The 116446-nt window shown below is 42.0% G+C and overlaps 1 protein-coding gene across 3 annotated transcripts; it reads left to right on the plus strand.

Moving 5' to 3' along the window:
• Nucleotides 1-2108: 2108 nt before the first annotated feature.
• Ap1s3 (adaptor related protein complex 1 subunit sigma 3) lies at nucleotides 2109-68506 on the plus strand. 3 transcript variants are annotated; one of them, XR_009382609.1, is made up of 6 exons: nucleotides 2109-2262; nucleotides 49741-49919; nucleotides 51220-51328; nucleotides 61767-61904; nucleotides 63014-63205; nucleotides 66540-68506. XR_009382609.1 is itself a non-coding variant. In XM_059278457.1 (5 exons), the coding sequence occupies exons 1-5, from the start codon at nucleotides 2260-2262 to the stop codon at nucleotides 66573-66575; spliced, it is 465 nt and encodes a 154-aa protein (XP_059134440.1). In that variant the 5' UTR covers nucleotides 2113-2259; the 3' UTR covers nucleotides 66576-68506. The 3 variants fall into 3 exon arrangements, 1 of the variants encoding a protein (XP_059134440.1); XR_009382608.1 differs by having other exon boundaries at nucleotides 2110-2262; nucleotides 63011-63205; XM_059278457.1 differs by lacking the exon at nucleotides 63014-63205 and having other exon boundaries at nucleotides 2113-2262.
• The last annotated feature ends 47940 nt before the right edge of the window (nucleotides 68507-116446 follow it).

Genomic DNA, 116446 nt, shown 5'->3' on the forward strand with positions numbered 1-116446 from the left:
CGGAGGCAGAGGCCTTTGTGGGAACTTGAGCTGAAGGCTGCTGCCTCATGAGTGCCTTTAGCTTGGTTCCCATGTTCCTCCCCGCCCCTCTGATCTCCGTGGCACAGCACTCCAGCCACAGAGGCTGTCTTTGGGGTCTGTCCTGGGCAAATCTTTTTTTCCTCAGTGCTCTGGCTTCTCTGTCTAGACCTTCACCTCTCCAGGGGGCAGTCTACCTGATTTCCTGGTAATTTACAGTAGCTCATCGGTGCCTAGCTAGCCCAGCAGCTCACTCTCTGGGCTTTGTTGCCACTTACATGTCACCTATTGTCTGTCCCACAGGAGACTGTGAGCACCAGCGGAGAGACACAGTGTGTATGTACCCTCAGCCATCACCACGACTCCCCCATCGGGCCTGGCATGGGGGAAATACAATAAAATGTGTGGCAGGAATTCAGGAGCCCAGCAGGAGTTCTCTTTGCTTTCCTATCTCTGGAAGGGGTCCTTCTTCTGCAGAAGGTTCAAAACAGCATCCTGGGAAGGACTTCCCTTGACTCATGGGTCTAAGAGCCATCCAGACAAAGATCAACCTTTTAAGGGTCGTTGCCTCTCTTAGAGCATATGGCAAAGCCTGTCTATTCTTCCCAAATTAATCTGTGCTAAAAACTCTGCTCAGAACTCTGAGACTTGGAGATTCTTAGTGGCAGCGATTAAAAACTCCCCTAATTGGTTATCCAATACCAAGTGTTGGGCTCTGAAACAATATACATAAGAGTAACACTCTTCGAGGCCAGCCTGGTCTACAGAGCGAGATCCAGGACAGGTGCCAAAACTACACAGAGAAACCCTGTCTCGAAAAACAAAAAAAAAAAAAACAAAACAAAACAAAAAAAAAGAGTAACATTAAACAGACAGAGCATGTTGCATTTATTTATTTAGGCATACATAAACAGTAACAACTAAAGGAAAAGAGGCGATTATTTCGAAAGAAAGCAAGGAGGTGGGGCACACGTGGGGGAAGTTGAAGGGAGGAAAGGATGTAATTATTGTGGGGAGAATTCCCACAGAGCTACACCTGGTTTGGCTCCATAGTGCTAATCCATCTTTTGTTTCCCGGTTACCCTTGTTTCTCTTGTTACCCTCCAGGTGAATCTTGTCTGAGAGTTTCTAAGGATACCAAGCCTATGCAGACTTTGTTGAGGAACAATCTGGAAAACTGTGATATTCCTTAACTGAGAACCTGCATTTGGCATTGTCCCCTTGGGGAAGCTTAGATGAGAGGTGTAGGGGACGAAGATTAACTTGCTAAAAGGTGTCAATTGAAGAACAATGGAAGGACCTTTTACTAAGCTACAGCTGGGAAAGGCTAATTAAAGATTCATCCTTGAGGTGCCTCTGTACTTCTTTCCACGGACGCGTGTGAACTTACACCCGCACCCAACATACAACAAATTATATTTTAATTTAAACAACACAAATAATCCAGGCTTAAAAATCAAGAGGAAAAAAACTGGAGGCAAAAAAAACTCCCGAGTTTTAATACCATAATGTCTTTGAGAACTTTAAGTAGAGAGGGCTATGTATGTTCTTGGATTGCAACTTTGGTAAAAGCAAAAAATTCCTCTGTGTTTGTTTGTGTGTGTGTGTGTGTGTGTGAAAATTTTCCACCTATTTCTAGCTCTGAACTGCTCCCTCTCTGAGGTGTAGGGCCAGGACAGCTTCCCACACTTTTCTCAGGTGTAAAGGGGACCATCTCTGGCAGTCCCACGAACGTTTGTCCAATGCACGAAGTTCATATCTCGGCTGCAGGACAAGGAAAGCAAAAGCCGGAGAAGAAGCCAGGGCTGCAGGTGCGCCCGGTGCTGAAGGTGCGCGCGCAGGTGCAAGGACCGCCCTGGGCGGGGCTAGCGGTGATGAGGGGCGGGGCGAGCTGCGGGGTTCCTGCCCGTGCGGGGAAAACAAAGGGAGAGGGAAAGGTGAGTGAGACGGAGTGAGAAAGGGAAGAAGGAGGAGCTGGAGCGGGAGGCTCTGTGCAGAGGCAGAGAAGGAGTGATGCAGGCGGAGGAAGCCGGAGGAAGGTGTGTGGGAGGGGCGGAGGGGAGGAGCGGCCGGGCGCGGGGAGGAGTCTGCAAACTTTCAGTTCAAGGGCATTGTGGGAAGTAGCCATGGTCTGAGGCTGGTGCCTCACCTGTCAGCCGGCCCGGCTGCTGCTACGCTCTCCTCTGGCTGCCGCATCCCTGGCGATCGCCGCTGTCGCGACCCTGGGCGGCTGCGGCCACCATGGTGAGTACGGCCGAGCATCTTGGTGGAGTTAGCCCGGGCGAGGCGCGCTCCGGGTGACACCTGAGGCTCCAGGGCCGGACATGCGGCAGGGAGGGGTGCTCGCCGAGCCTGGCCCCGGGTACCTCCGAGTCACACGCGCGGGTGGCCCGGCTGCTCCGGACAGTGCAGGTCTCCCCCGCCTGCGAGTCCCACGGACACCGGGCACCGCGGCTTCATTCATTTCAATCTCCTTCGCTGATCGCTTGGGTGCGAGCCAGGCACTGACTGGGGATGTCGCAGGGGACGAGGTGCTTACTCTCTTAAGAGAGGATGCGGAGGGAAGGAGACTGTGATGGAATGGTGAAATAAAGATAACTTCCTAGAGTGAGGAGAAGCCTCAAGCAACCGGGCTGAAAGGAAACTTTTGAATCGGTGGTCCTTTTTGAGGAGGTGACATTTCAGCTCTCCGAGATCCTAGAAGGGTGCTGCAGTTGGAGGGATTAGCAAAGGTGAAGAAGAGAAATGAAACCCTGTTTTTGGCTGGAGAGGTGGGCGGGGTCCCATGTAGTATGGTCTATTTCATACGCTAGGGTTTTGTTTTTTGTTTCGCTCGAGTTTTGACAAGAAAGCCGACTTTATCCATTCAACGCTTAATGAACTCTTCGGCTGATGGCGTAGAACGGACTGTTGTGTGTGTATGTGTGTGTGTGTGTGTGTGTGTGTGTGTGTGTGTGTGTAGTGTGTGTGTGTGTGTGTGTGTGTGTGTGTGTGTGTGTGTGAAGATGAAAGCCGGGAGACCCGCTACACTCAGAAGTGGATGTTCAGTTCTGGCTGGCTGGAAGCAATACCTGAAATTCCTTTCGCGCTGGCTTGCTTTCTGCTGGGACAGTTACTGGGAGAGCAGCTTGTCCTACTTCCCCAACTGCGCACACTTCCCAAATTCTCAGAGAAGTGACCTCCTGCAGGCGCGCTCTGGACTCACCTCAGAGGGCAGCACTGGGGTGAATATATATATATATATATATATATATATATATATATATATATATATATATATATATAAAGCAGACCGAGGAGAACAGCAGTCCAGTGCTTAGACACCCGGACAGGGAGCCCAGGGGATGTCAGTGGGGTTCTCTGCCTGCCTGTTTTGTTTGTTGAGGGTGCCTGGTAAAGACAGTGTGGTGCAAAAAGGCAGCTCTAAATAATGGAGCAGCTCTCTTGGCTTGCTCAAGTTTCCCAAGGAACAAGGTGACGGAGTGCCCAGGCAGCCAGCTCATTTGCTTAATGGAGGTGGAATGGGGGGCCCCCCGAGTTTCTATGGAGCCTAAAGCTGCTGACTTCTGCAGGCAGGAGCAGGTTCTGAGGGAAGGACCCCGTGTTTTAGGCAGCACCTGGTGGGAGTTTGTTTTTCTTGTTCAGTGTCGAACGACCTTCAGAAGTCTGGGACGATTCTCCAGCTTCTCTCCAGTCCCCATCTCCGTGCCCCTCCAAGTTCCCCAACATTCCCCATCCCCCACGCCTTGCAGGCTTGCTAGTGGCAAATACTGTCGCCAGCTCTTTTGGTAAGCCAGCTCCTCCCCTCCATGACTCAGGCCACCCTTGCAACTTCCAAAGCAGGTGGTCACACTGTGTCCTTTACCTGCCACTGTATGACCTCCCTGTGTCTGAGTTTCCTCATTTGTTTGGTGGGATAGTAGCTGCTCCTAAATAATATGGCAGGCGTCCACTTGTGGCCTGGCTATCCAGAGGGGTTCCCAAGGCTTTCTTAGAGGTCTGCAAGATCGAACCCATTTTTATAAGGATGCGAAGATGTTGTTGTGCCCTTTTAATTTGCATTATTTCAAGACTGTGTTGAAATTGAGTCCAAGTGATCTGAAATATTAACACAACAAATCAATTGCAGTAGTTGACAGGCGAGTCCAACTGTCTTTTATTGGGCCAGCTTAGAGAATTTGCCCAACTCTAATATGATGCTGCTCTTTTCATGAATTTTCTTTCCTCTTCCCTCACCCCTCTCTTTATTCTTTTTAATTGAATGAGTAAATAGCTGAAGTTACTTTTTCTGTTTTCTTTCTGTTTTGTTTTCGAATGCAGTAATTATCAATGGGTATAACCCATGGAAACAAAAAGGTCTTTGGTGTTCTTGTTGCCATGGAGATGCCCCAGGACCATGAACAAGTGCATACACAAGTGCTTTGAGAAACCCCGCCCTTGTATGTGCTCAGAAGCATTTCACCTCCTGCTCTGCTGTCAGGAGAAGATGTGTGACTGTTCTATTGCTCACCAGCCCTAGTGCTCAGCCAGCCAGTGACAGCCAGTGAAAGTCAGTGACTCCTTCCTCATTCCTAGATCCTATCTCTTGCTGCCTCCTTTAGAAGATACTTTCCAAAAGTGGTCCTTTCCACTCTAGGCTTCATGTCATGTGTGCAGGGGGCTGGTTTTCATCTCGATCAAGCCAACTGAATCAACTGTACCTTAATTTTGCCTTTGTGTTAGAAATGTCTACTTTGGAAAACAATGCTAAGCCTATTGTGCTGAGGAACACCCCCAACCCCTCTGTTTTTAAGATATTATCAAAGCCGGGCGGTGGTGGCGCACGCCTTTAGTCCCAGCACTCGGGAGGCAGAGCCAGGCGGATCTCTGTGAGTTCGAGGCCAGCCTGGACTACCAAGTGAGTTCCAGGAAAGGCGCAAAGCTACACAGAGAAACCCTGTCTCGAAAAACCAAAAAAAAAAAAAAAAAAAAAAAAAAAAAAAGATATTATCAAGAGGAATTTACTATTGAATGCTTGATGATGAAGGAGGATTTTTTGGTTATTGTTGCCTTATTTTTCCTTATAATAGCATGGGAACAGCTAGAGAGACAGTTGAGGCTTTAAGGACACATTTAGTAAAAAATGCAAGTGGATCTTGATTATGAAATCCTTCTAGAAAGTTGCTCTTACTCTGGAAGCCACCAAAGGATATCATAGAGGAGTAACCCCTGTTGAAGAAACCCAGAAGGAGGTCCCTTTGGAAATGTGAATAATTCTGTTATAAACTCATTCTTGTAATGTTTGTTACAGTATGGAGTGAGATAGATTGATATTAACTAAGTCAGAGGGTTTTTGTGTTTGTAATTTCTTTTCAACTTTTTTTAGACAAGGTTTCACTATTTAATCTTGAGTAGCTTGAAACTTGGTATGTTGACCACAGGGCTGGCCTCATATTTGCAGTGATCCTCCTGCTTCTGCCTTCTGAGTTCTGGGATTCTAGGCGTGTGCCACAACGCCCAACCTGTGTTTGTGATTTTAAATATGAGAAGAACTTGCTGACTGAATTGTGAAGCCGTTTCTCTATCAGATAGGTATTCCTTTGAAGCAGCGTAAGTGGACCCGTCTCCCAGATTCAATTATTTAAAAACTTGCCCCTGTTGGGGCAGGGCATGAAGATTGAGGAAACAATCTCGAATCTCTAGATCCCACCACACTCCCTCTCCTTGGTATAGCAATGTTATTGTTTGAGACTTAGATAAATTGAAATAAGCCTGGAGATATTTTGCCACTTTTAAATTCCAGCTCAAGGGGAATGGAATCCATCAGAGTAATGAGTACTTTCCTCCCTGAGGCTTGGTCTGGGCTGGTGGCCAGCTGTTAGTGTGGGATGGGGGCTTGGGAGGAGTTGGGGGGAATGACCTTTGGGATCCAGTTGTCCCAAATGCTTACTTATGGTAAGCTCTTCCCATATGTCTCCCAACACTACCACTGAGGCTAGTATTGACCCCTTCGGATGATGAGGACTACTTCTTAGCTCCTGTCACTTCTTTTGCCCTTTTGTGCTGAATATTGCCATCTACTTGTAGATTTGGTGTGGGGTTTTACTAGCAGAAGTGGCCAGAAGCAGTTGGTGCAGTGTGTATTTGCCAGCTTGGGTGGTCAGTGTCTGTTCTTTGGGGGCTCTATGAATTATGCCGTTATGAGCTAGAGTATAGTGGCAAAAACTACCTCCCTTCTACACACACACACACACACACACACACACACACACACACACACACACACAGAGAGAGAGAGAGAGAGAGAGAGAGAGAGAGAGAGAGAGAGAGAGAGAGAGAATGAAATTCCTTTAAGAGTCCGTAGACACTCATACTTCTTGAGGTCCCCATGAATCACTTCTTCAGTTTTATCTTCTTGTCGCCATGAATCACTTCTTCAGTTTTATCTTCTTGTTGCCATAACCAGAACTTCTTCCAGAGATCAGAACTCTCCTCGGTTGCTTTCCACGTTGATCTTGTCTCTCTCATAGAGTTTTCCTTTCCGTATATCTTATCCTTCCCTGATGCTTCTTTCTCGCGGAGTTCCCAGTTTGTGAAACATCCTAGCCATTACTCGGAAAACTCTTTAAGCAAAAGCTTTAAGATCCTGTGACTTAAAAGAATGGACCTTGTGGATGACAGAAGGGCCCCTGAATCACGCTAGCGATCTCCCCAACTATCTGGAGAGATGTCTACACCTTCTAGTAGCTTGGTCAGGTAGGAATTCTAACAGTGCGTGGGAAACGTTGCCGATGGTTCCTGCTGGGAATGGAATGCCTTAGGAAGCTGGCCTGCAAAACATTGCCCCTGAAGTCCTCCAGTGTGGAAGCTTCCTGGACAGGTAGAGCTGGCTCTCCAATTGCTCTCTCTAAAGAGTTGCTAAGAACTGCCTGGGGGAAGAGGATGGTCACTCATTAGTCATTTGGTGTGATCAGGCATGGCTTCAAGTACATTCAGGCAAGAAGAAGGGCATAAGGAGGTCTATATGTTAATGACTTTGCTGGGTCTTCTCACACACGGTTTCTGCAGTGAAAATGATTGCCTTGTGTCCAAGTTCAGTAGACTCTTAAAGGCCGTGGGAGACTTCCAAATTGAGTGTATAAAAGAGGAACTAAGCCTGATTTGCAAACTGAGGTGCCTGCTTCCTTTGTGTGCTAGCCTTACAGAGCACTGGTTCTCAACCTTCCTAATGCTGTGACCCTTTAATACAGTTTCTCATGTTGTGGTGACCCTCAACCATACAATTATTTTTGTTGCTACTTCATAACTGTAATTTTGCCACTGTTATGAATGACGATATAAACATCTGATATGCAGGCTATCTGATATGTGACCCCTATGAAAAGGTCGTTCAACTCCTAAAGGGTCACAACCCACATTAAAGAACCACCATTATAGGAGGTGAAACGCCAAGGGAAAACCGTGAGTCATCTTTGGCACATTGCTTAGATTTGGAAGAAAGTATTTATATAAAAACACATGCCTGAATGAAAATGAGGCCATAACCACTCCTAGGTATGGTCAGGAGGTTTTTGTTGTAGATGTGAGGGAGGATTCAGCCAGATCATCTGGAAGGGTCCAAACCAGAGAGAGAAAGAAGTACACTAGATATGGCCAGCAGACTGAACCAGGCCATTCTAGGAGAGAGACTGCGGGAGAGTGGGGAGAGCGAGAGAGGAAGAGAGAGGGAGCAAAGAGGGGGGACCGAGAGAGGGAGAGGAGCCAAGAGAACAAGGACCAAGAGAGGAGAAGAGTTGAGAGAAGAACCAAAGGCGCACATGGCTGAAATACCTGTGTTTATAGGAATCGGAAGCTGAGGGAAGGGGAGGGAAGCTCAGAGGCTGGAGAGATTTAGGGGAGAGGGAGGGGTCAGAAGTGCTGAGAGGAGCCAGGCAGGACTCTGTAACTTGCAATGCTGGGGGCCAGCATCCACTTTGATATTTTAATAGGCACCCCAGTTAGTCATTTATCCTGAGTGTCTTTGGGACCTAACAATACATATTTAGGTTCAAGATACAAAATCCACACATACTTATAAAGTACCAAGACAAAGATTGTTTGTGGCTAGCTGCTTCAGGCTAGCCCTCCAGGTCTCACGAGGCTGTTGTTTTTTAGATAGGAATACATGAGAGACCGTGTGGTAAGGCAGTGTTCTAGGGTACCACACTTTCTTGGAAAGGCTGGCTGGCAATATTTCAGGTTTTGCAGACCCTGAAGTCTCTATCACTCAACTTTTCTTTTTCGAATTAAGAAAAATTAATGTATTTTAATTAAGAAAAAAATGTATACAATAATAAGCTTGGGGTGGGTGCGGATTTTGCCTATAGGTTGTAGTTTCTTGACCTGTATTCATCTTATAATCTACGTGTGCACATGTGTATGTATGCCTGCATGCATGCCCCTCTGTGTAGGTGTGGAGGTTAGAGATTGACACCAGGTATCTTCCTGCATACCTTTCTTTTTTTTTTTTTTTGAGACAGTCTCTCACTGGAGCTCCCGGGAGCATTGGGGTTACAGGCCCATGCTATGGTACTTAGCATTTACATGGATGCTGGGGATCTGAACTCAGGTCCTCATGCTTGTATACACTTTACCCACCAAGCCATCATCACACCAGCCCCTTGATGCATTCTAAAACAACTTTTGCTAATCCGCTCACTTGTATATTGGATAAATACATTGAGTATCAGCTCTATGACAGAGCAGGCTAGCTACTTAATGTATGGTACCCAGCACAGACCCAAAACACAAGGTTTCCTCTTCAAAACATTTTGAGAATTTGAAGACAATGATGGGAGAGAATTAACCCATGTGCCATGTCCTTCTGAACGAAGGCCCCTGTGCAGTGACCCCATGTTCACAGAAGTCATCTAGATCGAGGCTTCAGAGGCTGACTTGAAAAGACTAGAAACACCCTGGCCTCACAGAGCTCATACTCTTGGTGTGGTGGTATAAGTTCCGCTCAGTCATGCAGAAGAGTAGTCTATTATTGTGTGCTGGGCAATGACAGCGTCCTCTAGCCGATCTTGATGTTGCATACAAGGGACGTTCTGATGTTTCTGAGGCATGTGGTGTGTATGGAGACCTTGCTGTGGTACTTGAAAGGGAATAGCAATGGCTTGGCTGGCCTAAAGGAGTGGGGCCGTTCTTCCACCTGGCTTAGCTACCTCTTGACTCTTTCTTGAGCTAGTTCTGACTGCGACATGGTATCAGAAGCCAATTCCACTTCCTGGCATTTGGTTTCAGACTGGTAAATCTCTGCAGAAGGACTGGCATGTCCCGTCCTCTGGTGAGCCCTGGGTGTGGGATGCCAGGGTTTTACCAGCCTTGCTGTGTTTGTTCTGCTGCCTGTAAATGACATCATTTGTTGGCTTGGGTCCTCTTACATGTATAAAATAAAGAGACGGTAGGGTGTGATTGTGCCCATCTCTCATCCCAGCACTCAGGAGGCAGAGTCAGGTGGACCTCTGTGAGTTCTAGGGCAGCCAGAGCTACATAGTGAGACCTCATCTCTTAAAAATAGAATAAAATATAAAAAAGGAGATAAATACAACTGTATTGAAACTGAGCAGTTCTAGAAGGATATACAAGAAGGTGCTTGTCTCTGACAATTGGCTCTAGGTGTCTGATGGTAAAAAAACAAAAGCAAAACAAAACAAAAACCTTTGTTTTTCAGTGTTTCGAGCCTATCTTTAAACATTTTCTCATATTTTATCATCTTGATAATTTTTTAAGCTAGCACACGGTGTAGTAAAGTTTCAGTACAGCATATCCAAACATGTATGTCGTTAGACCAGGTTCTTATTCATTCTCTTCCAGACTCTGCAGCGGGCTCCATTTCTTCCTTCAGTTGGCCCCACTGCCTTCTCACTGTGTGGATTCTATTATCCTCTCTGTTCCTTCCTTCCTTGAAGATTTCTTCTTCCACTCCTATGATCCCCTTTTAGTTTGTGATGTACAAGCGTCTATATCTAAATACATACATACTGTTAAATCTAGGTTTTGAATGAGAGACAACATGGCAGTACTTGTCCTTCTGAGTTTGGCTTATTTTGTTCAATATAATGGTTTTCAGATCCATTTTAGAATATTTATTTTTAAAATTATGCATTCTTTTATATACTTCCCTTTTTATTATATGCAAATAATACATTTTAAATTATATAGGAATGAATTGAAAGTAATGTTATATTTTCAGAAAAACACTGTAATGTTTTTTTTTTTTTCCTTTCTTGGGTCTGGGCATGTCTGGAGTTGAGATGTAAGCAGAAGAGGCCCCATAAAATACATATGCAAACTTGTATGTATACATATGTGTATATGCACATGTGCATATACATGTATGTGGGCACACACTTTCTATCCATTTGTTGATCTGTTTTGGTCTCGGCCTGGCCAGATTTGCAGGACTTTTGCCTTCTATCTTTCTATATAAGAAGAGAGAAAGATCGGAGGAGGAGAGTGAAAAAAAAGATCTTATACCTCATTCCCTCTTACTGACTCTGAAGAGACTTGGTAATGAGACATATGATATTTCTCATCTGCTCTTAGGAATGACAGAGATGTTTGTCACACCTCCTGGTATTGGCTTCTGTGTTCAGAAGACACCAAACATACCTACAAGATTAAGATAGTGTGGTATGTATGCTCATAAACACAGCACTAGGGAGGATGAGGCAGGAGGATTGCCAGCTAGAGGCCAGCCTGACCTGAGCTACACAGTGAGATTGCACCTTGAAAGCAAAGCAAAACAAAAATAAATCATTCCACGAAGAAGTTAAAAAGAAGCCGTTGGGCTGGGAAGATGGCTTGGCAGGCAACAGAGTTAGCCATGCGAGTTTGAAGACCTATGTTTTCATTCGCAGAACACACATAAGAAGCCAGTTCAGGGTGGGAGAGCTGGTGCCTGTCCTCCACCAGCTGCAACACTCGGGAGAGCAGGCCCTGCACCTCTCCTGGGTAGCACAGTAGAGCCAATCCTGTTGGCAGAGGTGTGGGTGAGCATGGGAGAGCTGTCCTCATTACTCATCTGTCGTGATGCCCGCCTTTGCCTCACCCTGCCCCCAATCAATGCCTGAGGCAGGTGGGAGAGCTGGCTCTGAGGCCATAAGAACTAGATAGCTGTCCCTGCTCTTCATCAGCTGCAGCACTGGGGAGAGCGGCCCCTATAACACGTCTGGGCAACACAGTAGAACAGGCCCTGAAGGTGTGGGTGTGGGAGATCCAACCCTGAGGACATGAAAGCAGGAGAACTGGCCCTGCCCTTTACTCATCCCTGCATGGAGTAAACTAGCCAGGACAATGCAGGAGAGCTCACCCTGGTGGTGAGCTCAAGGGAGAGCAATCCTGCAACTACCCAGGCCCAGAACCAGGCTTATGTGTTGGCCCACCCCGGCATCTATCCCATCTGTGATCTGTTGTAGCATGTAAAGGGACCTGACCTGCAGGCCCAAAGCTGCAGGATCTCCACAACACAGGGCAACAGCAGAATAACCAAGAGGAGTCCCAGCGAGGGCCCAGTATCGATAGTGTAGCAGAAACTAGAGGCCTTGAACCAGACCAATGACTCTTTAAAATGAACACTTGCAAGTAAAGATGTATGGACAAAAAAGGGTTTATTGCGTGACTCAATGTGTCACACTACAGCTTCCATGACGAGACTGAATTTTCCCCCTCTCTCTTTTATTTTTTTCTTTTTCTTTTCTCTTAAATTTTATTTTATTTTATTTTGGAGGAGAGGCTGCAAGGGCAGAGGGCGGATATGAAAGGATGGGGAAATGAATGGGATGGAGATGCATGATGTGAAAGAAACAAAGAATAAATTAAAAGAAAGTTAAAAAAAAAAAAAAAGCCAGTGCATAACCAATGTAGTCTGTAGTCCCAGTGCTCTTATAAGAGATGTGAGAAGTGGAGACAAGAGAATCCCCAGAAGCTCACAGGCCAATTAGCCTGATGTACAGCAGGAAAACAGCAAAGAGACCTCAGCATCCTCTGATCTTCACACATGCTCCATGGCACACAGACTCACAACCATATACAAGCACACACATGCACATGCACACGCGTACACACACGTGCACGCACATGTGCACACACACACACACACACACACACACACACACACACACACGAATGAGGTCAGATTCACATTGTCACTGAATTGCCTTTCTTCAGGTTTCATGTCTGCTCCTTAGCCTCCCCACCTCTTCTCCCTTGCTCTTTCCCTCCACAATCCACATAGCAAATTTTATGTTACAGGTGAAGCTATGAAAGGTGAGTGAAATGATTATGTTTTTAAAGAGTGTCACAATCCTGTCTGATGATAAAGCATGCTGTCGGAAAAGCTGCTTCTGTGTGTACATACTTGGCTGTGTGTTTCCTGTGGAAGTGACACTTTGGGCATCTTTCCTGGCCCTTCATGACACTCCTACCCGCTCACTTCTAAAGGAAGGTATGGACATCATGGGGTAGAGAGGGGGACAGGCAGGCAGCTCTGTCCCTGTGTGTGATCCCAGGTCTCACATTCCTTGTTCACTCTGCTCAAGGTTACCTGAGCATTGGGTGAGATTATCCAATTCAGTTAGTACAGTGCCTGGCACCAGGAACACATTCCAAATGTCAGATAGGGCTATCATGAAGAGAAATAGGGAAACATTTTAGAATGGCTTATAAGGAACTTAGTTGAGTTAATAAAATAAATGAAATATCATAGGCTGCACAAATGGGGTGGTGTCGAAAGGTGTTATAAGAATATCACAGTTTAAAAGTGATTCAAAACTGTAGATAGAACTTTTTCCTTCCTTCCTTCCTTCCTTCCTTCCTTCCTTCCTTCCTTCCTTCCTTCCTTCCCTCTTCTTTCTTTCTTTCTTTCTTTCTTTCTTTCTTTCTTTCTTTCTTTCTTTCCTTTCTTTCTCTTGCATCCTTCTGTCCCTCTGTTCCCTCCTTTCCTCTTTCCTTCTCTCTCTGCCTCCCTTCCCATGCTGGGGATTGAATCTAGGGCTTTTGTACCTGGCAGGCAAGTGCTTTGACCCTGAGCTCTGTCCCCAGCCCTCATTTTACTTTGTATTTTGAGACACATCTCACTAAGTTGCCCAGACAGGCATTGAATGTTTGATCTAATCACTTCTGCCTCCTGAGTTATTGGGATTACAGGCCTGAGTCACTTGTCCTGGCTCAGTTTCTTTACTATGCAGTCACATCCTCAGTTCCAAGTGCAGTGTGTGTAAACCCTGGCTTTCGAAACCCATTTGATCTCATGGTTTCAGTACTTTAAGAATGCAGCCAGGCATGGTGGCTCATACCTCTAATCCAAGCATTTGAGAGACCGAAGCTGGAGGATTGCCATGCATTCCAGGGCAGCCTGGGTTAAAAGTGAGTACCAGGCCAGTGTGGAATATGGAGGGAGACCCTGTCTCTAAAACCAAAACAAAACATATAATGTTGTCCACACTGAAAAGCCTTTGTAAAAGATGAGGTGAACAGGTGTGGTCTGGGATGTTGCTAATGAGGTTACAGCTTGAGTTCTGAGTGGAAGGATGGATATGCCTCTGCCTACCTCGTTACGTATTTTGTTTGCAACTGAAGAATCTTTGTCAAGGCATACATTTTTTGATGAGTACCATGTAGGCTGAAGTAGGAATACAATTATTATTTTTTCTTTCTTTGTACCCTGGCCATGCTGCATGAGTGCTCTCCTGAGCCACTTCCTAGCCCTGGGGATCAAAGCTCTTAATAAACATTTAAGTGGACATTACTGTAGAGTGGTGAGTTTAGCCTATTAAGTATGGTCTCCTGAACAAAGTTGAAAAATTTCATATTAAGAATGATTAAATAAGAAATTAAAGAGAAAAATCAAACTGGGGGCTGGAGAGATGACTCAGCTCTTGCTGAGAGCCTGAGTTCAGTTCCAGGTACCCGTGTTGGATAGCTCACAACCACCTGTAACTCTAGTTCTGTGGGGGAATTTCATACCTCTAGCCTCTGCAAGAAAACATTCACATGCACATACTCCCCCCCCCCCCCGCCCCCTGCCTCTGCCAACACACATACAATTAAAAAATATATCTTTAAAAAAAGGAAAGAGCAAATAAGCATTGTTAAGAAATAGGAAAAGGGTCTCAAATTATTCATGTTTTTTTTTTTTTCCAATTTAAGTTAGCTTGAAAATTGCCCAGAACTTCTGACTTGTATTTCTTTCTCTTTTCTTGAATGATTTGAAGCAGGACAGAATACAAAGAAGTCTGGCTTTTCACCGAGCTCCAGAGAAAAATCTAATCAGGGCATAAGAAAAAAAAAAATCAAATGAAAGATGTTGATATACTCAGAGTTGCTCACTTTATTCAAGAGACATGATAAGTGGAGAATAACTGTGTTTATCACATGTCAGGGAATTTTCCACTGTCCATCTTCTGTTCTCAACTGCTATTGTTGCTAGGATGAGCCCACAAGTTTAAGATTGTCTCTAGATTACCAGAAGCTCATCATAGTGTTCGGGAGAAATGACTCACGTGTGTTGCTAGGCTAGACTAGTACAGAGGTGGGAAACTAACTAAAATGTTGGTTTAATCATTACCAACATTCAGGGAGGACATGGGAAATTCAGGCTTTGGGCTGACCCTTGCAGGGAGAGATGATCCTATCTTCACCTTTTCAGAAAAGAATGCTTGTTAGAAAGTGTCTGCTCTGTGAGTGAGTAGGGACATAAAGTGAATAGAATATAAGGAAGATGAATGCTTATTAAGGAAATGTAAACCCAGAAGAACCCATATAAGAAGTCGGACATTGCCAGGCGGTGGTGGTTCACGCCTTTAAACCCAGCACTTGGGAGGCAGAGCCAGGTGGATCTTTGTGAGTTTGAGGCCAGCCTGGGCTACAGAGTGAGTTCCAGGAAAGGTGCAAAGCTATACAGAGAAACCCTGTCTTGAAAAACCGAAAAAAAAAGAAGTCGGACATGTGCCATGAGCATCCCGAATCCCAGCTCTTAAAGGGCAGGTGGAGGTGGAGACAGACAAAGAATCTGATAAGCCAGCCAGTATGTCATGGCCAGCAGGATAACCACAAGAAAACCTTACTTCACACAAAAAAAGTGAGGACCAGTTCCCAAGGATGTTGTCTGACCTTTACATACATGCTATAGCATGCATACTCACCATCACATAAGCAAACACACATACACATATACATAGTACATGTATATAGTGTGTGTGAAGCTCAAGTTATGTCCCTTACATCGCAAAACTGCTATCAATAAAAATAAACAGAGCCTTCTTTTCCTATGTGGAGGAAACGCATCCATGAATGGAGCAGCTTGGGTATCATCCTAAACTGTGGGTATCTTTAAATAATATAAAATAAAGTTGTGATTGAAAGATAAACGACTCTGGTGGTGGCGCTGGTTACCGGCAAAAAGGTCACGGTCATGACAGAACCCAGTATTAGTATTTAGAGCTTTATTAGGAGGATGAGGGGTGGGGAAGGACCAGGTCTGGGAAAGAGCACGTGCAGAGGGAAGAGAGAAAGATGGGGGCAGGGCAGGAGAGCAGAGAGAGGGTGGGGTCTGCATCTGGCTTTTTTTTTTTTTTTTTTTTGGTTTTTCGAGACAGGGTTTCTCTGTGTAGCTTTGCGCCTTTCCTGGAACTCACTTGGTAGCCCGGGCTGGCCTCGAACTCACAGAGATCCGCCTGGCTCTGCCTCCCGAGTGCTGGGATTAAAGGCGTGCGCCACCACCGCCCGGCTGCATCTGGCTTTTTAAGGGCTCCCAGTACGGAGCTACACCACACATGCGCTGATTGTGTGACCACGCCATGCGCAAGTAATTGCCAGCGCACACTGATGATGTAAAATGCAAGACCTTTTGCTTAACTCCTGAACTGGGCATGTGTAGTCGTGTAGCTGGAGTGAGGGCAGAATTCTAACAGTGGTCAGGGTCTAACAGTTGTTACAGGTTTGGACTGGTGAGGAATGCATTTCAGACACAAAGGGGGACAGCTGAGCTGGGCAGTAAACTGGATTCTAGCAAGACATGTCTTGGGGCCTGCAGGGAAGTTGGTATGGCTACACACAGAGTTGTGTTTGGTAAACACTGCTTTCTTTCCCCAAAAACAAAGCAACACACCCAAATCCCTAGAAGTTTAGAGCCTAAGAAAAAGTGCAGCCAGAACCTAGCAGTGGTGGTGAACACCTTTAATCCTAGCACTTGGAGGCAAGACAAGCGGATCTCTGTGAGTTCGAGGCCAGCCTGGTCCAAAGCTACAGAGAAACCCTGTCTCAAAAAACAAACAAACAAACAAAAAACAACCCCCCAAAACCAACCAACCAACCAACCAAACAAACAAACAAACAAACAAACAAAAAGAAAAATAAAGGAAAAAAAAGGAAAAAGAAAAAAAAAAAGAAAAAGTATAGCTATTTGGATGTTGACTAAGAGTAAAATTTCAGAAGATCTGGCTACTATATATTCTTAAATCTGAGCGTCCTCATTTTGTAGGTATGGGATATAAGCAATGTGATAATCCTGATGGTCCGCACCTACAGTTCCACTGTTTTTAATGGTTGAAATTATATAGGGAATTCTATATGGATGCAGAGCTATTACTGATGGGAGGCTCCAAAGGTGGGGTGTTTGCCTTCTGTTTTACTAGGTACATTGGACAACCACACCTGTAACTCAGACAAACTGGAATTTATCTTTGCCTACAGCCACTCTGAAAGAAAATTCAGGCAATAAATACTTACTACGTGACTTTATGTCAGTCCAGGCCTATTGAATTCCAAACCATTAAACCTATTAAGCATAATAATAAAATAAAGTGAGATGTTTTGAAGCATCATGGGCTCAATATGAAAACTTCAATTCTAGTGCCTTGTATAAATCTTTGGAAAAGACATTTATGGCATATCAATTGCCAAAGTGTCACTTAGGTCTGGAATAAAAACCTTTTTAAACCTTGAAATAATGGGGTAGCCTGATGTATTTGTAAATCCATATCACAAGTGCATTTTAAATCATGAGAGAAAGCAAATTATGGCACAATTAGATTAGCAAACATCACACATGTAAAACTTAACAGTTGCAATCTCTTCTGCCATAAGTTAGTTCCGGGGTCAAAACTTTGGTCTATTAGAGATACTAAATCTAGCCAAAGTTACATTGAGGCTTAAAAATCCCTCAAGGTTTAAATTTCATTTTTTCTGAGCTTAGTTAATTAATTAATTTACTCTGTGTGTGTGTATTTATGTCCTCAGGCTTGGTAGAAAGTGTCTTTACCCAGTCAACCATTTTTCCAACTTCTGAGTTATTTTTATAACTTGTGAAAATACTTGTATATTATTAATAAGAATTGAGAGACCAGAATAGACTAACTCTGCAATAACCATTGTACTTGTAGCAAATGTGTAATATGAGTGCTTCTATAACCCACTTAATAACTTAAGAGTTATGCTCTGTTCTGGAGTCTTGAATATAGAAAAAAAAAAAAATGAGGACTTTTGAGCAAAAGAGACCCAACCAGGGGAAGGAGAACTCAAAATTCTTTTCTGTTAACTGTGGAAAACTGATGTATTTTTTAGCACTCTTGCATGATTGATAATTAAATGCCAGCTTTACTGCCAACTACTAAAATTAATTTCTTGGGTGCCAATGATTTTATGGTTTATTCTGCAAGTATGCATTGCTAAAACTAGGTTAGATTGCTGAATTTGAAAGTGGTTATTTAGAGTGTTTGGCAAGGGAGAAAAGTGAGAAAATACTTTCTATGGGATGGTGGAAGGAATGATCATTTCCAGTAAAAAGGGTCTTAACAACATCTGTGGCTTTCTCCCAGAAAACACTTCATGAAATCCGAGGCTTTAACAGGTCTGATTAAAACACATACTGTGCATGATAAGGCCAAAACAAGACCCTGGAAGGAGTCAAACCATGGAGTCTGGGTGAGACCTGCTGCACTGTCAAATAATTGGCCCTGGGATGGTTTTAATGAAATTAAAATAGTGTGAAAATACTTCTCCATGATGAAAGTTTGTGCAAATGACTATTAGTTAATGTCATCTTCAAGGAATTGTTAGTTCTCAAGGTTTTGTAAGATAAAACTTTGAAAATCCACAGGAGATGAGATGGTGTACCCCAGTCATACCAGTACACAGGAAGCTGAGGCAGGAGGATCACTAATTCTAAGCCAGCCTTGGTTATATAATGAAAAAAAAAAAAAAAAAAGAAAAAAGAAAAAAAAAGAAAAGAAACCCTACTATCAAGGTCACTTTTCTACAGCAATAGTTATAACTATCCAAAATTTTACATGTATTTTCAGGAAGTCTACAAACACCGCATTTCTTCCAGAGTGGTCTTAATTGTTGGGCATATTTTACCTAAAAGTTCAATCTTAGCTCAATGTAGCTGGAGAATTTCTCTCCGGGTCCCACCGAACCCCGGCTGTCCGGGTCCCACCGAACCCCGGCAGTCCGACAGCCCACTTATAAAATAAACACACAGATGCTTACATTATTTAAACTGTTTGGCTGTGGCAGGCTTCTTGCTAACTGTTCTTATATCTTAAATTAAACCATTTCTATAAATCTATACCTTGCCACATGGCTTTTTTTTTTTTTTTTAAACTGTTTGGCTGTGGCAGGCTTCTTGCTAACTGTTCTTATATCTTAAATTAAACCATTTCTATAAATCTATACCTTGCCACGTGGCTCGTGGCTTACTGGCATCTTTACATGCTGCTTGTCATGGCGGCAGCTGGCAGTGTCTCCTTCCACCTTCCTGTTCTCTCCATTCTCCTCTCTGTTAGTCCTGCCTATGCTTCCTGCCTGGCCACTGGCCAATCAGTGTTTTATTTATTGACCAATCAGAGCAACACATTTGATATACAGACCATCCCACAGCAGCTCAATAACTAGGTCTTCCCCCCGCAAAAAAAAGAAAGCCTCTTAAATGACAGTCCATTTTTGCCCTCAATAATTAGCCTAGGCATGTGGATCTACTAATATAACACATCAGAAAGGACCCAGCATTATACTGGTTATATGATGGGTCACTTCTTGGTGGATATAAACTGTCATGTGGAACATGATGTTCCCATCAGTTGTTCCACATGTTTGAGTCTCTATGGGAAAAGTAAGAACATTTTGGGGAGAAAGTAGAGTCAGAGCAGCAATAATGGGAGGTGGTTTCTAACTCACTGGTTGCATCTATCTCCATTCTAGGTGAACATGTCAACAGCAGCTAAATCTCATGGTCAGTGAGGACACATATGGTGGTTTGAGTAATAATGCCACCCCCCATACGCTCATGTATTTGAATGCTTATTTACCAAGGAGTGGAACTATTTGAAAGGATTATAGGGATTAGGAGGCGTGGCCTTGTTGTAGCAGGTGTGGCCTTGTTGGAGGAAGTGTGTCACTGGGGATAGGCTTTTAGGTTGCAAAAGCCCATGCCCAGGACCAGTGTCTCTCTTACTCTCTTGGTCTACTTACTGATTAGGATGTAGCTCTGAGCTACTTGTCCAGCACCATGCCTGCATGCTGCCATGCCCCCTGCCACCATGCTCCCTGCCATGACGGACTGCCATCATAATGGACTAAGCCCCTGAAACTGAAAGCAAGCCCCCAGTTAAATGCTTTCTTGTATAAAAGTTGCTGTGGTTACGGTATCTCTTTACCGAAATAAAACCCTAAGACACACTATGATCACACCGTGGGCCTCTTGATTGGACCATGTCTTGTACAGAAGGTTAATTTCACTGCCTCTCAGCTTTTTAAAATTCAGTTGTGAAATTATGTGAGATTGCCCATAGTCTTTTGTGGTGTGCTGGATCTGGGGTTCTATATCTATATGACTGACCATCACTCCAAGGCTCGTGTCGGTGATCAGCAGCCCCTTTCATACCACACAGATGTGCAGACGACACTAGATTGCTGGGAAGTATGAATACTAGGACGGTGGAAAGCCCCCAGGTCACAGTTAGGTATGTGGTATTGGAATCTACCACTTCCTAGCCTTCATCTCAGTCATGACCTGAGACTGTACCTACAGCCACCTGTTCACACCCACTGACTGTTCCTTGTCGTATTGGTTGTGGTGATTGCAATGGCTGAGGTGAACCAATGACTCTTCTCAAGGCAATGTTTTATGTTCATGGACTGGAACCTGGTTTTATACAAAAAAGAATCTCCAGGCTGTTGATTTATTTTTGAGAAATGTGCAAAGTAGTTTTTGTTGGTTTTCAAGTGCACAGGGTCAGATGGAGCACCCAACCACTCTCTGTCATAGAGGCTTGTCACCAAGTGTGTTACATCGAATTTCTTGCATTCTTCATTAAATCAGTGGGCCCAAAGGTGATAAGGTTCATTCTGATAGCATTGTGCTGCATGGAATGCAGAGAGAGTAGCGTGTGGAGAAGAGTGGTTCATAGACTTGAGTTATTGCCTGTGGAGTTGAAAGTAGATTTTATAGACAATCAGGACCCACCAACTTCAAGTTTCTTATAGGGTTCACATGTTGGGTTAGTTTTACAGATCTGTACATGCATTCATTATAGGATAGTGCACAGTCCTCAGAACTATAGACAGTTCATAAAGTTAGAAGACGAACTGTTAGCTTGGGAATTGGGTCACACTTTAGAGAACCACTACTTCAGTCTGCCTGGAATTAACTCAGTTCTTCTGCTTTTCTTGGACTGTTTCCAAAGTCAACCACTGATGGCTTCTGGAATTAGCACCTCCAGGCTCTTTGTCTCAAAGTGGATGTATTCCCAGTCTGTCAGAGTCTGGACTAAAACACACCTGGCAAGAACTAATGGCTGTGTCCTTAGCATTATAGCAAATAATAATAATAATAATAATAATAATAATAATAATAATAATAATAGTAATAATAATAATAATAAAAGAATTGTCAGTGTTTATTTAAGAAATGATTAGGTTTTTACCTTTACTGTCAGCCTGAACTCTCCTATACAGCCCCAGGATGGATATATGTGTGTGTGTGTGTATATGTTTGTGTTTGTCAGGGCAGCATCAGGCATCCTGCTTTATCACTCTCCATCTGATTCCCTAGCAACAGGGTCTCTCACAGAGCCTGTAACAAGGCTGGCAGGCAGCAAGCCCCAGCAACTCTCCTGTCTATGCCCCTGCCCGAGTCCTTCAATTATAGATCAACCCTGGCTTTCTATGTGGATGCTGGGGATTTGAACTCAGGTCCTCCTGCTTGGGCACCAAGCACTCTCATCTGTTGAGCCATCTCCCTACCCCTTGTGATAATCTTTTAATTTGATATAAAAGCCTCTTCTTGATTAAAGACAACTAAGAGTTACTAGGTTTGGGAGAGGAGAGTGTTTGGTGGTAAATAGTGTGTGTTCCCATGAACAGTGAAAGTCTAAACTTACACATGGAGCCCCGCGAGATGGTTTACATTCTAAACTTTCAGGTACAGTTGCTTTCCAAGCTCGGTGATGTGCAAGGAGTAAGAAGGTCAGCCTGTAGATGTAACCGTCATATTAAATAAGAAACACAGAGCCAATTGCAGAGTTAAAAGCCCAAGGGGTCAGAGCAATAGCTGAGAGCTAAAAACCCTTTCTTACCCTACTGCCGCTGCTGTCCTTCCTCTCAGCAAGAGACCTACTTCCCGTCTGTCTGTCTTTTTATAGACTTTCTATTCTGCCTTCTCATTGGTCGTAAACCCAACCACATGACCTCCTCATCACTGCCTGTCTGTACAGACCTTCAGGTCTTCTATGGTTGGTATTGAGATTAAAGGCATGTGTCTCCATGCTGGCTGTATCCTTGAACACACAGAGATCCACCTAGCTCTGCCTCCCAAGAGCTGGGATTAAAGGTGTGCGCCGCCGCCGCCGCCGCCGCCGCCGCCGCCGCCGCCACCCGGCTTCTGCTGTGGCTTGCTATTAGCTCTGACCCCCAGGCAACTTTATTTATTAACATACAAATAAAATCACATTTCAGTACAAATAAAATATCACCATACCAACCTTTACATTTTGCTTCCCTATTAAATTAGGGGCCCTGTGAACTAGACAGGGCAGGGCAGAATGAAAAGTGGAGAACAGCCACCACCTATGATTGACAAGGAAAACAAAGCTCAGGGCACACACCCAGTGATGGCTGCTGTGCACTGGAGCCTCTTCCTAGCAGTTTTTCTCATGGTGCTAAGTGACCTTACTCCTCTGTAACAGCAATCGCTAAATGGTCTTATAATAAAAAAACCTCCGTACCATTTGTGTTACTCTCCTCGAGGTCAGATAAGGTCAAGACCTCTCTGACTTGAAGAAGCCAGGCCACTTCCGTTTCTTGAAGCCTCTAGTATGTGGCAAAAATGAAGTGTTCAAATAAGGCTGTACATATTATAGCCTTATGCTTAGCAAGTTGAGACATGAATCCTGCACAAAATGCTGTGTAGTTTCCTTTTGGTTTTGCAAACATTTTAAATGGATTTATAGAAACTTATAGAACCACTGTGCATGCCAGGAACTTGGGCTGGTGGTTAGGCACACACCTTAGAGACGTGCAGGTGTACAGAGTGTCTCTGGGTTTCAGCATCATTGGGACTTCTTTAGGAGCCCCCTGATAATGCCTCGGTTCTAAACTCTGGACCTTTGTGATACGAGGACTGCCTCTTCCTTTTCACTCTTTTTTTTTTTTTTCCCCCTAAAGCACCTACTTCTTATTCTATGGATTTGTGGGCTGCCCCATATGTTGGTGCTCCTAGTGTCTGTATTTTGGAAAATGGTTTACAGAGGATATGCGGGGTTGTATCACACTAGATTGAGCTCTATCCCCTAAACACTTACAGTTGATAAAGTGGTCAGAATTGGGGAATCTCTTGCCCTTCTGCCTGGCTGCAGTTTGCCTGTTTGTAGTTGGATGATCTTGATTGGGTTATTTCCTCTCTCTCAGTTTCAGTTACTGTTGTAGGGCATCCACCAGAGAAGAATGCTTGGACAATAGAAAGAAAGTCGTTATTCCGGCGACTATACTGGGTGTTCGGGATCCCAGTGTAGCACTTAGCCTTCTTCAGGGTGAGCTTTTCAGCACAAAAACCATGTTCTGGGTCGACATACTTCAGTTAGCAAGAACAGTTAGCCAGAAGCGGAACTACAGAAGCCAAATTGCAAAGTTAGAACACTTAGAGACTTTCCCAGAACTATGGACTTTGAGGGATTAGGTCTTTGTTTTCATTTTGGCTGGTGGCACTGTGTATGTGCTGAGTTTTGTGGTCCAAATGGTACTTCCGTCATGGGGTCAGTTGTGCTAAGGTCGGGGGCTCTGTTACGGTTAACTCATTTTTGTTTCAGCACCGGTGAAAGGAAACATGTAAAAACCTCCTGCTTTAAGGAGGTGTACGCATGTGCAGATAAAGGGGGCGGGGGGGGGGGGGAGCATTTGGTCAGCTCATGCCATATTCATGCTAGCCTGTCCTATCTGGTTTCTGAGGGATGTGTAGCACATGGCTGGTGATTGCTGACCTGAGACTCCTCCTTGCTACCCCATTCTTTCTGAAGTTATGTATAGCGAGCATTGCCTCATGTGAGGCGGTTGGAAGGGACTATGGAATTATCTCAGATTTCCTCCAGAGATGTCAGTCAGCTTGTGTGCCTTCATAGAAATGATCCTTGATAAACTCTGAACAGTTATGCCATGATGGCTCATTGTTGTCTGAGGCTGTATGGTATTATTATATTGACTCAATTAAAATGGGCAGAAAATAAATGAGTCACTACTTAAAGGATGTCATGCTTAGAGCCATACCATCATATACTCCAACTTTCCCCATCTTATGTCCAATAGGCCATAAGACATAAGCCCAAGTCTACATCCCAAATAACAGTTGACACTAAGAATGTCCCCAAGTCTATACTTGCATTTAGATGGAGTAATATATTAAACTCTCCCCCAATTCTATCCCCCGAAGAAAAGTAAAGGGCTTAAGTAGCTGTTTCTCGGAAAACTATATACAAAGGAATAGAAAACTCATAAAAGATGTTCAGCATCACCAATCGTTAGGGAAATGCAGTTGAAGCCGCCTTCCGATGGTGTACCACAGGCATTAAGATGGACCATCACATCTAAGCAGAAAATAAGAAATATCAATGTGAGTATGAAGGGCTTAGAACCCTGTGCACTATGGGCAAGCAGGTAAAATAGTGAAGCCACATATGAAAAACAGTATAGAAGGTCCTCAGAAATTAAAATATGGAATTACCTATGATGTAGTGTTCCATTTCTGGGTTCGTGCCCTGAGGAATTCAAAGAAGGGCCTGTAGAAGCAGTTACACACCCATGTTCATAGCGACGTTATGTACAATAACCGAAAGGTAGACGAAACTCAGTCGTCCATTGACTACTGAATGGATAAGCAAAATGTGGAATGTACATAGCTATGAGGGAGCAGTATTAAACCTCCAAAAGAAGGGAATCCTGATCAATGTTTTAGCATGGATGGACCTCGAGATTGCACTGACTGAAACAAACCAGTCACAAAGGACCAGCAGCATATAATTCTACCTATATGAAATGCCTAGAGTAGTCAAATCAAGAAAGGATGATAGTTGCCCAGGACGAGGTGAATGAAGCCAGAGGACTTGAGTGTGATTGTTCAATATCCGAAATGAATGGTGATAACAGGACCACACATCTTTGCATCTACGTGAATAGACAGATCGTGTTTGCGATATACGAAAGGGAGAAATACTGACTTTTTCAGGTCAGAGTTTCAGCCTAGCCTGAGCTACATACTGAGGGCCACCTCAAAACAAAAACAAAATCAAAACAGACTGGTAGGAAACATTAAAGAAGACCCACAGCCCCCCAGCAGGCACTTCTGCCAACATGAAAAGAAACCAGACAGGTTCCAGCTGAGAAGGGGTCACTGCCTCCAAAAGCTCTGAGCCCCAGCACCTCCTGGGATGCAACAGTCAATGCAAAGGGCATGCTGTGGGTAAGCACTGGTCACACCCCACGTTCCTCTTCTTTTTCGTCTAAACAGCACGTTACTTTATATCATTTTAGCTGTATAAAACTAGATTCTGCCCTGTACTACTTTTTGCTGGGAGGCTTGTTCTCTGAGACAGGGTCTCAGAGCACAGGCTGACCTAGAATATGCTATGTAGAGGATGACCTTGAACTCCTGATCCTCCTGCCTCCACCTCCTGAGTGGTGGATTATGAATGTGCACTCCCACACCCAGCTTCTGGTCCTCCTGAGTGCTAGGAGTGCAGGTGTGTACCCCCAAATCATGATTCCCCTATAGTTTCCACACTGAGAGAAGATGCCATTTTATTTTCAGCACTTAGAATGTGTATAAATTCTTATGTATGTGTGTGTGCATGTGTACATATGACTAAGGTTTTTTATTTTTATTTATACGTATGTGTCTATATGAATGTATGCTATGTGTGTAGGGGTGCTCCAAAAGGCCAGAAGACGGTTTTGGGTGCCCTAGAGCCTGAGTTATATGTGACCATGAGCCACCAAGTGGGTGTTGAGAACAGGACTTGGGTTCTCTGGCAGAGCAGCAAATGTTCTTAACCACTGAGCCATCTCTCTAGCCCCTGTGCGAATATTAAGATGGGAAAATTCCTTTGTGGGGCTCCAGGAATATAAGATATTGATTGTGTTTATGGCATATAAAAAAGATTCTAAGTAACATTTCCAATAGTTCTCCCCAGGCATATTTCAGGTGGTTTTTATTCTCGTCTTTATACGTTTCTATAGCTTTTTAAATACACTGCTAACAAATGATGATACGAAGGACTTGGAACCCGTGTGCACTGTGGGCAGACATGTAAAATGGTAAAGCCACTTATGGGAAACAGTAGAGAAGGTCCTCAGAAGTTAAATATAGAATAACCTACGGTGTAGTATTTCATTTCTCAGCACATGCCCCCAAAGAATTCAGAGAAGGCTCTGGCAGAGGCAATTAAAAGCCCATATTCATAGCAGCATTACTTACAGGAGCCAAAGGACAACCCAGCTGTTCATTGATGGCGGAATGAACAAGTGAAAAGTGGTATGCACATGGCTTTGAGGGCACATTATTAAGCCTTCAAAGGGAGGGGCATTTTGATACATTTGTAATCCCAGCACTCAAAAGGTACAGGCAGAGAAACCAGGAAACTGGTGTGGGAACGCACACATATAATCCACCACTCAGGAGGACCAGAAGCTGGGTGTGGGAGTGCACATTCATAGTCCACCACTCAGGAGGTGGAGGCAGGAGGATCAGGAGTTCAAGGTCATCCTCTACATAGCATATTCAAGGTCAGCCTGTGCTCTATGAGACCCTGTCTCAGAGAACAAGCCTCCTAGCAAAAAGTAATACAGGGCAGAATCTAATTTTATACAGCTAAAATGATATAAAGTAATGTACTGTTTAGACGAAAAAGAAGAGGAACGTGGGGTGTGACCAGTGCTTACCCACAGCATGCCCTTTGCATTGACTGTTGCATCCCAGGAGGTGCTGGGGCTCAGAGCTTTTGGAGGCAGTGACCCCTTCTCAGCTGGAACCTGTCTGGTTTCTTTTCATGTTGGCAGAAGTGCCTGCTGGAGGGCTGTGGGTCTTCTTTAATGTTTCCTACCAGTCTGTTTTGATTTTGTTTTTGTTTTGAGATGGGCCTCAGTATGTAGCCCAGGCTGGCCCGAAACTTATTATGTATCCAAATCTAGTCTTTTAAATTCTGTCCCTGCCCCACAGAGTCATGGAGTTAATTTTTTCTTTATTATTATTTTATTCTTTGAGAATCTCACACATGTCTACAATGTATTCACTCTTCATTTCTCTTTTTTTTTTTTTCCCCCAGAGCTGAGGACCGAACCCAGGGCCTTGTGCTTGCTAGGCAAGCACTCTACCACTGAGCTAAATCTCCGACCCCCCACTCTTCATTTCTCACCCAAGCAGGCCCTCCTCCTTCCAATTTCATGTACTTCCCCCACCTCCCTCTCTCTTCCATTGTGTCCAATTAGTGCTGTGTATGATGTGTGGGATCATCCACTGGAATACCCTGCTGGTGGCCACGCCACTGAATAAAAATGTTATCCCTTCTCCGGACAGGGTTTGATACTCTAGATAGGGCTAGTCTGGACTTCACTGTGCATCCCTGGCTGGCCCTGGCTTTGTGACAGTCTTCTTCCCTTAGGCTCCCAAATGCTGGGATTATAAGTGTGAGCCATCATGCCACGCTCTAATTTTCATTTTTCTAGACTTTACAGTTTGGATGTTCTTTCTGGCTGGCTTTCTTTATTTCTCTGTAATTTGGTGAAATCTCTGCTTGGTAAGCATGCCAGCTCTTTTGAGTGGCTTTTGATGCTTTGCTAGGCCAACTGGCATTAGGAATGGAGGCTTCTCCTATGCTCAGAGTACTGCAGGCACCAAGTGTTCAAATTCAACCTCAGCGTCACGATAGTTTGCAAAATTCTGAGGAAGATAAATAAATTATGTATACTACACAGTTAAATAAAAGTAAAGCCAAACCCCTGCTCCCACAAACTTAAAATTTATCATTTGAAACCAAACAGTTGGAGACCTTATTGAGGAATGCCAGCTATTTTCAAAATTCGTTTAAAAAATACAAGATGTTAGGTTTTATTCTGAACCGCAATGAAGCGTTAGCATATATTGGTTAGTGTCGTTTAGAATGATGCTGGACAAACGTAGATTTACTGACAGATTATTTATCCAGAAGAATAAAGTTGGAAACTAAATGTTTTTGTATTACCATCAGCAGCACAGCATTGAACACTATGAACCTATGGGTAAAAATATTCATTTTCAGAAGTACTGAAGTCAGGTAGTAGTGGTGACTTTAATCCCAGCACTTGGGAGGCCAAGGCAGAGGCAGGTGGATCTCTGTGAGTTCAAGACCAGCCTGGTCTACAGAGTGAGTTCTGGGACAGTCAGAGCTGTTACACAGAGAAAACTTGTCTCAACATCAAAAAAAGAAAAAAAAAAAAGGGTACTGAAAAAAGGCTCAGTATTTAAGATGCTTGCCATTCAAGCAAGAGAAAGAAAATCTGGGTCCCTAGTAAATGTGGGGTAGACTTATACATGGAGACCCACCTGTACTTCGAGATTTAGAAGGTGAAGACAACAGAGAACCAACACAAAATGACTAGGGAGATAAATCATATCGTGAGCTTTGGGGTTGACTGGAAGGCGCTGCCTCAGTGAATATGCGGTAGCAGTGACTACAGTGGTCCTCAATGCCAACCTCAGGTCTCCGTGGGCAGGTGCATCTACACGCATGCACGTATGCAGTTTCTGCCGTGGTTTACTTATGAATTCTTTCTCACCGGTGCTATCAACCAATATGTAAATTTATATTGATGGAAACGTGCTAATTTAATCACTGGTAAGTAGACTATAGTAACAGTGATTTCGTCTTACCTTGGCTCCTTAATATAATTGCTTATATAGCTAGAGATGTAGATTTATTTCAGTTTCATAGGCAAAAAGAATTTGGTTATTCAGAGAATATTCCTGGAGTATATTCTAGAATGATGTGTCTTTTTTTGTCCTTCTTGTTATTGTTTGTTTGTTCGTTTTTTGTTGTTGTTGTTGTTGTTAGTTTTTTTCTTTTTTTTGATACAGTGTCTCATTATGTAGTAGCAATGGCTGTCCTGGAACTCTGATCATGCTTACTTATCCTTCCACTCATCTTTGACTAAATAGCCTCATCTTTTAGGTCTATGGTGAAAAATCATGGCTTCTGCTGTACTCTAGACTGGCCTTGAACTGGCCGACCTCCCGCCTTGGCCTTCTTATTAGCTGAGGTTACAGACCATCACCCCAGCCTGATTTTCACCTGCTGTGACCTTCCTGCTTCTGCCCTTTTGGTGCTGGCACTTCTGATGTGCACCATAGGGCCTGGATCAGATGCCTTTTTTTTTTTTTTTTTTTTAGAACTGTGAATGGTGGAATGGAATAGAAATTTCAGAAGAATTGGATGCAATGATGCACACTTACTATTCTAGCCCCGTGGAGGTAGCGGCAACCTAACCAGTGCATGAGAGAGACTGTCTTCAAAAACAACAAGTAACAAAGCAAAAACTCAGAACAAATACTCCTTCTGGAAATAATGAATGAACTGCTGACGAATAATTTCACATGGTGGGTGAATGTATCTGAGAGGAGATGAAGTTCTACATAAAGTCAGCCTTTGCTGCATTTGAGATGTGTGTGGCTTTGAACGCTGAAGCACTGTTATTTCTTTGTTGCAATGCCACATCCCATCCCACCTAATAATAGAAATTGCAACTATAATCATTTTTTTAAAAGGTAAAATTCATTACTAGGAATTTTAAAAGGCAAAGACTGTTGATAATTTTTTAAAAATTTTATTTATTCTTGAGACAAGGTTTCTCCGCGTAGCCCTAGCTGTCCTGGAACTTACAGAGATCCACCTGCCTCTGCTTCCTGAGTGCTGGGATTAAAGGTGTGCACCACCACCGCTCAGCTACTGTTGATAATTTTTTGCAGTATACCTTATTAGAAAACACATTTATGGGTGGTGGTGGTGCCAAATGCTCACACCAACCCACATGACAGCTCACAAAACCTGAAAAGCTAAAGCACAATGTCCAATCTGTAGGCAGCTCAACAGGTTGGAATACACCTGGCAAATACTGCTGATTTTCCCATGCATTTGAAGGAACTAATTGGGGCCCTTCATTTAAATGCTTTTATTTAGGTTTCTTGGAAAAGAGTGAGATATCCTTAATCTAATACAAATCGCCCCAACCCCACCCCCACCCCCGGGAGGCAGATTTGCTCCAGCTAGGTGATAGGGAGAAATGAGAAGGTCCACTCCTGCTCTTGAGGGGTGGTATATGGCAGTGAACAGCACCTAGCCCCTCCATCTAGTTACTTATTTTCCCTTCCCTCCTATGTGCCTCAGTTCTCACATTTATAAAACATGGGCTTCGGAGTGAAGGATTTCAGAGGTCTTGTCAGCTTTCTGTTCTAAATCTTTTCTGGAAGACAATCTTCACATCCCAAAAGATTTTTAGATATTACCTGGTTGGAGCTCTGAGCCTGTCACCATGGCTGTTCCTACAGTCATGTCTTTGGTTTGTCTTTCACTCTCCTTGTTTCCCCATGAGCCCCCATGCTTGGGACTCTTGGTACTTACTCTTGGCTTATCTCTGCCTCTCTTACTCATGGCCAACCAACCAAGTCCCATTGTTTTGCTACTTGATAAGTATTTTTAAAATTCATTCCCGGTAGTGGGTGGCTCCACCAATGCAATAAGCCAATTCAAGCCGAATTAAAAGTTCATATTTGATGAGCAAAGCATCCCTGGGTGGTCTCAGGGGAAGAGAAGAAACCATGTGGAAAGTCTATGGACTGGACCTTAAATACCCTGTAGGCGTGGTCTTGAGGAGCTCTGGGGGAGGAGCCAATGCTTGGCAGGATTTCTGAGGGCGGGGTTTGGAATGGTTTGGAATGGGGCCTGAGCTGGAGATTCCCAACACTACTTACGTAGCTTAGAATCCCCAAAGTGCTTTGCCTGCTGCTGTCCTCAGTGGCTGCTGCTCCTCTATTCTGCTACTACTTTATTGCCATCCTGATTCAGCCTAAAGTCCAAACCCCTTACTGACAAGACCCTTTTCTGCCCCGTCTTCTCTTCTGCCTGCCACGTGCTCTGCCCCGTTCTTTGCAGGTGCCACGTACTCTCCTCTCTCTTCCCCTGTCTCTTTTGTACACTGTTAACTTTGATCATTCGTACTTGGCTTTTATACCCAACTCCTTTCCACTTGGCTAAAAAATCTTTTCATCTCTCAAGTCCTACATTTATTTCTTGTGTATCATTTATTTCTTGTGTATCCCAGGCTGTGTTTGATATCACCCCTTTCTCACCTAAGCTGGCATTACAGGACTTCATTACCAGGCCTGGCTGTCATATACTCCCTTATCCGTTACCTCATTTTTCAGACATGGTCACCTTCTCTTCCAATAGCTCCTTGCACTGCTGCTTTGACTTACCATGCTTGGATGTGATTCAGAGCCTAGAAATGTTCACCTTTTTCCATTAGAATCTTTGCTGGGGGAAGAATCTTGTCCATCCTGTTTTTCGTAGTATTCTTATCTCATGGTCTAGTAGCCAGTGTATAGCAGGCATTCAGTAAATACTTGCTGAATAAATACATGAAAGAAAGAAGGAAAGAAAGATAAAAACTGAAAGCATTTTTTACAAGAAAGGAAGCCCACTTCTTTTCCTTTCTTTGCTGCTATCTCCCAGCCCCAATTCCACTAGTGTATTATTAGTCAGGGTTCTCTAGAGTCACAGAACTTACGGAATAAATTTCTCTCTCTCTCTCTCTCTCTCTCTCTCTCTCTCTCTCTCTCTCTCTCTCCATATATATATATGGAGATATTATATATATATATATATATATATATATATATATATAATATCTCCATACACACACACACACACACACACACACACACACACACACACGAATTTTATTGGAATGGCTCACAGACTGCACTCCAACAACAGCTAGTTTTAAATGGAAAGTCCATTCTAGTAGCTGCTCAGTCCCACGAGGCTGCTCTGCTGGGATCCGGAAGAAGGAATGGATGTGCTGACTAGGAGAGGGCAAGCAGGTGAAGAACAAACCCTTCCTTCTTCCACTGTCCTGATCTAGGCTTCCAGTAGCAGGCGTGGCCCAGATTAAAGGTGGACTTTCCCGACTAAAGGTCTGGATTAAAGGCGTGTTGTCTTCTTGCTTCAAGATCCAGATCACAAGTGTGCCCTCTGGGTTATAGTTCATTCCAGATACAGTCAAGTTGACAACCAAGAATAGCCATCACAGTTAGTGACAAGGACTTCCCTATTGATAAAGCCTGTTTTGGTATCTTAGAATCTCAAAGGAAATGATGACTTCTCAATAACTTTATAGGACTTTGGTATAGAGGGTCATGTGACTTTTTTCAAGTTCAACCTCCTCTTCTCATTTGTATGAGAAGAAATAAGGACTATGTTAGATGACTTCACAACTTTTTCTGCTAGCAGAAAGTTGGGTGTTCGGACTGGAGAGATAGATGGTTCAGTGGTTAAGAGCCCTGGTTGCTCTTCCAGAGGTCCTGAGTTCAGGTCTCAGCAACCACATGGTGGCTCACAAACATCTGTAATGGGGTCTCATGCCCTGTTCTGGCCTGCAGGCACACATGCAGATAAGAATACTCATATATAAAACACATAAATAAAAAATAATTTGGATGTTTAAGCAATTTTATGTAGTTTCTCCTCACAACTCCTCGTCTCTTCTGAGTTGTATGCAGTGACCGTGACGGGACAACCTGGTGCTAATGTCAGTGTGTCTTCAGTTGAAGGTTTCTGCTCATCTGTATAAGCATGGGTCATGTGGTCTCCCCTGCTTGCTTCCATAATCAACCTAGAAATCTCTGGTATTGAACTGAGTAGATGGAGATGTGAGAGCTGTCTTCGTGTTATAAATATGGTCCGTGTTGACTTTAAAGATGGACAAGGTTAGTGTCATTGGTGCCAGTACATGCATTTTTGCTTATGCCTTAGCGAACACTGTATATAGTTGTTTAGAAAACGGACTCTAGGGGTAAAGGCCAGCTTTTGAGTTTTATAGCTAATTAACTTGAAATAACATTGACACACTTAGCTTGGTGCTTCCAGATTTCTTTTCAATCGGATTGGGTAATAATACCCATGTCTTTCAAGTTTGAGTCATATTAAAGATGATAATACGTGTGAAATGCTTAACATATACCCCAGACATGTATTGTATTGTAGGTCACTGGTGTTAACAAAAGACTGACTTGGCTATAATTGTTTGCATACCTAAGAAATGAAGAATAGTAATGGTTCTACCTTTTTTGGACAAGAAATACTGGTCTAAGGCACTGAGTACAAAGAGCCTTGGGCTCGAGTACACATCATTCTACCTGTACTGCTTGTTGCTATACCAACTAGGGCATGCTCATGAGTTCTCTGGCCTTTAACTTCTTTACTTTTCTTCTTTTCTATATGTATTCCTGTAAATTCCCTTCCTTGTCTTATAGCATTGGTTAGGCCTTTTCGCTAACGCAATAAATAGTGTGAAGTACCAGTGACAGAGGCTATTCTTGCCATGCTCCCATATCAAGAGCAAGCTGCTAGTTTATGACCATAGTATAAATGTTAGCTGTGGTTTTCCTGTACAGGGTCTTTACCAGATTGAGAACATGACCTTCCATTCTCAATGTACTGGCATTTATATGTGTGGGTGCTGGACTTTGCCAATTGCTTTTACCGTGTCTATTCATATAATAATGCTGTTTTTTGGTTGTTATTCCATGGCCTAGTTATGTGATGGATGAATTGATTTAAAAATATTAAGCCAAGCTTTCATTCTTGGAGTAAATCTTACTTATTCATGGGCTATAGAACTCAACTTGTATTAGATTTGTTTTGCTAATATTTTGTTGACAATCTTTACCCTTATATTCATGAAAGAACTTCTTTTTTCTTTCTTTCTTTCTTTTTTTTTTTTTTTTTTAGTTTTTCAAGATAGAGTTTCTCTGTGTAGCTTTGCACCTTTCCTGGGACTCACTTGGTAGCCCAGGCTGGCCTCGAACTCACAGAGATCCGCCTGGCTCTGCCTCCCGAGTGCTGGGATTAAACATGAAAGAACTTCTTAAGCTTTAAGATGCAATGGTTTGTATACAATATAATAAATGTTCTTTGCATTTTATAAATCTAGGAAATGAGTGGTTATTCTATTTAAAAATATGTCACTCTAGTAGATAATAAATATTTGATAAGTTGAATGGAATCTGTTGATTTTTATCCCAGGAATGTGGCTGATTTTCTTTTATGATGTTGACTTATAACAAACTAGAAAATGGTAATTTTTTATTAATTTACTATTATTCATTCATTCATCCATTTATTTATTTATTTATTTATTTATTTATTTATTTATTTATTTATTTATTTATTTTTTGAGACAGGGTTTCTTTGTATAGCCCTGGCTGTTGTGAAACTCCCTCTGTAGACAGACTGGCCTCGAACTCAGAGATTTGCCTGCCTCTGCCTCCTGGGTGCTGAGATTAAAGTTATGCATCACCACTGCCCAGTGATTATTTTTAAAACAGAAAAAAAAATGTTGTAAAATTTGAAGTGAGAGACAGACTTTGATTAGTCTGATTGAGCGCAGTATCCAAGAAGCACGAGCTAGGCGAGGCCAGCAACAGAAACACTGAGTCATGGTCTTGTAGGCTGGAAGGCCAAGCTAAGGCATGGTCAAGGCTGGCTCCTTCTGGAAACGGAGAGGAGCTGCTGTGCCCTTCTCCCAGGCCCTCATGGTTTGCTGACAAGCCTTTTGTATCACCCACATCTCTGCCTTTATCTTCACGTGACAGTGTGCACGTGTGTTTCTGGGTCCAAACTATTAGGTTTTCTGAGTCCACCAGTCACACTAGATGGTCGTCCACACTCTTATCAGCATGCCTTCATTTTAAGTAATTTTTCTCAGCTTCAAGTCTGCCCCTATATAACGTAAAATTCTGAGGTTCTAGAGTTTAGAAATTTAACATATGGATGACATGAGCCCATCCACTGCAGGCTTGTCTTGTCTTTTGATATAACTAATCCTCTCTCCCTCCCTCCTTCCCTCTTCCCCCTTTCCCTCCCTCCCTTCATTTCTTTGGTGGCTGAAGACTCTTACTCTACTAATGCTATATAGCTTTATTGAAGTAAAGAATTTTTATTGTTTTTGAGACAGGATCTGACGTCACTCACGTTGGCCTTGAATTCCTGCCTCCACCTCTGAAGTATTAGGATTACAGGTGTCCACTACTGTGCCTGGCTAAATCTGTCTGTCTTTCTATCTATCTATCTATCTATCTATCTATCTATCTATCTATCTATCTATCTATCTGTCTATCTCTTTCTCTTTTTTTGTTATTTTGAAGTTTCTCATTTGAGAAAGTGCCTAACTTACTCTCTTTTATCTTTTGTTCCTCCCTTTCATAAATGTTATTGTGCCATATAGGTGGATGATTCACACTGTTATGAGAAATTTTCCTCGCAGAGGGAACTTGAAAGTTTCACACAAATGACCATCAGGTGATTCTTAGTGGCCAGGCTTTTAATTGGCATGTTACTCATAGCTGACACACACCTAACACATAGTAATATCCACCCTGTGTCATTCTGCTCCCGCCCACCATGCCCTTTATTCTGTTTGCAGTCTTTCTTCCTCCTCAAGCTGAATTTGCCCCCTTCACTGAGCATTTCTGTTATAAGCAGATAGCTCTGCCACCAGATGGTGTGCGAGGACTGGGAGAGTTTTGACTACATTAGTCAGTGTGGTCGCCTTGCTACATCTTATTTCACGACAAAGGATAGAGACGAGATTCTGAGATTCGGTATATGCATGTACGTTTTTTTTTCCCTCTTTTCATTGAGCCAGAACCTAATGTTGGAATCTTGAGAGGAAAATAATCTATGACGTTTGTTGAATACATATTAATTGGAGAGCCTGGTCCCAGAATTGATTTGACAATAATACCGAGATGGGGAAGCAGAATTCTAGGGCTAGCAGAGTAGTTCTTTAAATGAGTATCTTTAAAATCACAAAAGCAAGGTCTTTTGATCCCAACAAAGCTATTGTTAGGGAGGGAGAACCTTCAGCCATCATTAACAAAATGTTTGTCTGTATGTGTATATGTGTGCATATGTTAGTGTGGGTGCCCATGTGCTATGTATGTGGTTATAGTGATAGACCATAAGATCAGGTGACAACCTCTGATGTCACTTCTCACTTTCCTCCTTGTTTGACACTATGTAGGTCAGGCTAATTGGCTGGTAAACTTCTGGAGGATTCTCTTGTCTCTGCCTCCAGTCTCATTAGGGGCACTACGGCATCCAACATTATATGGGCTACAGGGTTTTGAACTCAGGACCTCATGTTGGCACAAGTGCTTTACCCTCTGAGCTATCTTGCCAGCCCTCAGCCATCATTCTATTCAACATCTTAAAGTGAGACCCATAGGAAAAAGCAGCTCAGAGATCATGTTCACACACAGTGAGTTTTATTTAGCATGATTGGTGTCTTTTCATTTTGATTATAATTAGTCACCAACATTAAAACAATTCTATCATCACCTAGGTGTCAGGCTTCTCAAAGACTTGGCAATAGTACTTGGCACACTTTTCTTGGTAACACACAGCTGCAGCTCCTGGAGCGGCTGCCTCTTTTCTCTGGGTCTTGTGATTTAGAGCTGACCATTTGTCTTTTTCTCCTCCTGTTTTATGGCATTGAACCTTTGCTTACATTTGATATGGCCTTTGCCCAGCCCGTGGAAGGTATTTGAGCATGTGACTTGCTCTCCTACTTCATAGATGATGATTAGAGGTTGATGTTGGGGGCTGGCCTTCCCCTGAGTGCCTCACCTGTCTCGCAGTTCCTTCTAACCCACTGTTGGTGGGAAAGAGTAAACGATTCACCACAAACAAGAGGTATAGGTCCAGGAAAGAATCAGCAGGGAAAGCATAAGCTATAATCCAGAAACAACTGCTCTTGATTGTAGACGAAAGTCATGAGAAGCAGAGAAACACACCTAAAGCAAAGCAAAGGGAATGGTAAACACCTTTAGGGAACTGGGAGAAAATGAATTAATACATAGTCAGAAGGCCTTTGATCAACAGGCTGAAGAAAGACGGAACTTGGAATGATGGATCTGCAGGCTTGAACTGTTTCTGGGCAAGCTTACTGTTTAAGCATTGGAAAGGTGATTCATACGATGAGGTGACTGAGGAGACATGGCAGCAGTTCAGCTAGATAGTCAGTGGTTTGTTCTGGGCCAAAGAATCAGCATTATAGCTTCCTGGATACCCAAGTCATGGGTGCTGGGGTTTCTCTCTCTCTCCCTTTCAGTATAAACAATGGAAGTTTATTTTTCACAGTTCTGCAGGCTAGAGGGTCAGGAACAAAGTGAAGCAGGGTGGGCATCTACGTGCCTTGCAGATGATGCCTTATTTCAGCTTGCCCTCACATGGCCTTTCCTCTGTACACATGTGTTGGAGTGGGGAATTTAAGCCTAGGATCTCTCTGGTGTCTCTTCTTATAAAGACACCAGTCATATCATATCACAATACTCTATTGGCTTCATTTAAGTCACGCTGGGGTTAAGGCTTCAGTTATGTATTTTGTAGGGATACATTCGATCAGAACATGAAAACCTGTAAAGGGAAACGATGGGGTAGTGATGTAGACATCCCAAGGAGGGAAGAAGAGAATACTCTTGTTCACCTCAGAGAGCGGAAATGAGAGGAACCAACTCCCAGGTGAGTTATCAGATATGGCAAGCATGGATTGAACTTGCTCTGTGTGTGACTCTGAACTAAGCCACTGACATGTACAGTATCATCTCACCCTCTCAATGTCACTGATTGTATAGTCCAGGCCACCAAGGGCCAGAAAAGTCGGGGGAATTTTCCACATTTATTTAATGTGAACATGACAGAGTCAAGATAGGATGCAAACTCTCAAGCTACTAATTACCAAAATCTCATTGAGTAACCCACCCACCTCCATGTTTTGTCTGCTACCCCACCCTGGCCAAGGATGTGGCTATGCCTGTTGATAAATGCCTAATGTGGCCTGACCCCAACTTAAAACTGGCCTTTTAATAAGTGCCCGAGCCAACTCTAATTTAGCCTGTTGATAAATACAGAGTATATTTGGGCCAAACCAGGAAATGCAGTTGAGTCATGCAATTTTGCTTGGATGGCATGTAACAAATCTACAAGAACTAAAATACCAAACTGTGGGATACAGCGTATGTATTTCAAAAGCCAAATGAGTGAGAAGCCTGGCAGATTGCCAAGAAACTTCTACTTTAAGGGTGAACGCTGAAAGAACACAGAACCAGCCACAGCTAACCTCACCTCACCGACTTCTCAGCTGATCCTGTTTCCTCAGACTGGAAGCCTCTGAGTCCTCATCCAAATGAATCTCAGCTGAACTGCTGCTAAAAGCCTAAAAGCTTAACCAGGCTCTAGTTCCTGGTTTTCACACCTTATACACCTTTCTGCTTTCTGCCATCACTTCCTGGGATTAAAGGCGTGAGTCACCATGCCTGGCTGTTTCCAGTGTGGCTTTGAATTTACAGAGATCCGCGTGGATTCTGCCTCCCAAGTGATAGGATTAAAGGCGTGTGTGCCACCATTTTCTGGCCTCTATGTCTATCTGGTGGCTGTTCTGTCCTCTGACCCCAGACAAGTTTATTAGAATGCACAATATATTGGGGGACATAATATATCACCACAGCCCACTGAAACCTGAGCTTTTACAGGAGAGCAGTCTTAGTAAAGAAAAGAAAACCAAAAACAAACAGAAAAACCACTACCACCACCACTAATCAAACCAAACCAAACTAAACCAAACCAAACCATAGTGTTCTCCAGTCCTTAGAGAAAACCCAAAGTAATTTCATTTTAAAAAAAGTTTTATATTTATTATCATCATCATCACCACCACCATCATCATCATTAATAGGTGTGTGTGTGTGAGAGAGGGAGGTGTGCTTGTGAGTGTGGGTATGTGTGTGCCGTTGCATGGTGTGGAGGTCAGACGATAACTTGGCGAGTTCTTCTGTCCTTCCACCTTGGTGAGGCAATGTCTCACCTTCTGCTAGGATGTGCACTTCAGAATAACTGACGTGTTCCCAGTGATGGTCCTACCTCTACTTCCCACCTCATCATAGGACACTACCTAGGTTCTGGAGATTGACTTTACCAGTCCAACCACTGGGTAATTTTCAACGGTGACTATATATACAGGCCTATTCGCCATTTTCTCATACCTGACAGTTTCTTCAGAAATTGAGTCCATTTTGAACTAGGAGTGGAGTTAGACATCGTTCAAGAAGAAATGTGCAGAATGATAGGGGAATTAAGAAATTTGTGATTGGAAAAGATGACTAAGAGGTAAGATTACTTCAAGGTGAGGGGTGTGGGAGGGTCCATAGTGACTTACTAAAATATACTAGGTGGGCTCAGCATTAACAAACCTCATGTCAATCTTTTCTCCTTAAAATTTTTGTATATGGCAGGAGGGAGAAGGGGAGCTGTGGGGGAGAGGGTGTGGAGTTTCAGTGGGGATGGGTAGGTTCTGAGATCCAAAGCATTGCATGGTCACTATATTTAATAACAATGTATTGTATGCTTGAGAATGGCCAAGCAGGTAGATCTCAAATGCTCTACACACACACACACACACACACACACACACACACACACACACACTCTTTTGGGTGACATTTTATGGTATAATAATATCACATTTTGCACTTTTTTAACATATTCATAACATGCACACATGCACACACTCATGAATTTTCTCACATACACACAAAATATTTTTGTCATTTATACTTTAATAAACTTGGGAAAAGTTGTGTTAGGAGCTTTAAAATTCAGGTGAAAAATCTCATAAGCCTTGTAAAATCGGGACATATATCAGATGTATCCTCCATCTGGAAGCTAGTAAAGTAAGGGTTTTCTTACTGTATAAACTGTCTGAAGATAAGAACTGCAGCAGAAAAGTGAAGGAATAGTTCATAATGGGTAGTCTAGAAGTATCAATAGACTTAAGGATGCTCCTTCTAAACTTTAGTGTTTAACATCAGAAAGGGAAGTAACATTCTAGCAGGTGTGTTAGCTATGACTTTTCAAATGGCTTTTTAAAAATTTATTTATTTTATTTGTCTTAAGATTTTGATTATTTATTCTATGTAAATGGGTATATTGCCTGCATGTATGTCTGTGTACCATGTATATGTCATATTTCCAGCTCTAGTTTTCATTTACTTATTTATTTTGATCCAAGATATGTACAGACTGGCACACAGACATTTCCAAAGTCTACTACAGGAAAATAACCGCCCCCCCCTTTTTTTGTGAGCGAAGAGTTCATATTTTAATTGAAAAATTTATATAAATTTTGATCAGCAGTAAAATAATTTCTAGTGAAGGCGGTGCTTCCTCTCATTTCCCTGGATTTTTCTCCAAGAGGGGATGACTTTCGATAATTCGAGCATCCTATGGTGCTGTTTTTCTCCGTGTTTCTAAATAATATACGGAGCTGATCACATTCCATTCATCAGTTTTACATTTTCTCCCGGCTTCCTGCTGTGTTAGAAGCACCTCTGAACATTTCTTTCTCCTCTGGTCACCTCCACCCCACTCCAGCACACTCACACATGCACAAGCATGTGCACAAGCTTTGTCCGGCTCTCCTACCTTTTCTTTCCTCCCCTCCTTTTCTCTTTTCCTCCCTCCCCCCTCTCTCTTATCCTCAAAACACTGTTAAGACCATGATTATGATTTCTTTCTTACGTTGTATTTCCCCTTCCCCTAGGGTTTATAATTTTCCCTTGCCTGCTTAGTTTGGAGTCTATCAGTGGTTTTTCTCCATTGTATCACCAGGCAGGTCTTTTAGATGTCAATCAATCATTTTCCCAACTCTATTAATAAATAAAATGACTTTATAAATCCCCCCCCCAATACACACATACAATGCTTCCATATTCAGTGGCCAGGTGTGTCATGTCATGCTGGCCTTTCTCTCAATACCTTTTGACTCTGGTTCTGTGTTTTAGAAAACACAGCTGACTGCATTTGCTCCTCCATTTCCCGAGGGCCATCCTCCAGGGCATTCTAAGACATATTACAGGTGGTTTCATTTTAGGCTTTCGGATATGTATATATTATATGTTGAGCACATCCCCCCTCTCTTCTCCACCATCTTCTCTCCCCTCCGCCTCCCCTTTGGCTTCCTTTGTCTCCCTAAACAGCTTTATTTCTTTTCATTTTCATTTTTGCTTTGTATGTTTAGTCTTTATCTACTCACAAGTGTCAAATGAGTCTTCAGCTCTCCCTTTGACTGACTGATAGTTTTGTGTGTGTGTGTGTGTGTGTGTGTGTGTGTGTGTGTGTGTGTGTGTGTGTGTTGAGGGGGTTGGTGAGGGGGGATGCAGACTTCCAGTCTTCCAGTTTCTACAGTTTGAGGCTGACTCGGATTTCTGAACTTTTTCACTGAAGCCTCTTGGTCTTCCTGGAATTGTGAGGCTACTCACTTGGTCTTTGGTGCTCTGGAGTTTCATGCTTTTGTACTTTTAAAATCTGTTGCATGGCACACTGGGTTATCTTTGCAAATCTGAAATCTCATCTGTTTCGTTCTAGGGAAAGCTGCAAACAGTTTCTCGGTGTTCTTATCTCCTCTGTTGAAGTGTAGAGATTTGTTCTTGCTCTCTTAGTACAGGAACTCTATCTTCTTGTACTCTGAACATGATGTGTGTACAATAATTTATTGTCTGTACTATTACTGTTTCCAGTGCCCAGCGTCTTCCTTTTTGTCTCTTTGATCTTTTATAGGAATTGATTTATTTTTATTTCATGTGGATGAGTGTTTACCTGCATCTGCACCCTGTGTGTGTCTGTTCCAAGCAGAGGCCAGAAGGCAGTGCTGGATCTCCTGGAACTAGAGTTACAGATGGCTGTGAACTGCCATGTGGACACTGGGAATTGAACCTGGGTCATCTGGAAGAAGAGCAAGTGCTCTTAACCGCTGAACCATCTCTCCAGTCACCTTCTGTCTCTTTCTTGTTAGAGGCTTCTAAACTGTCTAATGAGCACAAAGTGGAGTGTTGAGATGTTCATAGGCAGTTCAGAGGGGAGAAGTCGAATCAGTACCACAATTGAATGAAGAGACAGGCTCTTTCATAATGCAAAGATATGAGTGGAGGCTGGGAATACTCTCCACCATTACACGAAGATCAATGGGTTTGCTGGCTCTTGACTTCTATTTAAGTTCCAGGAGAGCTGTTGGCATCTATAAACATCCAAGAGCCTCAAGGGTTTGTGCTCGCCTCCTGAGTGGTACTATGACCCCTTAGTAAGCGTCATAACAGTGTTTCATTTAACAATGGACAGTGGTGCCCTGAGACTTCAATAAAGCTAGAATCCTGCTGTTGCCTCATGCTGTCATAGCTATGACTACATATCATGGTAGAGTGCGTGACAAGTTTGTGGTAAAGCTGTGCTAAGAGATACTCCAAAGGCATGGCCTTCGTTAAATTTCTGTATCTTGAAATAACATTGTGGGAATGTATAGTGATGGTGGTGGTGGTGGTGTGTGTGTGTGTGTGTGTGTGTATACTTACATATGTGTGTGTATGTGTGTTCTCGTTTAGCTGTAGTTCCTGGGAATTCTGCTGGTAGTAAATGCCAACCTTCCTACGGGAAGACTTTCAGCCATTCTCCCTGTATTCAGAACCTGGCCTTACCTCTGGCCTTCCCCATTCTGCTAAATATGTCCCACAGGTCACATTTCTGTCTTCTTCCCATGTTTCAAAGATTGGTTGAAACCTCTGAGCTCCTATTATTTCCCTATCTGTCTCTTACTCTTTGGGGTTTAGCAGAGTTTTGAAACTTCCGCTCCTGTCATTTTAATGGCATACTGGGAGGAAGAAGCAATAAAGCTTGGTGCTTAATTCAATGTTTACCCTGAAGTTCCTTTGAATTTCTTATCGCCATTGTAAGCTCCCAAGGTACAGGTTACAATGTCCGTTTGTGTATTTAGTATCACACATCACAGGCACTGGTAAATACTAGCCAAATGAATTAATGGTCTGTGCTGACAGGTCTTTCAGAAATACAATTGCTTTCGTTATTGATGTGATTATTTCCCTGGAGACTGTGTCTGGTTAATCTTGGACCGAGGGAAGAGTGCTGACTGCCAGGTAGAGGGTTTGAGCGGACTCCAGTGACTAAAGTGTGGATTTTTCTCCAGCTTGCTTGTTTATTTGGCTTGTCGGCATTAGGGAAAAGAGTGGAGCATCTTTTCTCATTCAGAGGAAGGCCCTCTGTATTTCACAAGGGACCTTGGCTATTTGTCCTTCTTGGCCTTCTCAAAGTGTAGTGATTCAACCTGCTGCATCCCACCCAGACAATTGCTTGGAGAAAAAAAATCTATATGTGACCTTCCCAGGATTCTCCAGTCTCCAAGAGTTAAATATTAACAGTAAATGGAAAAAAAAAATCTGCTTTTCTGTTAACACTTCCTTAGTGATCAGCCTTATGTTTAAACATTTGTTTTGCTTTTGTTCTGCATGGACGAGCGCACTGATGGACTTGGTGTTCTTGTCTACCTTCTCCTTCCGGTTCGCCACCACCTCGTCATTCTTTGGCTCCTTTTTAAAGTCACAGCAACAGCAAGAGGTTCATTTATGTCACCACCCAGTACAAGTATATGCCGCTGGGACAAAGTTTTAATACTTCTCCTTACTGTGAGTGATTGCCCTGAGACACACTGTTCTGTTCGGCTGTTTCACTAAAACACGGCGATGGGAACCCATCATTCTGTTCGTTTTACAACCTACTGCATGCACTGTTGCCTGCTCTTGCAAACCCACTGCTTTTGTGAATGTCACACATATTTCCTCACTCCTCCTCTGCTTCATTTTGTTGCTGGGATTACGTAACATTGCCTGGAAATGGAAAGGAATGATTATCAGGTTTCTCTCCTGCAAATAAAGCAATAATGATGGATTTTGTAGACACCACCCGCCCACTAGCTGGTGCCTTCATCTTTATGCATGTCCAATTTACACCTCAGCCTGGTTAGACAATATTCTGTTTTGAAACATACAATATTTTACAGCCTTTTTAGGTTCATAGCACAGGTGAGCACACTGTACAAAGGCATCTTGTAGACACAGCCTCCTTCGTTATCAACATCCTATGCCAAATGGCACATCTGGTACAATGGATGAACCTGTAGTGATTCTTTATTGCCACCTAAATTCACAGTTTATATTAAAGTCCACTTTGGTGTTAAGTATTATATCAGTTTGCACAAATATATAATGGCATGTTTCTACCATAGTAATACCATGCCAAGCATTTTCACTGCCCTACCAATCATGTCTGCTTTTCCTGTCCTCCATGTACTGGCAGCCACTCAGTACTTCTACAGGCTGCTCTACATGGGGTGCCATGCTGTGGGCCAGAGAGAACATCAGCATTCACTCAGTATTAGGCTTTGAATAGAATGCTGGCTGGTTTTTATTATACGTTTTGTAATTCTAGCATGACACATGTGAATTTTAGAAAACTCAGTGAAGTATGAAGAAGAAAATAACATTTTCTGTGATATGAAGTTCTGCTATTCCAAGACAACCATTATTAATGGTTAGTGTGTTTTCTTCATATAATTTCCTTGCAAGTATAATCCATTTGGGGTATAATATCACATATCCAACTTTATGTTTTTGTAGTTTACCATCAGAATTATTATTTTATTGGAATTGATTAATAAGTATCACCCAAGACCTTATCTATTTTTAGATAGTCATTTTCCAGTTTTGAGTGTATTGGTAAAGTGAATATCTAATTCTGAACATTTATCTCCATTTTTTACTTGCTTTCTGCTTTTTTGAGGCGGAGTCTCATTATATAGCCCAGGCTAGCCTGAAGCACTTGATCCTCCTGTATCTGCCTTTTTAGATCTGGGATTACAGGCATACATCATACCCAGTTTTATTTACTTTTATTTTAAGACACATTTTAAAGGTAGATCTTTTTAAAGTAGACTCTCTAGGTTCTTGACACTGCTGAGTCACTTTTACTGAAGGTCAGGGGTTTTTAGAGATGACCACTATGTTTTTAAGGAAAAAGAAACTTACATTTATCCAGCATCTGCATGTCCAGAATTTCCAGAAGATGTGGCATAGATAGGAAGTGTAGAAACGATGAAGCACACTTCCTAGGAGGTAAGAAAAGGTTAAAAGTCAAGAATTAAGGGAGATGATGTATTCTTCAACAATGAAGGAAACACTGGGTTAGGGGTGAGTGTAGGATGTGGGAAGAGGTGAGGAAGTCCTCAGATTGGCCTTTATCTTCTCTCCAGGTGCAGGGAGTCAGGATAGATACAGGGACTGTGAAGGATGATGGGACTGGTGATGAGTTGGAGTAACTGATACGGAAAATAGAAGGGGGAGATGTTTGACAGTTTTTTACATTAAGAAGTAACTGGAAAGTTTCCAGCTACCACTGGGGATTCATGAGTTGGCCTCTCAGACAGTCATGGTAGTACCAATCTGGGAAGTCCTTTGTGCTTCTTCTCAAGGGTGTCTGGCACCTGTAAACAGAAGAAAGATAGGAACGGATGGGCTGATCTGGGCTGGGAATTTGCAGAGTTGCTGCTATAAAGATAGACCAGAGGAACATATCCTGAGCATCTATATTTGTGGTTCACATCCTGAAATCGGGATAGTCCTGAGAATGAGGTGCTCTGGGTGAAAAGGTATGGGGACAGGGGAAAGTCCTTGGTTGTCTCTCATCCTGGAAGCTGGTCATGGGTCCGTTTCATGAAGTGAAGAGCTGGGAACTTTGCAAACACCGGGAACCAATGAGAAGCTATTAGAAGCCTTTTCTGTATATAGTGAACTAGAGTAAGATGCCAACAGGGTTTCGAAGAATAGAACAGATGGATTGGCACTAGTCTGCTTCGTGTTTCCCTCAAAGGCCTGGTGGCACCTTCTCCCTGGATGTCCATCTTTAACAAGAAAATACCCCCAACGATCCAATCTGGGTTTTTCCAATGAGGTCAAGTTTTACATTAGTGGATGATGAGGACAAGGAATGCTTGAGTCATCTGACAATTCATCTTTGCATTTCAGAGACCATCTGTGCCCAAACTAGACCCCTCAAAATGGGGCCAATAAAGTGGCCCCTCCTGAGAGGAGGGTGACAGTTCTCGGGGGACCCATGGCACAGCCAGCCTAAGCATTTGCTCAACACACTTTGTTAGATTTTATAGAGAGCGGTGTAACTGTCTCTCCTTTTTCTTTCCTCTCAGTGACATTATCCGTGGTGATGGTGGTGGGGTGTCAGGCATTGATTTCTGAAGTCGCATCAAGTTTGTTTTGGGCATCAAGCCCAAGTAGACTCTACAAATACTGGGAAAAAAATAACCCTTTCATTGGCCCCCCCCCCTTTTTTTTTGGTACTCAAGATAATGCTAATACAAGACTGTATTTGATTAACCTCTTGAAATGAATTAGTCAAATGTGCCCTGAATGACTGCACCAATAAATTAGATAAAATTAATTGTGGGAGTCTTGTGAAATCACTGCAGTTCATGCTGCTAGCTTGCCCAACCTCTGAGGTTAAATCTGAGGAGGTAACTGGTTCCCCGGCACAAATCACAGAACTTGCCAGGACTGAGTCTTTTAATCATGACTTAGACATGGCAGCTACTGAATGTACTTGAGCCTATTCCATTGTTTGTGTGTTTGTGTGTGTGTGTGTGTGTGTGTGTGTACATGTTCTTCTTATCCTTTTTCTTTAAATTCATTGCTGGGTTCGTTGTTCATTGTTCTACATGACTGATCCATATGAGCATGGACATCTCATTCTGAGATATTTTTGTGAAAAGGCAAAGGCGGAAGGGAAGCCACCCATAGTTCCAGTCTCACGGAGAACTCAGAACTGATCTGGGATTGACATAACATTTAGTCCATGGAGACTTCCAAGGGACTCTCGAGAGGGAGAATTATGTGACCTGTAAATAGAGAAGGAGTGAACAGTCAATCCAGAGTACTTCTGGAAGGCGATGGCTGGGAGAGGCTTGCAGCGCTATCTTAACTATCTGAAGAATTCGTTATTACTCTAAGTTTACTGAGGCAGTGTGTCTGTGTGCTCTGTAATAAAATCAGTAGAAACCGGAAGGTGTAGTAGAAGAGATTTAGGTTAGATGGGAAGAAAACAGTATTTCTCATGGGACATGAAAGCAAACACTCTCTGAATTTGTGGATATAATCTCTCTAGCAGAAATCTGGCCACTCTTGAACAGTCTCATCTGGTGGCGATCCCAAACTGAGCCTTGTTCTTGAGATCCTGAGTTCTGTGCTGTTTGTTAATTTTTTAAATTTGAAAGCCATTCAGTTTTTGTTTACTGTTAGAATGGTATTAGTTTGATCTCTGTCTCTGAGGAAACATTATGACCAAGACTACCTTGGAGAAGGAAAGAGTTTATTTCAGCTTACATTTCCAGGTCACAGTTCTTCATTGAGGGAAGTCAGGGCAGGAATACATGGCAGGAAGCGTAGAAGAATGCTGTTTACCAGCTCATTCTCTGGCTCTGCTTGCTTTCTTATACAGCCTAAGCCTTAGGGATGATGCTACCTACATCAGACCGAGGCCTCCACCATCAATCATCAATCAAGACAGTTATAGGACAATTTGATTGAGGTGATTCTTCAAATGAGGTTTCCTCTTCCAGTCGGCACTAGGTTATGTCAAGTTGACAATAAAAACTAACCAGGACAGAAGGCAAAATTACCCATCCCAGTATGATTCCTAGGAAATAGTAACATTCCTGAATCCTTTATACCTGTATTAACTAACTGGAAATAGTATTTAAGGCCATGCAGCGTTCTTTTCTTTTTCAGAGAATAACTCAGTTCTCTTTGTCTATCATGTGAGTCCTGGGGAAGGTTGGGGATAGTGGGAAGGGTCATCTCCCTGGCTCTCAAAGTGTGGTGCTCTAAGACCATTTCAGGTTTAGAAAGATGTTCCTTCAAGCAGCTTATTGAACAGGAGTTTTAAGTTGTTTTCTCATCCTGTGATGTTTGCACTTCAGATTAGGAGCTCGTTACTTAAAAAAAAAAAAAAATCAACATTTACTTTACTTAAAAAAAGAGAGAAAGAGAAAAAAAAAGGAAGGGTGATGGTAAAAGACTTTGCTCTGATGGCCACGACCCAAGCTCTGTCCCTGGAATGCACTTAAAGGTAGAAGGACGGAATCAACTCCAGTTGTCTGTCTTCCATAGCCGCCCTCTCCCACAGTCTCTCTCTCTCTCTCTCTCTCTCTCTCTCTCTCTCTCTCTCTCTCTCTCTCTCTCTCACACACACACACACACACACACACACACCTAGAGAGAGAAAGAGAGACATTCAGACAGACAGAGACACACACAGAGATAGAGATACAGAGACATCAAGACAGATAGAATAAAGCACATAGACACTAATAACAAATAAAAGTAATTACAAAAAGGCCCCCCAATTCTGTAAGTTAGAGGAGGTTCCAAGGGAAGGCCCTGGTGCTCCTGCACCTCAGGTATCACCACCTACTGAGCTGCTAGGGTCTGTGCCATGGTATCAAGAGAGAAACTTCTTCGACAAAAAGAACAGACTGTTCGTTTTCTTGCTTTTGTCTTTATTTTAGACTGTAGTTTTTCTTGGCTTGAAGCCTGTATTGTTCCACTCACAAAACAATGAACTGAAACAATGCATCTTATATATAATTTATTTTTAGATCTATTGATTTCGTTTCACATGTAGGGGTGTGTGTGTGTGTGTGTGTGTGTGTGTGTGTGTGTGTGTGTGTGTGTATACACCACATGAATGAGTGTCTGGTGCCTTCAGAGTTCAGTAGAGGGCATTGGATCCCTGGACCAGAGTTAGAGATGCTCTCAAGCTGACATGTTGTTTCTGGGAACCGAACCTGGGTCCTTTGCAAGAGCAGCAAGTACTCTTAATCACTGAGTCCTCTCTCCAGCTCCACATTTTCTGTTTTCTTTTTTTTAATCAATAAAAAAACCCAACAAAATAAATCATAGACATAAATAAAGATAAGACTTTAAGTCTTCTAATATGATGGGATGAGAAAATGTGGAAAATCTTTTATAAAATAAAGAGTGGGCCACCTAACCGTCTTCGTAAATAAACCCTATCCTACCTTTAAAGTACTGAACTTGAATTGTTGTCCCTTGTTTAAAGTCCTTAAACGTCACTAAAATATGAAACTTCATTTTGAATACACACAGTAAAGCCAATTTGTAAACAAAGTCAAGTTCCTTACCAGTAGCGCTAGTGACACTTCCTGGTAACTTCCTTGGCTAACACACTCTGGAAACTGTTACCTATCTACCATATGGAGGAGGCTTGAGATAGGTGATAGATAGGCGGTAGATAGGCGATAGATGATAGGCAATAGATAGGTGATAGATAGACAATACCAGGGGTCAGCCAAGGAGCCCGCACAGTGAGTGAAGCGTTCACACTTAGGTCTTGTCTTCTTTTTTACTTATTTACTGCTCTTTCCCCTTGCTTTCTCTTTATTTTCTTTCATTCCTTCAACATTTACAAAATCTTAAAATTAAAACATAACTACATCACCTCCTCCTTCCACTGTCCTCTCTCCATTCCTGTGTTTTCACAGTTGGGATATGGAGCACGGCAGGCTGTACCTCTAAAGTAAATCCTTCCACCGGTCAAAACATTGTTCTGGTTTGTTTTGCTTGTCGAGGAGGAATTTGCTTCAAAGAGTACCACTACTTCCTTTAATATGTTTTGTGTCTTAATGTATTTATAACCCTTCAAAGGAATTAAATTCTTTTAAACATGTTCTCCTGGAACAGAAGTAAGGTGTGTGTGTGTGTGTGTGTGTGTGTGTGTGTGTGTGTGTGTGTGTGTGATATTCCACGTTTGGCTCCTCTGGTGAGTAAATACAATTTAGCAGATGGGATCATTCTCAGGCGGGTAAATATCCTCTGAGCATACATTCCCGGCTCCAGCAGGCCCGGAACACTCTGATCTGTGCCGAGAGTGACTTGGCTGACCAAACCCTGGCCTTCTCTGGGCGTTTTTGTTCTAGATACATTTCATCTTGCTCTTCAGTCGACAAGGAAAATTGCGGCTGCAGAAATGGTACAACACACTCCCTGACAAGGAGCGGAAGAAGATCACCCGGGAGATCATCCAGACCGTCCTCTCTCGTGGGCACAGGACAAGCAGCTTCATCGACTGGAAGGAGCTGAAACTCGTTTATAAAAGGTGTGAGTAACTTCACGAGAACCGAACTGCTCACGCATTGTGGCTCTGACTCGTTTGTGTTCTGAATACGTTAGATTGCAATACCAATCTCAACACTTTCTGAAGTCTTTGATGAGGAGAATCTAAATAGTTACAACATGAGAGAGCTCGTAAAGATTCCCCCATTGATTAAAACAGCATCCACATGTTAGGATGGATTCTAAGTACTTAAGCTGTACGCTGAATTTGCACGCACGTGCTCAGTAACATTTTGTTACATTCTCATCATTTCAATGACGGTAGATACAACAGCAAATGAATGAGACAGATTATGTTCGTGTTTTCAAGAAGCCTATTTATTTATTAAGCAATCAACATATATTCAGTAACAAATGCTATGGGAAAGTGCAAGTGGATGTGACAGGGGAATGGGAACCATTTCCAATGGATTGCTCATATTCCAGTTGTCCATATTTGCAGATGGGTGAACTGAGAACACACAGTTTAAGTAATTACTTCCTAGTCACAGTAGTTGAATGGTAATCAGTAGATTCAGGACTCAAGTCCAGAACTTTCTTTCTTTAAAGCCTATATTTCTTTTGATGCACCTGTTTGAAGTGGCAAGATCATACTAGCGAGGAATCCTAATTTATAAATGAAAAATCTGAGGCTTGAGAGGTAAAGGAAGCTTTTTAATGAAGATTCAGGTAATAGATTCAGGTTAGGACCTGAACATAGCCTTCCTGACTACAGTTTCCAAAACGGAAAATTCACGCTGGAAATGCACTTGAAGAGAGTGTTTATAAAAACCAATGGGAAAAGAGAGGTAGCATGTACGGTCTGATATTTAATGGAGTCCACTTCTGGACAGTGCTCCGGCGAAGCAGCTTCTGTAGGTTCAGAAGATGGCATAGAGTGAATCACCGTGTGAAGCCAGATATAGAGCATGTGCCCCTGAGAGCACTGTTGAGTGCTTGTACATTCAAGGAGACAATTTACAAACTGGAGAAGGGCTCGAACAAACACCCTGATTACCATGAACCAACGGATTCCATCCCTCTGATGGTAGCTTTTCAAGGTAAAATTCTGTTGAGAGTCTCTCTGTGATTAACCGAAGTAATTTACCACTGCATCATTTATATATATTCAGGTTTATATTTGAGGAGTGTACTGCATGCCATGAGCAATGATTTTTATCTTTGTATGGGGAGAATCTCTTGAAAGAGCGAGCAAAAGGCTGCACACCCGTTGGGAAAACCTACTTAGGCTTGTTTATTGTCTCATTCAGTTTTGCTTTTCCTTTATTTTTTTTCTTTTCAAGGTACGCTAGTTTATATTTTTGCTGTGCAATAGAAAACCAAGACAATGAGCTCTTGACACTAGAGATCGTACATCGGTATGTGGAGTTGCTGGACAAATACTTTGGAAATGTAAGTGTCTTCTGGTCCTTTAGAGCCTATTCATCTTGGTTCTTGCTTCTGCTCATCTCTTGTATTCCTTTTCTCTTTCTCAAGTTTAAACTATCCATCACATTGTGCTAAGGATGGTGCTGGCCCACTTTGGTTCAGAATTACAGCATTCCTCCCTACCTGCATGTCTTAGTAAATGAATCACTCAAAAGATGTGGATGTATCTTTGTCTTCAGATTGCAAACACATAGAAGACCTTGTTTCAGGGAGCTGAACTTAATTGTGAGAGGTCTCTGCTCCTTATTCCTCATGGGCTTTGCTATTTCCTTTCTGTTTTGACATTTTGTTTCTTCTTCGGCATTGTTTAAAGTTACAATATTATGAGTACCTGAGGAAAAACAACCACCACCACCACCAACCTAAACAAACAGAAGTCCCCAATCCTTTCACCTCACATTGCCATTCCACCATCTCATTTGCGTTTATTTAGATAACAGATGTGGTGATCTCTCACAGCTGCTCCCTCTCTGAGCCCATTCACTCTGTGCTAGCTTGCTGCAGGGCCCCATCTTAGCCCTCCACGGATGTTGTACAGTTAATCAAGCCCTCTATCTGCTCCACACTATTGACCTTTTCTCACGTCTTGACCTGCTTTGCCCTCTCTGCAGCACTGGATTCTTACTCATCCTTTAAGTTTCCTTCCTTTTTTGCCATGCCATTGCTTTCTCCTGGGTCTTGGGCTGTGTGTCTGGAGGCCCCTCCGTGGTTTTCTTCTTCCCCTGAGCTCTCCCTGCTCTTCTGTTCTCCTAAGTGCTGTGCCTCTCCCCACCTGCTTAAGTGTGCCTGTGGACTCTTTCTTCCAGGTGATTTCTTTTTTGCTTACCTTCTCTTACTTGCTCTTCTTTGCTTACCTGGTGATGGTCTTCGCCGATCTTCTCGGGACCAAGTACTGTGCCTGTCATTGGCAAACCTGCTCTTTCTGGTGGTTGGAATTTGCTATGTCTCAGAATCCTTCAGCACAGAGACAGGGTTCTTTTGCCGTTCTTTGCCTGTGATAGAACCCGACTCTTCAGTTTAAACTTAGAACTCATCTTCTTCATTTTCCTTTCACTAGTATAGGGGATTTACTTGGGATTTTACTTTTATCTTCTTATTTGGCCATTTCTACCCATAAACCTTTTATTATTATTATTATTATTATTATTATTATTATTATTATTATTATTATTATTTTGCTTTTCTGCTTGTCCTGTTGGTGAGCATCATTTTTATAAAGCACAGACCTAGGTGGGTCATTACTTCCTATCCCTTTCCATCCATCTGTCGTGAAGAGCGCCACACCACCTAGGCTATAATTTAAGCTTTCAAGCAGTGACAGCAGACCACTCCTCCACCTTTGTTGCGCTCTTTCCTCTGTGCACCTGTCATCACCAGCATTCCAGGTTATGCAATAGCTCAGAGCATCCCACATGGTGCGAAAGTTACCCGAATGCAAGCCCGTCCCTTTCCTGGGGTCAAGACCTTTGACCTCCCCCACCCCTACTGCTATAAATACCTCTGGGCCAGATTTTAGCAAATGCTGTAGAGACACCAATAAAGTGCACTGTTGCAGCAAAGAAAATGATCAGATCTGGAAAAGGTTCCTCCAGCAGTGTTCTCTGCTCATCCCCTTGGTCAATGGAAGTTTGTCAAGTGATGCTGGGAGAATTTGCTGCCAGAAGAATTTTTTTAGCATTATTTTTTTTCTGCAACTGAACAGGTGATATTAGTTGGGTCTTACCTACTCCCTTCCACCTTTTCTTCCTTCCTTCCTTCCTTCCTTCCTTCCTTCCTTCCTTCCTTCCTTTTCTTCAACAGGCTTCACAATGACAAGTATTGGATAGGTTTTTAAATAAGTTTTCTCCCCTTTTTTCTCTCTTCTTTCCCCTGTAAATGATTTTTATGAGAGCTAACATGTTGCTTGGGAGATTTCAGTTATTACCAATATTTAGGAATAATAAGAAAGTGACACCATGTTCTGTTTCTCCTCCTGCCTCATCAAGTTTATTTTTTTCTAAGTAGTACATATAAAGTGTCATGTTTTAAAACACAGGAATCTTTAACTTCGTGCTTTTTTTATTCTAATGTATTCTGACATTTGGGTGCCTTCCTTTGACATGAACCACACATGTGGCCTTTTGCGAGGGCCCGGAGGAGTTTCTTGGAGTCTTAGCTTTCATAATGCTTGCTCTTCCTCATTTCTGAACTCTGGTTTGACCTGTTCTGTGTCTGTGGATTAACCCAACTTCAATCATGTGACTTGAGGCTGAATTTTGATCTCTCTGTGCTTAACTGAAATTCAACCAAATATTTCAGAGCACATCACTTCTTAAGAGAATTTGGATGATCTCCACCAAGATCTAGGTACAGGGAAAGAGGATCAGAATAACTCCCTGTCTCTCTGGCATTGGTTTTCCATCAAATTCTGGTACCTCTTTAGAAGCTCTATCTTGGTCATGAATCAAAATTTTAATTCACTAATATGTTCAATGAATCTTTCATTAAGCTAAGAGCACTTCAGGGCTTCATGCCCAGTAGGTGTCCAATTCTCATTAATTAACAGTGATGACCAAAGGCTCCTAGGACTGATCCTCACTGACATCATCTCGGCAATAAGAAATTTTCTTTGAATTTGTTTTCCTCTCATGCTAATACCAAAGATTTCTTTGAATTCTGTTCTTAGATTCTGCAAAGGGAAACTTATAACTTGAAAATACTATATTTGAAGACAGATAAAAATCAGAATCTCTGGTTACTAATTTGAGTGATGTGTCTTATAGTAGTTTTCAATTCTAAGGAGATTATCAAGGACTGTGTAGTTAATCTTTCAATCTTCAGTAAGTAGCATTAACCCCAATTTACAGATGCTAAGAAGAAATGCTTTGGGGTCTCCCAGGAGATAAGGGATTTAGACACCTGCCATATTTTCGCTCTACATTGCAGCATGAATTTTGATTAATGTATTCTGAGAGTGTGTGGATGCTGCTGTCCTAGGAGGTTTTCGAACTTTGACCTGGGGAGTTTTTCTGTTGTAAGAGGAGCAGCATTCAGTGTCTTGATCCTGGTGTCTGCTCACATAGTCACCAGACCCAAGATTTCAGACCTGCCATCTCTCTCCATTTTATTGATGAGGATATGACACTAGAAAGGCTGATAAAAAATATTTGCTTTGCTAAATTCATGGGCAACTATGAGGGTCAAATACAATAAGTAGCAAAAATATATAAGCTATTGATTGTGACTTATATATTGTTTTTCATGTAGCGCTACGTAGTTCTTGTTATCTGAAACATTTCCTTTGTGTAACTTGAAACTTCTTGTATTTACTTTAAAGCAGAGTTCAAGGACAGAGGCTTCTAGACTCCACCCAAAAGGATTTAGTTGATGAAACGTCAGAAAAATTATCAGAGGAGGATGTACTCAGCTGTAAGAGGAGAGCTTTAAGCCACACTATAGTCACACACAAAATATTAGGACATAGAAGAGAAAGTGAAATTGTCATTTTTCTGTTGTGCGTAAGCTCTATGCCAGAATCTACATACATGGGGGAGGGAAATCAAAGAAAGGTTTCTTGTGTAATAGCATGGACTGTGAAGAAAGATGCCACATAGATAACTCGATGGTCACTGAGCGTCAAATGCATAGTCCTTCTCTGCTGGGACAGACCTTAAGGTGGAATTTATAAGTATCTAAGGAATAGCCGAAAGAACTTGAATTTCGCCCCTGTCCTGCAGGTTGTCATCTTGTGTTTAGATGGAGGTGGGCTATAGAAGAGCACTGTGGAGCTGCCGTGTACGGAGTACTTGCTCACTCACAACATTTTCTGTGATTGTGTGTATCCGACGCGGTATACCTCCTTACCTTATTCCCTGAAACTAGGAGCAGTAAATTGACTGCCCCAGGCCTGTTGAAGGAGCTCTCAGGTCTGGGGACAGGTAACTGCTCAGAGCAGGCCGTGAAAAGTTCCTAGTGAATTTGTAGGAATGTTTGGCGGGTCTACTGGACAGGACTCTGTTGATGCTTTGTCCTAACGAGGCTCCTGTGCATCTTGGATTCCTAGTCTGTACCAGCCTTGAATGCTGAGGTCTCTGCTGCTGCTGCTGCTGCTGCTGCTGCTGCTATTGCTCCTGTCACTCCTGACTTCTACCTCTCCCGACCTCTGGTAACTGATTCTTCTGGTCCTTTCTTTCTTGTGCATGGATGTCTAATTTACTGTAATTTCTCTCTGTTTAGTTTTATTGTTCAAAATTATAAAAATGCATTTTTTGTACCCTTCTAGACATACAGTCTTTTAGACAAATGGATTGCAGTCTGTATATTCTTCTATAACTTTAGTATTCTCCTTTACAAGCCCGTTAGAGATTTTCCCACATCTTTCCATGTAAAACTACCCTAATCTTTCCAAATTGTACATAGAATTCCTGTGCCATTGTAGAGATGTACATACATCGTTGAAACAATTCCCTATGAGTGGACTTTGGATTGTTCCCAATTATTCTTATAAACGAGGCCCTCATAATAATTGTTGCTTATATGTCTTATTGGGCTTTTATTTTAGTATCATAAGGCTAAGCCCCTTATGGAACTGTTGAGACAGGAATTAAAAAAATTATTTATTGTTAGGCATTATATTATTAGTATTAGTATTAGGTATGTGTATGTGCATGATGTATGTGTGTGTGTGTGTGTGTGTGTGTGTGTGTGTGTGTATACCAGTGCATGCAAGGTGCACTGCACATGTAGAAGTCAGAAGACAATTTTATGGAGTCCGTTTTTTCTTTGCATGGGCTCTGTGCATCCAACCCAGGTTGTCAGCGTTGAGGGGTGTCCACCAGAGAAGATTGCCAATAGAAAGTGTTTGTTAACCAGCTGGTGACTACACTGGGTTTTCAGAATTCCAGTGTAGCCTTTCTTGGGGTGAGCTTTTAAGCACAAAAACCATGTCCTGGGTTGACAAACTTCAACAAGAACGGTTAGCCAGAAGTGGAACTACAGAAGCCAAAACACAAGGTTAGTACATCTAGGGACTTTCCTAGAACTAAGAACTGTGATGACTTAGGTCTTTGTGGTATTGTCTATGTGCTAAGTTTTATGACCTAAATGGTACTTCCATCATGGGGTAAGTTGTGCTAAGGTCAGGGGTCTAATAAGGTCTAGGGCCTGTTAAAGTCAGGCTTCTGTGATAAGTGCTTTTGCCAACTGGCCTATCTTACAGGATGTGGGTGCCAGCATTTTACATTTAAAATTTGACCAGCTAACCAAAAATGGCATATAAGATTTATAAATTCCACTGATAGTGAGTGTATGTACTTATTCATACCATCACCAGCAATGGATACTTTCACTTAATTTCCTGGTAAATATGGATTCAGTTTACCTTCCCTGACTCCTTGACATTATACTTATTACTAGACATCTATAACCTGTCCCTGTTTCTTGCTTTATCTATGAATTGTTCATTGTTTTGTTGATGTTGGTTTAGTTTTTTGAGCTCTGGCTATCCTAGAACTCACTATGTAGACCAGGCTGGCCTCAGACTCATAGAGATCTACCTGCCTCTGCCTCCCAGGTGCTGGCATTAGAGGTGTGTGCCAACATACCTGGCCTTATTATTTGTTTTTGTATTGTGTTTATCTTACATAAGGATTTTCAAGAATTTTTTCTGCATTGAGAATTCTGTGTGTTTTTGTCAATAGGAGAATAAAAGAAAGAGATTTGGAGGAGCAGTTCAGTTCTTGCTGGCATGTGCCAGGGTAAGGACATGAAAGAACATGGTGAGCTGGTAGCTTATGTAACTGTGGCAGGTGAAAAAGGCAGGCACAGGAAAACAGAGAGGTGGTGTTGAGATTGGGGTTGGAATGGTGAAATCCTGTCCCACTGGAGAATTAAAATCTATCATGAAACCTAGATCTCACACAAAGAAGAATGAGAATAGCATTTTAGCAAAAGTATGACTGTAGTCGAAATTGTTTCTCCGGTCCCACTAAGCCCCCGCAGTCCCACAGCCTGCTTATAAAATAATCACTCAGAAGATTATATTAATTATAACTCCTTGGCCATTAGCTCAGGCTTATTACTGACTAGCTCTTACACTTAAATTAGCCCTTAATTCTTATTTATGTTTAGCCACATGGCTTGGTACCTTTTCTCAGTTCTGCCTTCACATCTTGCTTCCTCTGCGTCTGGCTGGTGATTCCTGACGCAGCCCTTCTTCTTCCCAGCATTCTCCTCATCTGCTTGTCCCACCTATACTTTCTGCCTGGCTACTGGACAATCAGCGTTTTATTTATCAACCAGTCAGAGCAACACATATTTCCAGCATACAGAATGATATCCCACATCACTTCCCCTTTCTGTCTAATCAAAAAGGAAGGTTTTAACTTTAACATAGTACAATTACATATAATAGAACAGTTATCAAGCAAGAATTACAGTTATAATATCTAGTCTATTTGTATTTGGCAAAATTAAAGAAAATATTCTATCTATCCTATATTTGTGAGTCTAAAGTTTCCTATCTAATTTGTCTGTTATCATAACCAAGGAAAATTATAATTATAACTATCTAGTCTTCAACTACATCAAAGACCTCAGAAGGATCTAATATTATGTAAGTAAACAGGAAAAGCATTGTATGCAGCTTCCAAAAATCCAGAATGACAGAGACACCTGGCTGCCTGGACAGCCACTCAAAGTTCCTCTGTAATGTTGGGGTATCCATCTTCAGCCTATAGGCCTAGAATCTCTCAGTCGCTTCTTCCTGTGTCCTGTAGAATTTCTGGCAGTCTCCTCTGCAAAGGAGGAACCTGAAGGACCATCTCATCTTGCAAAGTTCAGTGGTCACCTTCCTATCGGTCCTGCATGTCCAGTTTATATAACATATTATCAGTAGTCCAGGCAAGAGCAGTTTCTTGCCCAAATGGCTATTTTTGCCAGGAAAAGATAAACTCCATATAGAGTGTCTTCAAAGTCCATCTTCCTCTTTGAAGTAAATTGGTGCTGCCAGGAGCAGACATATCTCACTATCCAGAAAGTCTAAGTTTTTAAAACATTTTAAGTGCCATATTCTGTAGGTCTTTGAAGTGTTTGAAGATTATCTACCTAATTGAAATATATATGTATGTATAAAACTTAACTAACATGACTATAAGTTTGATTATCATAGATAACTAATTATTAATCTGTATTTCTCAACTATACACTACAGTCTTAAATGAGTTGTATAAACAAAATACTTTAAACAAGAGTAGAAATATACATACAGTATAACAAAATTAACTTTAATTTCGTATCAATAAACTAAAATCTATAGCAATTTAAAACAAGTTGCTCTTTAAAAGTAGTTTCAATAACCCTTTCATCCTATCATATTTATATATGCCTGACCATGGTCTTGAATGGACAAAGAGATTACCTAAAAGATCATTGCTGTAAACCCAATAGGAGGAGTTACAGACTAGAGCAACTGTGAAGTGGAGAGATGGAAGACTGGTACTCTATTTAGATGGTAGAATCAATAGGATTGGTCACCAAGGCAACAACAGTTCAGGACTGAGGGAAAAAGAGGTATCTTAATTAAGGTTACTATTACTGTGATGAAACACCATGACCAAAGAAACTTGGTGAGAAAAAGAGTTTATTCAGCTTATGCTTCCACATCACAGTTCATCATTAAAGGAAGTCGGGACAGGAACTCAAGCAGGGCAGGGACCTGGAGGCAGGAACTGATACAGAAGTCATGGAGGGGTGCTGCTTATTGGCTTGTTCCTTGTGGCTTGCTCAGCCTGCTTTCTTATAGAACCCAGAAACAGGAGCCCACGGATGCCACCACCCATAATGGGCTGAGTTCTTCCTCATCAATTAAGGAAATGCCCTATAGGCTTGCCTATAGCTCAATCTTATGGAGGCATTTTCTCATTTGAAGATCCCTTCTCTCTGATGACTGTGTCTAGTTAACATAAAACTAGTCAGTACAAGAAGAATGAGTTGGGATGTGTGTGTGGTAAGTGAGCTCTCACATGAATTAGCTAAAATAATAAGAAAGAAGCTACTAAGCAAAAATAGGGACTAAAGGAATAAAGAATATGTTTGAGATCATGCTTAAGAGCACTGACTGTTCTTCCAGAGGACCCAAGTTCAATTTCCATCATCCAAATGGCAGCTAACAACTGTCTGTAACTCCAAGACCTGATACCCTCACACAGACATCCATGCAGGCAGAACACCAATGCACATAAAATAAATAAATAATTTTTTTTTTTTTTTTAAAAAGAATATGTTTGAGATCAACTTGGGACATGGTGATATGGAACTAAGAATGCCCAGTAGACAGACATGTATAGTCAGCAGGTGATAATACTGGGCAGATGGGGATTGGCCTTTTTACTGCACTGTTTGCAAGCTAGAGCAGCTATGAAGTGGAGGATGAGAAGGGTTGTATTTAGGTGTTAGAATCAGTAGGGATTGGTGGCCAAATCAAGAGGGCAGAACCAATGGATGGAGGAGTGAGGAACTCTCACTGTGAGGGCTAGTGACGTCATCTGGAAGACAGTGTGTATTGCAAAGAGAAGGAGCTGTGCTGACGAATGCTATTATTTAAGAAGATGGATGGCCAGCATGAAAGCCACATGGGGTGGACACATGAATTGTTCTGCAAACTGATATGCCCGAAGCCCCCCATGAATACTTCTTGAAATCATATGTATTCATTTTTTTTTTTTTTTTTTTTTTTTTTTTTGGTTTTTTGAGACAGGGTTTCTCTGTGTAGCTTTGCGCCTTTCCTGGAACTCACTTGGTAGCCCAGGCTGGCCTCGAACTCACAGAGATCCGCCTGGCTCTGCCTCCCGAGTGCTGGGATTAAAGGCGTGTGCCACCACCGCCCGGCTCTATTCATTTATTTTGGTGGAGGACTGCATGTTTGCTGGGGCATGTGTGTAGAGGTCGGAGGACAGCTTGTGGGAATAGGTTCTCTCGTTCCACCATGTGGGTCTTGGTGCTCGAACTTGAGTTCCAGGGCTTGGCAGCAAGGACTTTTATCCCTTGAGCTTTCTTGCCAGATCTATCAGTACTTGCCCACCAAATACAAGTTAGTGGGCAGGAGTAAAACAAAGTCACCTAGAAGGTCTGAGAAGGAATCGTTGGAGTCAGAGGAGGCCCCGCAGGCATTTAATGGCATCGCCAAGGTCAAGGGAGGAGAAATTTCCAAGAAACAGATCGACAAGGGTATCAGTGGCTACTTAGGTGAGCTTGAGAGAGGATGAGGAACTTTCAGCTAGATGGCTTAAAGAGAGCCACTTTGCTTGGGCAGGGAGGGTCTGGATGCAAAAGTGAGCCACGGAGTGAGCCTTGAGGAAGTCAGCAGAAGCAGCACTGTGGTTGAGTTATCTAGACTCTGGGGATGGCTTTGCTACTGGTTTCACTTCTATACTCAGACCTGTCCGTCTCTCTGTTGATCTTTAACCCCGGTTAATGTGCTTTTCCATTAACTAGAGGCCTCATCAGCATCCTGTGGGAATCTGCTTAGCAGTACAGGTTTGGATCCGATCCAGACCTACTGACTCAGAAGGTCCAGGCACCCAGTCTGCAGGAAGAGTTCTCAGAAGATTTAACGGGGGAGTTTGAGATACTCAAAAATTTGCAACTCACTGGCCAGACAGCCAAGATCTTTAAACCTGAGTGCAGGAGAATTGAGGTGCTGTCCTAATTAAAAAGAAACAGGGACCCAGCTTCCATTTGTGCATGTGAACACAGGAGCCCAGAAGAGTCACACCCCCACCGAGTCTCATATTTTCTGTTTCAATGTAAAACATTATATTAGTTACTTTCCGATGACTGTGATGAAATACGATGGCCAAAAGCAACTTATTGAGGAGAGTTTATTTGGCTTACAATTCCAGAGGAGGGGTCCATAATGGTAGGGAAGATGTGCTAGCAGGTGGTGGTGGTGGGGGCATGGGACCAAGAAACTGAGAGGTCACATCTCAACCACACACAGGAAGCAGAGATACAGAGTGTGTGAACTGGAAGAGGGATGAGGCTTTAAACCCTCAAAACCTGTTCCTACTGACCTACTTCCTTTACCAAGGTTGGGCCCCCTAAAGGATCCTTACCTCCTCAGGCACCACCAGCTGGTGACCAAGTGTTCAAATACTTGAGCCTATGAGGGACATTCCTCTTTCAAACCTCCACATACCCTGTTATCTGAAGGCATGCTCTGCTTGCATAGGATTTGATTTTACCTTTACTAAAGGTCTAGGATTCTCTACTCCCATCTTTCTGTCCTTAAAATGCCATGTGGTGTTTTATGTTTGGCTGCCACTTGAATGGCAATGTTAGGAAAGCTGGAGATGGTAGCAGATGCTTTCCTGGTTCTACTCCAAATTTATCAAGATGTTTATTTATTTATTTTTTTCCTTACCAGGTCTGTGAGCTGGACATTATCTTTAATTTTGAAAAGGCGTATTTTATCCTTGATGAATTTATAATAGGTGGAGAAATTCAGGAAACGTCCAAGAAAACAGCAGTCAAGGCCATTGAAGACTCTGATATGTTGCAGGAGGTCAGTATGGTTTTTTATGTCTGGGGAAGATGATGGTGATTCCAGCACTAATTATAATAGAGCTACCACTCTGAGTACTGCACCCACGTGTTGTGCTGGTCATAGCTTCTACTTTAAGCTTACTCAATTCCTTTAGCCGTTCTAACTAGGTGTTAGCCTGTTATAGTGAGTCAACGGAGACTCAAGAGGTGAAATGTCCTGCTCATTTTCATTGTTAATAAACATGAAATAGAGCTTTGGACCCTTGCGGTTTGGTCCCGAGTCTTTGCTTGTCCTGTGTGGCTGAGCTTTAGGGTTTGGAAATATCTTACCCTCCTAGGGGTATCAAAAGCTTGGTGCTATTCTTTGCAAACGTAATTTTATGAGGTGTATAAAAAGACTTTCATTAAAATATCTGCTCTGCCCTGGGAAGGAAGAACAGCAGTGCATAGTTATTTCATTCGCTAGGAATATTAGAGCTATGTTATCAAAGATGGCATTTGCCATTTTAATTGAAATTCCCTACCTCTCTTGGGAAGGCCTGAGGTCTATGTGCTCTTGTTTGCATAAATAAACCGGAGCACTCGTGGCTGGAGTGCCAAGGTATAAATGGGTCCTGAAGCTTGTGCTTGGCACTGCTCCTGACTCTGTGATTGCTTCATATAATATCCTGGGACTTTTCTTTTTAGAAGCATCCCAGCTTTGAATCAGACCTACTAGGGGAACATAACCTGCATTAGCCCCTTCAAGGACCCTGAAAAAGAGCACTGTGTTCCACCAACCTTTGCCTTTCTAAAATCAGGCAGCTCTGACCAGTCCTAAACCAAGCATGTTTCTGGGTGCTTAGATTCTGTCCCAGGTCTCCCAGAATGTCAGTGAGTCTTCCTTCCTTCCCTCTCTTTTTCCCCTATCACCCCAACTCTCCTGTGTGTGTGTGTGTGTGTGTGTGTGTGTGTGTGTGTGTGTGTGTGTGTGTTTGTTTGTTTTTTTAGACCGTCTTACTATATGTAGCCCAAGCTGGCTTTAAACGCATGATACTCCTGCCTCTACCTCCCAAGTGCTGGGATGATAGGCGTATACCACACCTGGCCTCAGTGGGTCTTTCCATCTTCCTGTTTTCATAACAGCAGGTCAAGAGTCAAGAGGATTTCAAGAATTATAAAGTACCTTTTTAAAATTGGTACTAAAGCCATTCTTCCTGCTATTTGGAAATAAGAGACTGATTAAGTTAATAAGACATTAGGCATGATTTCCCAGCAACTGTCTTGGCAGTACTTTGAGCTGATTACTTACTCCTGCCCATGGAGGGACTCCATCCTCAGGTGAGTGGACATGAAGAAAGACAGGGGTGGGTTCCCATAAGCAGCTCTGTGTGCTGGTTAAGCCAATGCATTCATTGCTGGAGGTGTTATCCCCTCAAAGAAATGCATTAGATTTCTTTGAGCCTTACTTGACTCTTTCCAAATGTCACAAAAGGGGATCTTATGAGGTATTGAAGAAATCAGTGCTTGGAAATCTATAAAAGAGAATTTATTAAAATATGCCGGGGTGGAGAAGCAGGGAGTAGGAAGTGGGAGTTATTCCTAAGACTCTGCTCTTGGTCTTTAAGATGGAAGCTTCTGGAAGGAGAGGCAAACTTTTCACAGGGTCTTTGGCACTTCAGTGACTAAAGCTTCCTGAATTGAGGCCAAGACACACCTGAATGATTTCAAAGTCCCTCCAGCTGCAGGAAATAGGCTTTTAAGAGCTTTCAGTGAATCGGTGTCCCTAGTTCCATTTAAATCTTGGAAGCAGGCATTTCAAGAAGTGAGCCCTTTCACAGGAAAGCACTAATTGGTTGGTTTGTGTCCCTGGTGACTGAGTGGACAGTGTCAGCTGGTACCATTAGGTGCCCTGTGTTAAACCCTGTACCCCAATGAGCAGGCAAGGTTGTGGCTGTCCTTAAATGGCACTTGTTGAATGAACAGAGCCTGCCAAATGAGAGTGTGTCGCTAGTGTCCTCACGGGCTCTGGTACCCCTTCCAGTGATGTCAGTGAACATTTGGGAGAGCTTGTGGAGAAGTTGACTTTGCATGTCTGGTGTGCTTCAGAAAGTACAGAATGTGTAGGGAAAAAAATGTTCAAATTGCATAAAAGAGAAGGATTGCCCCTTTATTTCCGGACTTTCAGCTCTAAATACATATTTGTAGTTACTAGAGGCCGAGGAAGGCCTTTATGACATTGTCTTCTTTTAGAATAACTAAATCATGAAATAGCTCTTACGCCTTTCCCCTCAATGACACATAATAAAAGTTTCTTGGGACAGGGGAGAGAAACAAAGTTATTTTTCACATATTTAGTAAGAAGACCCATAGTCTCAAAGCTCCAGGTGCTCAAATCTTAGTCTGAGTGGATCCAGATTAGATGTTGATAATTCAGAAAGTCTAATTGGCTGGGGATTACTTCTATGGGAGGGAGTAACAACAATGTGAGTGATGTCATAGTTAGAAGCAGGGAGACTGAAGAGTAGAGGTTGTAATTCTCAAGATTACCAGATGAGGGCAGCCATTAGTGAATGGTCCTCACAGACAATAGCCTGTCAGGAGGCGAAGGTCAAGTGGAGTCAAGCCATAGGCCATGTCACACATACATGAGGATGCCTGAGCAACTGCTCAGTGCACCCCACCACTCTCAGCCTCCGGAGCATAAGCTAAAACCACAATGCAGTAGAAAGGGGCTGTGTATTAGATACAGAATCATACTACCATGGTGTGAGAGTCTCCAGATGGGTCCCAAGATACAACTCTAGCTCGACTCTTGTGAAGGCAAGGGAAGACAAGGATTTGAGACTGTGACATATTTAAGTCAGTTCCAAGCCTTTTTAGTGGCAAGCGCATGAAAACAACCAATTCTTACATCGCTTTATGCCCCTGGAGTGACAGCAGGACTTAGACAGGGCAGGCAGGGCAGAGCTCAGCCTCTGAGTCGCCTTTGGGCAGATAACCAGAGCCCAGTGGACCTTTGAGGCTGTGAGGCATCCACTTTATGCCCTTGACCGTCTCATGCTTCTTCACGGCTGCAGAAAGGGTTGGACAATGTGTCCATATAGTCAACTCATTTTAGTCAAATTTGTAAAAGTATAGGGCATTTTAACTGCAAAGACTACATAGCCAAAGTGCATATAAGAGTATCAAACAGATAGAATATGCTATTCTAGATTTTATTTTGTCATCTTTTTAATATTGATAATGTGCTGTCATCATCTCTTACTCTAAATAAATTTTAGACTTAATTTGTTTTGGATCTTCTTAAGTGGGGATAAAGTCTATAAAACTCACATAGGCTGTGGGCCAGTGTTGATACCCCAGTGAGGTTAAAAGATGAGGATGGAATAGTCAAGAGGGGATTCAGGGCAGGTGTCTTGGGGTGTTAGTCTCTTTGGGCCAGTGCTCAGTTAGGAGGCTGACAAGCTTTAGAGGAAGTGTGGATGACTAAGCACAAATCATTTCAGCAGTGGCACCCTGCACTTCTAAAGAGACAGGTCAAGCAGTTAGAAACCCTGACTTCTGACATGGGTACCCTCTAGACCGGTGGTCCTCAACCTTCCTAATGCTGTGACTCTTTAATACATACAGTTCCTCATATGGTGGTGACCCCCAAACCATAAAATTATTCCATTGCTACTCATAACTTTAATTTTTGCTATTTTTATGAATTGTAGTATAAATATCTGATATGCAGGATGTCTGATATGCGACCCCCAGGTTGAACTGCTCTGGACCATCTTGTTGGCCACTAGCCTTGATCTCTTTGGCCCATACTTCCAGTCTTTCCTGGGATGTTGAATGGTGGCACACGCGTTGTGGTGCATAATTAAGCATCAGTTGCTAAGCAAGTTGGTAGTGACTCACAGTGACTTAAAGCATTGCCTAAGGATGACTTGCTGCCCCCCCCCACACCCCCCATGAGCTCTCTTATTGATATAACCTGGGTCATTGTTTTTTACAAATGTGTATCTGTTCAGTAGGAGGGAGTTGGCAACACCACCGTGGAATTCCACCTGTCTTATCAAACACTTAAAAGAAAAGATGAAGACAGGAAACTAAAGCTCTAGGGTTTAGTAGCAAACTTGGTAACTGAAAGATGGTCTGGAGGGTTTGGAGAAATTCTCTTCCAAAAGGCATGGCAGACATCTTTCAGAAATCCCTCTGACTGGGCTGTAGGTTTAATGAAGAGGTTCTGCACAGCATAGAAAGTGGTGCATATGTTACACGTGTGTGCTTGGCTTCTCTAGCACATGTGCCTGCGTGTGGTCCTCGCAGCCATTTCTGACACATGAGCTTTAAATCAACGGTGGCGTCTCCACAGTTGTTGATTTAACATCTCCCTTCTCAAACATCCACTTCCTGATCAACCTTGGCCTTTTCTCAGTTGAAAGTGGTGTATTTACAGCCATGTGGGCATGTGGACGAATGATATTCAAACTTGTCGTCACCCTCAGTAGAATGCAAAGTCTTATGTCCGTATATGCTTTTGACTTTTTTTTTTCAATATTACAAAAAACAGAAAAAAAAACCAAACAAACCCAAAAACTCCAACAGAACAAAAACCAAATCATAATCTGTTAATGCATACGGTTTAAAGGGAAGATTGCTCTAAGTCATTGTTCTCTTTCAGACAATGGAAGAATACATGAACAAGCCTACATTTTAAGTGGACAGTCTACTTGAAGATTCTGAGTGCTTCATGTTGCGCATCTACAAATAAGCAACTCTTTGCATCCAGTCTCCACACAGCTCTGGCACCATGCCAAAAATAACTTAAAGGGATTCTGTGTTAGCTAGCCAAACTTAAAAGTTGTTAGCATAATGTATTTATGGTCGCTGCATGTCTGTGTTACACTGTCTGTGAGTACTCAGACAGTGGCTGTTGTTGTTTCAAGTAATTGCTGCAGACTGAATAGCTGGCTTGCAGTGTTGTAAGTCCTTGTGGTATTTTTAAGGTAATTTCAAATATTAGTTGCAATATAATAATTTTTGTTGCCATTTGATCTCCTACCTGTAGACTGAAAACTGCTTTGTGATAACATACAATTTTGAATGTAAAGTATATTTTATATAACAAATGCCTTTCCTAAATGTTTTTAAAAGGTACATGAATTCAAATTTATGTTAATAGTTCAGTTTTCATATATGATGCAGACATTTTTTAAATATGTTCAATGCTACTGTAGTTTCAGGTCAGGTACAATGTATCTGATTTTAATGTCTTGAATTCAACTTATTTTCTTCAGAATCGGGATAAAACTTCATAAGTGATTTTGATGTCTTAGAAGGTGCTAGATGGAGGTTTTTAACTTTACTTTCAATTGAATATAAGAGACATTTCAATAAGGTTATATTTTCTATAAACTATATATTTATTAAAGTGTCAGGAGATCTGGAGATAAAATGTCACAGCATCTCCTATTATTACCAAAGTACTAAGAAAGGAATAGCTAGAGCAATAATTGTGATGTCTACTACTATTTTACATCTCATGTTCTAATTAATACTTGTGATTGAGAGACTTCTTCAGATATTTTTAATGTAAGCTGGATGTATTAGGCTTCCTTAGGGCATGCATTTTCATTGTACCCTTTACGGGAGGTGAGTCCATTCTTTTTCCTCCCTGCTTCCCAGGAAAATCTTTTCTGCTGACCATGATTCTTGTGACCATGTCACCTTCATGCTCCCAAAAAGCAGAAGTTCTGCGTAGTCGGGTCCTGAGCGCACTCAGATATGAAATAGGAAGTCGCTTGTAGCATTTGTTCTTGGTGCCTGTGTCTGGAGTCCCGTGTGTGCGTTTTCGGAGTTAGTGTCAAGGTCTGATGTCACTCATATCAGATTGCTTAGGACTCTTACGTTTTTCCTGAGACAATCATGCACTTGATATTCTGTTCTGTGGGAGATCTCAGAAGGTGGACCCTTCGAGAATGTGATGGTTTGTCATCTTGGGTTCATCTCATCAGGCGTAGTTAAGGGATGAGGGCAAGACCAGAGCAGAAACAAGTCAGACAAACGAACCCACTCCTCAATATAACCATTTATCTAAAGGCAATCATTCAGTTTGCGTATGAGGTAATAACTGGGCTTTTAATAGCTGATATTATCTTCAAATTAAGAGTATGATTATGGTGGCTGGTTGATGTTTGTTTATTTTTTTTAACAGCTGTGTTTAGGCAATCTTCAGTTTTGTGCACTAAGTTAAAAAATAGGATAAGAATCTTTGTTTTTCAAACATTTTGTAAAACTGAACTTTTTGTAATTTCAAAGGTTTTCTGGTTCTTTCTCATTGTTTTTGGATGAAGGTATCTTTTGAGCCTCACTAAATGTACTGCTTATATTCTGGATAATAACATATTTGATACTGTCCAGCTTGTACAAGGATTCTTCCTGTCAATGTACACATAGAAAGTGATTATATTTATCTGCCATACGGGGGTAAATTCAAAGGATTTGAGGAACAGCTTACATGAGCTTTAGTGAAAAATCACTACATATATTTTCTTTATTATTATAAAATTCTAAGAGAAGTGTCAAGTAAAAGGAAAAATAATACTGAATTTGTATAAAACTTCCAAATAAAATGTTTAAAAATGTTAATTATGAAATTGAGTATGCTTTCATGACTATATATGTAATATATATTTTAAGTAACCTTTTAATTCTTGCAATTCTAGTTTCTGGTCTCATATATATATATATATATATATATATATATATATATATATATATATTCATTTAGAATTTCTTTCTACACCAGGTGGTGGTGGCATATGCCTTTAATCCCAGCATTTGGGAGGGAGAGGCATGTAGCTCAGAATTCAAGGCGAGCCTGGTCTACATAGTGAGTTCCAGAACAGGTAGGCCTACACAGAGAAACCCTGTCTCAAAAAACAAACAAACAAACAAAAAAATGAACACACACACAACAACATCACCAAAAAAAAAAAAAAAAGTTAAAAAAAAAAAAAAGGATTTCTTGCTATTTAGTAATAAGGAGAAACTCAGAAGGCACAGGCTCCTGGGAGAAGAATATTCTCTTTCTTTCCTCTTCCTGTAGTTTCCGCATTCCCTCACAGTGGGATAACAGGGTTTCTTTACTGGCAGCTAAGGAAGCAATCAGTCTTTCACTACTCCCATTAACAAATGTAAAAACTTTTTTTGTGATAAAGTAAGTGAATTTTCTCATCTGAATCTCTTAAGATAATAGGATGGCTTTCAGCAAATGCATTTTGCTTTGAAAACTGATAATTCTTCCAACATGTGTATTATCAAACCTATAAAGTTTCACTTGATGGCCTGCATTGAATTTCACTTCTCGGAGGTTTCAGCAATAAACAAGTTGATAAGCGCTAATGTATTTTTTCATATGGTCCCTGCCTTTTTTGATACAATCCATTCAGATGTTCGGGGACACGGAAAGCCAGCTGATGACAAGTTTCCAGCAAAGGTTGATGGAAGGCCATGACTTTGTTTCAACCCTTCTTTTTGACTTGTTACAAGACACCTGATAAGACTGCCCATAGACAATGTGCTCTGATATTGAACAGCAGTAATCTGTTTTGTCACAGGTAAAACCACAAACATCTAATAACATCTAGGGCTTTATTAAAGTCTCTTCTTTCTCCCCCTCCCCATCCCTTCTCCTCTCCTCTCTCCCCACTCTTCTTTACTCCATCCTCACACCTTTCCCCTTCCTTCTCCTCCCTCTCTTCCTTCCCTCCACTTAATGCCTTCTTCCCTCTCCTTCCTTCCCCTTTTCCTCTCTTTCTTCTTCCTCCCTCCCTGTCTTAGTTAGCTTTCTATTGCTGTGATAAAACATGAGGACAAAAAGCACCTTGGGGAAGACAGGCTTTATTTCAGCTTATGATTGACTTATAGCCCACCGTGAAGGGAAGTCAAGGCAGGAAACTGGAGGCAGGAACTGAAGCAGAGACCACGCAGGAATGCTGCTTACTGGCTTGCTCCCCAATACTTCCTCATCTTGCTTGCTTATACCACCCAGAATTACCTGCCCAGGGTGGTACCCCCCTCAGTGGGCTAGGCCCTCCCACATGAATCACGAATCAATAAAATGCCACACAGATTTATACACAGGCCAGTCTGATGGTGACAATTTCTCAACTGGTATTCTCTTCAATATAGGCGACTTAAGTTTGTGTCAAGTTGAAAAAAAAAACAACTAACCAGCACACTTACTGTCATTTTTTTTCTGACATAGGACATTGTGTCGCCCAAACTGGCCTCTAGCTTGTGATCCTCCTGCCCCTGCCACCCAACTGCTGAGGTTAGAGGCATATGACACCCTACCTCCCTTAGATTCACGTTTTGATGTACCACTTGGTATGTAATTCAAGCTCCAGATAGACTTTGGATAAGTTCTCCATGAATGAATTTGCATACTTACTGAATCTGAGGGTCCTCTTGGGTATGGGTCATCAAGGCCATGGCATGTGCGCTTTCCATCATGACTTCAGTTCTAGGTGCTCATTTACTGTTTGGCTTCCTAGTGTGTTTTGGAACTTGAACAGATAATGTTTAAACGTTTCTTTTGAGAGCATCTCTCTTGACTAAGAAAAGTCAATTAGTTTGAGATACATTTATGACTCCATCATGTACTTCAATGGAGTGACACTGGATATATCAACCACAGGCCAGGGCAGGCCTCATGCTTTGGTCAACATCAGACTCCATGGTTTTTAGTGGAGTCTCTCTCTCTCTCTCTGTTTGAGAGAAAGAACATGAAGTTGGGTGGGTAGGGAAAGGGACAAAGATCTGGGAGGTGTTGGGACATGGAGAAGAATATGATAAATATACCATATGAAATTCTCAAATAAGAAATTATTTAAAAAGAAAAAGTAAAGCAAAAGTTAGATCATTTGCATTCATTAAGATGGAATCAAATAAACTGAAAAGTGAAAGTGTGATAAGTTTTCAATTAGTGCAGTTTCAATTTGAATGCTTAAAATATCAATTTTGGTTGAATAAAATGAACTTCCCATAAAGGTCTTAAACTATAAATATTAGTTTTAATTATACAGGATTAAATACATTTTGGGAGAATTTATCTTCTATAATGAATTGACTTAATGAAATTACATTTTCCCATTATTAGAAATGAGCATTTTGAGGAAAAAATGCTCAGTGGCATTTTGTCTAGTCAATTTTTGAGTAATTATTATAAGATTAAAGGCTAAGGCTAAAATGATAGAGAAATGAATGAGCCAAAGTAACTTAATGAGAAAAATGGCTAAAATCAGCTACATGTTCTATTTGAAGCAGTAATCACATGTAATAATAATATCAACAAGGAAAACAATTTGAAATTATTAATTGAAAATTTACTAAAATTACAGAAGCATAGTTTGAAGAAAATGTAAATCTTAGAATGGACCTAAACACAATAATAAATAATGAAGTAAAAATCAGGTGAGTTGATGATGTCAGGAGATGCTTCACATGAGACAGTTTTATTCTAGCCTTCTCACTCTGTCCTGGTTGGCTTTTTGTCAACTTAACACAAGCTGGAATTATCTGGGAAGAGGAACCTCAACTGAGAAAATGCCTCCATCAGATTACCTGTAGGTAAAGTCTATAAGAACATTTTCTTTCTTTTTTAAAAAAAGATTTATTTATTATGTACACTGGGTTCTGCCAGCATGCATGCCTACATATCAGAAGAGGGCACTGGATCTTGTCATAGATGGTTGCGAGCCACCACATGGTTGCTGGGAATTGAGCTCAGGACCTCTGGAAAAGCAACTAGTGTTCTTAACCTCTGAGCCACCTCTCCAGCTCTGAGAGCACTTTCTTGATTGCTAATTGATAGAGAAAGGCCCAGCCCACTGGGGGCAGAGCCACTCCTGGGCAGGTGGTCTTTGGTACTATGAGAACATGGACTGAGCAAGCCATGAAGAGTAAGTCAGCGAGCAGCCTTCTTCCATGGCCTCTGCTTCAGTTCTTGCTTCGAAGTTCCTTCCTTGAACTTCTGCACTGATGCTGTTATGCTGCTCCTCCCTAAGTGGGTTTTGGTCACCGTGTTTTATTATAGCAATAGAAACTGGACAAAGACACGCTATTTCTGTAGTCTGTACTTAAAATATTATGAGCAAGTATTGAGAGCTACTAGTAGCAAAGACCATGGGAGCATACAGCAGTGACAACTAGAGTTCAGAAGGTCAACCTATCAACACTAAGGGTTCTGTTAGAGGAAACCATCATGCAAGGCGTTCTGGAATTACTGCCTTTTGAATGAATTGGCTGTTACTTGTTGTAAACTTCTTGTGCAATAACAGCTATGATTCTCCCCATTTATGGTGCATCTCCATGTTATGTGTACATGTAATCTCATGATTGCATCTCAATCTTGGGCACAACTTTCCCTATACATTTGAGCTAATTGGATAACTGTCCCCAGCTGCATTTATTTTTCATTAACATATATCTGGCCAGGGCCATTCTCCAGAAAAAGTATTTCAGCAAAGGTATCTTTTTCCAAGGACAAAACTGCACATAGATAAACATTAGCTCATCTCACCCACAGATAGAGAAGAGAACCACTAACAATTAAATCCTCAACTCCTTACCTTCACCCCGGGTTATTTAAACAAGACCCTAATTTAAGAGATTTACTGCTCACACTCCTGGGATGATGTTTTAGCCATTTGCTAGTTACTGAGTTAAGGCAGTTACTTCCCACTGACCCAAGGAGATTGCTTTCAAGGCCAGGCAGGTGATAGGTGCCAAGCTTCTTTCTGGTGCAAATTAAGTTTTAACTCCTCCTCAGCCAGGTGCTATTCCTATATTCCCTAATTGATCTTAGCCTTTAGTTGACCCTACCAGAGAACTCCCCTTTAGTCACTCCCCTTTGGGGTTGTAATTAGAAGCTGACATTTATTGCTTTATCACTTCTCTCTGTGACCCTGAAAACTTCAAGCCTTGAACTGCTTTGCCAAAGAATTACTGCTTGTATATATATATATATACTGGTCCGCTCACAGCATTGGGAGGATGGATTTGAAAGAACAAAGATGAGGATGGAGATGGAAAGAATTAGAGATGAGAGAACAGCAGAAGGGACTGAGAGCAGGAGGGACTGAGAGGAGCTAAGTAAGAGAACAGAAAAGAAACTGTGTAGATAGAATTGACTTAGAAGAATAAAGTGAATGGACTAAAGAACTCAGTGTTCTTAGATTCATTTCACATCCCTCAGATTAGTATCCTTAGCCGCTTGTAGCATCTGTTCTGGACCCTGGTAGAAATCTCCTCAAGGCAGGCAATTGGGGGGAATTCAGTAAGCAAGAATATGTAAGTACGGAAGTTAAGAATTTTTCTGAGGACACCATCCAAATACCGCTAAGTATAATTTCAGTTTTTATGAACTTTCAAACAACATGAAATAGGGCATGAATTTTTATCTCTGCGTATACACATGGTTCTCGGGAACCAGTCTCTGAAAGGGAAGCGGTAAGTCATAGCACATAAGCTGGGATGCGTGATCAGTGAGACTGTGAAACTTGTTTGTGTTTAGCTAGAGCTTTACAATAGAGCTTGGGGACTTTGATGTTAGTCCTGAGTGTCACTGACAGGACTCATGTACTTGCTCGTTGGAGAGGTGGATTATGGGAGAGCTTTACAATAGAGCTTGGGGACCTTGATGTTAGTTCTGAGTGTCACTGACAGGACTCATGTACTTGCTCGTTGGAGAGGTGGATTATGGGAGAGCTTTACAATAGAGCTTGGGGACCTTGATGTTAGTCCTGAGTGTCACTGACAGGACTCATGTACTTGCTTGTTGGAGAGGTGGATTATGGGAGGATGACGGTATGACTGAGGTGAGCCAGACTGACTACTCACTCTACACCAGGGGAAAGAAAATGAGAACACTCGTGCTCAGGCTTTGATGGGGTCGTGGTGCTAATCATTTGTTTAATGAACCCTCCTTTAGATCAAAGGCATTACCATAAGAAGATATTTGATGAGCCTCTTTTCTCAGTGTGCAATACAAGCTAATGGCTTTCAGGGCGTGGTTTTCATTCTTTTAACTGATGCGAGTCAAGTATATTGAGTGCAGGCTAAATGACTGACACCATTACGGGAGTAGAGAAAAAGCTGCTCCTGGAATATGGACAAGAAGTGAACTGCCAAGTTTGTGTTTGTGAGTTTTGCGGGTGGAACTTCTCACCGTTTTGAGAAAGAAACATATTTTTCCTGGCATTGAGTAACAGTCTGAAAAGGTAGAACCCAGTGACTACTTTGGACACTTAGCAACGGCATCCATTTAACCTTGTTTCTAGCTAACTATGGTTGAAAACGTCCCATTTGGTTCTTGCTGTGGGATGTTCTGTATGGCAAATGTGTTGCTCTGATTGGTCAATAAATAAAACACTAATTGGCCATTGGCTAGGCAGGAAGTATAGGCGGGACAAGGAGGAGAATAAAGCTGGGAAGTGGAAGGCTGAGTCAGAGAAACACTGCCAGCCGCCATGATGACAAACAGCATGTGAAGATGCCGGTAAGCCACAAGCCACGTGTCAGGGTATAGATTAATGGAAATGGATTAATTTAAGCTGTAAGAACAGTTAACAAGAAGCCTGCCACGGCCATACAGTTTGTAACCAGTATAAGTCTCTGTGTTTACTTGGTCGGTTTGAGCGGCTGTGGGACTGGCGGATGAGAGAGATTTATCCTGACTGTGGGCCAGGCAGGAAAACTCTAGCTACAGGTTCTGAGCTGAGGAGGCAGTGCAGGATGCAAACAAGCCACTTGAAAAATGAAGCAGAAATGAATGTTCCTTTATGAGATCACTTCCTGGTGCTCTTGGGTGTGCTGTGAGAATTCATTTCCCAACCTCTTTTGCAGGTCAGGTTATTCATGGCATAATAATGATCAATGGACTGTGGGTCCAAGTAATGTTCTCATTGTAGGTCTAAGTCATATAATTGCTATGTGGTCCTTCATTCTCCATTTCCTCTGTTACATTTGAAGGAAAAGAATCCATGATTCATAGAAAGCAGAGCCTTGTCAAGAGTTTAAAACTATGTTGTCAGAAAAGCCAACCAAATGACCTATCTCAAGCAATAGAAGGGGACTTCTACTGTCTGAAGCCACTGAACTCCAGCTGTTTGTTGTCACACTGAGTCTGCCCTTAGCAATTCATGACCCAATGGTGGGCTGTTACCAGCATCATCATCAAGACTAGGATGTAGTGTATTCTTAGTACGTAGACAACTGTAAGACCCTTTACAGTGAACCCACACAACTACTCATGATTGCAGAAACAAGCTACAGTTATGGTTGGAATAGAAAATGTCCCTCACAGCCTTAGGTTTTCAACACCTGTTCGTCAACTGGTGGCACTGTTTCCGATACTGTGGATTCTTGAGGAGATGGGGCCAAGGTGGAGGATCCTACAGATTGGCCTTTGAAGCTTATCGCCTGTTTTTAAGTTCCGGTCCTGTTCTCTTGGCTTGACAGATCATGCTTCCGAGGACCGTTTACAACATGCCCAACCACAGGGGCCCTTATAAGCTCTACCGATCTTTTCTTGCCATGATGGACTGAAACCAGTGATAAGTTTTTTTGCCCCCGATAATCCTCTCTGCCAACGTGGCGATCCAAATCAAACCAAATCAGACCGAATTAGAAAAGCCCCAGTTTAATGGGTAAAGCATTCCTGGATGATTCTCTGCCCCTCCCTGCCTCAGAGAGGAGACAAGGATGAGATACTGGAAAACCATGTCTGTTTTCAGGGATGCAGCTTATATACCTTGTTCGAGTGGTCTGGAATCTCTCTGGACAAGGAGCTGTGTTTGGCAGGCTTTGAAGGGGCAGACTTGGGGAAAGAGATGGGGGAGGGGGGGTTGAGGTGGATTTTCCATCAGAGCATGCCAGACTCTTTGGGTATAGGGATGCCAGAGTGCCAGGGGTTGAGGTGCAGCTCCCACCCAAACATTCTAGACTCTTTGGGTATAGGGATGCCAGGGTGCCAGGGGTTGAGGTGGAGCTCCCCCCAAACAACCAGGAGTCTAATTCTTTCCTGTGTCAAGTTGTTCCTGTCAGGGATTTCATCAGCAGCAATGCAGAAGAAGCCAAGACAGTGCCTAAGATATAGGCATCAGCTCTATCAGCAAGAACCAGGATGATGTTGTCATTCCCATACCGCAGACGTTTTATTGAGATAAGAGTTTGAGTCCCAGGGACACTCTGAGCCTGCATATAATTTTGTTCCTCATTATGTAAAGACTGTGTCGTTTCACATAAAAATTTGATATGATTAGATGTAATTTTACAATGTTTGGAAAACTGAAAGGACTGGTGATACCGGGATTTCCAGAATGCGGAGTCGAGGGACCAACAGTGCTGTTTCCTGCATTCTCAATGCCCTACCTGCCCACTTCAGTTTACATGCTGGCCCAGCCCTGGGCCCCTCTTGCTTGATCCTTCTTTAGAGATTGCTGATGAAGTCTCTTCCTGTGCCTTCTGAGAGCCTTCTTGTTCTGACTCCTTCTAATACGGCAAGTTATACATCCTTCCGTCTTCTGCCTGGTGGGTGTATCTCATCTTCCTTGGCTTTTGCTTGTTCATTTAATTCCTCTTACCTGAAATATCACTTGGTCCATCTTCTAATCCTACATTTTTTTTAAGAAAAATGTTTATTTATTCACTTGTGTGTGTCATCTTGTGTATGCCACAGCACATTTGTGGAGATCAGAGGACAACTTGTGGGAGTTGTTTCTCTCCTTCTACCATTTGAATTCCGGGGATCAAGTTTAGGTCATGGTGTTTAGCAGGAAGCACCCTTCTACACTGAGCCATCTTGGCAGCCCTTTTAGATCCAGATTCTTAAATATACCACTTACGTTGTCATGAATCTCCTTGAGCCATTCTACTTGCCTCCTCTAAAAGTCCTTTCAACTCTATGTCTCCTTCAGTGTCTTTTGGCAGATACTTAAATATATATCTTATATATTAATGACATGAAAAAGTAAAGCATCCACAGTGATCAAGATGGTTTTGTGTGTGTGTGTGTGTGTGTAACAGAGAGGGGATGAGAAATGGAGAGACAGGTATTTCTGACAAATGGTCTATGAGAGTCAAGTAAGTTCTTCTTATCACTCATCAGCTTGAATATCTTTAAAGACACACGACAGGTTCATGAAAATATCAAAGCAATGTCTTTATTCTCACAGCATATTATCAGAATTGTTTACTTTTGGTCAAGAGGCTTTCTATGGTCTCTCATCTTGAGACATAATTACATTTTCAAAGCATGATACGATCTCAAAACTTCAAGAGACTGGGTTTTACTCTATTGTCCAAGAATTTTTCTCTTTTGCTGATAGCAAAAGGACTCTACCATCCCTATCGGGTCCTGGGACAGCAAATATCAATGAGTACAGGGTGAAAGTCAACTGTTGGTTGCTTCATGGTGAAGTGATCAAAACTAAAATGGAACGCAATGGTGATACCTTAAGAAGTTTTTTATTATTATTATTATTATTATTATTATTATTATTATTATTATTTGTGTGTGTGTGTGTGTGTGTGTGTGTGTGTGTGTGTGCGTGTGTATGAAAGAAACAAGTTCATTGACACTAGAATCTAGGCGACCACATTTTCAGGTCAGCTTTAATTCAACACTGTTTATGCAAAGCCATTCAGCCTGGTGGCAAATCCATTGTCAACTTTTGTTCTCAAGATGGATGAGCCCCTGGCGGCTTCTGGTTATATGTGAAAGAATAGACTCTTTAAAATATAAAATTCCTGTCTACCTGAAGCAGAGCACTTTCTGTGTTTTTTAACTCTTCCCATAGACAATGAGTTTAACACAACTGCTGTAGGGATTACATTTTAAAAATTAGCCCCCCTCCCCTTGTATGATTTTTTTTCTGATTCATGGAGTAGGTAGGGGCAGTACACTAATTCCTCTTCCTCATCAACCTTCCTTTTGCCTTCTGCTACACTAATCCATTGACATTCCCTTTACATACCCTGTGAGATCCGTACAAATACAAATGGTAAGAAAATGAAGCTTGGGAAAGCACATTTGTAAACAGAAAGAGGGAGATTCCTTTAAGGAAGCTTGAGTGTAGCTCAGAATGGCAGTTGCCATGGGAATGACTGATGGCTAGTTACATTAGATGGAGCTAAGCCTTTGCTTATAAAGGACAGGAAAGATATTATCTTTTTCTTCCTTTCCCCCTTTTCAACTTTATAGCAGTTGAGCAATTGAGGAAATATTGCAAGTAGTAAAGGAGATCAAGTTTCATATTGGCAAATGTAAAAATTCCCTGTTCATTTGATTCTCCATTTCATTGTCTTTTTTTTTTTTTTTTTCTAAGACAGGGTTTCTCTGTGTAGTTCTCGTTCCTGTCCTGGATCTTGCTCTGTAGATCATGCTGGCCTCGAACTCATAGAGATCAGCCTGGCTCTGCTTCCCGAGTGCTGGGATTAAAGGTGTGTGCCACTGCTGCCCGGCTTCATCATCTTTTTTGTTGATGGAAATGCAGCAAAATAAAAATTGAGAGTTAAAAATTGTAAAGGAGGTGTGAGTACTGAATCAGTCTTTGTTGGCTCCCCAAACCCTTTTTGTTTTGTTTTGATAATTTACTTTCAGTGTCAAAGGCAAATTAACTATAAGAAAATTAAGGTTAGTCTCATCACTGGTGTATTAAATACCCCCTCATAGGATGCTGTTGTCAGTGGATGTTTAGAACCTCGGATCTGGTGTCCCTAGGACTTTGTCCTCTGTGCTCTTTCTCTTTACGGATTCTGAGGTTCGTTCTTTTATTGCCATAGTGTTTAGCTATGGCTTCTATAGCTTCAGTGTCTTCAGAGTCCCTTTTGTGAATTCTGGAGACTAAAGGTTGCCTTGGGCCCTCCTATACTCAATCCTATTCAGACATGATTATTCAGTAACATGGTACATGAACGCAAATAACTAGGGAAACTAAGAGGGAAGGATTTGAGGAAGAGTCTAGGACGATGCTCTGAAGGGGGAACGCAAGAGCTTCACACTTTACCAGGATCATGTGGGAAGCTGGAAGGATATGACTGTGGTAAAGACATCAGCCAACATTGGAGTTAGTGTACTTCAGGTTTTGTTTGCGTTTATTTTGACCCAAACGTTATCACCATGTTTTCAATGGAAGGACATTTACATGAATGTTTGTTAGTATATCTGACTGACAGTTATGCAGGCATATGTGAATATATATTTGTCATTAACAAAATTAAAATCGCAATTAGCTTAAAACTAAACATAATATTAACATAATATTAGAATATTAAAAATAAACATAAAACTAAACATTAGAGGATGACAGTAAACAACATATGCTGCTGAAGAAGAGCATGCTGGTATATGTGAAAACATTAAAATAATCATACGTGCTGGCCCATGGATGCTGAGAATCTAACTCACATCCTCAAACTGGCCCAGGTGCCAAATTTAATCTGTGGACTGTTTTTACATGGCTACCTTCCAAGGCAAGAGTACTCAAGAGGAAGGAGAAGAATGGGGAACAGAAGTGGAAGAGGGAATTCCTACTCTCTGGCTCCTTGCACAGTGCACCTTCTGACTCATGATTTTACCTAAGAGGAAAAAGTCAGATGTGGAAGGTCCTCATGACATCATGATATAGAGTGCGCGTTCTAGCACATTAGTAAAAAACTGAGAGTGAGCTAAATACCTAGGATACATAACTGATGGTGTGATGTTTGTCATGCAACAGGCTATTTCTCCACCAATAAGGTGAGGCCCGGTGAAGACAGTGGTAAAGTCCCATAGGTCTCAATCTGTGTCTTACCCAGATTCGCAAGCACATTCAAACTCTAAATGTCTGATGTGGAATGAACTACTCACTTCACTAATTCACTGACTCATTAATTCAAACCAGTACTCAAGAACATAAAAGTTGTACATATTGGTGTTGTATCATGTTTGATATAAGCATATCTTATGTATTGCTTAAATTAAGCTAACTACACTTGTATCTTAAAACATCCTATCAATTCTCTATCGTGAAAACTTTGGAAAGCCTTTATCTTTTTGAAACACATGGTGCAGAATTTCTATTAAGAGCCACCCTACTGTCTGTTACACCGCATGTTATAAAACATAATGATGTTTTGCCTGGAACAAGATGACCTTTACTTAAAAGAGCCTGGCAATTCCTAAGGCCTGTGTGTAGCTAAAGTTTTCCTGGTTTGGCTCAGCTCCCGTGGCCCTGCAGCTGGCTGCTTGGACCCAAGTAAACACACAGAGACTTATATTACTTATAAACTGTATGGCTGTGGCAGGCTTCTTGCTATCTAGTCTTCATATCTTAAATTAACCCATTTCTGTTCATCTATATGTCGCCACATGTTCTGTGGCTTTACCTGTTGCCTTTACATGTTACTCCCTGGATGACAGGCTGGCGGCTCCTGACTCAGCCTTTCACTTCCCAGAATTCTCTGCTTGTCCCACCTATCCAATACTTCATGCCTGGCTACTGGCCAATCAGCATTTTATTTATCAATCAATCCAAGCAACACATTCACAGCATCCCCAGCACCTGTGCTCTACCAGAGACATGACAGAGAAATCATAGTCCACAGTCCACCTGGAGGGATGGTCCATTCTAGGGCACCCATTCCTCCTCTCTGAGGAAGAGTCTCTGTTTCTTGACCTGCGGGGTTCCTTCTTCCACATTCTACATAATGTGGTATAGGTGGGGTTGATTCTTACTCCTATACTTGATTTGTAGGTCCTTTTGAAGCTATGCACTGTGAGGCATTTTCCCCTAGACATTACTGCATATCACTTGGTGATTTTTTTTTTTCCTGGAATCGTTTCAGAGCATTAGCCAGGAACAAAATCAGATATGCATTACATTTTATTGATAGGCATCCGATTCAGTTTACATTGCCAACTCATTGCCTGTTGTAAGTCTTTCAAATGAAGAAGAATTTGAGAAGAACCTTTAAACCCAATAATTTCCCCAGGAGGGAACACAGCTAAGATAGCAGTTCCAGCCATCTCCTCTGTGGCTCTGAACTCAGCAGTGGTTATCTGTCCCTTTTAAGATAACTCCTGCAGTCCTTGGTGTGAAGGCAGTCCTTTTCATGATGTCTTCAGCCTAACTGTTGCTCATTTACCCATCCTCCAACACAGGATGTGCTTGGTTGCTTATACATTTTTGCTTGTTTAAAATATTAATCTTATTTATCTGTCATCTTCACTCAAAGCCTTTGCTTGGTTGCTGAAGTGAAACAGCAACCTATTTTCCCATGGTTACTCTCTTGTTCATGGACCTGTTTCATTTTCCTCATGACACTTACATTGTCTGAAATTATCCTATTGATTTGTTTGGTGGATTAAACTATTTATTTGACTACCTCTGCATATATTTATGTGTTCATTGTTTCCTCTTCCACATTTGTATTTGAGGACAGAGATTCTGCATCTAGGACATGTCTTAAGAGCCTCTGGCCTTCAGTAGGCTCTCAAAGTGTCCTTGTATCATCATTCTCCTGAAGTTTCCAGATAGAAGCAGATATGTCCTACTTTTTGTCTCTCCACACGGATCTTAAGTGGCTGTTGCTATCATTGGACATATTGTATACCATTCTATACAGCAAATAGTCTGAGAAAGCAAGGACTGGTCTTTCTGTATCCACAGCTCACACAGGCTGGCATGTCATAGAGGATGATTTCTTAAAGCATGCATGAATAAATGAGTAAATCTGTAGTTGTTCCAAACTAATACTTACTATGCTGGCTTGATTTCCATCTACAATATTTTTGGATCCTTCCCTTAACTAGAAAGGACAAGCATGAAAACCCTCCATAAAGTATTTTTTCTTCAAGTTATAAAATTTGTGTTTATCAGACAAAGTTTGTATTGATATAATCAATCCCCCTTCCTCCACTGTCTCCTCCTCTTCTACTTTTCATTTTTGTCTCTTTCTTCTCCTTAGTCTTCTCTTTTAATAGAAAAATGAAACCTCTAGAAACCATATGGAGGGAAATACAGCACTTGACCATTGCAGTGCTGAACCCACCCATTCCCTTTTTATCTAGGGTACATAAAGTGGTACGGAAAATGGAGATCTTAAAACAGCTTCAAAGAGTTCATGATTAGAGAAGATAAAATCACATTCATGCCAGACACCTCACAGAGAGACAGGAGTTAATTAAAACCACAGCTGGATGGAGTTGATAGAAGTTAAAAGTCAAGTGGCAACTATGTGCAGATCAGAGTAGAAAGCAGGGAAGATGGAAAGACCACTCATTCATTCATCCATCCATTCATCCATTTCTTTATTCATTCATGTCTCCTTTAGTAGGTCCCCACTTGCTTGTGTAGCGACTGGGGATGAATTATACTTCCAGGTAAGACAATTCATCCATTTCTTTATTCATTCATGTCTCCTTTAGTAGGTCCTCACTTGGTTGTATTGGGACTGGGGGTGGATTACACTGCCAGACAAGACTCAATGAGCATTTAACAGAGCAGCCATCTTGGAATGGGAGAGTTCAAACCAAAGTTAGCCCTCAAAAAATGACTCTAAAATCACTGCTTTCTTCACTTCTTTCTGGCTAATGAGGCAGGGTTAGGAGAAGAAAGACACTAGATCATGGACGAGATGGAGCAGAGGAGGATTAAGCAGCCACTTGGTGCTACTACCATCTTCAAGGCTGAAATGCCAAAGCATAGATTCCAGATGAAGTGTGGTCTTGTTTTGGAAAGACCTGTGATTAATCTGGCACTGACACTTGCTCACCCACATGCCAGAATTCCTCTCTCAGACATACCTCAGTGAAACCGCACTATACAGCCATGTCAGGATTGGATGTCGTCTGAACTCCCATATGGGACACCCTCTCTATAGGAGACCTCACTCTATAACCTAATAATGGAGACCTGGCAAATGTTTGTCTGGACTAAGATCCCACAGGCATGAAGAGAAAGAAATCAGAATTCTTCCAAAGCTTGTTGACCTCAGATCCCTGTTGAGCATCCAGGTATTTGGGAGTCTCTTGAAGTCAAATATGATAGATGATTGACTTGAGTGAAAGCCTTCAAAATGAAAATGGTGTTAATTTCATGAGACTAGTTTTCATGTGTGATTTGGAAACTAAATTTGAGAGCAATTCCAAAGATTAGTTTTTCAGGTGGATAGATGAGAAAAATATTTTCTGACACCAGGAATATTTGGCATGTAGACATAAGCCAGAGTAGTTATTATATAGGCTTATTGATTTTAAACCACAAATTTAATATAAGAAGGGAAGAAAAGAGGGAGGAGAGAGGGAAGAGAGGGGCTGCTGTGCTCAGCAGAGTGGACAGCAGACTTTTGTTTGATTGTAAAGATGCTTGGTAATTATTTGTTGATCAATAAATCCTCGTTTCAAGAGGTGCTTTTCTTAACCTGCAAGTGTTCTGGCTTTGTACTTGGTGGGCCAATAGAAAGTCTCGGGACCCAGGAACTAATGACTTCTACCTGCTGGTGGCATTGTCAGCCTTGTGAAAGGACTTCTACTGCTTTTGTCAACAGACGTTGAACCCATCCTGTCACTGACATACTATTGTATAAACGTTGTAGTCTTGGGGCTTGGCCTGGACCTTATGACATGACTGAAGGACTCTATGTGCTTGACATGCTGAGAAAGCATGGAGTATGGTAGCAGAAACATATACCAGCTCCAATAGGCAACAGGCCAAGCTCACCTTCTGTTGTAGTCTCAAACAAAACATTTCCCAAGTGGAGAGCATATCTTACATGCAGTGCTGGACAGAGAGAAGCTCACGGGTTATAGCAGCAAAGGAAACAAATACCATCTGAAGATGGGGACAGCAACCCTTCCATGTCACTGTGGTCATCCAGTAGCCTGCCAACTGGAAGCCCTACAGTAGAGTCAGTACTTCTAGCAGAAATAATCTTCAAGTTTATATGAAGTGACCTGCACAGTTGTTAGAGCAACCTGAATATCAGCGGGGTTATCGAAACTATTAAGAAGCCAATAATGTAATTTTCAGCTATGTGACATTCAAATTCAGTAATTTTTAAGTAAAAGCAGGGCTTGGGGGCTTGTAAAAGTTCTTCTTCAGTAGCAATTCCCTTTTGTTTTTGCTTGTCATCTGTGTGGCCATCTTGAATCCTAGTATTTTTAGATTTCTCTAGTCATAAGAACCTTCTACTATTCAAACATCCTATCCTTGTGGCCTCATCTGGCATTTCAAGACAAAGCTGTTGAGACTGTACAAGGATGGAGACAAGGGAGAACACATGTTATATTTTAAATGAACAAGAAGTGAAGGGCCCTAAACTTATTTGCCCTTTAGTACCTTATGTTGGTCACTACCTATTTCAAGAGGACAGGAGAAGAGAAAAGAGAAAGAGAAAGAGAAAGAGAAAAAGGAAAGCAAAGCAAAGGAAAATAAGAAAATAAACAGCCATTGTGCATACATGAGAACATTTATCACATTGATGAGAGTTAAGAACACTAGCCTGGAAAGGGGTGGAAGCCAAGGCATTTCCAGAGTATCCCCCAGCAAGATCGCAGCTGAACTCACCCTACACGGACTGTTGGGCTGAAAGGTTGCAGCCTGTTCAGAGTTCTACAATTGTGGTTGCCGCTGCCCCAGAACTATGGCTGCCAGGTTGGCCAAGGCACTGTAGGATCTCATTTAAGGTCATCACTAGGATCTTGTGTCATGAAGCTCCTTGCATTGCTATTTGAAGGACTGGTGGGATCACATATCATCCCTTGCCATTCCAAGGAAAAGGTAGTTGGAGGTCTTGCTCAGTGGATAGAGGTGCTTTGGAATCGTCAGTGCCAAGGTGAGACCCTGTACCCTGTACTCTGCATGGCAGAGTGGGAACAGGGAAATTATAGTACTTTGAAAGAAGAGGGATTGAACCTGGACCTGAAAACAAAGAAGAATCCAAAGAAACACCCACAGCTGCCCCAAAGGATAATTGTGGTGGTGGACTCCAAACCTTTCATTGTAAATATTCCTGAAAAGTACGGTGAATGCCCCCTTTACCTGTGCACTGAGTTTAGGAAAGCAAGCACAAAGATTGCAGACTATTGCCGGGTGGTGGTGGTGCATGCCTTTAATCCCAGCACTCGGGAGGCAGAGCCAGGAGGATCTCTGTGAGTTTGAGGCCAGCCTGGGCTACCAAGTGAGTTCCAGGAAAGGCGCAAAGCTACACAGAGAAACCTGAAAGGACCAAGCAGATGCCATAACAGGCTGCTCAGTCTTCTCTCAGAGATCAGGCCTTAATTTCAGTTTCCTGAGACTGAGCAAGCAGTCTCTGGGAGGACTGTGAACAAAAGACACAGTCCTTGCAGTAGCTCCCTTTCTGCACATACTCTGACTGCTCAAAGTTCAGCCAGATGTTTACTTTCTGGGGCCCCTCACCAACTTAGAGTTATGTGCATGACGTGCTAGGCCAGCTAGCCCCCATGGCAGCTCAAGGACAGAGCCTGGACCACTGAGCCAGCCCCCACAGTCAGTACGTGCTTGGCCAGCCAGCCCCCATGGCGGCTCAAGGACAAAGCCTGGGACTTGTACTGGACTGCCCGCAAAGTGATAATTGTAACCACCAACCAGTAAATTCCAAGGTTACATACCCTCACTCAATTAAAAGAGAACAGAGATAAAAATAAACCAATCTGAGTTGCACCCGTGCAAAACCCCCCAATCGCCCTGAAGAGCTTGTGGTTTTTGCCTTTAAAAAGCTAGCCACACAAAGAAAGAGCAACTCCTCCCTGCCTCACTCTATTGGGTGTAGGAATGAGTTCCCTGTCTAGACTTTTATCTACAGAATAAACCTTGCTGTTGCATTCTGGACATTCAAGGTCTTCGGTGGTCTCTTTGGAGTCACAATCTGGGCATAACAAAACCCTGTCTCAAAAAAAAAAAAAAAAAAAAAAGATTGCAGACTATTTAATTTAAAAAGGCTTTAAGGAAGATCATGCAATAACCAAATGTCTTAACTTTTATGCGTGCATATGGATATAAGGATGTTCACATGCGTGTGTACATTCGGAAACTAGAGGACAAACTTGGGTGTCATCCTAAGATATACTGTCTCCCTCTTAAATGTCTTTCATTTGCCTGGAGCTCACCAATGATACTAGGCAGGCTGACCAGTGACCCCTGGATCCTCCTGGTTCCATTGCCCCAGGGTTTAGATGATAAGAGTATGCCACCATATCTGGCATGATTCCGTGGGCATAGGGGATGGAACCTGGGTCTTCATGCTTACAAAGCAAGTACTTTCCCCTCTCAGCTATCTCCCCAGCACCCATGTCTTCATTTTAAAGTAACACACACACACACACACACACACACACACACACACACACACACAACTAAACCAAACAACAAAAAACAAACAACAACAAAACCAGCGAGTGACTTTATGAATAGCTAGAAAATTACAAACTTGTAACTGGCACGTACAACCTGATTCCCAGTTTAATGTTAGAATTAAACTTTGATTACTCATTGCCATAAGAAAGCCCACAATGTGATCCCTGGCTTTGAATTTTCCTTTTTTAAAAAATGATTTTATTTTATGTACATTGATCTTTTGCCTGCACATGTCTGTGTGAGGGTGTCGGACCCCTGGAACAGGAGTTACAGACAGTTGTGAGCTACCATGTGGGTGCTGGGAGTTGAACTCTTCAGGAAGAGCAGTCAGTGCTCTTAACCATGGAGCCATCTCTCCAGCCTGGCTTTGAATTTTCTATAGATCTTTGGATTTTGCCAATTTCTCAGTTTATATTTTATTTTTTTAATTAATAAAACTGGGAAATAAGTCGCCTTTCTTCTATATTTTTTGAGGCAATTGAAATAAGGAAATCTTGTAAGAGCTTTGTTCATGTGTGGCAATTAGAGAGTGCGCAATAAATGTCAGCCAAACTCATAAACTCATTTATTTGCCCTCAAGCGATTGAGACTGAGCCGATACATTGACAACACACGCTTCCTGAGACATAGGTGTAACAGAGGAGTCAATAGGTCCAGGAGAGCGGTGAGTAAGTTGATGATAAATGTGTTGGAGAGCTGGGCCAAAGAAACAGCTAAGTAAATGGCTGAATTCTTGGCTCCCGGTGTTGGTGAAAATGGACATGTGCACGGTCCTAGCCTAGCCAAGAATGTACTTAGGATGGAAATTGAAACATGAGGAGGAGGACAGGAGAACACTGCTGTGGCATTCAGGAACGGCAAAGTCCCAACAGAGGGTCCTGCATAGGGCTGCTCTCGGGACATGAAGCTGAAATGGGAAAGTATGTTAGGACATAGCTTCCAGGTACTTGGGCTAAGCCAGTACAATCATAAGGAACACACCTGTTACCCTTGGCGTCCTTGAACACCCCCTTAGGAGCACTTCTGCTTGGCTTTACCTTCCCTTCTGCAAAGGGCCTCTTCATGCTTGCTGCCCCAGAGTAGATTCCCCTGTCTTGACCCAAAGCAACTTGTTTCTTATCTGGCAAATCCAGGCAAGCAATGCTGCTCTAGTCAGACCTTGTCTTTTTGTCTAGGTCCTTTCCACAGGCCAGAAAAACAAAAACAAAAACAAAAACAAACAAACAAACAAAAACAAAAAACATGGGTATGGAGAGGTCCACAGATCTATAATCCCATGGTTCTGAGATTTTCTTGAGCCAAGATTAAGCTTGCTTGTACTGCCTGCATTTAACCCCTGGCTGTATTTTCCCTCTTCTTCACTGTCTTTCTTGTTTAGGACATCTAGTCCCTGAGTTCTAATCTTGTTTCTTGCTTGTTTTCTCCTCATAGTTCCATGTTTCTCAAATATCTTCCTTAGGATTTGGCCTCTTGGATGTAGCCTCAGATTCCACTCTTCTGAACTCCACCCTGGAGACTGGATCTTGTCATACCCATTCATCTTCACGTCCCCCCAAGGAGGGCTAATGTGTTAATGGCTAATTCTGCTGATCAATTATACGAGGTCCTTCAGTTACGATGCTTTGAAACCCAACGATTTTGCAAGATATGAAGCATCAAGCCATTGCAGAAGGCATTTAAGGAAAGAAGAGTCCTGTGCCAAACAACCACAATAACAACCAAAAAATACCTGAGATACATTTAAAAACTCTGCACCATACCTAATATCCCATTATTCCTTCTGGAAACCTCTATTGTGGAGACCTTTCTACTAAGTGTTGTCCACTGGTTCATCAGTTTTAATGAGCTACCTGAGGGCAGGGGTTTGTTTTTATTTGTGTGTGTGTCTTTAGGAAGAATTTGATAATGAGAAGGCTAATGTTAAACTTTTTTGTCTCAATCCATGTCACCAGGAGGCCTTCTTTGATCAGAGCCAGCACCGCTCAGTGCCTATACAGCCAAAGTGCCTCTTCACCAGCTACTGCTGCCTACAGCTCGGGGCTCACACCTGCCTAGGTTCATGTACTCCTCCTAGACTATATATTCCTTGAAGTCAAGGGCTTTCTATTTTATCCCCACAGATTATAGTACAGATGTTAGTTCATGGTAACTAGACATTTTATGAAGGTACGAGTATTTATTCCGGAAAGCTGGTACATTCTGAATGAATGACTTTTGCTACTACCAATGATGGAAAGACAGAGACAAATCCCCGAGAGGAGACTAAGATGCATTAATGCTCATTTGCTTTGTTTGTACAGGTTCTCTTTTATGAAAATCAAAATGTTTACATTTGGTAGCTAACTGTTCATAAAGGATTTAAAATTGTCCCTGGAGAGGGACTGACGCAGAGAAGTGAGCGTGACTGACGTCGATGTGTGACTATGTGCCTAAGCAGCCTGCTCACAGGGTATATCTGGCTCCTCACAGTTGCTGTGTTGATGGTGTGAACGTGAATCCAAAGGGCTAAATATAGTGTCAAGAGCCTCGGGCAATTTATAGGAGCCAAGACCAGAAGTTTATCTCAGTCTTTCTGTCAAGCTCTCAGGTCAGCCTGTCCTTCTTATATTGGCTTCTTGGATCTCACTGTATCCAGAAGAACAGAAGCAAGGACTGTTGTATTTAAAATATCTTCCTTTGAAGTCACAAGGTGCCTCTACCAGTCACTTCTGTGGCAGAGCATATCCCAAGGGGATTTTATTTGCACTTTTCTCCTTAGTCTTTTTCTTCTTGTTTTCCTCCTTCTTCCTTCTGCTTTTTTTTTTTAATAAGCTGGAGACTGATTCCCCAGTGAGGGAAGGTAAGAGTATTAGGACCGTAATTTGATCACATGAGAGTGTCATTGCCGTCTGGGTCAGACCGGAAGTCAGTCTCTGTTCCAGTGGGCAAAAATTCCAAGGAAGATGAGGGTGCCCGTGAGGGATCTAAAGCTTTGTCTAGTTTCCATAAGAGACGGGGATCATGGTGTTAAGACGTAATCTGTGCTGTCGCTTTCTGGGTAGAAAGGTCTGAAATCACTGCAGGAATGAGTGACTAATGAGCTCATAAATTATTCATAACTGTCCACACTTGCCATTCTCCTGGTGCATGCCTGGGAATGAGTGTAATTAAAGGAACTGAAACTAGAACCCTACTCCCATGAGTAGCGTCTGGCGAGAGGAGGGGATGTCATCTACTGACAGGCTCAGTACAGTGTCTGGCCCATGACGCCACTCAGGAGATGCTAGTTGAGGCTGTGTTTTCCTGGTTAGTTATTATCACTATGGCTAAAATTTATTGCACTCTTTCCATGCACTGGGCTCTATGGTAGCTGCTTTGTACCTCTTTAAAAATGTTTAGGGTTTATTTTTCTTTATGTGTATGTAGGAGTATATGGTCCCTGTGTGTTTGTATTCTTGGAGACCAAAAGAGGGCATTGGATCCACTGGAGCTGGAGTTACAGGAAATTGTGAGCTGCCTGATGTGGGTGCTGGGAACTGAACTCAGGTCCTCTGAAACAGTAGCAAGTGCTCTTAGCCACTGGGCCATCTTTCCAGCTTGTGTTGGAATTGAATTGCATTGAATTTCTACAGTAACGTTGTTTCTTTAGTTTTGCATTTGAAGAAACTGACTTGGAGGGTTCAGAATACATAGCCAGAAAGGGATAAAGCCACGCTGGTTCAGTAGAATCACCAATAGGTCACTTGGAGTTGGCTCTGGGAAATGTCTAAGAAGAAGAATTATTGAGTAACTATCAAGTGGGAAAGACATCTGTACAAAATGATCATTGGATAGAGTTGGAAATTGAAAAAGAGAAAAAAAAAATAGAAAAAAGAAGAACTTTCCGTGATTCCATTAATCCCACCATAATAAGGTTTGAGTTATAGTTTTAACAGTATTTCTAAGCTAATTCTAAAAATGTATATTGAGTTCCTTCTAAGAATGATAAGGCTGATTCTAGTGTACTACATAGACACATGTATGAGTCTTTTAAGTTTTATTTTTTTTTCTTCCCAAAAGAACCTCATATGCTTGGAAGATTTGGATGATGGTGAAATTTAGTGTCCACATTTATCTTGCCCATTTGCCATTTAGAGAGGTAAAAATTCATGGCTGAGACTGCTTGTGAATTATCAGAAAAGTAATCAGATGGAGGCCCCTATAGTAACGTCTATCCAGATGTGGTATCTTTACTGAGGCAAACTTGTAGTTCTCAGCATTTAGCATGAAGTAGTCGGCCTCACAAACACAGGTTCTCTATTCTGATTGGCAAGCCTTGCCAGAGGCAGTTTGCTGTTTACCTGACAGGCCCAAGAGCATACCTTCAAGGTGTGTGCTCAGGGCTGTGTCAACTCTTCAACTTTCTGCCACAATGTAGTGGCAGAGCTCTTGATTATACTGTCATTCTGAAGAACAGCACATGAGCCCTCAGCTTTGATGACATTGTGCTGGATGGACGTGGCTGAGCAGGAAATGGCAAACACTTCTGATGTCTTCTATAACAAAGCTATGTGTGAGCCGGAGGTAGAGAGAATTTCAATTCCTGATTTCAGTTGCTATGCCAGCCAAGATCCTGTCATGAACACAGATGTCAGTCACGCTAGCAGATGGAATTTCACAGAAAGGATGGCTAAAAGGAAGGAGACTGAGAAAAGTGAAGGGGCAATACAGGTGTGCCACAGAGGCAGTAATCGCAGGGAGTGAAAGAAAGAAAGAAAGAAAGAAAGAAAGAAAGAAAGAAAGAAAGAAAGAAAGAAAGAAAGAAAGAAAGAAAGGCAGGCAGTTGGGATGGTTAAGCTTGAGAATATAGAACGGTGATCTTCTAGATGCTGGCCTGGGCCTCTGAAGATAGTCATCTTGTAAAATATTATTTTAAGATGTGTTACATTTGTTTATGCTGTGGAACATTTGTTTTAATGATGCAAAGATGTGTTGCATTCTTTTATGTTACATTTGTTTAACTCTGTGAAGCTGTGTTACTGTGCCTGTCTAAAACACCTGACTGATCTAATAAAGAGCTGAACAGCCAATAACAAGGCAGGAAAAAGGATAGGCAGGGTGTAGGGGACCTGCCCCCACCTTTCCTTGGGTACTGTTAAGGAATGAGGGATAAGAGATTTAGATAGAAGGATAGAGGGGAGAGAAACAGATAGAAATACAGGATAGCCTCGGGAGGGCCTGGATCTTTATCCAGAACTTTATTCAACAGGGCTTTTTATAACAATGCCAAGGGGTGAGGCAAAAGACCTCCCCCTTGCTAGATAGAACCAAGCGTAGACCCTTCCAAACACCTGGTACCCAGGCCCGTGGTCCAATCATCCTCTTATGCAGCCCTGCTGGGTAAAGCAAGCTCAGTTCTCACCAGGAAACCTCCGTGGGTTCCCACAGCAGGGCTGGCAGACAGAGAATAAATAAGAGGAGAAATCTGGGAAGAACAGAAATCAAGGAGCAAGAACAAGGAGAGGAGGACTCTAGGGGCCAGTCACCTGACCACATAGCCAGCCATGGAGTCAGAGTGAAAGTAAGATACACAGAAGTAAGAAAAGGAAAAAGCTCAGAGGCAAAAGGTAGATGGAATAAAAACTGGCTAGAAATTAGCCAAGCTAAGGCCGGGCATTTATAAGAAAGAATAAGTTTCCTTATGTATTTATGTGGGAATTGGGTGGTTCCCCCCCCCCCCAAAGAGTAAAGAGTAAAAACAACCAACTACATATTCAGGACTTGGAGGAGAGTTGGTAGACCTCAAAAAGAGGAGACTGAGAGAAAACACAATGGGGTTAAGGGTGCTGGACGATGCTAGGCCCGACAAAAGAAGTTCATTCTAGGCTGGGGGAACATCAGTGAATTAACATTATCTTGAGAGATGCATTTAACTTGATTTATTTTAGGAATGGGATAGGGAAGTACATACAAGCAGTAGACTGGTAGAAACACAGTTGCTGATTCCTGGAGTTGAGAGGTCATGATACTCAGGGTCCAATACACGCTGGAAAGTGGAAGGCAGCGTTTCAGCCAGGTAGAACATAGTTTAAACCTCAGCCTTCTCCCGAGTGGCTATTACCGGATCTCTCAAGTCAGAGAAATACTATTACCAGAGTTGTTAGGGTCAGGGTGGAGCCCAGGAGCACCTGGACATGCTAACTCATTCCTTTGTCCTAGGAGAAAAGAGTGAAAAGCAAATGGATGAAATTTATTCAAAGTGGGCACATTTGGGAAGAGAGAGAATGAGGTCAAGTGATGCTCTCATCCATCTTTGGGATCCTGACATGAAGTTTAGGTGTAAATAGAAGCAAGAGTGATGTGCAAGTAAGCAGCCCCGTCACGGTGTGGTCCTGCCCATCTCTGACCCATCATTGTCTCGGCTCTAGTGTCTTCTGCAAAGGGGTCTGATGAGTTCTTAGAATGGTGTGAAATCCCTTTAAGCTCTCCTGGCTGCATCAGGCATCAGCCTTTTCCTTCTCCCAGCATGAGATTTCTGGGGAAATCCCAATTACTTGGGGTCCATTGCTTCAATAGCCAAAGGGAGGGCATGGGTCTCTAGAATATTTTCATTCCCTTCAGGACAGTTACATTGTGACATCACTCAAGTTTTTTAACCCTTTATACCACAGTTTCCTTGTAATTGGGATTACCACCACCATCACATATTGAAGTGTATACAGTAAAAAATAAATTTTGCCCCAGCATTTAATCTGTGCTTCATTCGGCAATTTTCTATTCCCAAATAATAATTCTTTGTCACAGTAACCACGAACTGCTTCCTATTCCTGATCTGGAATAATTGTTGACGATTTTACTCCCACTTTTTGGTCCAGTAGCTGCCAGGAGCTTGAGTTTGTTTAGTGTAAATTCCAGAAACTGCCCTTCCAGCTGGGCGGTGGTGGCGCACGCCTTTAATCCCAACATTCGGGAGGAAGAAGCAGGCTGATCTCTGAGTTCAAGGCCAGCCTGGGCTATAGCGTGAGTTCCAGGAAAGGCACCAAAGCTACACAGAGAAACCCTGTCTTGAAAACCAAAAAAACAAAACAAAACAAAACCAACCAACCAACCAAACAAACAAACAAAACCAGAAACCGTCCTTCCACTGCTATTGCTAAGTAAGTTCTCTACCACTGAGCAGTAGCCCTGACTCCTGTCTACCTTTCATTTTGATACAGAGTCTCACTTAGTTGCTCAGGTTGGCCTTGAACTCCTTAGCTCAAGAAAGCCTCTCAATCCTCTTGCCTCAGTCTTCTGAACAGATAGGATTACAGGCCTTCATGGCCAGGCCTGATCTGCCCCCCCCCCCCCCCCCTTTTTTAATGTACCTTCAGATTTGAGAGATTCCAAGCTGAATAGTTAGGAGATTTGGAGGGAGAGCTATCAGGCAGATAATGGAGATCTTCTCCAAGATGAAAACAGGCAGTCTTCAGAAGAGGAAAAAGAAAAATGGACAAATAAACAAACAGGCAAAGACACCAAGGAATGTGCCTTAAGAACAGAAGATGAAGACAAGGGATTGAGAAGATATAGATTTATATACCCTCACACACCCCCCCCCAAAAAAAAAAAGAAAGAGGAATTTATCATGGTGGTCCCAAGCACTTTCTGAAGAACTGTAATTGTGATTCCTGTATTCAGAGTTGTATCCCTCTAGGAAAGGAAAGGTCCATTTCTCATTTCTAAAGCCCATCTGATAGATCTGCTTTACTCTTACTCAGTATTTGTTGGGCATCTTCCCACCGACCCCCCTTCTAATTTGCTTTCCTTAGAAGAATTACATGCTAGGAAAGAAGTGCCCTTGGCTGCTGTGGTGCTTCAGGGGTCAGGCCCTCTTCTCAGAACTAGGAAAACTGGGCTGTTTCCTGTTGGCCATCGGGCATGTGCCCTTGGATGGTAAAGATACCTTGAGGTCTAATTTGGGCCAGGACTAACATTAAACTAATCATGCCTAATGAGTGGTACGTATGTAGATATATGTTAAGAGCATCTAAAAGACATAAGCAGCTTTTCTTACCCGTCTCAATATCTGAAATGATCCATGAAATTTATACAATTAGCAGGGACAATCATTGACGTATGATGGTTCAATTTGTGCTTTTTTAAAAAACCTGTTTCCAAGCAGGATACATTGAGCAGATGCCACATTTTTAAGTGTCTCTTCTTTTAGGTTAGCAGCCTGTGGCACAGGAGACTCTGTTCCGATGTTGAGCAGGGGGCACTGTGCCACAGCTCCCAGCTAGGTGATCAAGAGAGCCAGCAATCAGCACCCTACAGAGTTCAGCTGTTAGACATATTAATACACGTTCAACTCATGCTCTTCTCAACCATGGTAGGTTTCCTGGGATATAAACCCCATCATAAACTGAGACACATCTGCGGTTCCAGAAACTACTGTAATGAAAGCCCAGCCATGACAAGACACTCTTATGAGTCAACCTACAGAGCAGGGAGGGCATCAAGATGGGCTTCTGAATAAAAGATGATAAAGCAAAGATTAAAGAGCAGATAAAGTGTTTTTCTCTCAAGAAAAACAAAACAAATTATAAGTAGTTGTGCTAGCCAAGACTTTGTGTTCTTGTCACAAAATACCTGACACCAGTTTCAAAGAGTAGAGTTTTATTTGACTCATAGTTTCAGCACATGGTCGGTCATCTGGCTCCATCGTTTCCGGCTGTGCTGAGGTAGAGGAGGAGGTGAGTGGGCATGTGCTAATATTGAGATTCGCCACCAACGGAGAAAATCCAATTCTGCCATTTTGAGCCAAGTTTGAAGCAAGCTTTATTAAAATATTAAATACTAACCAAGATGGACTTTGGTCAGGACCACTCCCTGGAACTTCCAGGTGAGTGGCCCAGAGACACCTGATGTAGAGCTATTTAAGGACAAACGTGTACAGCCACTGTACTTTCCCATGAGGCTTTGTTGTATTTTCCAAGAACTACAACTCCCAGCATCCCAGGAAGTTACCTGGTGCTTGGGCAGGTGGAGTTTACAGGTTAACTTAGGGTATTACACATGGAGGAGAAAACTCACCAACCTTTGGCAGCCAGGAAGCCAGGGTAGGGAAAATAAGATGTACTTTCAAGGATCTACACACTCCAGTGACCTCTTTCTTCTAGGTAGGCATTGTCTCCTGAAGTTTCTAGAAACTGGGGACCAAACTTGGAATAATGAGACTGTGGAGGATATTTTAGTTCAGAACAATTGTCACCAAATGTTTATATCACCTACCTATCATCTGTCTATCTATCTATTAATTATCTATCATCTATATCTATTTATCTATTTATATCTATCTATCTATCTATCTATCTATCTATCTATCTATCTATCTATTTATCCATCCTCTATCAATCTATCTTTACTTCTGAGTAAAAGAAGGAGAGCAAAAGATTAAAGGCTAAAAAAGCTTATTGCTCTCAACATACATAATATATGTACATCTCTCTCTCTCTATGTACACACACACACACACACACACACACACACACACACACACACATGTGGGGGTTTGATAATAAAGGGAACTTTTGGGATGGAAGATTCCATCTGGAGGTCAGTTCCCCTGGAGTCTCAAAGTGGTACATGCCAACAGAGGTTGGTGTTCTGATCCTCTTACCAAGCCTTCTGGGGCCTCAAGAGCCCACAGGTGTGACTAGTCAAGTCAGCTTTCCTGTCTGGACTTTCTCAGTCTTCCTGAGGCCTTTAGGTCATTAAGCTTCAGTTATGATTGGGGTGTGGAATAAATGTTCCTGTGCCCCAAATGTGTATGTTAAAACTCTGCGCCCCCCCCCCCCCCAGTGTGATGGTATTTGGAGATGAGGACTCAAGGGATGCTTATGTCAGATAGGTTATGAGCTTAGATTCAATGGAATGAGATGCTCTGTGTCTTCAAACAAACAAACAAACAAACAAACAAACAAAAACAAACAGAGGCCAGGTGTGGTGGCCTGTGCTATAATCCCAGCACTTGGGAGAAGGAGGCAATGGGCTCAAGAGGTTAAGGTTATTCTCTACTACATAGTTTGAGCCTAGTCTTGGCTACTAGAGACTCCTTCAAAAATAAATAACAAAGAAATGAATACAATAAGAGAGGAAAAGGGTTAAGAGACTAGAATGTTTGGTTGCTTCTCTTTCTCTCTCTAAGGTGGAAGAAGGTAGCTATATGCCAACCAGAAAGAGGTCATTCACTGCCACTTTGACATTGGATTATCCCAGCCTCACAACTGCAGGATACAAGCGAGCATTACTGAGCCTACCCAGTGTACGATACACATGGTACAGCAGCTCAAAGAGACCATGACCTAAGTCATAAAACAACATGAGACACCCCAGGAAAGGAACGGAAAGCCTTCAACATTTTCCAGGGGAAAAGAATTCCTAACAAAGACATGATGTAACACTTGACAGGAAGAAAGACTTCTGTTTCTAGTTTTCCAGTTAACTCGACAGTGAAATCGAAGTTTTACAGCTGAAACTTTGAGTTGCAATCATCTTTGCCAGGCGGGGGAAGAGGAAGCAGTTCTGACCCACACAGGTCTCAGGAGGGCATTTGGGCCATTCTGCCGGGCCTTCGCCACTCTCCTCCTCCTCCTCCTCCTCCTCCTCCTCCTCCTCCTCCTCCTCCTCCTCCTCCTCCTCGGAAAGGAAGGAGGCTTTGACGTCAGAAGGGTGAGTCATCTCTCCTCCCAGCATCTCCAGCCTGGACTTGCAGGCTCTTGGTAACATTTTGTTAGTCATTCACACACACAAAAAAAGCATATTGCAGAAGCAGAAGGGAAATGCTCGGATGAGCAAGTGATTAAATTTCTATTTTCATGGCTGAGGACCCGCTGGCTTGCTCACAAAAGCAGCCTCATCCAGTATTAGGCACCCTAAGGGCACCCGGTAAATACTTACAGTCGGATGACAAAAGGATCTGCTGGGCCTTTGTAAATCTCGGAGCTGAAACTGAATTTTCCAGAATGATTATGTGGCCGGTAGACACAGCTTTGTGCCTATTTACTCCTCCATGCTGCCTCGGAATGTCACCTCGGATCGATCTGATTTACATAAAGCGGTTAGTCACATCTCAGGGCCCCACTGTCAAGAACATTCTCAAAGGAAATACGTCAGGACCTTTATCTGCAGGGACTCGTGTGAGAGTCAATGGAAGGAAAGTTGAACTATGATCTAAGAATGATTCTCCACGTTCCTTCAGGAGGACGTCAGCAAGTCAGTCAATCTCTGCTAAGAACTTGTTAGAAAAAAGAATAAAAATACCTCCCTACCTGTCAGCCATAGAGAGGAGGAAGCCAAATGAATAGAAAGAGGAGTCCTAACTAGATTTTGATTCTTCCAGCAGAAGCAATTCTCACTATGTTATGTTACTACTGACTGATGGGGAATCTGAGATCTACCCCAGGCATGGACAGTTTATTAAGCACTGAAGCCTGGCACTATAGCCCAGTGTCTCATCTTTACTCTGTCTATCTTCCTGGCTCTACATCTCATCTACATGCAGATGGCTCTTACATTTACTGTCTTTAGCACTGGGCACAACCTCACATAGACGAGCTTGTGCTTTATGTGTTTACTTGATGGTCTAATATAGTCAACCAAACCTCATCATCATCCCGGAAAAACAACAACAAAAACAAAACAAAAACTAAAAAATAAAAAAAGTCAAAACTCATTCCTCATTTAGGAGGAATCACCATTGGCAGCTATACTAGCCCAAAAGTCTAGGAGTAACTCTTCATTCCTCCGTGCTTCGCATTTAATCAAATTCATTAGGGAATTTTAAATTCTGGATCTATTCCCTTTTCTAGGCCCACTGCAAACACCCTGCTATTAACAAACCATGGCTGTTTCCCGTGGAATCCAGCAGTGAGTCTGACCTATCTTCCAACTTCAACTATGTGTGTTTCCAAACACAAATTCAGGTAAAATCCTGGAAATATGAATCAGACGCTGCTTAAAGAAGAAGTTCCTGGCTGCCTAGTATCTTACTTTGACATCATGCTCTTTACGAGTCCGGCCCATGCAATTTCACATTCCTGTTGTGATTGTTAGCTTCCTGTCATTTTAACATGGCCTGGAATCCACTGGGAAGAGTCTCAGCGAAGGATTGTGTACACAGGGTTGGTCTGTGGGCAGGCTTGTGGGGGACTGTCCTAAGTTAATTGATGTGGAAAGACTCAGTCTACTCTGGGTGGCACCATTCCCTAGGCACAGGTCCTGACCTGTGTTAAGAGTGAATTGAGCACAAGCAAGCAAATGAAAATATACGCATTCATTTTCTGCGACTAGTTGCTTCAGGCCCCTGCCACTGTGACTTTTCTGAAATGATAGACTATAACCTGGAATTGTGAAATAAACCCTCTCTGCCCATAAATTGATTTTTTTTTTTAAATCAGGGAATTTTATCACAGCAATAGAAACAGAACTAGAACACCTCTTCTTACTCAAGTTTCTCTCAGTTCCTCCACTATGCATGCCCCCATCTCATGCTTCCCAATAACCCATCCAGCGTGGCAGTTGCCATTTTCTCTGCTGGAAGTCATTTCCCTTCCTCTTTTCTGTGGACTTGTCTTTTTTCCATCTTTAGACATCGTCTCTAAGGTCACTCCCCTGAGAAGCCATGTCTGGGTACCCGCTAGAAAGCAGCAACCCTCCCGCCTCTCTCCCTTTCCTCTTGTATCTTACCGCTATCTAATTCCTTTGTAAAATTAGTCACACGCTGAAATTATCCAGATTACGCATTTTCTTGTTTATTACTTTTCTGTCATCTCCCTGCCTTGTTCCAAGTAAGTTCTATGTGAGCAAGGGCTTTGTCTGTCTCCAAAGGAGTACCGAATCATGAAAGCATAGGCTTAATTCAAAGCCCAACCTTGGAAATTTCTAGGTATGTGACCCTGGGGAGTTTTCTTAATCTCTCGGTTCTCAAAATGTTCACTGGTAAAATCATGGCAGTAAAAGTTCCTGCCAAAGTAAAAGTGGCTGTGAAAAGATCATTCTCCATGGGAGCATCCCTAGCACAAAGACTGTCCTCAGGAAGCAGGGCTGGCTGTCGTGCTGTTAACTGCTGACACTGTGGGATAACTACCGCACCGCACCGCACAGGTTGTGTTTATTCAAGGATCACTTCCATTGTTTTAGAAGAGCTTTTGGAATGCACCCGGGAAGGGCCTCTGGCCTGGGGGCTGATGGAGCCAGGGTGTCATCCTTGGAAATTGGCAGGGAAGAGATGCAGCTGTGGAGAGAGATAGAGGACCACGGAATGGAAAGTCCTAACAATAGAAGCCATAGTTTATTTTGTATTTATTTTGTGCTATATACCTGGGCTCATTTTTCTATTTTTTTTCTATCAAAATCACTGATTGATTTCATGGCAAGCTGTATCACGAAACACTCCTTATGGTCATTCCTTACACCAATCTCCCTCATACTACAGAGCTACCCGAGGTCATCCCTAAAGTGGATGCTCTTTATCTTCCACTCATATGCCTTCTTGGTACCCATAGGTCCTCAGCTCTCCATACAAATACCATCCATTCCCTTGGCTGACTCTACAGAATGTTTCAGATGTCCATGCCACTTGAGCCCACCACTTGCCTAGTCTTTCCTTGATGCATCATTACATGATTATTTTATGAGTCTGCTTTCCCAGTCAGGTGGCAAGTTTGGTGGAACCAGGCTCTGCCTTGTTTTTCTCACTGTTGTGTGGTAAGAGGCCACCAGAAAGCCTTCCCAGGGAGCAACCAGCAAGAAACATACGATTAAGTGGGTGTCAGCTCCTAAACAGAACAAAACTCCTAAACCAAACTTGACTCTCCTCCAGAAGTGGAGGAATGCAGACGACATTTGATTTGAATCAAAAGCTTGTCCTTTTTATGCACGATTTTTGCTTCCTTCCCATCTGAAATTATCCTGAGGTAATATCACTAGACAAAATTTTTCTTCAGCTCTCAAAGAAAAGTCAAGTCAGGCATGGCAATGCATTCATTAGCCCTAGCTTTCGAGAGGCTGAAGCAGGACTGTTATGAATTTGAGATCAGCTTGGGCTACAGAGTCTTAGGGTGGCCTAAACTGAGTTAGAACTAGATTTTTTTAAAGTTACATTTATATCAAAGAGAAATTGAAGTTTAAACTAGGAAATTGTTAAAGATAAAACCAAGATACTTAAATTTTTTTTATCATATTAAGAATATCTAGGGGGGGGAAATGACTTTTATGTTTTGCAACTGAGCAGATGTAGGCCCATGGCTCCATGTGACCCCTCTAGAGACAACATCACTCAAAGGCAGACTTTTTTCTCCTCAAAAATTTAAATTACAGTTCAAAGAATTTCTGCTGACACCATCAACCCTACAAATGGAAAAAAAAAGCGAGAGTAGTTGGCATTATTTCTTAAGAGTCTGGCTCAACAACACGAGGATTCAAAGTAAAAGGAACACTGAGAAGAAGTATTTTCACGATCGCTTGATGACAAAGTTCACTCAGCACCTTCTCATTTTCATAAAAATAAACACGACTTCACTTCGGCATGATCCACGCTCATGTTGACAGCTCTTGATTATTCATGGCCACTTTCCCCCCACCAGGGCTTATTAAGAAACTAGCTAGGAGCCTGATGCAATTCAGAGAGAAAGTAATCCTGCTCGGATGATAAAATCTTCAGAGATGGCAAGCAAGAAAATGACTAGGAGGAGATATTGTTTTACCCACTGAAATGGTGGTTTCTGAGATGCGGGAATGCTTCCGAGGGGAGAGGTCAGAGCTTGGGATGGGAGCTATGGAAGTTCACAAAAGGCACCATGACAGCTTTGAAGTCTAAGACAAATCACAAGACATTTGTTAAGCCTGCTACTTCAGGCATAATGTAATACCAAGTCTCTTGTCTGGAATTTGAGGATCTTTCCCTTGCTTTTGACAAATTAATATTTCAAGCAGGGATATGATTTTTTTTTCACAAGGGAATATAAAAGGTATATTTACCGTTTGGGATTAGATGTCAGAGCCATAAACTGAAATTACATTATTGATGAAGTTATGAGAAGGTCTCAGTATGAATTGGAGCATCAAAGAAAAACTTACATAAAAAATCTCTCTTCTGAATCAGTGTTCAACCTAAGAAATATGACTTATATGAAGGGAAGGAAGTGGAAGAGAATAATAATAATAATAATAATAAAAGTGAATATAAAGTGAGGATGTTCCAGACAGGAGAGGAATTGAATCATCTTGCCATCTTTTTTGTCTTATAAGTTCTCTTTGTCATTCTCTTTATTTAATTTAAATGTCAATTTACACAGCAGTTCAGGAGCTTGACTCATTCAACAGAAATTCATATCTGTTCTGAATCTAATTTGGTTAACTTTGCTAAAAGTTTTCCTAGGAAAATGTCCAATTTCTACCTGCTTTTTTAGAATGTTATTCTATAGAGGTCTATAGGGTAGTCTCGTTTAAAAAAAAATCATATACTTTAATGATTATTCCCCTATTATCAATCCTTTATATTTGTTTTCTCTGCTTTTCCCCACTGATTAAATGAGCCAGTGCTTTTTATTATGTTGTTACTTGATAAAGTCCAACATCTTGTCTTAGTGCTTAGATCAAAATTCTTTTACTGTCTCCTTGATATACTTCTGCTTTTCTATTTGTCATTTCTCACCTTCTACTATATTTCAGCTTATTTTATTTTTGTTGTTTGGCTTTTATAGTTGGGAGTTTAATCTTCTTCTGTTCTTATTCTTTCCTTTTTTTAACTTTCTTTTTATTTATTCTTTGTATCTTTCACATCATGCACCTTGAGCCCTTTCATTTCCCGTATCTGCCCTCTGCCTTTGCAGCCCCCCACAGATAAAATATAAGAGAAAAAAGAAAAAAAAAGGGATGGGCAAGGAGAATCTCGTCATGGAAGCTGTAGTGTGACATGGTGAGTCATGCAGTAAACCCTTTTATCCATATATCTTTACTTGCAAGCGTTCATTGCAGTGAGTCTTTGGTCTGGTTCTAGGCCTCTGGTTTCTACTATAACATAGATGCTAGACCCTCATTGGAACTCCTCTTGGTTATCTTGTTGTTGCCCTGTGTTGTGAAGATCCTGCAGCTTTGAGTCTTCAGGACCAGTTCCTTCACATGCTCCAGCAGATCACACATGGGGTGGATGTTGGGGTGGGCCAACCCATAACCTTGGTTCTGGGCCTGGGTAATTTCAGGGTTGGTCAGCTTACCAGCTCTTCCTTGTCCTCACCACCAGGGTGAGCTCTCCTGCATTGTCCTGGCTAGTTTACTCCTTGCAGTGATGAGCAAGGGGGCTGGGCCAGTTCTCCTGCTTTCTGTCCTCAGGATCAGATCCCCCACTTCTACACCTTCAGGGTCAGCTCTACTGTATTGCCCAGGGATGGCATAGGGGCCACTCTCCTGAGTGCTGTAGCTGGTGAGGGGCAGGGCTAGCTCTCCCCCTCATGTGACCTCAAGACCAGCTCTCCCACCTGCCTCAGGCATTGATAGGCAGCAGGGGGACAGGCGTCTTTCCTTTGTTTTAACAAACAATTTAAGACTATGAATTTCCCTCTGATAACAACTTTAAATATGTGCCATAGACTAAAATGTGTTTTCATGCTCACTCACCCTTACAGGTTCTGTTATTTCAGGTGCACATTTCCCTTTTTCTTAATAATTGTTTGTCCAATGTTATGGCCATGCCACGCTCAGTGCATCCGATCTTGTCTGAACTTGGAAGCAATGCAGTGTCAGGCCTGGTTAGTGGTTGGATGTGGGAAGTGCTTTTCCTTTTATATGGAATCAGCCCAGGAGTCTATTGACAGATGAACGAGGAAGCAAAAGAAAACAAAAAACCCAAGAGAAAACAACCATGGTGCATGTACAAAATGAAATTTTACTGATATACAAAGAAGAATTGAATCATGTCATTTGTAGGAAAATGATTGGAATTGGAGGTTATTATGTTAAGTGAAATTAGCTATACAAAGAGCAAAAAGTGTCATGGGAAAACTAAAAACTAAGGAGAACACCACCACCAAAACACAACAGGATGACCTGAACACAGAGGATGCCTTCTAGGAAAACGGAAAGTGATGGGGGTAGGGCAAGCTACAGATGGTATTTAGAGGAGTAGCTAGAGCCAAACATGACAAGTGCATATATTAAAGCCATTATCTTATACAGTTAATATCACTGAGTAATAACAACAAATATTTAATTATGTTTTTTTAATCTTAGCATTTTATACTTTTAGAGGTAGAGTATTTATTTAATATGTGCAATATGAGGTTTTGATGTAAGTATATTTAATGTGATGTTTGCAGCAATCAAGCTATTAGCATATGTACCATCTGACATAGTTATCAATATTTACACCACATGGTGAGAAAAGCTGATATTTGCTCTAATAGATTTCAGTTCTAAAATATGTTACTCCTATCATCATATTGTGTGCTGGCTAGTTTTACGTCAACTTGACACAAGCTAGAGTCATCTGAGAGGAGGGAGCCCCAACTGAGAAAATGCCTCCATAAGATTGGGCTGTATGCAAGCTTATAGGGCATTTTCTTAATTAGTGATTGATGGGGGAAGGCCCAGCCCATTGTGGTTGGGGCCAACCCTGGGCTGATAGCCCTGGGTTTTATAAGAAAGCAAGCAAAGCAAGCCATGAGGAACAAGGCAGTAAGCAGTACTCCTCCATGCTCCCAGCATCAGCTCCTACCTCCAGGTCCCTGCCCTGTTTGAGGTTCTGTTCTGACCTCCTTCAATGATAAACAGTTATCTGGAGCTGTTAGCCAAATAAACTCTTTCTTCTCCTAAGTTCCTTTTGGTCATGGTGTTTCATTGTAGCAATAATGACCTAAGACATGCTGTATGTTAGAGCTCAAGAACTTATTCATAAGGGAGAGCTTTTATCCCTTGGCTAATGTGACTCCATTTATTTTGTACTGATTTTATATTTCCAGAAAAGCTATAGACACAGTACAGAGAATCTTCATACAGTTTTCAACTATTTTTGTCTATTGCTTATATCTTATGTTATTATGTTATATCAGTCAAAGGTAAGATTAAATGTTGGTATATTAATTACTATGGATTATTCTTCCCTTTTTATTTAGATTTCTTCAGCTGTCCCTATTCAAGTCCTTTTTCTGTACCAGAACCCAATCCAGGTCACCACATTGCATTTCGTTGCCACATCTGTCCTCTGGTCTGTGACAGACAGTTATATATGTAAGTTTTTAAGATTTCAACAATCAGTAAAAAGCCTTATTCATAATTGGAGATTTGGTTGGATTGTCATTAGAGAGTGTTTTCTGTTTTGTGTAACGTACTCTTTTTCCCCCTTTGGCCTAATGTAGAATCACTGTTGCGTGTGCTCTGTGAACACCTGGGAAGGAAGTGTGTTCTCTATTATTAGGGCATAACATTCATTAACAATGCATGAGTTCTGTCTTCTTGATTATGGCATTGGGTCTTCTATACTTCACTGTCTCATGCTGAGAGTGATGTGTTAACATTCCATATTACAATATGGTTCCTGGCATTTCTCTCAGTGCATAGATGCTCATAACCATTTGATTTTCATCCTGTATTGTTACTTTCAGCATTGAAAATCATCCTTCACCACATTTAATCACTCAAATTCCCTTTAGTCTGATATCAGATCACCAGATATCATTTTATTATAATTTTCATGTTCTGTTTTACCTTCATTTTAAACTTTTCTGAATCATGTTCAATTTGGTATTTCTTGTATACAGCAAAAAAAACAAAACAAAACAAAAAAACAAAAACCCAGGTCTTTCTTTGACAGATTGAGCTATTTTTTTCCTTAAGAGGTAATAAAGCTCATTTGTATTTATTGACACAGCTATCACATTTGGTTTAATACTTTAAAATTATTTTATAGGCACTATGAGAGATATAATGTATACATTTCTTTATATGTTATTTTCTTTGTTCTTAAAATATTTTTATTTTCATATTTTGGAACATGTGTATTTAATTTCTAGTTTCTTACTTAATTTTTTGCTATCTAGTTTTCGAGGTTTTTTTTTTCAAGACAGGGTTTCTCTGTGTTGTTTTGATACCTCATGCCATTTAAGAAAATCTTGTTTTCTTTTTTATTTTATTTATTTATTTATTTATTTATTTATTTATTTATTTATTTATTTATTATGTATACAGTGTTCTGTCTGCATTTATTTATTTATTTATTTATTTATTTATTATGTATACAGTGTTCTGTCTGCATGTGTGCCTGCAGGCCAGAAGAGGGCACCAGACCTCATTGTGGATGGTTGTGAGCCACCATGTGGTTGCTGGAAATTGAACTCAGGACCTCTAGAAGAGCAGCCAGTGCTCTTAACCTCTGAACCATCTCTCCAACCCCAAAGTCTTGTTTTCTTAAGTAGATTTCAGTGGTGGAGTAAGACTGACAATCCCATAATATCCTTCTTTAATGAGCTTTCTGCAATGGAAAGTCACAGATTTTAATAGGATTAATTTGGTGGACATGTTTAAGTTTCTGCACCAGCTGGCATGGATTACCACAGGCAGAAACATGAATCCTGCCAGTTTTGTGCAGAAGTATGACTTGGTCAGTGGTGGTTTTGGCTGAGAAGTAGCTCTCCAGGGTGCTGGTTCCTGAGATGATAGATAGATGGGTTCAGCTAGATATTCCTGGGATTCCATGGGGAACAAATTCCTCAAGACCTCTAGGATTTCCTGGGCCTGGCTGTGGGACCTACTTACAATATGTACTAAAAGTGCATTCTGATTTAGGAAATGTAGGCTTCCCTGGGACTTAGCTGAGTGGAATAAGGTTAAGTTGAAAGGTCAAAGCTACAACTTCCCATTGTGGATGCAGCCTTGTGCCCTATGATTTTCTCCTTTCCTTTTCCACCTTCACTTTCTATTTTATTTTGATTTAAGAACAATAGCTTTGCATTGCTGACACATACTCTGGAGGAAAGGTGTGGTAACGTCATCGAACAACTAAAGGTATCATTAGCAGGCACTAGAGGGACCATGCTCAAATCACTAAAGACACAGCTTAAGACTCGGACAGGCAACTGCTGTTGATGCTTCACCTTTTTATACTCATGTGCTACTTGAGTTGGGAGGCTGAATCAACCTTCTTAAGAACATCTACTGCATAGGTGAGCACTGGGTGAAGTAATTTAAGTGTTCAATATGAGTTATTGTAGGTGGGCTTTTCTGTCTAGACCACCCATCAGCTCTGTCATGCCAGCCACTCCCCAAATAACCACACAGAGACTTAATAATAATTATAGATGCTTAGCTGATAACTTAAGCTTGTTTTTAGCTAACTCTTATAACTTAACTCATTTCTATTAATCTATGTGCTGCCCTGAGGCTTGTTTACCTCAAGTACATACTTTCCATCCTGCTGGCTCTGCATTTCATGGTGTCTCTTCAGACTCTGCCCTTCCTTTTCCCAGAGTCCTCTGTGTCTGACTGTCCCGCCTAAGCCTCCTGCTTAGCTAATGGCTGTTTAGCTTTTTATTAAACCAATCCAAGTGACAAATCTTCACAGCATAGAAAGGGATTATTCCGAAGCAAGTTGTCATTAGGACATAGATAATATCTTCTCTACCTCTTTTTTCCTTATCCAGATTCCAGGCTTCTTGGCTTTGAGTTAAACTAGTTCAATTGAAAGGAGGGACAAAGGAAAGAGGAGGCCATAGAGACTTTACAGGGAAAACAATAGCACAAGGTATGTCTTCCTAAAACACACAGGACTGGACTCAGATCATCTTCAGGTTTGGAAATTGAGACAAAGCAGATGGTAATGCTGTAGAATGTGCAGTAAGAAGAGGACCATGTTTGAAGACGTGTGAAGAGGCTAATTGTTCACAGGTAGACACTTAGGGCATCGATGGGACATTCAGTACAAGTGTCAAGTCAGTGAACACAGGGGTTGGAAGAGTAATCTTATTTATTTATAAAAGTTATTAAAGAAGTAACTATGGTATGATTTTGATTGTTTATTCTGGATATATATTCTCTTATTTTTTTCAAATAAAAGATTTACTTAATTTTACTTTATGTGTATGAAGGTTTTGCTGGCATATATGTCTGTGTACCACGTGTATGCCTGGTGCCCAGGGAGGCCAGAAGTGGACATTGAATTCCTTGTGACTGGAGTTAAGAGATGGTTGTGAGCTGCCATGTAGTGCTGGGAATAAAACTCCAGTCCTCTGGAAAAGCAGACAGTGCTCGTCACCACTGAGCCATCTCTCCAGTCACAACTCTTACATTTTTTTTTTAATTTTTGAGATTATAATATACTTAAACATTTCTTCCATCCCTTTCCCCCTTCAAACCCTCCCCATGCACTCCTTCCTGCTCTCCTTCAAATCCATGGGCCTCTTTTTTTATTAATTGCTACTGTATGCATATATCTTTTAGTAGCATATGATTTACTTATTTTTGTTCACCAGTATTTGAGGCATTTTAAGGTAAATGTTTGAATTTATGCTTTTTTGCTTAGAGGATATTTTTGTTATAATTTTGGAATCAATATTGTTGTTGGTGGGGGTTTTCCTCGAAGAATTTGACCCTGATCTGAACATGTGTTGAACTGTTTTTTACTTTAAACATTGGCAAAATTAGTAAAACTACACTTCCCTGGAATTTAGGATTTCTGATTTTGTGGTGCTGTGCTCCTTTACTTATCAATTCTAATTGATTGTAATCGATTATAATTGATTAGGAATTGAAAAGTTCCCTTTGAAAGAGCTTCATGGAGCTGGTCTGTGGTGGCACACACCCTAATCTCAGCACTGTGGAGACAGAGGTAATCTGATCTCTGAGTTCGAGGTCAACTAGCCTGGTCTACAGAGTGAGTTCTAGGACAACCAGAACTGTCCCAGACAGTTCTTTCTCAAAAAATCATAATAAATAAATAAAATCCTTAAAAAAAAAAATGCTACATGGAGGGTACTTCTATTATCAACTCCAGATACATTTTTTTCCAGGTCTGGGGAGAAAAAAAATCAAAAGGAAATGAATGACCAGCAAACACTGGTAGAAAATGTACATTTAACTTCGGAGAATAATAAAAATATTATAACGCAACTGTCAATTTCTGGCCAGGAAAAAAAAATGGTGTCTGTTAAAGACTGAATCCTCAGAACATTTGGGTGAAAAAAAAAATCAGTCTCTTCCACTACCGGTGTCAATTTGAAGCTTTAATTAGTCATGTGTACTTCTAAAAGTGGAGGAAAACTGTTTTTTATACATTTGTGTGGGTTTACCTGTTCTGATGTTCGTATTGTTTCCCAAATCTGTGTTCCCATTTCATCTCATTTTCCTTCACTCTCAGGGACTGTAGATGGTGAAATCATTCAGTTCTATCTGATAATGTCTTTATTGACTTTTGATTTTTGAAGGGTGTTTTTGGTAGAGTTAAATAGTTTTGCATTGACATAAAAATAATCAATTTATTGCTTGGAAAGTATACTCTTCTCTTGACCCCACTGCTGCTAGTGAGAATTCAGTAGTCATTTGATTTGGGGCCTTTTTGCAACCATTTTTGACCTTTTTTTTTGTTTTTGTTTGTTGTTGTTGTTTTGTTTTTTCGAGACAATGTTTCTCTGTGTAGCCCTGGCTGTCCTGCAGCTCACTCTGTAGACCAGGCTGGCCTTGAATTCAGAGATCTGCCTGCCTCTGCTTCCCAGGTGCTGGGATTAAAGGTGTGTGCCACCACTGACTGGCAGTCTTTTTGCTTTTAAGGTTTAATCTTTAGGCTTGGTTTCCACAGGACTGACTGTGCTGTGGTTGGCTAAAGTTATCTCATCTACCACAGTTAGAAACAGTTCAGCCACTGTTGATTCCGCTTCATACTTTCACCTTCTCTTTTCTGGGCTCCAAAAAGAACTTAATAAACCTTCTGATATTGTCCCACAGCTCTCTAAGCTGTCATTTTTATTTTTTCGAATTTTCTCTCTTATTTTCTTGCAATGAAAAAGGTCCATTGGTCGGTCTCTGTGTGTGTGTGTGTGTGTGTGTGTGTGTGTGTATGCGCGCGCGCGCATGTTCTTGTTTGTATGAGGTGTGCACATGTAGGCCAGAGGACAATCTGGCGTGTTGTTATTCAGGCGATGTTCACCTTTTTTGTTGTTGCTGTTTGACACTGAAATTCTCACTGACTAAGGATAACGGAATTTTCCCAAGTTTCTGCCCTGAGAAAATTCCTCCCAGAGTCCTAGGGAAGGCACTACACATGGCATGGGGTATCTGAGGGAAAGGAATCCACATACACTACGCTCTTTTGTCCGTTAACTTTATTCCTCTATGACAAAATTCTATCTATACAGCTTCAGCTCTGTCCTCACATTGAGCTCCTCTCTACCCAGTTTTCCTGTCCTCATAGTTTTAGTAAGCTCCTATGCTTTTGACCTCATCTTTGTTCTCTGTTCCTTTGTCCTCTATCTATTCTTCCTGGCTCCTCACCCCTGGCCCTGATAAACTCTATAAGAGATCTACTTTACCCTCTACTGAATCTCTGTCTTCCTCTCTTCTCTCTGGCTATGTGGTTCTGTGTCTGCCTCTGGAATTCCACTCCAGTCCTTACTGCACCTGTTTATGCAAAAAGCCCTGTTGTCCTCAGTCAGTCTCTCTCCCATGCCCCCAAGCCTGAGGGAAGGGGGTGGTCTGAGCTTCATTTGCACAAGAAACAAAGCTAGACATCTACAGCCTGCTTGTCTCCTAGACTGGGGGGGGGGGGGCGCAGAGGGGGCAGTTAGTCACCTAGAAGTTCAGCAGGTCTAAAAAGCTGAACTGTTTGTCAAATGGTCTGGAAGTATTTGGGCATGAAAGAATTTCATAGCAAAAGACAGCTGAAATATTAAGGCTGTATAACACCAAATATTTCATGATAAATGGCCTCCCATTTGACGGACCCTTGGCTGGTCAAAGTATGGCTTTAATACACAGCTGAATCTCTATAATATATCTGGTGGCCCGCAAGAACTAACTGTAGTTTACTGGATTGGCTAAGCCAGCTGGCCAGTGAGTGAGTCTTCAGGACCCCCCATCTCTACTTCTGCCGTTCTGAGATTACAATCATGCCATCACGTCCAACTTTTATTATGTAGGTTCTGGGGAGCAAACTTGGGTCCTTGTGCCCGAGAGGCAAACACGTTGCCAAAGCAGTTGTCTCCCCATCCCTCTTGGACCAGTTTTCAACTTGGGTCACCTTCCTCTTTTATCTCTACTCTGATGCTAACCGTGTCTAGTAATGTTTAATTTTCAGATATAGAGGGCTGGGAATATAGCTGCATGCCTGAGCTTCTTGTTTTAATTTCTAGCACTGAAAAAATGATACATATATAAAACAAATATATATAAACTAATACAACTATATATTAATATATAAATATGTATTGGTAGGGACCAAATGATTGACAAAAGCAACTTAAGAAGTGAGTGTTTATTTTGGCTTGCAGTTTGAGAGTGTGGTCCGTAATAGTGGGGAAACTGTGACAGTGAGAAAGGTGCTCTCTGTAGAGGTAAGAACACGAGACTGATGGCCACATTGAGTCTGAGATGCATGCGGCTATTGTTTGCCTTCTTGTCTATATCTAGTCTGGGATTCTAGCCCATGGGTACTTTTCTCAAGACACATCAGAGCATAAAGATCATGAATATGAAATAAAATTCTGAGCCTCTATTTAATTTTCTATGTGTGATGGTTAATCTTGTCAACTTGATGAGCTCTAGAATTCCCTAGGAGAAAGATCTGTGGGGGTTCTCTTTTCTTGATTATGTCAATTGAGATGGGAAGATCCTCCGCCACCATCCAGTATAGATAGTGTGGTTCCCTAGCTGGGATTCTAGCTCTATAAATGGAGAATGGAGATGGGAAGATGTCTGCATTTATAGTTCTTGCAATGTCCTGCTGTAGGACTTCCCTACCATGATGAACTGGACCTTGAACTGTGAGCCAGAATCATTCTTCCCTGCCTTCAAGTTCCTGCTTGAATTCCCGAAGATTATTCCATCATAGCAACAGGAAAAGAAACCAAGATAACTCCTTCCAGAAGAATCTGTATATTTTTGCCAATACCTAAAGAGATGACTATTGGTAAAATGTGGCATGTAGTCAGAAGTTTTCCTGTGTCCCACTTGGCCTGTGGTCAGGACAAATCTCTCTCACCTGCCGGTCTCGTAGCCGCTCAGACCCAAATAAACACATTGAGGCTTATATTGTTTTAAACTACAGCCATGGCAGGCTTTTTCCTAGTTAGCTTTTATATCTTAAATTAACCCATTTCTATACATCTGTATTTTGCCACGTGGCTTCTGGCTTATCGGTATCTTTACATCTTGCTTCTCCTGGTGGTGGCTAGCAGCATCTTCTTTGCCTCTTCTTTCTCTTCCTGTCTATCTGTTTGGATTTCCTGCCTGCCTCTAAGCCGCCTTGCCATAGGCCAAACAGCTTTATTTATAAACCAATCAGAGCAACATATATTCACAGCATACAGAAAGACATTTCCCCATCAGTGGCAAGTATGTATGAGTGTGTTCAATGGTTGACCTGGTGTATTGAAGTACATTACCTGCTCATTTTTCTAGTTATGCATTTAACTCTGCACAGCATTGGCTTCTAGGAGAATACTTGTAGGTCATGTACCAAAATATATTTGAAACAAGTTCAAATATGACCTTTACTACCTGCATGACCTTGACCAATTTGCTTAAACTCCACATCTCAATTTTATCACTTAGATTCAGACTAAAAGTATCTAAGCATGATATATTATTAGACTATAAGGAAGTGAGCATCTCTGTAAAATCTTACATTTTAGTAAAAAGAATTTTAAACTTTGGCCTAATTGTGTGGGTGAAATGGATGTCTGCAAAATGAATAAATAAAGACAGAGCCTTATCTCATATCACACATTTCAGATATATTAAACAACTCTTTTAGCATGAAAATTATGAAATGAGAGAGAAGTTTTTTTGTACATCAGAATATTTTCTTAAAGGCCCAAATCTAGAAACAAGAAAAGGAAAATTACAAACTTGAGTATGTAATGTTTGAAAACTCTAGAGGAATAAAATGGACCACGAGCAAAATTGAAAGGCTGTGAGAATGCTTTTTCAACTGGAGAGAAAAAAAGCTGTGAAGTGCCAGAGACTATTATAAATCAGCAAAAAAGGGAAAAGAATCTGACACACACATAGACACACACATATGTGCACACACACACACACACACACACACACACACACACACACCCCAAAATGAAAATGAAGAAAGAATAGAGACTTTGCCCAACTGAATGTCCAACAATTATGACAAAAAGATGTTGAGGCTAGAGAGATGGCTCAGCAGTTAAAAGCACTGGTTACTCTTTCAGGGGACTTGGATTAGATTCCCAGCACTCATGTAGCTAGAGTTTTCTCCAGTCCTGCCTGGCCCAGGGTCAGGACAAATCTCTTTCACCTGCCAGTCCTGCAGCTGCTCAGACCCAACCAAGTAAACACGCAGAGACTTATATTGCTTACAAACTGTATGGCCGTGGCAGGTTTCTTGTTATCTAGTTCTTATATCTTAAATTAACCCACATCTACTAGTCTATAAGTTGCCACGTGGCTCGTGGCTTACCGGTACCTTACATCTCACTTTCCATGGCGGCGGCTATCTCTCTGACTCAGCCTTCCTGTGCCCAGAATTCTCTTCTCTGCTTGTCCCGCCTACACTTCCTGCCTGGCTACTGGCCAATCAGTGTTTTATTTATTAACCAATCAGAGCAACACATGTAACATACAGAACATCCCACAGCACACTCACCTGGTGTCTCATGAGTAACTCCAGCTCCATGAGATCTGATGCCTTCTTCTGGCTTTCTCGGGTATGGCACACACATGCTGCACAGATATCAAGCAAAACTCCCGTTATGAGACTAATGAAAACATAAAGGGATACATACCTGTAATCCCAATATTCTGGAGATTAGGGCAGGAGGATCACAAACTTGAAGTTAGTCTGGGCTATGTAATGAGGTCATGACAAAGAAAAGCACAAACAAACAAAAATGGTGCATATAGTATTCTTACTTCTAATTCTAATACTCTGGAAGTGGAGGCAGGAAGACCAGGGGTTTAAGACCATCCTTAGACAAGGAGCTCAAGGCTAGCCTGCAGTACTTAAGACTCTGCTCTAGTGAGCTTGTTGTGCCCAGATCGTGACCCCCAGAGAGACCACCGAAGACGAGCATGCCGGAATGTAAAAGCAAGGTTTAATTCTGGATATCTAAAAGCAATACAAGCCTAGGCAGGGACTTTGTCCAGCAGATGCAACACAGTGGAGGCTGGAGGAAGTGCCCGCCTCTTGCAAGCTCAGTTTTTAAAGGCAAAAACCACAAGGTTACATCATTTAGGGGTGCTAGTATGGGTCCAATTCTGATTGGCTCGCCTCTAGGGGCTTTCTAGAAATCATGGCTTAATTTTATTTCTAAGGCAGTGGTTGCCCGCCACCATTTCTCATTGCCTCCCTCAGATGGGAATATTTCTGTGATCAGTTACTCTGGAAATCAGGGAGAGGACATTCCATAGTCGGGCAGTCATTACCTCTTGACTACCTTGTGACTCTGTACTTTTATACTTCCTGGTTTCTGGAATCTGGACTGACTAGTTTCAGTAACTCATGGCCTATTCCTAAAAGGAGAAAGCTTAGGCCTTAGTTTTAGGGTGAAAGCATTTTGGTCTTATTTCTAAGATGGCTCATTTTGGTCTCACAAGCTTTGACTATCAGCTTTACACAGCTTAGAGTCATCTAAGACAGGAATTTCCTAACCAAACTGGTCTATAGGAGGACTGTCTTGATTGCTCATTTATGTCAGAGGGTACAGCCCACTGTGGGCTGTACATCCCTGGGCAGGTGGTCCTGAGCTGTGCATGGCCAGTCAAGGGAGCCAGCTGTGTATGAGACTGTGTTAGCCACCAGACAACATTCCCTCCATGTTTCCTTCTGTACTTCCTTGGCTGTGACTGAATTTCCTAGTTAGAAGATACTACATTCAAGTTACCGCTTGAGTTCATACCCATTGACTTCCATCCGTGATGATATGACCTGAAATCATAAGCCAAATAAATTCCTTCTCTCTTCAGTTGCTTTTTTTTTTAAACTTTCATTGATTCCTTGTAGGTTTCACATCATGCATTCCGATCCCACTTATCTCCTCATCCCCTTGCATCTGCCCTCTGCCCTTGCAATCTCCCTCCCTACCACATCAAAATCAAATTTAAAAGAAAAAATAAAAACCAAACAAAAAAAGAAACAAAACAAACAACAACAACAATAATAACAATAACAATATGATCTTGTCATAGAAGCTGTAGTATGGCCCTTGAGTAACACAGTTTACCCTTTAGTTCTTTCATCTTTACTTGTAAGTACTCATAGCCATGAGTCATTGGTCTGGCTCAAGGCCTCTGGTTTCTGCTACACCACCAATAATGGGCTCTCTCTGGGGCTCCTCTTGGGTATTCTGTTGTCCTGTGTCATGGAGATCCTGCTGTTTTGGATCCGTAGGTTCATTTCCTTCACATGCTCAGGCAGTTCATAGATTCAGTAGATGTTGGGGTGGGCCACCTCATAGCCCTGGTTCTGGACCTGGGTAGTAGCCAGGTTGGTCAGCCCACCAGCAGTCCCTCATCGTCACTACCTGGGTGAGCTCTCCAGCACTGCCTCAGCCAGCTCGCCCAATGCAGCCTGCAGTAAGGAGCAGGGCCAGTTCTCCTGCTCTCAGGTCCTCAGATCTGGGCTGCTCACACTCACATCACCAGGGCCAGCTCTACTGTTTTGCCCAGGCAAAGTTCAAAGCTCTCTCTCCTGATTGCTTTAGGAGGCATATGAGGAGAACTGGCCTTGCACCCCACCTGGGCAGCATACTAGATCTGACCTTCTTGTTGGGGTATAGGTGAGCCAGCCCTGAGGGTGTGAGGGTAGGAGAGCTGATCCCTCAGTTGCTTTTGTGGAGAGGTAACACACCATTCACCATGTCCGAGCGAGGGGTTGGGGATCAAAAAAGATCATTTGTCTCAGCAGAATGCCCAGTGCCATTTATTGAAGGAGGGAGGAGGCCTTTAATACAGGCTGTCAGCACAATGGGAGAACCGCAAAGGGCAGAAGTTCGCTACTGATGCTCTACATTCTTGCATCTAAGCTGTTAACGCCCAATATGCAGGATACACAAACAAGGAACCTCCTGTAAGCATTCAGGAGGAAGGAAACCCGCAGGGAATCAGCATAGGGAGGACATCTGGTCAAGGTCAGCAAGCAAGGCAACAGCTACCCAAAACCAAAACGGGGGTGGGGAGGGGCCTACACTTTTGGTCACAGTGTTTTTTTATCACAGTAACAGAAAGCAAATGAGAAGCGACCTGGTTTCAAGAAGTCAAACAGAAATAAGCACTTGAATATAGGAAAGAGCATCCTTTTTATGGTGAAGGAGAATGAATGATACGGATATTTTTTTCTTTTAAGGAAATTCAGGAGTTTCTGGTAAAATTTAAAACACACACTCATAAGAAGTAAATTCACTTCTAGAAATACATATGTGTTTATAAATGCAGAAAAGAAAACCAGCAATCACTAATTCAGCTGTAGCTTCCATAGAGTGAGCACTTCAGGCTAGATTCTTGTACTACATACTTTGTATTATTATACCACTCAAACACTAGGGCGTTCTTCAAGAAGTTCTGAAAGGCAGGAAGAAGATAGTGTATATAACCCAAAGTATACACAATGACATCAATTTCTACTATGAGTACATCCTGTTTTTATGACACTATCTGTTACATAAGAAAAAAAAAGCCAGTATAAACAACACAATCACCAACAACAAATGCATTAAAATCTGTTTGAAAGTGAACTGTGGATTGAATACAATAGCTCATACCTAAGGAAACACAGATTTAAATGTTAAATGACTTACTATTTCATAAGGATGAGAAGAGGCAATATTTTGAGCAAACTGAGACATGTTATATCAATTGCTAAGTCATCTGGTGCGGATAACAGTTGCTATAGCAATCCAGAGAAGGAATCCCAGTACAATACACGCCAGCTTCTGTGTCAGGCAGCTCCTCTCCCTGGTTCCTGCTGCCCCGAATTTCTCCAATTTCTATATCT

This window comes from Peromyscus eremicus, chromosome 13, assembly GCF_949786415.1.
Source record: "Peromyscus eremicus chromosome 13, PerEre_H2_v1, whole genome shotgun sequence".
NCBI lineage: Eukaryota > Metazoa > Chordata > Mammalia > Rodentia > Cricetidae > Peromyscus > Peromyscus eremicus.

Coding starts and splice junctions, on each gene's coding strand:
- Ap1s3 (XM_059278457.1), top strand. Junction 51,329..61,766: donor TGGACAAATACTTTGGAAAT/GTAAGTGTCTTC, acceptor TTTCCTTACCAG/GTCTGTGAGCTGGACATTAT. Junction 61,905..66,539: donor ACTCTGATATGTTGCAGGAG/GTCAGTATGGTT, acceptor GTTCTCTTTCAG/ACAATGGAAGAATACATGAA.